At 38.2% G+C, this 144,179-nt stretch overlaps 2 protein-coding genes and 1 non-coding gene across 10 annotated transcripts; 1 reads left to right on the forward strand and 2 right to left on the reverse strand.

The window, feature by feature from the left end:
- Window positions 1-24,759: 24,759 nt before the first annotated feature.
- NHLRC2 (NHL repeat containing 2) lies at window positions 24,760-86,056 on the reverse strand. Of its 6 annotated transcripts, none has more exons than XM_021943689.2 (11): window positions 85,668-86,056; window positions 81,969-82,121; window positions 64,231-64,686; window positions 61,472-61,593; window positions 56,792-56,921; window positions 43,698-43,797; window positions 40,001-40,232; window positions 39,309-39,431; window positions 38,174-38,383; window positions 36,878-37,097; window positions 24,760-33,617 (listed from the first exon to the last, which is right to left on the reverse strand). In XM_021943689.2, the coding sequence occupies exons 1-11, from the start codon at window positions 85,843-85,845 to the stop codon at window positions 33,361-33,363; spliced, it is 2,181 nt and encodes a 726-aa protein (XP_021799381.1). In that variant the 5' UTR covers window positions 85,846-86,056; the 3' UTR covers window positions 24,760-33,360. The 6 variants fall into 6 exon arrangements, with proteins under 6 accessions (XP_021799381.1, XP_031507913.1, XP_021799383.1 ...); XM_031652053.1 differs by having other exon boundaries at window positions 32,472-33,617; window positions 80,847-82,121; window positions 85,668-85,918; XM_021943691.1 differs by lacking the exon at window positions 85,668-86,056 and adding an exon at window positions 80,658-80,980 and having other exon boundaries at window positions 32,472-33,617; window positions 81,969-82,081.
- Window positions 86,057-86,234: 178 nt separating this feature from the next.
- On the forward strand, window positions 86,235-105,643 carry DCLRE1A (DNA cross-link repair 1A). Of its 3 annotated transcripts, none has more exons than XM_009215386.4 (10): window positions 86,235-86,368; window positions 86,868-87,998; window positions 89,779-91,443; window positions 93,086-93,219; window positions 94,586-94,704; window positions 96,154-96,294; window positions 97,871-98,016; window positions 98,801-98,955; window positions 103,135-103,276; window positions 105,060-105,643. In XM_009215386.4, exons 2-10 carry the CDS (start codon window positions 87,539-87,541, stop codon window positions 105,218-105,220), a joined length of 3,123 nt encoding a protein of 1,040 aa, XP_009213650.2. In that variant the 5' UTR covers window positions 86,235-86,368; window positions 86,868-87,538; the 3' UTR covers window positions 105,221-105,643. The 3 variants fall into 3 exon arrangements, with proteins under 3 accessions (XP_009213650.2, XP_009213651.2, XP_009213652.2); XM_009215387.4 differs by lacking the exon at window positions 86,235-86,368 and adding an exon at window positions 86,384-86,485; XM_009215388.2 differs by lacking the exon at window positions 86,235-86,368 and adding an exon at window positions 86,502-86,564.
- Window positions 105,644-120,472: 14,829 nt separating this feature from the next.
- On the reverse strand, window positions 120,473-120,595 carry LOC116269600. The gene has a single exon (XR_004177220.1). It is a non-coding gene; the product is annotated as a small nucleolar RNA SNORA17 (small nucleolar RNA).
- Window positions 120,596-144,179: the final 23,584 nt, after the last annotated feature.

Raw genomic sequence — 144,179 nt, forward strand, 5'->3', positions numbered from 1 at the left:
TGGAACAAGAGGTCAAAAGGTGCCCCAAAGCCAGTTGTTCCATGACATCCTCTGTGCACTCAGCCTCTGTGACCACCACACCCCAACTTTGTGCGTGCCGCCTGTCCCCACGTCAACTGGGAGCTGTGATTAATCTTCCGGGACCTCTGGGGCCTCCACGGAGCTCCATCTGTTCAGCCTGCACCGCTTTCCACCCAGGGGTCGCCAGCTTATTCCCACTGCGCTCCCCATGTGACCTTTCTCAGGGCTCTAGGAGACAGGGAGAATCCTGAGTACAGGACACTGGCCCAAGCTGGATTCATCCGAGGGCTGTGTGAGGAAGGCACATGCTTTTGGAAATTGTCAAGGGGACAAATCATGGACCCAGATTTTTGATCAACAACATTTAAATAGAAACAAAAACTCTCCATTATACCACCAGATTTAGGACTTTTAACAAGAAATACACACCTGCTTCAGCAACAGGCCCTCACAATTCAGTCTTGTTTTGGTCTTCACTGTGCCTGATGAGTTTCCATATTTCCGTGACACCCATGTGAGCCTGGGGACAGGATGAATCCACCAGCATATTCAAATTTTCAGAGTGTTCATCTTCCTCATTTAGGGGGTACATTTCAACTCTTTCAAAACTAGGTCACTTTAAAGACGTTATCTTTAAAGATAATCAAACTTACAACATGAAACCCAGCAGCCTTGCTTTTCTTTTCTTTCTTTCTTTTTTTTTTGAGACTGAGTTTTGCTCTTGTTGCCCAGGCTGGAGTGCAGTGGGGCATGATCTTGGCTCACTGCAACCTCTGTCTCCTCGGTTCAACTGATTCTCCTACCCCAGCCTCCCAAGTAGCTGGGATTACAGGCACCTGCCACCATGCTCGGCTAATTTTTGTATTTTTAGTAGAGACGGGATTTTGCCATGTTGGCCAGGCAGGCTGGTCTTGAACTCCTGATCTCAAGTGATCCACCCGCCTCAGCCTCCCAAAGTGCTGGGATTACAGGCGTGAGCCACCACGCCCGGCCCAACCTTGCTTTTCTAATGGCCGAATTCTCACATCCTGTTCCATTGATTCTCATGCCCATGTTTGCATGTGTGTGTATGCACAGTACTCCTGTGAATCACGTGTGCCCAGCCTGGCCCCTTGATTTCAGTAAGACAGGGTAGCCTTACTCTGAAACTGGGCCCACCCAAGGGCTGTGGGGTGATGGGAGGTGGGGAAGAGGGTTGGTGGGTATGATGGTTAATACCGAGTGTCACCTTGATTGGATTGAAAGATACAGATCATTGATCCTGGGAATTCATGAGGGTATTGCCAAAGGAGATTAACATTTGAGTCAGTGGGGTGGGAAAGGCAGACCCACCTTTAATCTGAGTGGGCTCAAGCTAATCGGCTGCCAGCGCAGCTAGAATATAAGCAGGCAGAAAAATGTGAAAAGAGACTGGCCTGGCCTCCCAGCCTAATCTTTCTCCCATGCTGGATGCTTCCGGCCCTCGAACATTGGACTCCAAGTTCTTCAGTTTTGGAACTCAGGCTGGCTCTCCTTGTTTCTCAGTCTGCAGGCAGCCTATTGTGGGACCTTGTGATCAGGTGAGTTAATACTTAATAAACTCCCCTATATATATTTTATATATATATACACAGTGGGAGTGGGAGGTGGGAGGCAGACCTAGCTGAGACTAGGAGGGAAGCCAGAGAGGTTTAATTTGGGGAATTGAATGTACACAGACATGTAGAATCAGAACCACCAGGCACTTCACCCCAGCCAAGACCAGGTGAGCTTTCAGCACTGGAGGGGTGTATTAGTCTGTTCTCATGCTGCTAATAAAGACATACCTGAGACTGGGTAATTTCTGAAGGAAAGAGGTTTGATGGACTCACAGCTCCACATGGCTGGGGAGGCCTCACAATCATGGCTGAAGGCAAAGGAGAAGCAAAGGCACGTCTTACATGGTGGCAGGCAAGATAGATTGTGCAGGGGAACTCCCCTTTATAAAACCATCAGATCTCATGAGACTTATTCACTACCACCAGAACAGTATGGGGGAAACCACCCCCCATGATTCAGTTATCTCCACTTGGCCCTGCCTTTGACATGTGGGGATTATTACAATTCAAGGTGAGATTTGGGTGGGGATACAGCCAAACCATATCAAGGGTCTAGCCCAGCATGGTCATATATCCCAGGAGGTAGGCAGGGCAGTGACAGAGAGTCCAGGACCAAGCACTGGGGAAGTCCATCATAGAAAGGGTTATGGGGGAGAAAGTGAGTGAATAAGTTTGCAGGGAAAAACAAAACACAGAACCCCTTGATGATGATGCCATGGCAGGTCACCCCTCAGGTGCAGAGCAGAGCGCAGACACCAACCTGGGAAATGAGAGGCCAGTTGGACTTGAAGCTGAGAGCCTAGGACTGGAGCTCCTTAAACCCATGGCTTCTGCAGGCCAGGCCAGGTGTGAGCCTTTCCAAAGAAACCAGGCAGGGATTGCGCAGGTGGGTGCTCAAACCCAGGTCCCCTGACTTTTGGTTCAATGGCCCCGTCAAGTGAAGCCCCCAGGACCTAAGGCCAGAAAATCCTCATCCTAATTCTGCTACTCCTGGTCAATCTGCCTCAAGGGACCAAAAAGTTTTTGTCATGTGGATTCTTTCCAGGGGCGAAGAAGCAGGAGAAATGGGCTGGATGTTTATGGAACATTTATGGAGTGTGAATTTGGTAAGGGAGTACAAAACACTCACTGTGGGTGACCTAAATCAACAGATAGCCTTGTCACATAGAGAAAAGTCAAAAATTGTCTTTTTCCAGTTGAACACATCAAGTCACATGAGTGCAGATTTCAAAATCTCTAGGTTCTGCTGGAATTTTGTTGTAGCAAATATTGACTGAAGTTGGTGGGCCATCGGCAGGGTCTTGTCAATGTTTTGGTTTTCTGGAAAGTCGGACGGGCTGTAGTGGAAAGAATGATGGTCATAGGGAGCTAGGAGACCTGGTTGGGTTATGGCCCTGTCTCTGTTACCAACCAGCAGCATGTCCTTTGATGACCCTCTTCAACTTGCTGCTTGCTCTCCCCACCTTTCCTCATTTGTAGGATGAAGAGATTGGACTCAAAGATCTCCAAGATCCTTTCCAGCTTGGAAAACGTGATTTTATAACATAAATGGGGATGCCTTGGCTAGTCGTCTGATGTTAATTTGAACTTCAAATCATTCTGATAAACATTTTCAGGCTCCGGAGGTGGACTGAGGTGCATTTGTGAGATCCAAAGTGGCCTCTTCCAAACCCCAAGTCTACACAAGGTTCGTGGCCTTGGGGAGCTATTCGGAGTCTCCAGTCAGGGCGATGATCTGGATTTTGGTGCCACTTTCAACGAAAGTAGGCTCATATCTGGCTGGATCCTGCAGTAAAGAGCACATGGAGTATTTTCTTTCCCTTTTTAGCTGGACAGAGTTCAGTTCAAACAGAGAGCTGGAAACTCCAAATGAGGACATGGTGATTTTACTGATGATCTGTCAGGAACATTAAAACTTTTTCAACAGATGCTCCGGACCTTACACTGCACCAGCACAGGCCTGAGTCCAAGTCGTCAGAACGGACTCTCAGACCCTGATTTGGAGACGTTGAAAAGTAGAACAACTCCTACGTGGGACCTTCTTGTAGGAAAGCTGGTCTCCAGCAGCCTCTGACCCCATCTCCAACATCTGCTGCTGTTGTTTAAAGAAAACGTCGGGGGGTGGCGGATAAAGTGAAAAAGTTTTTCTTGTAGGAGAATATCACCAAAGCAGCCATGATAATGGATAGCCTTCCTTCTCATGACTGTAGAGGGAATTCTGCTTTAAGAAAACAGTGTTCACAAAGATTTCAATTCACAAAAGAAAGGGTGAGGGGGAAAGCGGATTCTTCACTGCCCGAAAGGATTTACTGTTAAGTTCACTTAAGTAGGGTGGGGCACCCTAACTGGCTGCTCACAGGCCGAAAGGAAGTCCATTTGTCTGCGTGCCGCAATGGGCAGCTGTCTGGATTCTTAATTAATTAAATTCGTTTATTTATTTTAGAAACAGGTTCTCGTTCTGTTGCCCAGGCTGTAGTGCAGTGTTGCTGTGATAGCTCACTGCAGTCTCGAACTCCTAGGCTCAAGCGATCCTCCCACCTCAGCCTCCCAAGTAGCTGGAACTACTATTCTGCCAAGTATATCCAATTTTTTTTTTTTTTAAAGGGAGGGGAACAGACTAGTCTTTTCATTCTAAAAATGTGTGAGTCTGTAATGGAACTCTAAGAACAATATAAGGGAATAATATAAGTGCCTGATAAAAATTATTTTTGACTATTTGTGGTTTTGAGATATCAAGGTTACTCACTCTTCATGATCATCATCATGGATGAGAAAGAAGGTGCATTTAATGAGGTGTCTGAGTGTTTCATGAGCCCGTTTTTAGCCTTGGGACCTTCAGTACACTGTATACACCGCTTTTACTGCTGAGAAAAAAAAGTCTTCCCCTTGTCATGAATGTATGTGCACACAGTAGACACAGCCAAGGGGCAGCCGCACATCGGAAGTGTTGGAGAAAGCAGTTTTATCAGGTGAAGGTTGCAGGGTTTTTACTGCACTGAACATTGTCTATGAGCAAAGTGCTGCAGAAATACAAGATACCAAGGGAAGGTGGGCGAGCTAGAATGGTCCCTGCCTTTGTTACCTGAAGTCTCATTTTGGAGAGAGAAAATGTTCCCACCCAGAAATGTCTAGTAACAGGAGGCAGGAAGTGGCCTATGGGGATAAGGAGTGCTTTGAGGAAGAAAAAAATCCCTATCAGTTGATGCTTGGGAGAGACAATGAATAGTGAGTCTTGGCTGGGTATGGTGGCTCACATCTGTAATTCCCCCACTTTAGGAGGCCAAGGCAGGAGGATTGCTTGAGGCCAGGAGTTCCAAACAAGTCTGGGCAACATAGACAGACCCTGTCTCTACTAAAAATAAAATACCTAGCCACATTTGGTGGTACACGCCTATAGTCCTAGCTACTTAGGAGGATGAGGAGGGAGAATCACTTGAGCTCCTTGGGAGACTGAGGAGGGAGGATTGCTTGCTGGGCAACAGAGCAAGACCCTGTCTCTGAAAAAAAAAAATAGCGAGTCTGTAAAAGTTCTCAAAGAGATGTGATTTCAGGGTTTGTGAACTCAGGGATAGAGGTTCTGAAGGTGAGAGGTCTGGAGAGGATGCGAGGATGATGGTTTTCAAAGCCAATCTCAGAATAGCTGGGGATTCCGGGGGGTCACCTGCTAGGGCTTCCTGACCTCAGGAAGATGCTGGGAGTGCAGGGCCAGGTTACCCAGGATGGGATGCATGTCAGTCTCAGTCCATCCAAAGGCACGTTCAGAAGCATAGTGAGAAGGGGGAAATGCCTCTGGGTTGTTCTGATAGATGTTCTGACAGATGCCTATGAAATTGATCTGGAGTATGTTTTTATAAAAAAAAATAATGTGTAAATGTTCTCAAAACGTCTATAATTCCTTGCCTTACTAAACTCTTTTATTTATCAAAACACCTTAATAAAGTCATCTCTTTTTAAAAACATGTGCAAAGATGGGGTCTTAGGAAATATTGAAAACAAATCTTTTGTCATTATTGAGTGAGACAGATTATAAATTTTCTCTTGGTGAGTAAGGAAACAAGCTTTCTCGTTTGAGGGGACCCTCAAACATAGAGAGAAGGGTCCCGGCGGAGAGGGCCCCATGGAGAGAAAAAGGCAGGGAGAGATCCCAGGAATGGGAACGGATGCATCAAGGAAGTGATGCCTGATGCTGCCTTATTACTGATTCCTCTGTTGTACTCCAGCCCATTGCCAAACCCTCGGTGAAATTACATTGCTGTGTCCATGGTGCTGTGAGGGACAGAGGAGGAGAGATTGATGTGGGGCAGACACAGAGAGCAGCAACAGGAGCAGGTCAACAGCCAGAAGGGGAGTAGGGGAGATGGTGAGTGGGCGAGCCCCTTGGAAGTGCCAGGAAGTTTGAGGATGGTGCTGGGCTTCACGCTGGGAAATGGATACATTTTGTTCAGTCATTTAAGGAAAGGGCATCCAGAAGGTTGAAGGAGACATAGTCCCTGCCTCTAAAGCTGGCGATAACCCAGTTAAGGGGAGGAGGCATGCGTGTGCATAGAAGCACACACGAAATGTACCTGGTAACTCAGGCAGCAAATGTGACACGCCCATTCACTGAGCAGAAAAGATAGGAAGGCTATGAACGTTTAGATTACTTTGGCTGGGGCCAGTGGCGGTGCTGGTAAATGTTTAACAACTGCCTAGAAAGAAAATAAAAACTCTAATTTGTAGCATTTGCCAATTTTCACGGTGTAAATACCATACTTCTACCATGGTCAGTTTCAAGTTGCCAAACTGACTCATTAAACATGGAGTTGGGGAGAGACGCACAAGGGTGCCTCATCACAGAGTAGTTCCACTTTAAAGGTGCAATAGATGTAAATGAACTTGAGCATAGATTATGGTAAAATGTATTATAATTCAGAGGTGATGAGTTCTGGACATTTCCTACCTTAGTTTTTAATACAATTTATTTACTTGTGAGTTTATATAACTTAATTTTTAATAATGCCTGCGTTCCATAACCAGCTCACGAAATTCATGAAATATTAACAAATGGTTCTTGTGAGCTGGTGTGAGCCATCTCTAGTACATTGTTGGCTGAAATGTCAGGGCAAGCTTTCTGGAGAAGACGGACTTAAAACTGGGCTTTGAAGGATGAGGAGGAGTTTGATAGGCTTGACAGAAGGCACTCTAAGCAAAATAAACATGTGGCAAATGAGTGGCCAGAAAAGCAGAAGGCATGAATAACAATGATGAAGTTTCCTCCTATTTCTGTAATATTTTAAGGTTAATAAAGTACTTTTTAAACAAACAAAAAAGGGATGGAGAGACCAAGTATGCATTAAATACACTTGTTAGGCATTTAAAATACATAAACAAAGTATCAAATATTCATGATATACTAAATATACTAAATATATGAGGCACTCACTATTCATGAGGTCTAAAAATGGTCCCTTTGCTCACACCTCAACTCCAGTCCTCAGAATCCCTGCCATCAGTGGGGAAGGCTGGTGAGGCAGGGAGAGAAACTGGATAGATATACGAATATTGCAAAATCCAGGGCTCAGCTCATGTTGTCCTTCACTCTGCTTACATCTGAACCCATCTCTTTCCCCTTGTTTCTTGCTTTTTAAGCTGATTTAATAAGCTGTATTAGTTATCTATGGCTGTGTAACAATTATCCCCAAACTTAGTGGCTTAAAATAGCAAACATTTATTATGTCAAAATTCCTGACTGTGGCCAGATTCCTGACCCCCAGAAGTTATGACATAATGACACAAGATCTGTCCCAAGGCTCTAATCAAGGTCTTGGCCAGGGGTGCAGTGATCTCAGGGCTAACTGGGAGTGATCCACTTCTAAGCTCACTTAAGTGGTTACTGACAGGATCCACCAATTTCTCATGCGGTTTGGCCAGGGGCCTCCCTCCTCCATTCCTTGCTATGTGGCCCCTCCATAGAGCAGCTCACAACATGGCAGCTGCTTCCCTCCCATTGAGAGAGAGACCCAGCAGCAGAGGGTGAGCAAGACTGAAGCCAGAGTCTCTGTAGAACCTCATCTCAGAAGTGACACTCTATCACTTTTGCCAGATTCATTAGAAGTAAATTGTTAGGCCAGGCACGGTGGCTCACGCCTACAATCCCAACCCTTTGGGAGGCTGTGGCGAGCAGATCACTTGAGGTCAGGAGTTTGAGACCTGGCCAGCATGACAAAGCCCGGTTTCTACTAAAAAAACATGGTGGTGCATGCCTGTTGTCCCAGCTACTCGGGAGGCTGAGGCAGGAGAATCGCTTGAACTGGGGATGTGGGGCTGCAGTGAGCCGAGATCATACTACTGCACTCCAGCCTGGGTGACAGAGCAGTGAGACTCTGTCTCAGAAAGAAAAAAAAAAAAAATAGAAATCATTAGGCCCAGGCAATACTCAAGGGGAGGGGATTACACAGTGTGTGAATACCAAGAGGTGACCGCTGGGAGTTGTCCTAGAGGCTGCCTACCACACAATGCTCTGTGACCTTTGATTGAGCCTGCTCAGTAGTGAACTTGAAAGTGGTCATTTAATCCAGATAATTCCCATACCACAGATCTCAGTCTTTCTCACTCTAAGTCTCACAACAAGCTTGAGATGTAGGTATCATCATTATCATCATTTCCATTTTTTAGCAGAAGATACTGAAGCATTGAGAGTTGAAGTGATTTGTCCAACCTAGTAAGTCAAAGACCCAAACCTTGAACCCAGATCTCCTCAATTCCGGGCTGTGGCCTTTGCCTTTTGCCATATTGTCCTGGGCTGAACAGTGTCCTCTCTCCAAATTCATGTGTCCCCGGAACCTCAGACTATGACCTTATTTGGAGCTAGGGTCTTTGCAGATCCAATTAGTCAAATAAAGACAACGTCCTACTGGATTAGGGGTGGGCCCTAAATCCAATGACTGTGTCCTTGTAAGAAGGCTGGTCAGACACGGTGGCTCACACCTGTAATCCCAACATCTGGGGAGGCTGGGGTGGGCAGATCACTGAGGTTATGAGCTTGAGACCAACCTACCCAATATGGTGAAAGCCCGTCTCTACTAAAAATACAAAAATCAGCCGGCTATGGTGGTGCCCGCTTGTAATCCCAGCTACTCCGGAGGCTGAGGCAGAAGAATCACTTGAACCTGGGAGGCAGAGGCTGCAGTGAGCCAAGATCGCACCACTGCACTCCAGCCTGGGTGACAGAACAAGACTCCATCTCCAAAAAAAAAAGAAGAAGGCTGTGTGAATACACAGAGACACGTTCGCTGGGAGAGCACCATGTGAAGAGGGAAACAGAAACTGGAGGGATGCCACAACAAGCTGAGGAATGCCATGGTTGGCCCACAACCACCAGGAGCCAGAAAGAGTCATGGAAGTGTTCTTTCTTAGAGCCTTCCGAGGGGGTGTGGCCCTGCCAACACCTTGATTTCAGACTTCTAGCCTCTAGAACATGAGAGAATAAATCTGTGTTGTTTTAAGTCATCTAATTTGTACTAATTTATCATCCCATCCCTGGCAAATCCATACATGTATTATCTCTAAAAAGAGATTCCAGCCACAGACTGCCCCAATATCTCCAGTGTTGAGGGAGGACACCGTACACCTCAGGACAATATGGCAGAAGGCGAAGGCCAAGCCTAGAGGTTGCAGGCCATCCATGGCAATCCTTGGCTTGCAGTGGCATCACTGTAGTTTCTGTCTCCCTCTTCACATGGTGCTCTCACTAGTACGTGTCTCCTTGTGTTCACATGACCTTCTTATAAGGACACAGTCATTGGATTTAGGACCCACCCCTAATCCAGTAGAACTTCTTCTTTACTTAACTACATCTGCAAAGACATAAAAAATTAAGACATAATATCTAGTGGGTCAAAATGCACAGATAAACCCAGGTTAGGCCCCATCTTCTAGCCCCTGAGGCTCCATCTAGGACTCAGTCTTCTCTTTCCTCTCTTGGTAGCACATATCCTGTCTTCTCTAATTCCAAGCCAGCATCCCCGACCCAGGGCTGGGGGAGGAAACGGGACACAGGGAGGAGATTCATTGCCTGTGATCTCAGATGATAAACATTACAGGACCCAGGCATGAGGACGTGATATTTTCCTTCTCCCATGTGACAGGCCAAAGATTAAAATCTCTCTCCCCTTCTCCCACTCATGCTCTTGAACTTGAATGCACTTGAACAGTTTGTTCACAGCAGCTCCATGTCTGTGTGTGAGTGCGAGAGCACGTGTGTGTAGAGTCTTTGGTAGTCTCTGCTGCTCATAATTATGTTGGCTTATAACAAGAAGCAAAGGTCAGGGTTCTGCTGGAAAAGGAGTGGGTGTGGTGGGACCGCTGTGGGACACGACCTTCTGTCCATTCAAGTTGGTAGGCTCACACAGAGGAATCAGCAACATTCTACAAAAGACAAGGGAGGCCAGGTGCGGTGGCTCACGCCTATAATCCCAGAACCTTGGGAGGCCAAGGCGGGTGCATCACTTGAGGCCAGGAGTTCGAGACCAGCGTGGCCAACATAGTGAAACCCCATCTCTACTAAAAATACAAAAATTAGCAGGGCTTTGTGGCACATGCCTGTCATCCCAACTACTTGGGAGGCTGAAGCAGGAGAATCACTTGAATCCGGGAGGTGGAGGTTGCAGTGAGCCGAGATCGCACTATTGCATTCCAAACTGGGTGACAGAAAGAGACTCTATTTCAAAACAAAACAAAAAAAGAAAAGAAAGGAAAAAAGAAGAGGGAGGCAGAAAGGATGCTCTTCGGATTCAATGCCATGGCAAGGGTTTGTGCTCAAATTGCAGTTTTTGAAATGGAAGAATTTTCTCTTGCGGGAGCTCAAATAGCTCATCATGTGAAATTATGATTAAGGTTTAAGGATTTTTCTTAAAATGGGACTCAGAAATGCCTGCCACTGTTTGGCTGATCTGGTGAAAGAAGTTGTACCACTTAACTTTCACCAGGGCCCAGCGACTAGTAATTCACAATTTGTGGTTCAGTGGGCTTTCAAGCTGGAAGGGATTTAGAGATGATCCAAACCCACTCCCTTGGCAAACAGAGAAGCAAAGGCACAGGGATCCTCTTCAGTCCCTTTTCTGTCCTCTCCCTGTCCCAACTAAGTGGACAAAGAACTCTGCTCTCATTTCTCTCCCTATTTGCTTCTCTGCTATCTTCTCCATAAATCCACTTTTCTACCCGCACAGCTTCTGACCCTACATCACTTAGGGTTTAAGTTGTGCGCTCCAGTGGGGTGTAACCATCCATCCATTTATCCATCCATCCATCCATCCATCCATCCATCCATCCATCCATCCATCCTTCCATACAGTCTCCTGTTACAATGTATCTAGGTTTGGAAGGGTGACACCCTAAACCATGTGTTAACTACTTCTTCATCAATTACTTGAAGCCCTGCTTTGGACCAGATCCTACACAGGTGACACAAAGCTGCATAAAGGTGTCAAGGAGTGCTGGGCTGTTGAGCTGAACAGGAGGTAGAATAGGATGAATATCACAAAATAGGCACCAACAAAATGCTCAGGGGGTATTCACAGGGGAATTCAGAGCAGGCTTTGGGGAGGAGTGGGAAGAAGCTTGGAGGGGATCCTGAGGGGCTGGGAGAGAGGATAAGAGACTCTTTCTTTTATTTTTGAGACAGAGTTTCACTCTGTCTCCCGGGCTGGAGGACAGTGGCACAATCTTGACTCACTGAAACCTCCGCCTCCCCAGTTCAAGCGATCCTCATGCCTCAGCCTCCTGAGTATTATAGATGGGACTATAGGCATGTGCCACCACGCCCAGCTAATTTTTGTATTTTTAGTAGAGATGGGGTTTCACCGTGTTGGCCAGGCTGTTCTCAAACTGCTGACCTCAAGCGATCCACCTGCCTCTGGCCTCTCAAAGTGCTGGGATTACAAGTGAGCCACTGTGCCCGGTCCAGAGACTCTTTCTTACCCAGTGTGAGCTCTGCTAGACTGGAACTCAATGGCTGGAGACCTGAGACTCAAACCATTATAGGCAGAAAGAGTCTTTAAGGTCTTTGCATTTTAGCTTTATAGGTGAAGGCACCCTTACCCTCTCTTTCCCCAACAGCTTAAAGAAAAAATAAGTCAACGTTTCTCTTTGGATTCATACAAATCCTTTCTCTCTATGTATGGAACCAAATGGCTCCCTGAGAGGCAAATACCCACTTCATCATGGACAAATTTAACCTGAAATTAAGAAGCATGTCAGGGAACGGCCTAAAGGTATCCAGGGCTTCACTTAGCCTTGTAACCCTGACCTATGTCCGTATGTTATCATGGATGTCTTTATTTCCTCAAAGACTTTGCTTTACTGATATCTCAATTCAGATTGTCAAGGTAATTTAACATATGTTATATAATACACACACTTGAAGTTCATATACAAGTTTAAAATAGTTTTGTTACAAACAGACATTTTCTTTCAATAAAAGTTATTTTGTTCATCCAAACACACTTTGAGCACCAACTTATAGCAAACATTAATAGGGCACAAATGCCAAGAGTCACTGGAATGAAGCATGGTATACCAGTTTTCTGGAAATCAAGCAGACACTGTGCCTCCTCCCTACTGGAGGTGTTTCCTTTTTAGAAACAAGTCTTTGAGACTTGAAACCTACTCTATAAATCAAATAATCAATATAAGCTTTATGGCAAACTCCCTTAAATTCCATGACAAGGAACTCTGAGGCATGGTCCCAATGCTTTTCTTGATTGATACTGTATGAAATAAGGTTCAGTAAACCTTCTGCCTTGAAAATGTTTTAACCTGAGGCATGTGGCCTGTATTTGCCTTTCGTCTGGTGCTTCCAGCACTTGGTGGGCTGTGCTCTCTGATTCTTCAAGCTTGCCCATGGATTATATAAACGACTTCAGAGCAAGGCCCAGAGAAGTTTGATGACCCTTTCTAAGCCGGGCAGTGAGTTGGGATGCCTGAGCCTGGCCTCCAACTTCACAAGTTTATCAGGTGGTCATTCATACCATCTTGGGCTGCGATGGACCTAAGATGGCCTATTTTGTGCCAAGGCTCTTGTTTTTCGGATAAGGAAACTAAGGCCCAGGGTGGTTTTTCTTGATCATCCAAAGCTATGGAATCTTAGATTCTTAGAGTTAGAAGGTACATTAAGCCTTTAGTTATCCAGTTTCCCCTCATACCCAAAGGAGAAACACTTTCCACACACTCTCTGCCAGGTGATCACCCGGCCTCTCCTTGCACGCTTCTTGCACTGGGGAGTACATAATTTTTTTCTGACTTTTCTGTTTACGGACATGTCTAGTTGTTGTCAAGTTCTTCTCTATAATCAGAGGAAACCCACTTTCCTGTTGCGTTCACTGACAGCTGCATTCCAGAGATTCCAGAACAAAACCTGATGTCTTCTGGGTTCCCGAAGTGCTGCTCTCCCGCCGGCATCCCTTAGCCTGACTGAACCATTATGTTTCCTGGAGAGTTAGGGCCAGATTGACTTTCGGTAGCACGGCTTAGCTAGCTATGTTTATTTATTTTGCTTTCATTTATTAATGATAACCATCACCTTCTATAAGTCCCACCCATTTCCCTTCCTTTTCTGATGTGCAGAAAGCTCTTATTAGAACATCAGTGAGTTCACTGCACTCTTTAAAATCAAGGTTCAGAAAAAAGCTGGAGTGTGCTTCTCTTGACAAGGCTGCTTGAGTATAATCATAGCTCTGTCACAAAATATGCAGGCTTATAAGGAGTTGTCAAATTTTTTCCTGAAGTGGGAGATGTTTGGGAAAATTTTTTTTGAAAGTTAACTGAAAAGGAACAAAGATAAAAAATCAAGGACTAAATGATTTTATGTAAGTTTTGCATAGCTACAATTTGCAAACTTTGCTTTGATTAATGAGAATGCAGAGGACTCCCGAAAAAGAGAAAAATGAAGTTCTGAGCTGCACACGTAGTTATGAGTCTTGACCTTTCCATTTGATGAGGTTTCTACTATCTTAACCCAGTGAGGAAACAGGTGATATGAATGAACTGAAAATATTAATTTTCAGCCATCCAGATTCAAACTTCTTGTTCTGAAAGGAAAGATGTCCAAGATGGTCATTTAATAAACACGCAGGTTTCTTTAAGCAATGTTCTGCTCAAATGATTCCGGTTATTACATTACATTCCACACCATGACTTTGGAGGGCTCCTGGATTCTTAAGCATTAAAGTTTTTTTAAAAAATTATTTTAAAGCTATTTGGATTTGTATCTCAACATAAAGGAGAAAAATTCAGGTCTTTTTGAGTTCTGCAGATGGAATCAGTGAAAGGTGTCCTGGTTTTCTTCATTTCTCAGGCAAGTCTCTTTGATTTCCTGTGGACAGCTGCTTGTACCTTCAAATCCTAAATCGATTCCTCTCTGGCCCAAGCATCCGGTTGCTTCAAGGGCCCACACCGACACAGCTCCACATTGCACAGCCTTTGGAGGAGCAATTTTAAGGAGGACACACTCTATGTAAACCTGGCACTGAGTGGTTTCTCTATGGCTCTCAGATTGTGACAGGGACAGTCCTGGAGTCCCTAGGGCATTACTATGTCCCTGAGGCATGAATGCATCACTCCTTTCTTTTGAAGTGGACTCTCCCATGCACTTTAGTGATTATTAAACCTCCTGTGGCCACTCAGCATAAGATTTCAGATCTCTTCCTGGCTTAAAATACACTTTTCGGTTTTTCGCCAGCCCTCTTCTCTCACCCCTCTTTGCTCTGAATTAGATGCATATCAGCAGACAGGTTCACAGAACCTTAAACTGCCCACATGGCAAATTTCTATCTTCTAGTTCTCCAGTTAACTTCTTCTTCCCCTTTCTTCTTCGTCAAACACCCAGGCTAAGTGAGATCGCTGTCTGGGAAGAGCATGAAAACCAGCTTACCCTTTCCTCCAAATGAGAATGTAATCCCACCCTTTCAGTTTCCCAGCGACTGTAATGAGAATTATGAACAAGCACTGCAGACATCAATTTTCAAATGAAATGTAAGAAGAACCCTTTTAAGTTCCTAATCCTAATTGTAGACTAAGGCAGTATTATTGGAGTTGGTTTTAAAAACCAGATTGATGATGCCTCAAAATTAAGTTATATTGTACCTGCACATGCAAAAGAAAGGGACATCAAAGAGGGAGTCAATTTGGATGTCAAACAGAAATAAATACTGGGCTGAGACATTGAAGACATCTGGCCTTTTTGGAGCCCAATGTTTGTTTCTTAGGTGGGGACAGTTAGTGACTTTCATGAGAGCTGGCTGTGGCTTTGTTATGTCCTCCTCTCACTACTGTGAGTTTATTTCTGTGGGCATCTCATTTCCAGGGCTGAAATGATGTATTGCTTGTTTAATTTGTTACTCTGTGACTTTTTTTGTATTTTAATAAACAAAAGTAGTCTTTTAGGGAAGAAGTCAAGGTTGATCTAAATGCATGCAGTCAGAATTAGACTTTTTTTTTTTTTTTTTTTTTTTTAATGTAACTCCATGCACTCTTCACTTGGATGAAATCCCTAAGAATAATATTTGGTGAAAATGAAATGGCAGAACAATAAAGTAACATTTTATGTATTCAAAAATATTTACATCAAGAGGATTTCATTATAGCTTAAATTTAATAGAATTTTTAGCAAATTAAGCAGAATTTAGGAAATGTAGTTTCAGCAGTGGTAAGAATCAAATAGCTTTCCTAGATTATAAAAACTTTGACTATAAGTTTTATCCAAAGATTCATGTTTTCAATTTTAAGCAATAAAAGAGATATTGGGGCCGGGCGTGGGGGCTCACACCTGTAATCTCAGCACTTTGTGGGGCTGAGGCGGGCAGATCACGAGGTCAGGAGTTCGAGACCAGCCTGGCCAACATGGTGAAACCCTGTTTCTACTAAAGATACAAAAAATTAGCCGGGCGAGGTGGCACGGGCCTGCAATCCCAGCTACTCGGGAGGCTGAGGCAAGAGAACCCGGGAGGCAGAGGTTGCAGTGAGCCAAGACTATGCCATTGCACTCCAGCCTGAGCAACAGGGCGAGACTCCGTCTCAAAAAAAAAGGAGAGATCTTGGACATTTTAAAAGTCCAGTTTCTTCATCATGTAAAACTAAAGCCATAATTTTACACTTAGATAGTTCTTCATAACAATTGAGCCACAGAATTAGACTATTTTAAAGGAAATGCAGTTTCATTACTTTCAACCTCGAGCAATAGAAAATTGCTTAGAAGAGAGTCTTTTTGGGATTTGCTCAAATGGAAATAGGACATTTGTAATTAACATGTCATTTGTTTTACAGACTTTGAAGTGTTTTGAATTTATTCTCATATATCATTTTAACACTGCCTCCTGTGATCTTTTTATATTTTATCCAAAATATGTCAGATCCTAAATTGATAACACTTGAATTAAAAGGGTTTTGTTGCCCACGATGAAGCAGTGTCAGTGGCTCTAGTGTTGGGCAGATCTGGGTTTGAGTCCTGGCTTGGCAGCACTGGCTGGATGACTTTGGGTGTGCCGTTTACCCTCTCCTGGGTTCCGTTTCCTCAATGGTAAATCGGAGTAATGACAGTCCTCACTTCCTGGTGATGTTGTGAAGATAAGATGACCTAATGCACATTGCCACTTACAACAGGCCTGGGAACGTAATGTAAAGAACAAGAGCTGTTATCCTGAGATTTCTGGGAAAATCAGAGAGTCCCTGATTCATCAGGCAAACACCTGAATCTGGAAAGTCTCTATGGGCTGTAGCACCCTTCCTAGGAGGACACCAGAGGGCAAGGGCACCTCCTGCTGTGCCCAGGTTTAAACTCTGGGTAAATAACAGATTTAATCTCATGAGAAGCAAGCTCATTTTGTTACGGGTATGGAAACATTTTATCCATTTTCAGACGAGGTAAACAGTAGATGAAAGGATGTCATTTTTTCCAATTTTTCTGATGTATAGGATGAAAAAAGTGCAGTGTGAGTTTCTGAGCAGTCTTAGAGGCCCCTATGCTGCAATAAGTAAGACTGTGCTGGTGTTCACCACAAAGGAAGAGCCCTGGACTGGGCTTTCTCTACACCTGGGTTCTAAACCCAGTTTTGCTGCTATCCTAGTCCGTTCAGGCAGCTGTAATGAAATATCTCACGCTGGGTAATTTATAAACAACCGAAGCTTACTGCTTACAGTTCTGGAGGCGGGGAAGTCACCAGAAGATTTGGTGTTTAGTGAGAACCTGTTCATCATAGATGACGCCTTTTTGGAGCCTCCTCACAGTCCCTAGTCCCTAGTCTAGAAGGGACTAGGGAGTTCCCTCAAGCCTCTTTTATAAGGGCACTAATTCCATTCGTGAGGGTGGAGCCCTCATGACTTAATCACTTCTTCAAGCCCCACCTCTCAACACTATTGCATTGGGGATTTAGGTTTCAACATATGAAATTTGATGGGACACACATATTCAGACCATAACAGCCACCAACAATATGGCTGTGGATAAATACCAAGCTCTATGGGCCTGACTCCCCAGAGAATATGATGGTTCCACTAGTCAGTCCCTAGTGGTCCCTTGGGCTTCTGAGTCCACAAAACAGCTCTCACAGGTGTAACTTCCGACTCTGGGGATGAATAAAGGCATTAGATGACAACATGGGCCTGTCTAATGAAACCTGCCTTACAAAAAGGTCTAGGGCAAGAGGTGGTTTTCCTCCCAGATATGTAATCCAAGGGAGAGACCCCACCTGGCTGTGCTCTGGGGTGACACAAGGCAGGCCTGCCATCACCTAGTGCTGCTGCCCAATACAAGGCTGTTTGGCACTGTGGTTAAATTGGGGTGTAGGCAGGAGGTCCTCTACTTGGCAAAGAAACAACGGTGATTATTCAGATGGATAACAAGACTTACCTAATGCTTGATCAGAGTGATGGACGGTCTTCTGGGAACTTTCCATATTTAGTTCCAACAGGACATCCTCGTCTCCATGTTGCAAGCAGCAGTTATCTCTCAGTGGAAGCACGTGCTGCAGTTTCTTCCTCACATGGGTTTATGTGACACTGTCACACTTGCTCCACCTGAAAGCCAAGTCCACTTAAAATCAAACATTGATCTCTGTTGCTTTTAGGCCCACTTCGGCCTCCTAAAGCGCTGGGATTAAAGGTGTGAGCCACTGTGCCCAGCTAACAGTCATAATTTTAAAAATACAGTTTGCTAGTATTTTTCATTGAGGATTTCTGCATCTATATTCAAGCAATACTGGTTTGTAGTTGCCTTTTCTTGTGATGTCTTTATCTTGTTTTGGTATCAGGCTCACAGGATGAGTTGGAAAATGTTCTCTGTTATTTTTTGGAAGAGTTTTGTGGAGAATTGGTATTACTTATTCTTTAAATGTTTGGTAGAATTTACCACGGAAGCCATTTGTTCTTTTGTTTGTGGGATGTTTTAAAATTACTAATTCAATCTGTTTACGGGTCTATTCAGTTGTTCTATTTCTTCTTGAGTCATTTGCAGCCTTTTTGTCTTTATGGAATTTTAAAATTTTTGTCTAAGTTAAATTGTTCATAGTATTCATGTGTAGTCTTGTGAGGTCAGTTGTCATGCTCCCTTTTATTTCCGATTCTCTACGTCACTGTTCTGGAGACGGGAGTGAAGTCAGTGCCCTGCTGTTTTTGGAGTGACACCTGTGCTTTGCGAGCAGGGCACTGGTGATGGCGGCAGCCTCTGGTCTTCTTTGCTTGCCTCTTGGTGTGAAATCTCTGTCCTGCCAGCCAGCTGAGATGAGGGTGTCCAAAGCTCCTGTAATCTCAGCTCGTCATGCCTGGGGGAAGAAGCTCCACTTTATGAGTAGGGGCTTAGTGAAGGGAGAGGACCCCTGGACTCAAGGCTGCCCTCACCTGGAGTTTAGCCTTTTCAACACACAGTTTGGAGAGAGGAAGATGCTGGCAGCCTGCCCCTCCTGGGGAACTCCTGTAGCCCTTTACTGGGAACTGGGGAAGGGGGAGTCACACCTTCTTGGCCACACCACATTGTTCTGGGGTAGGGGGAGGGAAGGAATGGTCATGACTCTGGTGTCACAGACTCTCACAGTTCTTATCGAGGTTTAGATTTTCTTGAATAAACCTTTCATTAACTACATGCCTTTGGGACAATTTTCAGAGACTTTAAATAGCTATTTTAAAAACAATTTTTACCGGTTATGGTTGTTCACTGGAGTTCCTCGTTTGCCATTCAGGAATATACCTTCATCTCCAGCATTGGCTCTCCTGTCCACAGAATGCTTTGTTTATTTCTTGGCTTTATAACTCCAGGTGGCTGTGAACAGTTCAGGGAAGGCTGACAGAAAACAGAAGACTGGGAAAGAAGATCTAGCAGGCATATGTGTGGGGAATTAATACTGAAGAAATGTTAAAAATATGAAATGATTCACTTTGAAATGAGAAAGTTAAGGTTATAAAGAGCTAGGAAACATGTTCACTGAACAACAAGCAAGTGGAATGCTTACATCACACAGCAGGGTACAGACATTAGACACAAGGAATCATCTCCTGACAGGGCTGTTAAACAAGAATATACTTCCTGTAAAGTTTGCAGAATAGCATTTCAAAATAGGCTAGATCCTTATCTTCACATGGTTAATCTCACAAGTGGTTAAAATGCAGCTTCTCTATCGCCTCACTCATTGTGGTAAGTTTTGACAGAAGGGCTTTATTAACACAAATTATTAAAATGACTTCAGTACTGTACCTTCTGCCTGTAACACTGAACCACAGCAAAAACACCCAAGGGTATCCTACAACTTGTAACAGCAAGGTGCAAGGGCACCAAAGAAGGCTCTTGGCCATGTAGATGATTATCTTGTTCTTCCTCCAGAAAGTTACACAAATAAAAGCAGGTGTTTTTTTCTACTTGACTTTCTGCAAGGCTGACTTAAGTTTACTGTACTACTGCCCAAAGACGAGGGAACAGGGTAAACAGCCTCATTAGCTCCCATGCAACACTAGGATTTTTAGGTCATGTTAGCTTCCTGAACATGGATAAGCTATTGTTCTTCCCCTTCCAGGATGGGCAGATAAACTATACTTCAAATATTTATCCTATCCTCCTTATCTTGCCTACTCTAATAAGGGACTTGGTTGTGATGTCATTTCCAATGAAATGCCAAATATAGAACCATGTCAATTTAAAGAGAAGGATACTACTGAATGAGATGACTCCTTTCAAATGAAAACCCTAAACATCTTAGGAGAAATTCATGCTTCTCATGTGTTGGCAGCATTCCAGAACTCAGCCTTTCTTAGGCACCTCCCACTCTTCAGTGGCAGTTCAGTGATTTCTTCAATAAGCAGAAGTAACAGCAGACACATTATACAGTGATAATCTGTTAGTTTCTCTTAGCAACTGAAATTAAAATATGCTTAACATATGTAATCCCAATTTTCAAAGTTTGATGAAAGTTACTACTTACTAAAATGATACCTTAAGATTGACTAGAATTGTGACTCTGGTATCACAAAGCGGAAACTAGAAACTGTAACTGGTCAAATTCACAAGATATATATGTATGTGTGTATGTATGTATATACATACATACACACATACATATATACATATACACATACACATATATACATAAAATGTTGGCATACATAATTTAGTATATACAATTTGTGTATTGTATATCTCACAAGAGAGATATAAGCATAGTTTAAAAGTTGTGGAGATGTTTTTAAACTAAAAAGCTAAATTATCTGAACTAAAAGAAAGTAAACTTAAAGTGGTCTGATGAACAGCAAAATGGCACCAAGCAGTTAATGTGAAAACATTTTCTCATTTTAGTTTTATTAAAACTAAAGATTTAAAAACTGACTTGAAGCAATTCCATTGTTTATTTTGAGGCATTTATCTCCCTCTTGAAAAGTAACTAGCCAGCACCGACATGCTACTACATGCTGATGAAGGTTGCCTCACATACTAAAAGGCAGATTTCAAAGGGCAGGAGTGTGGAAATACAGTTGTCAGTTCAGTGATCTTCTTTGACAATTTCTGCTCCTTAGCAGCTGGCAAGATAAGACATGAGCACAAAATATCATAAAGATCTAGATGTATTCCAGATGTCATGAAAAAAAAAAAAAACCTCAATAAAAAACAGCATATTCCTTGGAAAACTGGTAAGACTGAGGTCACAGATTTGTAAAATAGCTTGATTACTGTATGTTGAATAGCCCATGATTTAAAAAAAAACTTTCATTTTAATGGAGTTTTAAAATAGCTTAAGTTTTATGTATATAAAGAGTTTTGCAAATATTTCTCATGAACTACTTACACAGAAAAAAGGGAGGGGAGTGAATATCACTTTTTTTTCCCCTCAAAATCCTTTTAAGTCTTAAGTTTCTCACCTAGTTAAGAGTTTATAATAAATATATATAGATCGAATTAGCGAGATTAGAGTTATACAAAATTGTATCCACTAATAAAGCTGCATTTGATTAAAAGCATTTTAAATAATTTTCTGAGCCCTATTAAAACTCCGTATCTGTAAAATGCACTACTTTTTGAATTGGTTTGTAGTGTATGTCTCATTCCAAAAAGTATTATAAAATCTGAAGGAATAAATAACAAATTATTGTTTTGAAATAAAGCGAAACAGATTTTTCCATAAATATCTCAAATCACGGTCTCTGAGAATGGCTCAGAACTTCAGGTCATCTGGTTCCATTTCTCTCGACGTGATAAATACTCCAATCAGCCACCTCCCAGACTCTATTTGAAGACATTCACTGGCAGAAAACTCACTCCTCTCCATGGCATGAATAATGCAATGATTTGAGCATTTAGTAGTTGTTAGTCACTGTGTTAAGTGCTTTTCTAACATTATCATAAAATAATTCTGGGGTATTAATATCCAGATACAAATAGGAAACTGAATGTCAATGGAGATGAAGCAATTCTGTTAAGTGACAGTGTCGGGTCAGCTAGCACAGAGTTGGTATCTTAGACACTGCAGTAAGCTGTGGCACACTTACTCTCATTTTATATTTTTCTCCCTATATTCTAAGATAACCATCATAGGGTTTTTTCCCCCAAATATTTATGTATTCAACATTCTTATATTCTCATTACAATTCTGGTTACCTTTTCCAGAATGTACACAAAGCAAGCCTTGTGACTGTGGGAAACGGAAGCAATCTTTTTCCCACTTATTTTTTGTGGAGACAGGGTCTCCTTATGTTGCCCAGGCTAGTCTTGAACTCCTGGCCTCGTGATCCTCCCGCCTCAGCCTCCTAAAGTACTAGGATTATAGGTGTGCGCCATCACACCTAGCCCTTCTACTCAACTTTGTTCTAAAAAAGTATTAATCTATGAAAATTCAAACAATACAAAAATAGCATAAGATCAATAAATACTAGTTCCTCCCTGCCCCCTTCCCTAAATTCACCTCTATATTGTTAATTAGGAATTTGTTGTGTCCTAGTATATTTTTTTCTATTCCTTTATATATTTCCACAGATATGTGTGTAGATGCACATATATGCATATATTATGCATATATATATGCAGGCAGTCTTTGAACAATTCTGACAGGCACAATTTCAGTTACATGGCTTAAATAACACCAGTCCCCAAACAACACAGTTCAAATTTCATTTCCATGGCATATTAGCTGTAATTACTAAGTACAAACTTCACTGTTAGCTCTTCAACCCACAACTCACTAATAACAGGTGTGTCCCATGGTCAGTAACCAATAATGTAACTTATCTCAAAATCCGTCAGTGACTGGTCACCGTGCATCTGTTACGCACAGACAGCAACATGGGTAGTTGTGTTGCCTTTTTGTGTCCTGGTGATAGAGGCACGTGACATTTTACAAAACTGGAGAGTTAAAACAGGTAACTGGCCAAAAAAGACAAAGAATACAGCAAAGAAATGAAAAGCAGTAACACTGGAAATAAAATTTGGGCTGACTGTGGGAATGCTGATACTGCACTCTTTGATAGAGACTCTAGGTAAGAAGCCAGAGACACTTAGTGAAAGTGAACTTAGTATTTATCAACGTAAGTGAAGAAATGGGTTGTAATGAAAAGACGATGTCCCAAAGGAAGTGATGCTGGCATAAACACACAAAAGAACTCTCAGAGATATTTTACAACTGAAAGGAGTGTAACAATTTTCCAAGGCATAGAAAAGGTACTTGCCCTGTATTGCAAATTACAAGATGCAAGCAAGCACTGTTCAAATGCTCTTGGTAAGTTTGACAAAAACTTGAATTCTCAATATTTGCAATGTTTTAAAGTATGGTATACTAAATAAATACTAGCTTTACTATGTTTGTCATTTCTCCATTCATTTATAATTGACAGAGAGCTTTTAATATTTTCGCGGATGTTTTTAAAGGTCATGAAACAATCATCTTTTCCTTCATTGATTAAGATTGCTTTGCACAGCTTCAGCTTGCAAGGTCATTTTCATGGTCATGCATTACTGTGCAAAGCAAGGATGGGTTATAGATGTACATATGTGGATGTGTATGGAGCTTTTAAAAATAAGATTTACATTTATTCAGAAATTTGTTTTTCACATAACATGTGAGTACAAGTAGATGTCTGATTATTTATTATTATTATTATTATTTTGAGATGGAGTTTTGCTCTATTGCCCAGGCTGAAGTGCAGTGGCATGACCTTGGCTCACTGCAAGCTCCGCCTCCCGGGTTCACGCCATTCTCCTGCCTCAGCCTCCCAAGTAGCTGGGACTACAGGCGCCCGCCGCCACGCCCAGCTGATTTTTTTTATTTTTAGTAGAGACGGGGTTTCACTGTTAGCCAGGATAGTCTCAATCTCCTGACCTCGTGATCTGCCCGCCTCGGCCTCCCAGAAGATGTCTGATTATTTTTAATGGCTGCATTATATTCCATGGTATGGACAGACCATTGTTTACTTAATATGTTCCCATTGAGACATTTAGGTTATTTTCAGTTTTTTACTATTACAATGTTGACACACTTTTGTGCACATAAGCAAGTATTCTACTAAATCAATTTTTACAAGTGCAACTACTGGATCAGTGAGAAAAATGCTCAGCTTCACTGGTGGTCATGGCAATGCAAATCAACACAATGACATACCATCTTATATCTAATGGGCAAAAATTCAAGTCTGACAATATAATGGAGAAAACGTGGATCCACTGGCTGTCATGTACTTGGCCAGTGTGAGTGGAATTGGTGGAATCCCTTTGGAAAACAGATGCCTACGTGGCCTCTGCACTTCCCACAGGTGGGTGTGCATGACTTGGGCTTCTCTCATCATTCAAATTCATTTGTGAGGCCTGGACTCCCCTATTTACCTTGTTACGGCATTTATCCTTTTTGTTTTATTCATTTTCTTATCTCTCCTTCCAACTACAAGTTCTAGAGCAGAGACCTTGTCTAATTTGTTCATCACTGGGCCTGGAATATTGCATAAAACAGGTGCTTAATAGATAGCTGAATGAATGTATTTGCATTTCATGATTTGTTGAGACTGAACATGTTTCATTATTTTCTTTTGTGAACTGCATGCTCATATTGTTTGCCAATTTTCCAATTGGGATGTCTTCCTCTGATTAGAAGAGCTCTTCAGATACTACACATAGTAATCCTATGTCCATTTTGTGTCTTGAAAATGTTTTCACAGTTTGCATTTCCTTTTTTCATTTCTGTTCTCTTTCGTTATGTAGATGGTTAAAATTTTTAGGGAGTCACACGTGTCAGCTTTTCCAGTCATGCTTTTGGGCTTTAGGTCAGTCTCAGGAATGCCATCTTCACCCTCAACAATATAGTTCATCTCCTTTATCTTCTGGCGTTTCTGTAATTTTATTTTTTATGTCATGTCATTCATTCATTCCTTTCAAATTCAGTGTGCAGTGCTAGGTACAGATCTAATTTCTGTTGTTGTTCTTTTCAAATGTTCCCAGTATCATTTATTGAATAATTACCCTTTCCCGATATACATATTAAAAAATCTATAGTAATTATGATTGTATGATTTGATCTTGAGGTATCTGCTTGCAGTTAAAAAAATTTTTTTTTAAACTAAGTATTCTGCTTTCCATTTCCCCAAAAGCTCAAGTAAATCATGGCTTACAAGTTTCTAAGTAGTAGAGCTACCTCATGATATACTTAGAAAGCACATTAAAACAGAAACACGGTTTTAGAGAGAAAATATTTAATCTATTTCACGAAAAAAATGTACAAAGCGTTAGAAAAGAGGCATTAGGTTTCCATGTACAGTATAAACACATTCTCACCTTCTATGATCACTTGTATTACACTTCTCCTGACTAGTAAAGCCACTGCACTCTCATTCCAATCTTCTGTTAACACATGCACTTGAAAAAGTCACCGAAAGTAGTCTTGAAATACATGTAGAAATACAATGTTGTACAAAAATATATTAATCTGTCTACATGAAACACTTCAAAATGCACACCAAGTACATTCTTTTAGAACTAGACTACGTCTAGAAATATCAATATATGAACTTGTAAATTGGATTTTCGCTGCATTTTTAATCACCGGAGGAAAAAATATAATCAAGCCTTTGGAATGAGAAACATGAAGTTAGCACAGCAGACCAACTCTATTCTCAGAAATGAAACCATAAACTTTATCCATACAAAAGATGGGAAAGAGTCTGAGTTTCTAAAACTGACATATTTATGAAATGTTATAATTTGAAACTGCAATCACACAGCAAACTTTCATTTGTTCATAATCCACATGTAAAGAGATGACAATTACAACATTTCTAATTGTTTCTCAATGCAACTTAACAGCGAGAATTTAAACTTAAAAAAATTAGCCTATGTAAAGTATAATTAGGAAGGTATACCTCAAAGTAGAGAAAATTAATTTGAACTCACATGGGGTATTGTTCCTCTCCTTTGAAAACTGAGCTATTATTAAGAAATGCTAGGGAAAAAAATACTACAACAAAACTTGTTCTGCCGCATCTGTTATTTATATAACCATAATTTCTCACCAAAACTTCTACAGAAACTACTATTGTTTTTAGTAAGAGGGAGGCCTAAGGTGTGGAGAGGAAGCGATGGTTTATTTTTTACAGGTATATTTTGATGATGAATATCACAGGCATGCATGAACAATACATTCCAACTCTATACAAACAAAAACTTGCTAGCATTTTGAAAAGTGTAATAAATACAACAGGCAGCCCATCCTGCACATGCTCAAAGAATGAATATATTTCCAGTGGCACTAAGAACAGTGACTACAAATTCTAAAAACAGAAGATAGTTGTAGGGCAGAGTCCTTCTAAACGTTCAGAGAGGAATGTGTCTATTTTCCCCATTAATTAGCATAATTTCTCAACTAACGTTTTGCCCTGTTTACCCCAACATATATTTTTCATGAGCTTAGCACACATTAGATAAATAAGGAATAACAGGCCAGGTATGGTGGCTCATGTTTGTAATCCCAGCACTTTGCGAGGCCGGTGGCTTGAGGCCAGGAGTTCGAGACTAGTCTGGGCAACAAAGCAAGACCTCATCTCTACAAAAAAATTTTAAGAAATTAGCCAGGTGTGGTGGCACACACCTGTGGTCTTAGCTACTCAGGAGGCCAAAGCAGGAGGATCCTGAGCCCAGGAGTTCCAGGCTGCAGTGAGCTATGATCATGTCACTGCTGCACTCTAGCCTGGGCAACAGAGCAAGACCCTGTCTCTTAAAAAAAAAAAAAAAAAAAAAAGGGAAGGGAAAAAAAACCTAAATTGGGCGGATTTAAATCTGAGCGCTGATTTTGTCTACTTCGCAGCATTAGTTTGAGGTCTCCTTTCATTTTATTTCAAACGGAAATACATAACCAAGTATATTAAAAGCAAAAGGTAGTAAACTATGTCCATATTACTCACACTTTCAAGTTTTCAACATTAAAAAATAACTGACCATTTGTGTAATTCTATATCACTTAAAGCCAACAAGCCTGTAGTAAGTTGCTGCTTAAAGAGGAAGGAATTCATACCATGCCCTGACAGTTACAAGAATGCTTTCTGGTATAAGGCTATTTAGTGTTTGTTCGTGCTTGTTTAGTGCTTTTTAGTATACGGCTGCTCGTATAGGTAGGGAAGTATGTTTGCAAATAGTTGCAATACTTTCCTTTTGGTCCTGGGGCTTTCAACAGAACAAAATGTCCTTTGGTACACTTGAAAGCGACATGCCAGTGAAGAAGAGGGACACACCAAAACAACCAGGCAAACATTCCACAGTGAATGTCTATGGTTTTCACTTTCCAACTCCAACCCTTGAGAAGAATTAAACCAAACCAACACTCAGAAACAGGTGGGGTGCAATCAGAAAAGCCAAGTGAGGCTGCCTCCTGTTCCACCTTACCCAGGCTCTGTGACTGGGGCAGCCTTCTGTAAGCCAGAGGCAGCCAGGGGAACCTCTAGCACTCATAGGTGAAGGGGCCAGGGTTTGTTAGTCATGGAATACATATAGCTAGATTAGTAAAGCCTTTGACTTTTAATACTATTGCTTATATTATCCTATTGCAAAGACATGGGAAAAAAGCAAACTCTTAATTATTCAGGACAAAATAGTGACATGATTATTGCTAATACTTCATTTAAATAAACTGTGCCACAGGGGGAAGAAAAGGTAATCTTGGTGATTAACAGTGGATTCTACTTTTAAAATATGACACTATTATCACTTTCTTATTATCACATTTCCTTATGGATTTCAGGAGAGGGAGTTTATAAGAAAATTAACAAATTCCTTACTGTACCATACTACTACTTAATTAGCACAGTGAGAATGAAAAGATAAATCTGCATTCTGTGTTTACGTGATCATGAATCATAATCATTGGTACATAGCATTTTGCTTAATTTCTTTTAATAGTACTTAGTGCGCTGGGCAAAGTGGCTCATGCCTGTAATTCCAGCACTTTGGGAGGCCAAGGCAGGCAGATCACCTGAGGTCAAGAGTTCGAGACCAGCCTGGCCAGCACGGCAAAACCCCCACATCCACTAAAAATACAAAAGATTAGTGAAGCGTGGTGGCAGGCGCCTGTAATCCCAGCTACTCAGGAGGCTGAGGCAGGAGAATTGCTTGAATACAGGAAGTGGAGGCTGCAGTTAGCTGAGATTGCGCCATGGCACTCCAGCCTGGGCAACAAGAGCAAAACTCCACCTCAAAGAAAACCAAAAACAAAACAAAACAAAAAAATAGCAAGTAATGCTAGGCTGGCTATGGTGGCTCAGGCCTGTAATCCCAGCACTTTGGGAGGCCAAGGCAGGTGCATCACATAAGGTCAGGAGTTCGAGACCAGCCTGGCCAACATGGTGAAACCCTGTTTCTACTAAAAATACAAAAATTAGCTGGGCATTGTGGTGGGTACCAGCAGTGGTGAGCGCCAGCTACTTGGGAGGCTGAGGCAGGAGGATCACTTGAACCCAGGAGGCGGAGCTTGCAGTGAGCTGAGATTGCACAACTGCACTCCAGCTTGGGTGACAGAGTAAGAGTCCATCTCAAAAACAAACAAACAACAACAAAAAGTACCTAATGCTGGAATAAGTTGACCATGGTAAAAACTTTACTATAACAGAATTGCATATATTAATATTTGAGTCATGGGGAGGGGTCTACATACCAGTGTTATTTATGAAACAAGAAAGCAGAAGACTATATTTCTAGAGCTCACTTGGACTAATATTTAATACAACAAAATTTTCTTAAATATGAATAACCTCCTTAGGGTTTGAGATAGTCCTGTGCAAAAGGCTCTTTATGATAAGGTCTTAATTACCTTTTGAGGACCAACCGTTAGAACTTTTGAAACAATTTTTGAAACAGCTAACATGGGAAAGCTATTTTTTTAATACATCTATCTGCCAAGAAAAACTCTGGATAGTATCTGAAATTAAGAAAAATTAGTACATAAAATCTTTTGACAAACAACAATTGTAGACTGTTCCAAGGTCTGAATAACAGTATATAATGCATAGTTGCTTAATTAAATAGATTTAAATTGCAGAAACAATCATTGCTAGTACTTTTGGGGTTCTTTGGATTAAGTTACTATAAATATATAAAGTTATGAAAGATTGATGTTTTAAGAATACCTACTTTGAGAGGCAATATAGCAGAGAGTTGAGCAGACTCCCAACAGGCCCTGCCACTCCCTAAATGTGTGATTTTGGTTATGCTGGTGTATTTGATTATGCTTACCCTCTCTGTGTGTTTCTTCACCAATTAAATAAGGAAAAACGGTATTTCTCACATAAGGTCACTCATCACTAATAGATGAGTGCTGGCAAATAGAACTCAATAAATATCTACTCAATAAATATCTATTATTCTGTTTATTTGAAGGCTTAAGAAAACGTCCACGGAAGAACTCTTAATTGAGCAGTTTGTTTTCCCCCTGCATCTTAAGAGTTAGGAACGAGGAGACCTGTGTCTGAATAAAGGCTCCACCACTCACTATTTCCCCTTGTTTGACAGAACTGAACATCTGCTGGCACCAGGCACCACTTTAGGCATCGAGCGCTATTCTGGGAGTTTTCTATTCTTCAGATACGTCACCACTATCGCAAAGCTGTCTCCTCCTCTGTAAACTAACATCTACCTGACCGATTTATAAGGTTATTTGAAGCTCAAATGAGGCAATATATGTGAAAGCACTTTCAAGATTTTGTGAAGCACCACTGGAGTGAAACTTTTTGGTTAAGATGTAAGTACTCTGGTGCAAGCTGTTGGGCATAAGTTGTAGGAATGTGATTTAGGATGAGTATGTCTGGACCCTCTCAAAGCAAGTTCATTACCTATAGCTCCAGAAAGTGTTTAAAAAATTTTTAATGACACTATAGGCATGCTTCTTTATAACTACAATGTTGTTTATAAAATAGTTATATGCTTCATTATAAAACATTTCTCTTCTTGAACCCAACTCTATGAAGAATATTAACATAACCAATAGTTAGTGGGAGATTTTCCTTTACAAATTGCAGTTGCAAAGAAAATGTAGGGTGATATGTGTTTATGGTCCCAAATTAGCATTATAGTAACTAAGCCAATAATTAACAGTTTCATTAATTACTAAGCGCTTTACACACAATATTTCATTGAATATGAGGCAGGTACATTAGCCCCATTTTAAAGGATCAGAATCCAAGTTACTGCAAAATCCAAGCTCTTAACCACTATGCTACGTTACACAATAAAAATTCCAGAACAAAAGAAGCTATAACCATTGCTATCTTCACAAAATCACATACTTAAGAGAACCGGTAGATCAAAGGATTCCAGACAATGTTCTGAGCTTTGGTAATAAAAATGACTTTAAAAAAGTTATTATATAAGTGCTTATGATTCAGTTAACTTTAACTCTTTAAACTTTATGGGTTTCCCTCCACCGTGATTTTAAAAATAACACATTGCTCACTGAAAAGAAAAAAAAAATACAAACAGCAAAGTAGAATTAAAATAAAAACATCCATAATTCCATCATTCACAAGAACCACTGACATTTTCCCGCTGTATATATTCTTATGTAACTGTCAACTATAGAATTTAAGTAGATTTTGATGACTGTGGTTAAATGTGATGCCAAATGTAACTACTGTATTTGTAATTGGTAGACACAAATTACAGTAAACTTTGTGCGGGCAGAAAATTACTACATTATAGAGATATGTATTTTCAGTATCTTCCTAAATTTTCCAATTACAGAAAAACAAGCAAAGAGTAATTTATCTCAGTTGTATAAGCTCAAAAGTATATTGGCCATAAAAGAATCACAAATAATTCTTAATCTTTGTGTATGTACACACACACCTACATAAATATACACATACTAAATTTTTTTTTTCTGGCTGTGTTAGGATTTATAGCTTTCTGAAGGTTTGATAACACTATAAATATTATTAGAACAGTTAAGAAAAAAATTATTTTTCATAGTCATTGAATTTTGCTAGAGTTACACTTATGGGTGATTGAACTACAAAGTTTTCCCTTGTTAAATATTTGCTTAAGACAGAATGTTCAAGATAAGCTAAACTCTTTACAGGAATCATATCAAGAAATTCTACCATTTGTGAAATAATAAAGAGAAAAGGAAAAAAACAGTGACAAACTAGCAGAATAATTTAGGGCAAAGATTCAGGTATTATATAAAATGTATGTAATGCCACATTACTGGCATTTCAATTGAGGTGACTTACACTAAAATCTTGTTCTTTTTAAACTATCACTGGACATAATAATTTATGCAACAAGAAAAGCAAAAGATAAAAAATATGCAGAAGTCCTTACAAGATATGGATCGAGTTTCAAAAATAAACTTTCTAGTGCTTCTTCTTATGTGAGAGGTTTATCCTCGTCATAAACTCTAGGAACCTATTTATATTGCTTAAGTGTGATTTATTCAAAATCATATTAATCTATATAAATAATACTTTTAATGTCAAAAACAATGCAGACTGGCAGTGGGTAAGAATAAGAATGTTCAATAAAACTGTATTTTGAAAGTCAAGAAAAGTATAAGCTAAGGCTAACCTAAAACTGTCTAGACAAATGAAGGGGAATAGATTCTAAAAAATGCCTTTGCATTTTCACTGTACATGAACATGTGTAACAAACATTGTGTTTGTATATTATATTGAAAAATAAATTGTCAGATATTTCTAAATTAGCAAATTAAAATTGTATATACTTCTTAAGTGTGAAATGGTTTATGTCCTTAAACAGAAAATGATTGGGCCAAAATATTCTCATCCTGTCCATCTAGAAATGAGAAATATAGTAAGTCAAATGAGATTAAAAAATAACTAAGGCCGGCTGGCAGGGCATGGTGACTCACGCCTGTAATCCCAGCACTCTGGGAGATAGAGGCGGGCGGATCACCTGAGGCCAGGAATTTGGGACCAGCCTGACAAACATGGTGAAACCCTGTTTCTACTAAAAATACAAAAAAAATTAGCTGGACATGGTGGCGTGTGCCTGTAATCCAAGCTACTTGGGAGGCTGAGGCAGGAGAATCTCTTGAACCCGGGATGCAGAGGTTGCAGCGAGCCTACATCACGCCACCGCACTCCCAGCCTGGGCCACAGAGCCAGGCTACGTCTCAAAAATAAAGTAAAATAAAATAAAATAACTAGGGACTATTCTCCATAAAAGAGAGTATGTTATACACCCTTTTATTACAGAACATTTCATTTTTTTGATTGCTTGTGGAGAGAAAAGGTTTATGAGGTAATTACATACAATTTTAAACAGGATTCCTTTTATTCTATATTTCTCTGTAAAAGTAGTTTCAGCAGATGATTGATTAAATCAATGTCATGATTTATATACATCCTTACTTCAGAGATTCAGCTAACCTTTGAATAAAACAAACTAGTACTACATTTCAAAAAAAAAAATTAAAAATAGATAATGATGCTTAAAAAAGATTACACTTCAAATTTAGCACTGTTTTTACAGGGAAGGGAAGCATATTATGCCATAATGTCTATAAATATTTATTGAATAAATAAACATGGTTTACCTGATGTGTTTAAAATCTTGTAAGCTGATTAAATCACAAACATGTTGAATAGGTCTTAAGAAAAACAAGATGAGGCTTTTAAGTAGTTATAAACTATGACAATAGAAAAAAACCTTTTCAGTATCTTTGTTAAGGGTTAAAAACCAAAAATTTAAAAATAGTATCATTAAATCACTGTTTCGGCCTTAATATTTTGAAGAGTAATATATTAGGATATACTGTATCTATTAACAGCATTAAAGCACCTCACACTGAAAATTTCGCTTTGAAGGCTTAAAAGTGGTTTTTAAAAACATCACAATAAATGACCATAATTTAAATTCTCACTAGGGGAACAAAAAACCTCAAAACCTAAACCCAACAAATCTGCATTTAATGCTTACAAGTGAAATGTACATTTCCAAAACAAGATACATAACCATCAAATTTAGCTGTCAAAATAAATTATTTATCACAGACAATAAGTAATGTGTCCTGAAGTCCCTTTTTCCTTGAAAGTCGTAATACTTCTGGGATTATCTGGTAATACAGTCACTCAAAAACAGCTAAAGGTGCTTAGAGATTCTATGTCCAACTTTACCTGTACAGTTTTAAGGCATTCATAATGGTATGTTAAACAACGAATAATTTATAATAAAAATAGATAAAAACTCTCTTTTAAAAATATCTCAACTGAGAAAACCACAGAAGAGAATAAAGATCGTATTTACCACTGATGTACTCCTTAAGCTTCTATAGTGATGAAAAGACTTTTTTTTGGCTTACAACAGACTTTATGCCTTGAATACTTGGTGTTCTTATACAAATGTGGACCGGAGCTTAAGTTCCGCCTAAAGTTACTGTGAAATTTACACATTCAAGTGTGCTGATTGTTATTAATAAAGGTAGAAAAAGTTAGTTAAAATATCTGGTATTATTATTATCAGTATTCATTGCAAATTATCTTATAGTATTCTCTACTGTAGTGTGAACTTCAGTCTTATGCCAAATAGCAACACAGATTACAGTATCATAGTTCCAATGATGATCAATGACTCAGCTAGTATTAGCCAGAGCAAAGGAGTTTGTTTATAATAAAAAAAGTAAAAAGCATAGCTTTATTTTAATATCAGTTATTAGAACTGAGCAATGGGCATCTTGTTATCCAGAGGCAGAAATGAAGTTTTCTTTCCTTAAATTACAGAAACAGTCAGGATGGGGGACAGCAGGTGGTGGCAATGGGTTGCTAGCTAGCTGGCTGGCTAAAATACATACCTGAGCTCTACTGGAGCTATGCAACCTTGCTGTGTATCCGTTATTTGTAAAGGCTGACTGAACAAAATTGCCTTCATCATGCAAGCACTGCTGTCTGCACTACAGTAATAAAGAAACACGCTGACAGATACAATGGCTTCAAGTGATAAGCAATCATCAGGAATTTGTAGTGAAATTGTTGGTTGACTGGAAATGTTCTCTATATCTCCAGATGGCATCTGTCCTTGAAGCAGCCATTCATTGCCTAAAAATTAAAAAGGAAATTATTAAGACTGTTTAAGACAAGTAGAAAACTGGGACTATCTTATGAAGACTAGATAAACTCAATCAACAAATATTTATTAAAAATCTCTAACTGCCAGGCACTGTGGTCTGTGGGAAGGACATAAATATAAATAATATACACTGACCACTCATTAGAAGTTCCCAGTCTGATGATCATTATATCTAATTATTATAGTTCTTCCTTTGTTTGGATATGATAAATTACATATTTATTCCTGTTAAAATCAAGCTGAATGTAGAAAATATGGCTATAAAGCCTTAATCTCTAAAGTTAAAAACAAATCCTATTAAATTTTAGAAATAAACATATGACACATGATAAAATGGATCATTTTTACCAAATAGATAAAAGTCTTCGGGGATATAAAAACTACAAAATAAAATTTTATCTAGGGAATACAAATGTATGTGCAACTCTATAGTGACTCTCTGCTTAATAATGAATTATTAAATATCTAAAAATAATTTAAAAACACACACACTTATTTATTTAGAAACAGGTACCACTGCATATCTATTCTCTGTGGGCTTAAGTAATGTGAAAACCAAGGGATTTTGTATATCTCATTTTAACACGTAAAACTCTTCCTAGAAATAAACAGATTATCTATAACAAAAATAGAATAAACCACTAACAAATTTTAAGCCCTCAAGAATTAAAATCATCTTTAAATGTCTTTATTCATCTCGACCTTCTCTTAGAAGGAACACATGTGTCATAGTGGGGAAGCACAGACACATACAGACATTCAGCCTAAGAGGGTGGCAGCGTCAAGAGTCAGCATTTGGCAAATATACGAAATGCTGTCCCACCATGTAAATGGAGAACACTGAACATTTTCTAATCACTTATCAATTACTTGGGGCATCTGTACAAAAACTGGACCATCTACTGAGTGTGATGAAATGCTGTCTACTTTTTAGCTTTTCTGTCTCTTTCTTTTGTTCTCAGGATGAGTCAGCCAACTCAGGGTACCTGCCTTTATCAGTCCTCTTGATGTCTCTTTTAATTTATTGCTTTAGTTTACTGAAAAATCAAATTTGAGAAAAATATGTCAAATAAGAGTAAGGTGAAAGATAAGAACCTAGAGAGATAAGTACAAAACTTCTATGTTGAAGCTTTTAAAGAATTCTTTTTAAATTCTCTTTAAAATTCTTTGGTTTTCTTTGCTTATTCCTGGACTGGAGAGTATCTTTTATCTTATGCATGACTTTGCTAGAGAGATCAGTAGAGAACTTCTTATATTTTATTTTTGTTTTATTTATTTATTTAGAGACGGAGTCTTGCTCTGTCACCCAGGCTGCAGTGCAGTGGCACAAGCTTGGCTCACTGCAAGCTCCACCTCCTGGGTTCACACCATTCTCCTGCTTAAGCCTCCTGAGTAGCTGGGACTACAGGCACCCACCACCACGCTCGGCTAATTTTTTGTTTTTTAGTAGAGACGGGTTTCATCTTGTTAGCCAAGATGGTCTCAATCTCCAGACCTCATGATCTGCCCAACTCTGTCTCCCAAAGTGCTGGGATTACAGGTGTGAGCCACCGTGCACAGCCAACTTCTTATATTTTAAATCAAAGAAAGTTAATACTGAGCTATTTTAATGTCCAAATCTAGAAATAAAACAGAAAATGTTTCTTTAGATATTTTTCATATATATCACACACACAATTTGTGAAGTTACAATACACGTAGTGCTTTTATACTGCTTTTTTTTGGGCTTAAAACTTGCATATATTCTAACTTCTTTAAGATTATACAGACCAAAATTTGGCTAAAAATAAGTGTTTCTAAAAAACAAGCCAGAAGAGAAAATGTCCTTTAAATATAAGTGTACAAATGTACTCTGTAATATTCAAAAACTTTAAATTATTAGGATTATTGCCTGAAAATTATCTGCTCCTATATAACAAAAATGGGGCCAATATCTTAGACAAATAATAAAGTCTCTATAGACTACTTTACTTGAATATTATCTGTATTTTATATCCCAATGACTCAATATTAATTAGTGTGTTTGACAATGCAGACAAATGTTAATTTGTCAATATCCTATTTTAAAAATTAATATACTGCTCCCACAGTGATACCATTTAATACACTACTGTTACAGTGACTGCTCTTACAGTTACACTGAGAAAAATTAAATTAATGATCTCCAACTGATGTAATACTTCCAGACTTAAACTGGCAGTCTAGGACTTGCTCCGAACCCACAGATAGCTATGGAGTGGCCAGGGTTTGAGTATTCTTCTGTCTACAAAGCAAGCTCCAAAGGTCCTACTACTACATGTTAGCCTTCTCCCTTGTGGAGAGTGACAAGCAGTGGTTTCCCTACAGACTCAATCACCCTAGAATCAGCCTCCCAAACACTAACCAGCAGTTCCTCCCAGGTAGTCTACCAAGATATCATTATCCTCTTGGTTTAGACACTAAGTTGATATTATAATTGCGGGTCAGTAGCTGCTGCCCTGAGAAAGTCGAAGGTAAGAAGGCATGAATTACCCAGGATTTGGGTAATATACAAAAGTGTGTGAGAGGGTATGAAGGATGAGGAGTTAGGAAGGAAATGGAAAATTGAGTGAGAAAGTGTGAAAGAGCGTGGGAGACCAGGACAGAGGAACATCATTAGAGACAAGTTGTAATTTAGAAGTTCTGAACCACTAAAATTTCACTTTAAAATTTTTGTCCACCAGGTTACAGATGTTGGAAAGCACTACTGCAAGGCAAGCAGTATACTGATTCCTTACCATAGACAAATGAAGTAAGGAGTTAGCTCACACTGTGATTCACAAATAGAAGAAAAGGAGGAATGCGTAACAGTGACTGAAAGGAAGAGTTACAAAAAAAGATGTTAAATAAGGAGGCTCCACTTTATTTTTCTATTTCAGACTTTTTAAGACTCTTTTTGGAACAAGAATAGAATGAAGAATAGGATCAGAATAAGTGATGAGGTATAGGAAAGCCCATATTCCAAGCAATCATGCTAACAACTGACTCGTAACTTTTGGTGAGTTACACTATTCTTTAATAAAAGGGAGGAAAGACTCTTGAAGACTAAAGCAAATGGCCAATGTGGGGTTGGATCTGGATTCGTTTGTTCACATCATCTCCTTCAAATCTTGCCCATACAGAATAAAAATATCTCCTAACAAATAAAAAATAACTAGATTAAACATCAAGAATGTACGATGTATTAGTATTTGCAAGCTTACACTCATACCTTCAGCTCTTAGAAACCAGCAACTGGGTACTCCTTCCGTTAGCTTTGATCCTGATGGGAGGTCCAATCTGAGTTTGAACTGAAGAGTCTGGCCAGCACACACAGTCACAGGGGAAAGCCTAATGCTTGGAGCAGATTTAGGTAGTTTGGGTAATGTCTTCTGTTTTTCTACCAGGAATGGGCCATCTACTACAGCATTTTCAGATCTGAAGATGGGGAGCTAGGAAGTAAGAAAATCTGTTATTAAAACATAAGAACTTTATATTAATTATAGAATGAGAAAGCATATTTTTAGACTTTAGTAGAATAATGAAGTTCTATGTCAATGAAACTAATTGCTATTCTAGTTTGAATTAGAATGTGTTAGTTAGAGGCGCTCAAGATTTTTGTAGACACAGAAGTAGTTTATCTTAGCAACAACAACAAAACCCAACACTTATGAATGAGACAGAATAAAAGTAACTGTCCACTATATACAGATGGCAGGAGATTAGCAAAAGTTTATAAATTTAAACACAGTAGATACACATTTTCTTATAATTTTCATTGTCAACTATAAGAAGATGTTACTCATCTTATATCAGAGATCTATGTGAAGAGAAATGACACTGACATTGCAACAGTAATCTGTGTTTTTTATTTTAAAAATATACCATGTAAATTACCAGACTTTCAGAAAAAAACTGCTGCATTTTTTTCAGGTACATATCATACAACAAGAATTAGTTTATAACAGATATTTCTCCTTGAAAATTCTATAAGAAACCATGTCCATATCTTTAAAAACTGACTATAACTCATTTAAATAAGTTTCTTCCACAATCTTATTTTCAATGTCTTGAGAAATGTGGCTTCTAAAGCTTTTGTTAGATGATTATTTGGTAATGGATTCATCACAGGGAAACAAAGGCTACACGCTGATCTAAAGATCACTGAAAAAAACAAAAAGCTAAATAACCCAACCCACAGAGCAGGTGTATGTACTGTATGTCAGTATGTCTGTACACTTAAAAACAGATCTGAGTCCTCTCCTTTTTTTTTTCTTGAAGGTTCATTAGATTCTCTCCAATTTCCAGTATTTTTTTCAAACTCTCAGCACAGATGGAACTTTTATTTTAAGAATAGAAGGATATCCTTAAAGCAGTCCTGCTGGTCTCTTTGTCAAAGAACACAACAGAAGCATCCACTTACTACTCTCCTGGAGACAGTCTAACCAAAAATGCCTGTCAGTGCTGTGAGGATCTTAGTATCATTCTTAAAACCATATCCTTTAACTTATATTTTAAAATTACTTACCACAGATACCATTTTTGTTTCTAAATCCATTATTTTAATTTGATGATTATTGGTGTCTGCCACATACAATAATTGTCCATTCTCTCCAATACACAAGCCTCCTGGTTCATTAAAAGTTGACTCGGTAAAACTGGAACTGGTAACATTATTTGTGTCTCCAGTTCCTGCTAATGTTGTACAGTTTTTTGTTTTTGGATCCACAACTTTAATCTAAAAAACAAAGAACAAAAAAGATCAATCTCATTTTTGCAGTATTGCAGAATATAGTATCAAGCAAGCTAATTTCTGACTGCCATTAATATTCTCAATAAATCTCACAAAAGGAATAGTTATTTCCATATTTTCTTGAAAAGCCAAACATTCAAATTACAGTCTAAGGGGAGATATTCTATTCTAAGAACTAAAAACTACGTAAAATCCCTAGCTCCATCTTGTCTTCTGGAAGCAATCTTTGATGAAATCATTTCTGGAATTAAAAAAAAATTTTTTTAATCGAATTGTGTTTCTTCACAATGGGACACACTTTCACGACTGAACTGACTTTGTCTTCCTGAGCATCCAGCATTGCCTGAGGATTTGCTACCTTTGTTAAACTTAATGATTGCCAGTTATGTCTCAATTATATTAAATTTATGGTCTCACATCATGAAGTACTGTATGAATATTTATTATCCAGTGATTTTTTTGTAAAAAGTAAAAGTGCAATAAAACTTAAAACAATTTAATAGACAAAAATGGAAATGCTGCTGAAAACAAAATTATTTACTAACAGGCATTGTAACTATGCAACAGCTCAAAAACGTTCATTTGTTAGTTGACATATTAATTTCCCTGCTACTTGCCTTCTCTTGATATACTGAATATGTTACTAAGCAGCTTTGATGGGTTACAATTCACAACTATTGGCTATTGCCATTGGAACTGGTTCAGAGCTTTCCCTAGTTCAGAATACCATCACAACCTCTTGGCAAAGAAAGGACCAAGAAAAGAGCAGAACAGGCTGGGTTATAGTTGTCAAATACTGTTACTCCTTTCTATATTTTAGAGTGGCAGTTGTAGGAGGCTCACAGATCTTTCAGCATTTTAAACGCCACACACAAAAAGCAAGATATTATATAATTCTGTCACGACTCACCTTGTGATTGTAGGAGTCTGCCACATAAAGTAAATTCCTTTTTTTATCCCATGTTACTCCAAGGGGGTGCTGAAGCTTTGCATTGATTCCTACTCCATCAACATCACCAAAAGCAAATAAATTCTTCAATTTTTTTAAAAAGAAAAGAAACAGCAGTTATTATAACTTGTACAGTGTTTTGCTAGGATATGAAGTGAAAATTCAAATAGCTATAAATGGTATTTAAGTTAAAAGGGAAAATGCTGATTTTCATATAAATAGGGTTGGATACTTCATTCAGATTAGAAAAAAATGACAGTATTTTGAACCTGTATTAATCTGTGGTGCTTAGTAGTTTTACTCACAATACTACATCTGGTTAGGAATAGGTCAAATCCACTAGTCTGGTGCTGTTTCCACCCCACTGCCCAACATCTAATTTACATTTTTTTTCTTTTCTCCAATAATCAATGCTTCATCCTTTCTTTCTCCCGGAAACCTTAACATTTATACATAATAGAGTCAGTTCACTTTTCTTAGATGCAGTGTTCCTCATGTTGCTTTATAGTCACATTTCCTTTGGTTTGACTTTCATTTTGATTCGCAGATAGGCCAAGGATGATCTCTTTTAAATCTTATTAATTTTCTATAATTCACAAAATTGACAGCTTGCTCAGTGTCTGACCGCACTGTGCAAGAGTGACTGTCCTTACCATGGGGTCTCTTTCTCCTCCTACGAGGTGCTTCACTGCTCCATCTTTCAGAGAAATGGTTCTCACTGTACTGCTCTCACTATCTGCTACAAACAAGCAGCTCCAGGGATCTTCAGAGGCCAAGGAAAGGCCTGAAGGTTGGGCAAAACCTGCCTTGTGAGGATAGGCGTTGTTTCGATTCTCTTCATTTCCACTTCCAGCAAACCTAAGGCAGGTTCCTTTTGTTAACTCACTGAAAAAGACAAGTTCATAGGTGGAGTTAACATGTGGTATATTGTGTGCAATTTAGTTCTTAAATAAATGAATGTAAATAATCAAATCAATAGTGATAAGCCTCGTAGAAAATAAACTAGTGATCTTGGCCTACTTAAATTGTTCAAGTCAGCTTTCACTGTCATTTTTCCAACCATTAACTTATTTACTCACTGTGTAGGGAACTTCTTACTTTACTTTGACATACACAAAACTGAAATCACTTTCAAATGTTAAACAAGTGATCCCTGATAGAGTTAGAATTATAAGATAAAAATAATGATCAGATTATTGATGAGATAGGTTGGTTTTACTACCTTAAATTCTTAACTTCTTAGTTCCATGCAGTATGAGGTTCTTGAAAGGGAACTAAAAAGACTATCTAGCTCTTGATAGTTTAAAGCTTCAATTTGCATTAAAAATGTTTTGTGATCTTGTATATAAATAGAGACTAGCAAAAGGAATTAAAGAATAGTTTTTGAAAGATAGCCAGGTCAGACATTACTATTATATGAAAAATGATATAATTATACATAATTATCTTACAATTGCATGGGATAATTACGTACAATTATATCAATTGTACAAATCAATTTCTTATATACATTAGGGAAATTTCTATTTAAAGAACTATTGCAATGATTCCTTTTGTAATGCAGAGAAAGTTTTAGACCCTGGTTTTTAAGTTTATGCCAGAGAGATTGTAAGGAAGACATGGTAGTGTGTTGTGTTGAGGGAAGAGAAGCAGTTGACTCAGGACACAAAATGAGAGTCTGTGTAAATCATTTCTGAATATGCAAAAGCCTGAATTCACCATCACTTACTGGCTGATATGTTCCCGTAATAAGTTAGGTAAGGAGCAGGGGACAGAGGCAAAGGGATTTAGCATGCACAAAATATGGCCACTTATTCAAGAAATGTATAAACATAGCAAGTACCATGTATGTAATAACTAATATGCTAAACAAATTAATTGAAAGGAGTCTACAAGGAGTCTTAATACTTTAAAAAAGAGTTTTCTTAATTAAATAAAAAAAAGAGTAGGGAGAAACAATAACTCTTAAAATGCTAAAGGTCATTACTACTTGAAGATCGGTAGTAAAGATAATACATCCTTAAAACTAAAATACAGGTCAGTGTAGTCCTAGTGCCAATTTCCTATTATGAAGGAGAATGACAACTTTACTTATGAGGAAATTTAGGCAGCTCTGGACCATCTATCTCTAAAACAGTCATCACCCAGAAGAGCATATTCTGGCAACTTCTGTTACTTCTGTTTGCTGTTTACAATTATGCCTCATGTAAAATCTTATTGGTAATCTCACTGTTCAGGCTACTATCATCTCCTGCCTCAATAACAGAAATAGGCTCCTCAGTGGTATCTCTTATCTCTGCCTCTAGTCTTGTTCCACTCTGAGTGCTGCTAGTGTTCTTTCAAAAACACAAATCTAATCATGTCACTTCCCAGCTTAAACCTTTTTAGAAAGGCTTGTAGAATATCCAAATCCCTTAAAAGTACTCACAAGGCATGGTGTGATCTGGCTTCTACTGACATCCTTAGTGCCAATTCTTGCCTGGAAAACTTCCCACTCTCCCTAACTCCTACTACTCTATCAGGTCTCTGTTTAGTTGCCTCTTCCAAGAAGCCCTCCTTGACAACCAAATCTTACTGATGTTGCGTCTTCCGCTTACTTATATAAGGAACAATTTCAATTTTTTTTTTTAAAAACAGAGTCTCGCTCTGTCGCCCTGGCTGGAGTGCAGTGGCACAATCTCCGCTCACTGCAACCTTCCGCCTCCTGGGTTCAAGCGATTCTCCTGCCACAGCCTCCTGAGTAGCTGGGATTACAGGCGCGCACCACCACGCCCAGCTAACTTTTTGTATTTTTAGTAGAGACGGGGTTTCACCATGTTGGTCAATCTGGTCTCGAACTACTGACCTTGTGATCTGCCCGCCTCGGCCTCCCAAAGTGCTGGGATTACAGGCGTGACCCACCGCGCCTGGCCGAACAATTTCAATTTGCAGTGATTCCTTTTGCACACACTAATTTTTAATTGTTTGCTGATCTGATTCTTCCTCTGTAAGTTCGCTGATGACAGCAACCACATCTTTTCATTTTATCCTTAACATAGTGAGCATATTATTTCATCCCTATTGCCTAGCATATAGTATGTTTCACAAATATTTACTAAACGATTAAATGTCGTAACACATTATATAAATGTGTCCAAAGCAACACGCACAAACATAACACACTATTTGGAATATCTGCTATTTTGAATGATCTATATAAATCATGCTTTCTATTAATGGTAACTTGAGATGACCATCTTCCATGGCTATTTGACAGCCCTTCTGGTTAATGGCTTTTACTCATTTATTCTCAAACCCTTACTGAGCTCCTCTTAGGTACCAGATACTGTGCTAGGTACAAGGGACACAAAAATGAATGGGAGAGGATTCTTCCCTTTAAGAGACAGTTTAGTAGGAGGAAATGGCTAAAAATAGGAACAGTCAAAAGAGAGAAGAGAAAGAGGAAGGGGCAGCGGGTTGGGGCAGGAAAACTTAGTGCAGTGATGTAACTACATACCAGGTACGGTGAGGTCACAGAGAAGAGTATGGCCCGTTCTGCCTGGGGTAGTGGGGGAAGAGGAAAGGCTCTAAGGAAAAAATATGAGAAACTTGGTAGACACGACCCTTTCATCCTTATATCCTTGTGACAGCAAAGCCACCTATGTTTACTGTACATGTTAGGCACCACGCCAAGCTCTCCACATGTATTATTAATCCTCAAAGCAAGCCTATGAGGTAATATCAAGAAGGAAACTGAAGCTTCGGAAGTTCAAGTGGCTCTCCTAAACTCACACAGATAATAAATGGCAGAGCCAGGATTCAATCTCAGGCCTCACTACAAAAACTGAGTTATTAAGCACTCTGCTATGTGGTATTCAACTATTTGAATGAATGATTAGAAATAGTTCAACTATGTCTTAAAAGATAAGGGCCCACTGAATATTCTTAGTTCTCTTCCTAGACATTAAGGCGAATGATTCTTTGCAGGTTCCCTGAAGTGAAGTGTGGCCCTAAGACTTACTCTGGCTGATAAAATGAGAGTAGAAGTGATGTGTGTCAGAGTAGAAATTTTAAGAGTCAGTGAGTAACTTACCACCTCTTTCTCTCTCCCTGTGCCAGGATGACTGGCAAAGCTCCCCACAGCTCCAGGCTGTTTCATCAGCCTGGGCAACAGAGTAGTGGTCCCAGTGAACCCATGCGAGCGAGCAAGAAACACACCTTGCTTTAAGCCACTGAGAATATGCATTGTGTGCTATGGCAGTATAACCTAGCACATCCTGACTGGTACAGTGAGGATGGTGATTTTGAAAAAAGAAACTCTATGAACACCAAAGTAGTACACTCTACTCAAAGAGAGAGGCTGTCACTTACTTTTTCTTTGGCAGTTTGCCAGAGTCCAGTAGGAGTGCCCATATCTGATGAGTCCCTGCCATGGCTATCCACAAAATGTCACCTCTTTGGACCTCTGAACCTTTATAAGAATAAATCATTATTATTATATACATATCTGGTTTATACAAACACTCCAATGGTTTTAAAATGTTAAATTTATGGAGGATAACAATATGTTTATGAATCATCTGATAAATAAAAATATTTCCAATGTTTCAAGTTATCTTTAAAAATTTTGTTTTCTTGTGAAAGGTTTACTTTTTTAGACTTGTAATTTTACCCACAACAATTTCACAGGAATCCAAAGTATTCTCACTAGGAACACGTCCTCTGCATCTCTGCATCTGAACTCTGCCTCAGCAGTTTGTTAATTTTACAGTGAGCATTAACAACATTTTTAAACATTTGATTTCTTATTTTACACGACACAAACTATTAGAAGTGACACTGGCACACATATATTCTGGGGACTGTCTCTGCTTAATCACCTTAAAACTACATCAAAAGCTTTCCACAATTAATTTTTAGTATACCACAGTGTTTCAGTTATTCTAGAGTCACAACCTGGGACTACTAAAATGAACAGGAAACATAAGCTAATAAAATATTCCGTTATTTTAGATATACTGACATTCAAATAAAAGGCTCAAAGCATGTGATGCACTCAGAGTAATGCTTAGAGGCAACATCACTCAAATGTTAGCCATGATCATTTAGTGAATCTGGACCTTAATTTTACAGTATTTGTACTAGGAAAATATAAATACTTTTACAAACTGAACAGCCCTTCAATAGACACCATAGAGGGTAAAAAGTATAATACAACCTCTTCCGCTTAAGAAGTTCGTTAATTTTACAGTATTAACAATGCATGTATTACCAACAGATGATATTTGGTACCTAAGAAAGCATTCAGTTTAAAATTACTTATTTCTGTTAAACCTACCATAAATCTAAGATAATAAATCTTTTAGTATTAAACAATGAAAATGAATGAGTTTTATGTTCATGCATAGTCACTGGTATTATCAACTATGGAAATGACCAAGCAAAACAAAAACTTTTAGGAGGTAATAGGAATAAAAACATGGAAAGCCCACGAAAATGAACACTCTTACTCATTCTAACTTAATTTGGAATGTTTTCCACTCACAATATTTCAAAGCCTTTACTGGTTCAAATATTGCTTTTTTCTTTTTTTTGAGACAGAGTCTCACTCTGTCCCCCAGGCTGGAGTGCAGTGGCACGATCTCGGCTCACTGCAAGCTCCGCCTCCTGGGTTTACGCCATTTTCCTGCCTCAGCCTCCAGAGTAGCTGGGACCACAGGCGCCCGACACCACGCCTGGCTAATTTTTTGTATTTTTAGTAGAGATGGAGTTTCACCATGTTAGTCAGATGGTCTCAATCTCCTGACCTCGTGATCTGCCCTCCTCGGCCCCACAAAGTGCTGGGATTACGGGCGTGAGCCAACGTGCCTGGCTGATTCAAATATTTTTAAAATGCTACATGAAAAAATGTAAATGATTATGTTTTCAAGTCCTCTACCCAGTTCTCTCATTTCTCTGAATGAAATGTAATTACTCTTGTGGCAATGTGACAGACCACTAAAAGAAGAGGGCTCCTGAAAGCATTCCTTCACCAATTCCTTAGCTTTGGAACCAGGTGGGTCTGGATTTGAATTGTAGTAGCTACATCACTTTCTAATGTGTGTGCCTCAATTTCCTCATCTGTAAATTGAGCACACCATCACTCTCTACATAAGACTCCTGGAAGGAATAAAACAGTGTAAGCAAAGCACCTAACATGATGCCTGGCACCATGTTAGGTGCTAAAGAATTTGCTGTCTTTCAACTTCTATGCCTAGTGTGCTCCCTCCTTTCCCAACCTAGAAAGCTTACATCCAGATATGAACATTCAGATCTCTGCTCAAGCTTCTTCCCTACTCCCTCGCCCCCACCCCACACACACCCATCATTCTTAGCTCCTTACCTTGCCTATTTTTCACTGTAGCGTTTATCACTATCTTACACGTTACATATTTATTAATTTACTGCCTTTCTCTTCTACTGAGCATAAGGTCTAAGAGACTAGCAGCTTTGTTTTATTCACAGTTTTATTAGCAACTCATAGAACAGTGCTTGGCACATGCCAAATACTCAGTAGGTATTTATTTGTTGAATGAGTAAACTTTCCCCTAGAAACCACAAAAAAGAAAAAAAGCCTTAAAACTATCCTAATGATGGCTGGTATTTCCTAATAGTACTACTGATTCATCTCTAATCCCAGAAGTCTGCTATACATGTAAACCTGTGCTATTATCCTCTCAAACAATGATGCTGAATGGGAGTGGCGGCCCACCCTAAAAAATGCTGTGGATATTTGATGGGTAATATATTATATGATAATATAGTCATGCCAGATCATTTACATGATGACTACACTATTTTATTATAAATTACCCTTATTTCTTCTCTATTTTTTATATATATATAATAAATACATAGCACAGGTGGATTATATTACCTATGAATTTCACTTTAGGTATGGTAAAGGAGGCTTTTCTTAAAATGTATTATAGGAAGGGGATTTGGGATCTGATAGGGCTGAGAACTCCAAAGCCACCCATAACAATAAAGCCTTTCAATATCTCTAACAAGCTTCCATTCATGATTAAAAACTCTTAGCAAACTAGGATCAGAAGGCAATTTATTTAATCTTATAAAGAACATTTTTAAGAGAGTCACAGCAAACATCCTACTTAAGAATAAAATACTACAAACATCCCCCGAGAATAAAAATGAGACAAAGATACCCACTATCAACACTTCTATTTAACACCTTATGGAGGTCCTAGTTTGTGCAACAAAGAAGGAAAAAGAAGCAAAGTATAAAAAGATTAGAAATAAAACTGTAGTTATTAGCAGATTACATAATTATGTACACAGAAAATCTTTACAATTTTATAGAGAAATTTAGCAATGTTGTTGGGTATAGGGTCAATAAGCAAGGATAAATTCTTTTATCGGTTTATAGCAGCAAACAAATATAAAAGAAAATTTGTAACACCATTGAAAAACATCAAACACCTAAGGGTAAATCTAGCAAGATTTATAGCCTTCTACACTGAGAATCATTATTGAGGGAAATACAGACAGATATTTTTATACAACTTATCTTGATTGAAAAGTCAGCTCCAGCCAATGTTAGGACCTTTTGGGTAACAAGACTGCAAGCAAGGTTGACCAAGTAAATGAAAATAAAAACACTCCGTCCTTTCAGCTTCTCAGGTCATAAGCTTTGGAGTCACCTTTAATTCCTCCTTTCTCTCACATGTCACGCATGATCTATCAGCAAATTATGTAGGCTCCTTATTCAAAATATATCCAAAATCTGACCACTTCTCACTACCCCCACCTTGACCTAAGCCACCATTAGGGATTACTGCAAGAATTCCTTCTGAACTGGTTTGTCATCCTGTTCCCACCTTGAAAACTGCCTCTTTCTTTCTCTTTCACATCAATGTCCCACTCCAAGAAAATCTCAGAAGGGTGAGTTAGGCAAATTTAGCTCTAAGCTTTAGGAACAAAAACATTTGCTTTTCTTAGCTTGCTTTTAGAGCCTCTGTCTTGGCAAAGGAGAGCTATGTTGGTGCAGAGCTGAGTGAAAGATCAAATTTAACTCCATTATCTAGTTCTCCAAACAGGTCAGTCTAGCTCAGCTGGGGCTTACTGTAATAAGGCAAAAGCTTTCCAGTGATAGATAAAGTATGGGCATTGGTTTAGTTTTGGTCTCTGTGTATTTATTTCCTTCAGATGCCCGAGGAATGAGAAAAAGTAGAGAAGCAGTGGCAGTGTCAGGTCAGGGTTCAGGTGTTTGGAATTCTACATATCAACTTATGAGGATAATGACTATTATCACCCAGGTCACTTTCTGTGTTGATGGTACCGAGCTAATCATTTTACATGGATTATTTCCTTCAATTTAACAATCTTAAGAAGTCTTATTATCATCATCTTCATTTTATAAAAAGCCAGCTTCAAAGAGGCTAAATAATTTGCTGAAATTCACCCAGCTAAACTTGGAAAATGAATTCATTAGTGAATCTGACTCTAGATTATGAGTGTTCTGATGAGAATGAAGGAACTATGGAAGCGAGCTTGTGCTCTTTGGTTCAGTTCTCTGCTTGCCCCCTTTTCGCCCTCCCTTCTGCCTCTGACCCATGGACTTAGCTCTGGTAACAAGCACCCAAGTGCATTTCTGTCTGTGATCAGAAACAGGGATCTGATTAAATGTACCCACAGCCTTCTACTCCGGGATGCATAGTGAGGTTTACCCTTAACTCTGCCTTTCTCTCCCTGTACCCCTGGGAATGGTCTATGGTTGGATAATGTGTTTAAAGTTTATTTTCTAGTCCCTTGCCTTCCCATTTTTGGTTTGGTTCAGACCATCAGCATCTGTTCGTGACACTTTATGACAAAATTCTTATCTTATAGAAAACAGTGACAACAGCAAACAAACACGTATATTATATTACGCTTTCTATGCACCAGACACCGTTCTAAGTGCTTTACATATATTAATTCTTATCCTCATGATAAGCCTTTCAGGTAGGTACTATTTGTATCGTCAATTTAGATGGGGAAGTTGAGGTATAAAGAGGCTATGAAACTTGTCCAAAGTCACACAACTACTAAGATGTGGACCTGCAAACCTAGCTGGTCTGGCTCCAGAGTCCCTGCTCACAGCCACCGTGCTAGAACTGAAGAGTTTGTTTTTGTAAACAAAAAAAGTTAAAAAAAAAAAAAAAAAGTGGGCTGGCATTTATGTCTATCAAAGTAACAAGAGTCATATTAACAATTTACAACTGTTCATCCTGGAGTGTGGACTCCAAAGCACATAGTTCCATCACTGAGTACGGGTATTAGTTTTGTTCCCTCTAACAAGAATGTGGTAATCATGAACATTTCCGTTTTAAATTAAGAGTATACTTAGACCTACACAACAAACCTGCACACATACCCCCAAATCTAAAATAGAAGGTAAAATTACAAAAAAGAGTGCACTTAATATTACTAACTTTCAACAGTCACAAATTAAAACTTTTTTAAAAGGACAATAACAGAGGCTGAAAAGGTTTTGAGAATATTTTTAAAGGCAAAACTCACTCATAATTATCAGTAGAGATCAGAGAAATATTATTAGAAAACAGAAATAAAATCAACAAAAGAAATATGAACATGAAAATTACCTGAAATCCAGCTTTTAAAAAATTCTGTCATTTTAAGCACCTATGACTAGAATCCTCCTAAGAGCATCTGTGAAATTCTCCATCAGTGCTTCTACACAGATTTGCTTCTACAAAGTCTCTAAACCTCTTATGAATCAAAGTCTTAAGCCACTAGGGAAAGGCAGCAAAGCCGGTCATTTTACAGAGAGCACAGGAAAACATCATTTACAGCTGTGGGAAAAGGAGATGAAAAAATGCTCTACTGCCACCAAGCAGAGTTCTCATTCTGCTAGGGGAGAAGCAGGAGGCTCCCCAAACCAATCACAGACACCAGACAGAGTTTAGCTGCCAGAAAGAGGAACAGCAACAATGAAAAAGCTCCCTGCATCCTTTCCTCAAGGCCTAGGCACTCAGGGCCTTCCCAAGACTGAGGCTGAACAACAGAGAACACCCCTATCCACAACACAAGCCTGGGGCAGAATAACAACCAGTAGCAGTCTATCCCTGGGACGGCTGCAAGAATGGAGAGAGGGAACCACCACGTGGCTTCGTTGTACAGGGATGACTGAAAGCTGAGAAACACTGAGAAAACCCTCCATCTAATCTAGGCCCATGTACTGAAGCAAAATCAGAAGGCAACAGCTGCCCAACTAGAGGAATTTTTAAAATATGGTGCACTGACATGGGAAGAAAAAAACCAAGGCCCAGCTCAGCTCCTGACCAAATTGACTCAATCTTTCATAAGTACTATTTATCTCAGCCTCTATTGTTTTATACAAGATGACTGACATATAATAAATAATGAGAAGACACACATAAAAGCAAAAAAATTACCCACTTCCAAGTAACAAAGGAATGATCAGAAACAGACTTGAGGATAGTCCCCAAATTTGGAATTATCTAATACAGACTTTGAAATAACTATGCATAGAATGTTAAAGAACCTAGAGAAAAAGGTGGCCAACACACCTAAATAGATAAGGAATTTCAGCAGAGATGAATCTGTAAGAAATGCAAATGCTATATTAAAAAGGCATAATATTAGAGACGAAAAATTCCTTCTACAAATGATATGGTTTGGCCATGTCCCCACCCAAATCTCATCTCCAATTGTAATCTGAATTGTAATCCCCACATGTCGAGGGAGCGACCTGGTGGGAACTGATTGAATCACGGGGTTAGTTTCCCTCATGCTGTTCTCATGATAGTGAATGAGTTCTTACGAGATCTGCTTGCTTGGTAAGTGTCAGGCACTTCCCCTTTGGTACTCTCTCGGCTGCCTGCTAAGTAAGATGTGCCTTGTTTCCTCCTCACCTTCTGCCATGATTTTAAGTTTCCTGAGGCCTCCCCAGCCATGCGGAACTGTGAGTTAATTAAACCTCCTTTCTTTATAAACTAGCTAGTCTCAGGTAGTATCTCTATAGCAGTATGAGAATGGACTAATACAACAGGCTCATCAGTTGACTAGACACAGCTGAAGAAAGAATTAGTGACTCTGAAGATAAATTGGTAGAAATTACCAATACAAAAAGAAAAAAAAGAAGAGTGAATAAAAAGAACACAATATGCAAGAGTTATTGAATATAATATTAAGAGGAAATCTAACATATGAGTAACTGAAGTCCCAGAAAGAGAAAGAAAGGGGCAGAAAAAAATATCTGAAGTGAGAATTTCTTGAAAATAATGAACATCAAACCACAGATTCAAGAACTCCAAGCAGGATAATTCTTAGATATATCAAACTGCTGAAAACCAAAGATAAAATCTTAAAAGCAACCAGAGAAAAAAAATACACTTTACATATAAAGAAAAGAGATAATATTAAAACAGATGTCTTGTGGAAAACTATGTAAGTCAAAAGACAATGGAGTTTTATCTTTAAAATATTAAAAGAAAAAAATGTTAATCTAGATTCACACATGGAGTAAAAATAACTTTCAAAAATGAAAGCTAGATACTTTTTCAGACCAGAATAAAGGCAAGAGAAGTCACTGCCAGCAGACCTGTGTCATAAGAAGTTCTTCAGACAGAAGCAATGACTCCCAACAGACATTTGGGACTTTAGGAAAACAGCCACTGTGGAAAACAGTCTGGCAGTTTCTTGTACACATTCACTTACCATATGACCCAGTAAGCTCGTTCCGAGGCATTTGCCCAAGAGAAGTGAATGCACATTACCACAAAACAAGAACTGTGCACATATGTTTATGGAGGTTTTTTATAGCCACTGAAAACTAGAAATACCTTCAAATGTCTATCAACTGGTGAATGAATAAACAAACTGTGGTAGAGCCATACAATGAACTACTACTCAGTGAAAAAAGAGAAATTACTGATACATGGAACCACAGGGATGAATCTCAAAAGCATTATGCTAAATGGAAGAAGCCAGACATGAAAGATGACAGAGAATAGGAAAGAGATCACTGCTGCCAGTTGTTGGGGTCACTGTGGTGATGGTGGGGGGAGACTCAACAACAGGCTATGAAATAACTTTCTGGGATGAAAATATTCTGTATCTTGACTGTGGTAAAAGTTACAAGACTGCACATATTTGTCAAATTTCACAGAATTATATACCTAATAAGGGTAAATTTTACTTTATATAAATTATACCTAATTAACCTAAAAAAACTTAATACCAAGTCAATGTGATAAGGCAGTGTAAGAATCTTCTCTCGAATTTTAGACATAAAGATATAACTTCTTATTTTAACAAAACAAAAATGTATTAGTCATACTGCATCAAATTTATTCCTTCAAAACTTCCTGTGTCATCTGATTTTTTTAAAGCAAAAATATTTTTTTCATGGTATTTTATATCATATTAATAATGGGAGTCAGAGAAGCATATTATTGAAGCACATAAATACCAACACTGTAGATTATCAGACTAGCATACTAAATAGTTGGATTTCAACCATTAAAGGTTGTAGAAGAATGGCTAAATTTCTATCTAGGGAAATTGTTGATTAAAGGGCCAAGAAAGGTTAATGGGATTCTGGCACATTACCCTTTCTATAAATGACTCAAAATCAGGTAAAGTCTTAAAGTACTTAGATACTGATAGGGGTTTTGGCTGGGCGCAGTGGCTCACACCTGTAATCCCAGCACTTTGGGAGGCCAAGGTGGGCGGATCACTCAAGGTCAGCAGTTAGAGACCAGCCTGGCCAACATGGTGAAACCCCATCTCTACTAAAAATACAAACATTAGCTAGTCATGGTGGTGCACACCTGTAATCTCAGCTACTCGGGAGGCTGAGGCAGGAGTATCGCTTGAACCCGGGAGGGAGAGGTTGCAGTGAGCTGAGATCACGCCACTGCACTCCAGCCTAGGTGATAGGGTGAGACTCAGTCTCAAAAAAAAAAAAAAAAAAAAAAAAAGAGAGATGCTGATAGAGGTTTCAACCTTAGTGTCTTTCAGGTTGCTGTCTGGTATGAATGGAGTCAACAGAGACCTGATACCCATTTTAGAAACATTACAATGTACCTGCTGAAAAAATGAACTTACTGTAGTAATTATTTTTGGTGCATGATGTTCTGACCATATTAAGAATGACAATTAAAAAATGAACACAGATAAAACGTAATTTTTTAAAAGTCACTTTATACTAATTATTTTATGACTGTACAGTATAGTTAGGTTAAATATTCAGATACTATTTAAAATACATAAACACATGCATTTACATATTACATGTAGATTTAAAATAATGAGATATTTCTAGTCTCTTTCCTACATCTCTTTTTTCAAATTTTTAATTGACCAATAATAATTGTGTACATTCGTGGGGTACGTCATGTTTTGATCTATGTGTACACTGTAGAAATATTCACTCAAGCTAAATAACATATCTATGACCTTACCAACATTTTTTTCTGTGGTGCAAATGTTAAATATTCTTTTAGCAGCTGTGAAATAATAACTACAGGTTAGTCACCATGCAGTGCACAATTATCTCTAAAACTTATTCCTCCAACTGAAACTTTGTACCCTTGGATCAACCTCTTCTCTTTCCCCATACCTTCCCTTATTCCTAGCCTCTAGCAACCACTTTTCTACATTCCTTTTCTGAGATTTTCTTACAATTTTTTTAAATTTATTTTTTATTTTAAAATTTCTTTTGTAGAAACAGTGTCTCGCTATGTTGACCAAACTGATCTCAAACTCCTGGCCTTAAGAATTCCTCTCACCTTAGCTTCCCAAAGTGCTGAGATTACAGGCATGAGTCATCATGCCCAGCCTAAGACTGATGTTTTTAGATTCCACAAGTAAGATCATACAGTATCTGTCTGTGTTTGGCTTATTTCATTTAGCATAATGTCCTCTGCTTCCATCCATGTTGCCATGAATGACAGTATTTAAAGCTGTATAGTACTCCAGTGTGTAGATACACATTTTCTTTTCGTTGTTTTAGACACAGAGTCTTCCTCTGTTGCCCAGGCTGGAGTGCAGTGGCGTGATCTCGGCTCACTGCAACCTCTGCCTCCCAGGTTCAACTGATTCTCCCACCTCAACCTCCCAAGTGGCTAGGATTACAGGCACCTACTATCATGCCCGACTAATTTTTGTATTCTTGTAGAGACGGGGCTTCACCATGTTGGCCAGGCTGGTCTTGAACTCCTGACTTCAGGTGATCTGCCCACCTCGGCCTCCCAAAGTGCTGAAATTACAGGCATGAGCCACCAGGCCCAGCCTTAGATATACATTTTCTTTATCCATTCATCCACTGATGGACACTTGGGCTGCCTCCATATCTTAGCAATTGTGAATAATGCTGAAATAAATATAGGAGTGCAAATATCTCTATGACATAGCAATTTTAATGCCTTTGTTAAGTTGGACTGCTGGATCACATAAATATTCTATTTTTAGTTTTTTGAGGCACCTCCATACTATTTTCCAAAAGGTCTGTATTAATTTACAATCCCAACAGTGTACAAAGGTTCTCTTTTTTCCACATCCTCATCAACATTTATCATTTGTCTTTTTGATAAAATCATTCTAACAGGTGTAAGGTAATACTGCATATTGCTTTCGTTCTCATTTCCTTGATGATTAGAGATGATGAATATTTTCTCATATATCTGCTTGCCATTCATATCTCTTTTGAGAAATGTTTGTTGATACCCTTTCCCTATATTTTAGTCAGGTTGTTTTCTTGATATTGAGTTGTTTGAGTTCCTTACATATTTTGGATATTAGCCCCTTATCGGTTACATGGTTTGCAGATATTTTCTCCCAACCCATAGGTTGTCTCTTAATTCTGTTAATTGTTTTCTTTGCTGTATAGAGCTTTTTAGTTTGATGCAATCCCATTGGTCTATTTTTGCTTCTGTTGCCTGTGTTTTTGGAGTCCTATCCAAGAAATCATTCATTGCCCAGATCAATGTTGTAGAGTAGAGCTTTTCCTGTTTTCTTCTTGTGACTTTACCGTTTCAGGACTTATAAGTCTTTAATCTATTTTGAATTGGTTTTTGTATATGATAGGGTCCAATTTCATTCTTCTGCATATGGATATCCAATTTTCCCAACACCATTTGTAGGAGGAATTGTCCTTTCCACATTGTGTGTTCTTGGCACTTCTGCTGAAAATCATTTGACTGTAAATACTTGGGTTTATTTCTGGGTTTTCTATCCTGTTATATTGGTTGATATGTGTGTTTTTATAACAGTACCATGCTATTTTGATTACAACAGCTTCATAGTTTGAAATCAGGAAGTGTGATGCCTCCAGCTTTGTTCTTTCTGCTCAATACTGCTTTGGCTATTCAGGATCTCTTCTAGTTCCATATACATTTTAAGATAGTTTTTTTCTATTTCTAAGAAAAACGACAACACAGTTTTGATAGAAATTACACTGAATCTGTAGAATGCTTTGGGTAGTATGAACATTTTAACAATATTAATTCTTCCAATCCATGAACATGGGATATCTCTCCATTTATTTGTCTTCTTCAAATTATTTCATCAATGTTTTATAGTTTTCTGTGTACAGATCTTTCCACCTCCTTGGTTAAATTAACTCTTAACTATTTTACCTTTTTAAATGCTACTGTCAATGAAATTGTTTTCATAATTTCCTTTTTGGATAGTCCACTCACTGTTAATATATAGAAACACTATTAATTTTTGTATGTTGATTTTCTTATCTTTAACTTTACAAAATTTATCAGCTCTAATAGTCTTTTGGTGTAGTCATAAGGATTTTCTACATATAAGATCACGTCCATCAGCAAACAGAGACAATTTCACTTTTCTTTTCCCATATAGATGCCTTTTATTTCTTTTTCTTACCTAATTGCTCCTCCTCCCATAAGGAACCACTAGTATAAAAATGTACATTTATCATTCTTCTTACTTTTTAACTTTATTATGTCTGAATGGATCTCCCAGTGCTTGTATTAAATGCTATTGTACTTGCTATAAAAGAAATCACATTGTAGATTTCTACAAATAAATTATATTGTACATATTCTGTAACTTTCTTTTATCACTCAAAATATCCCTTGTTATATTTGTCCATGCTGCTAAATGTAGCTGTAGTTTGTTTACTTGCACTATAGAACAGCTCATGTAATAAATAACATCACACTAAATACAATTTAGTAAAAATAATCATAAGTAAAGCAAATAAGGCAGGGAGGTAAAAGTGAAAAGTACTGGTGAAGATTTAGGCCTGGAATTATTTAGAATTGCTAGTGCATGGTAATAAAATGGAGACTGAGTTTTAGTTCACTGTATTAATATTTCAAAATTCTCTACATATGAAGTATCCCTTTAGTCGGATGCACTGCTCCTACTATACCATCCCCCTTGGTGAGCTACAAAACAAATTATAAATGTTTACAACACACAATTCCACAAATAGAATTCTCAAAAATAACCTATACAAAATACTTAAGTGTTAAGTGCAGGTAGTACTAGAAGTTCACTCATTTATTTTATGAATTTTTAAGTGCTTTATAAAAGTTAATAACAAAAAAAGTAGGGTCTTTGAATCATAATTAAATTGGCATCATAAAAGAAAATTATCTCAAATGTACAGGCTTTCAACTAAGCAGGTACTTATATACTCTTCAAATATATGAAGACAACACCAACCATTTAGTCCAAAATTCCATTTTCGATGTATTCTAACTTTGTTTACTCATCAATCCAATTTTAGACATGTAAATGACCATCTCAGTATCACTGACAGCCAATAAAAAATAAGAATACTAATAAGAGTACTCCTGGATTTCTTTTAGTCAATTAATATAGATAATAAAGGTAACATTACATTTCATTCATTATCAATGTCTACACAATTCAGTAGGGTAAAAGTTCAATTGTTCAAAAGAAGCTATCATACTTTAATATAAATTTTTTAAATCTAAAGCAAAAGCAGCTGCCTCTTTTTCTTTTCCAAACTAGAGTATATAATGACACTGTAAGTTCCTTATTTATGAATAAATAAATTTATTTTTATTATTATTGATTACTGTTTATGAAAAATCTTTTGAAGTTCTGAAACTATAATCCTTTCAATATAAGAAATTCAGAACTACATTAATTGGAGGGTGCATCTAATACATAATTCTTCAGAGTAACACATAGTCTATCTTACAGATAAAATAAAATAGGTAATATTATATATAATACATACTCTAGTATATATAATATATACCTATATTACTGCTAACTTTGTTTTTACACAATTAACAAACTCTGAGGCATAGGTATAAAAGTATAAAATAAAGCAATTAGCAATAGAATTAATCCAAATGACCATCTCAAGAATATTTTTAAAACTTATATGAAGCAAAATTTACTTTTACATTTAATGTCAAAAGTTCACATACCTGATGTTCCAAAAACTACATCCCAAGGGGAACTAATGGGTTGTTGTTCTCCTTTTGCTCCACCTTCTTTATCTGTACCTTGAATTCCAATGCCAGCTACAGTACTCACCCTCTCAGCCTCTAGGTCAATCTACAGAAATTGAAAGGATGGTTTTATGCAAGGAAAGTTACTTTTGCTTTTGTCTTTTGCTGTGTAAAGATTTTCAATAGAACATTTAGAGTATATGTGCAATATAAAGTTTTATTTTAAAAAAGGCCAATCAATTACAGCATGAACTTCTTATTCAAAAGCACATAATCAGTCCCTTTCATTTCCCCACCTGTCCATTCTTCCACTTTTCCCCTCTTATCCCCGTCTCCCATCATGCCTCCAGATCTGACATTGACCTCATCTTAACTAAACAAAAATTTTTAAATGAAATTTTAAAACACAATGTAGCAAAATACATGTTTCTACAAATTAAATGCACATATTTCAATTGTGCTCAGTTAGTGATTGACACATACTAAAACTTGTATGTGCCAAGCACCGATCCAACAGTGAGGAAGCCAACCAGCCATCCAGCCATACTCATAACTATATGACGATTTTAATATTTTAGAGAAAACTAAAACACAGATCGTTAGTTAACTTTTTCAACATCCCACAGTTGGTAAGTCAAGAATCTGGGACCTGAACCCAGGTAGTTCCATGACACTATATCGACTTTACTTCATAAACTGAAAACTAATATATTCTACTGGGAAAATATGTTCTGCTTTCATCTCCTGATACCCTCTCCCCAACATTGTATTGGGAAAATTTTCAAACACACAGGAAAGTTAAAAGATTTTTGTAACAAACATCCATATACCTACCACTTAGATTCTATTCAATATTTCACTTAATTGCTTTATTATATATTTTATCCAGCTATCAACAGAAAGAAATTTTCCTTACTTCACAGATATCTTATTCCTCAAAGTTACACCAAATATTACACTTTTAGGTAAAATTTACATGTATTCCCTTTAAGATTATGAGCATCACAAGATACCCACCATCAATGCTAATGCTTAAAAGCAAGAGAGGTACTGGTCAGCAATATAATAAAAGGCAACAGGAAGTTTAATATCAGAAGGGAACTTGTTTTTGCAGACAATTTGTTTACATAAGAAACAAAAGATTTTGGCAGAAATGGATAAGCTGGTCTTAAAATTCTTATCAAATTGCAAGGGATCTAGGATAGCCAAAACCATCTTGAAAAAGAAGAAAGTGGGAGGACTTATACTTCCCAATTTCAAACCTTATTAAAAGCTATAGCAATCAAAACAGTAAGGTACTGGCATAAAGACAGAGAGATCAATGGAATAGACCTGTCCATACATCTATGATCAACTAATTTTTAACAAGGCTGCTACGGCTATTCAATGGAGAAGGAATAGTCTCTTGGATAAATCTTTCTGGGGTAACTGTATATCCGCATGTAAAAGAATGAAGTTGAACCCTTACTTCACACCATATACAAAAATCAACTCAAAATGGATCAAAGACCTAATTATAAGAGCCATAACTAAAAGACTTTTAGAATAAAACACAGGGGTAAATAATTGTGACCTTGGATTTAGTAATGGATTCTTACGACAACAAAAACATAAGCAACAAAAGGAAAAAATGGACAAATTAGTCATCATCAAAATTTAAAACTTCTATGCATCAAAGAACATGATTAACTAAGTATAAATGCAAGCAGAAAAATGTGAAAAATCATTTGCAAATCATATATCTGATAAAGAACTTGTACCTAGAATATATAAAGGATTCTTACAGAAAAGACAACCCAGTTAAAAATTTGGCTAAGAATCTTAACAGACACTTCTCAAAGATATAAAAATGGCCCATAAGCACAGGAAAAGGTGCTTGACATCATTAGTCATGAGGGAAATGCATATCAAAACCACAATGAGATGCCACTTCATATCTAGTAGGATGGCTAAAATTTTTTAAAACTGAAAAATAACAAGTGACAGTGAACACGTAGAAAATTGGAACCCACATATATTTCGAGTGGGAAGGTAAGATGGTGCAATTGCTATGGAAAATAATTCAGCAGCTCTCAAAAAATTAAATACAAAACATGTAACTCCTCAAAACCAGTTCTAGGTATGACAAATGAAAATGTATGTCCATGTAAAACTTATATATCAATGCTCACAGCAAGATTATTCATAACAGCCCAAAATAACAAAATATACAAAATAGCCAAAAAACAATCTAAATATCAATGGTGAATTGGTAGATAAAATGTCATATTCACACAACAGAATACTATCCAGCAATACAAAGGAATGAACTACTGACGTGCCACTTCACACATGAACTTTTCATTATGCGAAATGAAAGAAGCCAAATACAAGAAAACATATATAATTCTATTTAAACAAAATGTTTGGAAAAGGCAAATTTACAGAGACAGAAAGTAAATTAACAGTTGCCTAGGGATGGGAGGGGATAAGGACTATCTGTAAGTGGTCATGTGGGTTCTTACTTGGGGGATGAAATGTTTTAAAAACCACATATGGTTACAGTTGCAAAACCTGTTAAATTTACTAAAAACTAATGAATTGTAGATTTGAAATGGGTGAACTTTATGATATATAAAATATAGCACAATAAAGTAATTAAAAATATAAACAAAACACTTTGTTTATAAGATCACGTACAAATAAAAAGCAAGCATTAAAAATACCACAATGGGTATGTTAATGTAAGGGGAGTGACAGTGGGGGGTATGGGCAAGTAGGAGAATTTATAATTTAAATAAATTATTCTAATGAGAATGGTCTGCATGAAACTACGTTTGTGAACCGTGAATGGAGAAGTGTAATCAACTCAATCCTCTGCAAATGAGGTCTTAAACAAAAATAAAACACAACAAATATTCTTGTATTTTTAAATGGAAAAAATTCTACTTTCCATTTCTGCAGACACCATATTAAGTCATATAATACAGAACAATTTCAGGTAACCTAAATTTGTTGTGATTATGTTACTTAAATGCATAAATATTTGAAATGCAGCACATGGTCAATACTCCAAAACCCATTAAGTTGTAAAGCAAGAGAAATGACATACAATTAGAAAAGAAGGACAAGTACTCCCTGAATGTTGCAGGCTGGCTATTTTACCAATTCAATACACCATTAGAGGTCTAGCCCCTCTGATGAATTATAAAAGCATACAACCCCAAAAAGATAATGATAAAGAAATACTAATCATTAAAAATTCAGTAATAAAAAACCCCACTTTTCCATAAAATATACACAATGGAAACATTAGTCCTATGAACAGCTCTGCCTATAAAGGGATCTCTGGTCAAGTAAGTTTAGAAATGCTGCACAAATATCACCCTATTAATGCACTCAACAACACATTAGCATATTTAAGTCTGGAAGAAGAAAGCCTCCAAGACTTTAAAAAACACGTCTGCTTTAATGTATTAACCCACAAAATCTGTTTTTCATGTAACACTTTTATATTAAGAGGAATACACACTTTCGAAAGTGCTTCATGAAACAGTATTATTTGCTCATAAATTCATCCAACAAATATCTGTTGAACACCTACCATAGGCCAGGTCTTTTCTAGATGCCAGTATTTAGTAGTAGACAAAACATATTTCTAGCCCTCAGGAGGACTTACAGTACAGTCACTATTATTATATATTATATGTATTTTTTTCTACTATGTGTATATAGGTGATAATATTGTCAAATAAATGAGGATAAATGTCAATACTGAAAGAAACAGTGAGAAAAACAAGGAAGTATCTGAAACAATGTATTTACACAGGATGAGTATGACGAACTTGGTTACTTATTTTCCAAACACATAGCAACTTAAAGACCAATGGTTTAGCCAAAACAGCCATAGGTAGGAAATGTTTGAAATAACTGAGTACATCTACAATGAAATGTGATATAGTCGTATCATTCAGGTGACTAATATGCAAAAAAATAAAGTTAGAAAAACCTACAAAACATTATGTATGCATAGTATCGTTACCTTTGTTTAAAAAAATTCTCTACAAATAGGCTTTTTAATATCAATTTATTTTTATAAGAGTAGAACATTTCCAAAAAGACACCCACTTTAACAGCGGATGGTTACCTCTGGGAAACTGGAATTGATGGTCAGGGGACTTTCTTTTTAGCTTTATGTATTAGCTGACTTTTTAGAAATAAGAACACATATTACTTTTATAATAAGATAAAACAAGTTTTAAGACGAATTGGCTAATCAGTATTTCCAGCCAAAGCATAAGAGTTGAAGAGAAGCAGGAGTGATATGATTTTTTTTCTAGTTTGAGAAAATTTAACTGAAAAAGGACAAAGGATCATTGTAAACTAGTAGTTAGGAAAATACTTCAAAATGAGGAGCTTTTAAGTGGTTAGGGACACAGCTTTGAAACAAAGGGTTAAAAAAAGAACTCAGTGGGGTTTTCTTTTGTGGTAACTACATACTGACACAAATAGCAACAGGATACTTGAGAATAAAACTAAAGTAAGTACCTCAAAAAAAGCAGAACAAGGACATTGACATACATAAGCATCACCCTTTAACTTCAAATATTTAATGTAGCAAATACAATTCACTTTTTCTGATTATAAGTATTAAAACAAATTTAAAATGAAAATTACCTTTCTTATAAGGTGGTTTTCAGTGTCTGCCACATATATGATATTATTCATTATGGCTACACCCTGTGGAGAATTGAAAGTTGATTCTGAAAATATTCCATCTTTTCTTCCAGGGTTGGGTCCTAAAATGAGATAAAATTTCCCACTTAAGAAGTGATCTCAAGGTAAAACAAAACAAAACAAACTTGTATTTAATGCTGGGATTTTAATATTTAATATTTAATATAAAAACATGGTATGTCCATATAAAAACTAAAATGTTCCTCAAGGACCATTTTTCTTAAGAGTGAGTTTTGCTAATGACAGGGCTCATAGTGTAATTACTAGTGCACTTAAGCATAGTAGCATATAGTGAAGAAAATAATTTTAAAAGCATTCTAATTATCCATTACCTAGACTACAAAGATTTAAAAATAACTCCAATTATTCAACAGATGAACAATTTTTAACATTTTTGAAAGATATGCTCCTTGGATAATACAAGCCCTTTCCCTAGAAAAATACACATGGCTAAATTGTTGCAAACAATCCTAGATCCTGAGGACCACTGAAGCCTTTCCTTTAGGAGTCCAAGGACCCCAGATGAAGAATCCTTATCTACTATTTCACTTTGTCACAAAGCCCTACGATATATCGTACACACCATGAGAGAGAGTGATTCTAGTACACTTCTCAGTTTTAACAATTCATGTAGAGTTTCAAGGGTGGAGAGCATAACACAATAAAATGTAATTGTTACTTCCCTGGCCAGCAAACAAGCCATTCAAGGCCTCTAAATCAGCAGTTCAAACTGCTTTGTGGAACTCCATCGTCCGAGGCAGCCATAAAAAGGTAGTGTAATGGAGTGGCTAGAAAACAAACTCAAGGCCTGGTACAGTGGCTCACACCTGTAATCTCAGCATTTTGGGAGGCCGAAGCAGGCAGATCACTTGAGGTCAAGAGTTCGAGACCAGCCTAGCTAAAACAATGAAATCTCATCTCTACTAAAAATACAAAAAATTGGCCAGGTATAGTGGCAGGCACCTGTAATCCCAGCTACTTGGAAGGCTGGGGCAGGAGAATTGCTTGAACCTGGGAGGTGGAGGTTGCAGTGAGCCGAGATTATGCCACTCCACTCCAGCTTGGGTGACAGAGTGAGACTCTGTCTCAAAAAAAAAGAAAACGAACTCAAGAGCCCAATAGACCCTGTCTAAATCCCAGGTCTGTCTCTTTCTAGCTGGTGGTTTGGGCAAGTTCTTTGTGTCTCAGTTTTTCTTTTGTAAAATGGAACTAATTACCTAACTCATAGCATTGTGCAGGCAAAAATGAGTTCATACAAGTAAAATGTTTCGAATAATGCCAGATATATAGTGTCTGCTGTAACTATAATTGTTAATAATACTATTATTATTGTTGATATTGATAAGAGTTCCCTGAAAAAAAAGGGAGAGTTCTGTGGTTATGCGAGATTGGAAAAGATTGCGTACTATACCCCCTCATGAGGAAAATTAGCAGAGTAAAAAATTCGAGAAATATTATACCATCACCAACAAAAATCTGTTAGATAACATTAAAGTAGTATTTCCCTGAGTGTATCTGACCAAATAATTCTTTTTTAAAAATTAAAGAATAACTATATCAAAAGGTAACAGTATTTCTAGAAATATGTTTGGGTAGTATAGCTTGCTTGGTTTCTCTTTTAACAAAGAAATATGTTGGGCAGTGTAGCTTGGTTTCTCTTTTAACAAAGAATATTCACCTACACTATTTTGAAAATCACAGAATCTATTAAACACTTTAAAACCACTTAAGTTCAAGCTGCTACAAAAGATACTTTTTGAGTAACAATTCAATTCTCATAACTGCCTGTCATAAATCAAAATACCAAGTAGCCAAAACAAAACAAACACCACAAAACACAACACCTACTGTATCTTGGCACATTAAGAATAACATCAGGGCATAGGACTACAACTAGCTTTTTTATATTAGGAACTGAGACATTCCTACTTTATGTACTAATGCTGCATATATTACTAAAACAGGACTGACTGCAAAGAGATGAATTACTTTTGTCTTTGACTAACATGTTGTCAGATGTCAGTTTGGATAAGTAAGATTAATAAGAATGTACTCTGTAGAGTTTATTAATTATGTACATGTAACCAAGAGGTAGTTTTAGATCTAAGACCAGGGAGATATAGAATAAAATGATCTATGCTTGCATGATACTTATACTCTGCTACACCTATTTCTATTCTGGAAATAGATCCAGACACATGTTCAAGTTCTTATGGAAAGAAAGAGAGAAAAGTAAAATTATGCATAAATTCTAGCTTAATTATTTTATAAACTACTTCTCAAGTTCATGGGGCACTGACATGATCTTTAAAAAGATATGGCTATATTTTGTTGGAAAGTGAAACATAATACTTCTACTTAAAATGTCTGAAATCCAAAATGTATGTTTTCATAAGAAACAGTAAGTACAGCAGTTAAAAAAAAAAAAGATAGAATATACAAATGTATCTAAAAGCTGAACTATTTCCTCTTTTTCACCTGGAGCTTTTTCAGTGTTTTTGTTTGTTTTATGAGGGAGTGAGAAGAGGTTAATTCAGACATCATGCATTAATTAACAAAAAATTTTTGTTAGGAAGTTAAGTCAATGTATATCACTTTTCTATAATTAGTTTTCATTTAGACATTTCAACTTTTATATTTACCTGAGCTATTTTTTTTTTACTGTAAAACATATTATATATCATAATCAGAAGCTTTACCTCCAATGCTATATTGAATTTGTCCATTCTTCCAAACGACCAAAATTCTATGATGTCCAGTGTCTGCTATTACCAATCTATTAGTAACTTGGTCTACTGTTACTTTGCCAGGAAACAGCAATGGTGAAGGTGGCAAAGAATCTTTATAGAGTTTTATTCCGATTTTATCATCTCTGATCTGCCCCCTGTCTTTGTAATACTTTAAAGCAATTGAAGTATATAAAAATAATTTATCTTTGTGTCCCTCTCCAATCAAAGAAAACAACATGTTTCCGCGAGGTCCAAGTATGACTAGAGTTGGCCAGCAGGAAACTTCTAGTTCTTGCCAAAGGCTGGCATCTGCATCATTAACCACAGGGTGGGTGATGTTGTATCGAAGAACAGCACTCTTAATGTTATCCAGGACTTTTTCATTTGGAAACTTAGCTGAGTGAACACCAATAATGAGAAGACCATCTGAAAGGAAAACATTATATGTTAAACATTATTAAATATTTACGTTTGAATATCATCATCCACACATTAGGTTTTGGGTCACTAATAAATATTAAAAGTCCATAGATCAAAAAAAACAAAAAGTAGAACTACGCTGGGATCTTCAACTGCATTTTAACACACATACAAAAAACTTACAAATTTAAATCTCATAACAATATTGATTATTACATAAAAACACATATCAAATTCATATGGTTACTGAAGAATTAAAACTCCTTTTTTCTTTTATTTAGATAATGCTATAAAAATCATCTTTATTTTCTTATTAAATGTGGAATTTTTTTCCACCTATAATAAGCCCCTTTGAAATTCAGTTGCTTATGTCTGCTTTTGGGAGGTATTTATTGTTATATCACTCTCTTACATTTTTTGATCTAACTTTACATTACAGATTAACAGAATAAATATAAGCAAGATGTTTCCATAATATAAAGCTTTTGATTTACTTAAAATTCCTATTGTATGGTTCTTAGAACAAGCCTTTCTGTAGACATAACTGCTGAAAACAACATACGTCTCTTATCTAATCAATACATTATTTCAAGTAGTGACAAAACAAAACAAAAAAAGTGTTAGGCTGGATTCAGTGAAAAATTTCAATATTTACTACCAAACTCGTAGAGATAATAACAGCTAAGTACATTCAAATCTCCCAACACATCCATCAAAAACTACTCAAACCTGCAAGATGAACAAATAAAACCACACAAATCAGGAGGTATAATTTCCCAGAAGCTCATGCTTTTATTACAACTATTAATTCCGAATCAAAACACAAACATGCATGCTTGAAGACACACCCTGCTTGAAGACAGGGAAAAGTAAACAAAACCAGGCAGATTGTACAGGAGGGTCAAAACTCAGAAAAGCAAGTGACAGAAGAGTGAACTGCCAATTTTATTTTCTTTTTCCATCCTTTTCCTAGCTTTGCCCTGAGAGTGGGTTCCAGTTTTGGAGCTGTATGGGGAGCCAAAACTCCCAATAGAAACCTGGCTGCAACTCTGGCCCAAGAAACCACGTAACCTGGACAGTGTGGGAGAAACCCTGAGGGGAAGAGTTGGGAAAAGCAACTCCTTATCTCTGAGTATGAACACTCACAAGTCTTAGTTTAACCTCTAAACTACAGTACATGGAACAGACTCAAAAAAGTGTAGCAAATGCTTGGGGAGCTGAGAACTGAATAACTGGGTTTACAGAAGGAGAGAGAGCTGATGGAAGATGAGACAGAAGTTATAATTTGAATTAAGAGGGTTGAATGCCTACTAAAATAAAGCTACCAATATTCCCTACAGGACTACAACAGAACCCAGAGTTCACATATCATCACATTCCAACGTCCAGGATACAATCCAAAATTACCTGACATTCAAAGAAAAGAACAAGGAAATATGGTCAACTATCAAGGGGGGAAAAGAATCAAGAGATATCGATGCCAAAATAAAGCAGATGTTCGACTTACCAAAGACTTTCAAGCAACTAGACAACTATGCTCCATGAGGTAAAGAAAAACACATATGAAGTAAGTAAAAAGACGGAAACATAAATAGAGAAATGGAAATTATAAAAAATAACTAAAAATTTTAGAACTGAAAAATACCACAAGTTCACTGGATGATCTCATGGGCAAAAAGGACATGACAAAGAAAAGGTTAATGAACCTGAAGACAGCTCAATAGAAATTATCCAATCTAAAGAACACAAAGAGAGAAAGAAGATTGAAACAAAAATAAACAGAACCTAGGGGCCTGTGGAACAGTTTCAAAATATCTAAGTAAGTATAACTGGAATCCCAGAAAAAGTGAATAGATTGGGGCAGAAAAAAATAACTGAATAATGCCCAAACTTTCAAAATTTGATTAAATATACAAATTCAGAGAATTCAAGCTCAGCATACACAAATTAAAACCATGTCTAGACACATCATAAACAAACTGCTGAAAACCAAAGGCTGAACACACACACATACACATACACACACACACCTTGAAAGCAGCTGGGGAAAAGAGATGCAGTGAGGAATGGTTGCCTGGGGAATGTGGGTAAAGGTGGTGGGGCAGTGTGGGAAGGACTGCACACCTGTTACCTTGGGCAAGTTACTTAACTGTTCATCTGCTTTCTCATTTGCAAAATGAGGAAAATAATAGTAAATGCCTTGTAAGTCAGGTGGATTAAAAGAGATATCTGTGTAAGGCATTTAGCATAGTACCTAGTGTAAAGTAAAATTTCAACAAATTTTGCTATTATTATTTTTTAAAGTTGTAAGTAAAAAGATTAACAAAAGATAAATGTAAACACTTATAAATATCAGAAGAGATTAGGAAAATAAAACAGCAAAGAAAGTGCATCATGTTGATAAACACAACAGATATAATCAAATACACATAATATTTGTACATTACCAGTCATACGAATAAATACCAATGGGCTTAACTCATTATTAAAAGAAAAAGATTTAGATAAGTTCTTTATATAAAAGATACATCTAAGAAAATGTGAATCAGAAAGGCTAAAAATAAAGGGGTAAAAAAAAGATATGAGAGGCAAATGAAAGCAGTAATATCAGGGTTGTAGATCTTCTCCTTCCGCATCTCCAATTTCTGGGCCAGATGAGTGTTTTGCTCCACTTCATTATCTAAACTGAAGTTTACATAGGTTTCAGTTTATCCTTGCGAGTTCTAGCTCATGTTTGCACATGCTTTCTGGTTTGCCCTTGTTCTCTGCTACTTTATATCCGTCTTTCCTTCTCAACCGCCTGACCTGCCATCAGGAGATATAATTTGCCAACAATTACACTTCAATTCCAAACCAAAGCACAAGAACATATACACACACATCTCTGCTTGAAGACCCTGAAAAGTTAGCAAACTCAGGTAGGTTGCAGGAGCACACAGAAGCAACAGCCTCACATATACTGGTTAGCCATGTAACTCCAATAACATAAGGTCAACTACCTAAAATGAATCCCCTATTAGTTCTCTCATTATTATTCCCAGTTGTTGTGCTTCTCTGATCAAACTATGACTAATATACCAAAACTGTAATTCCTAGTTTTGGTGTTAGCTCTACATGTGTAAAATCTCCATCCATCCATTAGCAGTTTCCCTACTCACCTATGGTTCCCTTGATCTCCCTATAGTAGATTCACCAGAAAGGGCACATGTGCACAGTACTCTCTGAGTTTTTGGACATTCAAACTGTTTTTCTTTAACCTTGATTGATTCTTAAAGGACAAATGGTTGGATATAATCTTTTTGGTTTATTATTTACACTCATTAAGATTTCTGAAATGTCACTGTACTGTTGCCTTGCTTTGTAAGTTATTTGTGAAAAGCATGGTCAAACTTAAATGTCTTTGTAAACTACCTTTTCTGTTTTTCAATGTTTAAAATATAATAATTTTACTAGGATACTTCTTGGACTGTTCTGGGTCAATTTTCCCTGGTACCTGGTAGGCCCTTTCAATATGTAGATTCAAGGTTTCTTTTCTTTCCAGAAAGTTTTCTTGATTCTAATTTAGATATTTGTTCCAGTCAGCTGTTCTGATTTTCTTGAGGGTCTCCAAGTAGTCTTATGTTGGACCTCCTCTGCCTGTTTTCCAATTCAATCATTTTTTTCTTTAAACCTTTTAACTTTTTTGTTTAAGCTCATTTTCATTATTTAGGGATCCCCCCTGCTTTTAATGCCCCTTAATAAATTTTTATACAAATTTATTGTCCCTTGGACAAACTTAGTTTTCATTTGTAATACAATTTTGAATTTGTCTTCTCTTTTCTGGATTCAGTTAACACTCCTTTCCTTTTTTCTTTTTTGTCCATTTCTTAGTTTTCTAATTTGTGATTCAAACTGTTTTTTTCATTACTCCTAAATGCTAACTGAGGATATTTAATCCAGTATGAAGGAAGGTGTTACAGTTTTGTCAATTTTGTGACTGTTAGAGAATCTGTATCAACATTTTAACTCTGAATTGCACTTTCAGCATTTTTTGCAGTAGTTTTTATGTAGGTGTGATCTGCTTTTTTCTATTCCTCTTCATTTTGTGAACAGGGTTCCTAGTTTGACAGCGCCCTCTTCTGACAGTTCCCTTTTTCTGGGCAGTTTCATTTATGAATAGCATTGGTGTAAGGAGGGGTTGGTATATCGTCTTTCTCTTTTGTTTCCATTAGAACCTTAGCTTTTCCCTCGTATTTCCTTCTTTCCCTTCAGTGGCCTGTCTCCAAGGGAAACCACATCTTTCCTAGATAGCTGATTATCTCCCAGGAGCAATACTTCTCTGAGGCTTCCCTAGTCCTGCACTCTTTTAAGAGCTGGTGATACGGTCTAGTATATCCAAACCTGTGTTCAGTATTTTATACTTTGTATTGGAGCTTCTCTTTCTGGGGGTAAGGAGACTATTCTGTTTGTGCTTTGTCTAAGTACTCTGAACCACTCTACTTATTCTCATGGAGTCTTTTAAGTCTCTCCTATACTTGTTCTTGGCATCCACAGACTTACAGCAATAGAACCTTTATGGGAATTTAGTTTATTTCTGAACTTACATGTAATGTGAAGCCATGATATTCTCTGTCTCCTAGTATCGTGAAATGCAGAGCCAAGTGTGGTTTTACTTGCTCTCCCCTTTTTTATTGTTTGGAACAGAGGGGAGGGACAGTGGGGAGATTCAACATCAGGTGGCCACCATCCTCCTCCAAACACAGAGGTAGCAGAGATAGATTCTTTTTAATAATCAGGTTTATTGACACATAATTATTTACATTAATCTTTCATACTTTAAATTTAATTGAGTATAAAACCAGAAACTGGTATAAAAATAGGAGTATAGTATAAAATAGAAGTATTTCCAATAGTATAAAAACAGAAGTACTTCCAATACGATAAAGAATAAGGAAAAAATGCCTACTATCTCTACTACTGTTTAACAATAAATTGGGGTGGTGTGTGGGGGATTAGCCAACATAATTAGACAAGTGAAATCAATTAGAGGTATAAGACGGAAAAATTTCTATGTGGAGATATAACAGTACATCAAGAAAAGTCCAGAGACTCAATTATAAAACTAAGTCAAATAATAAAAGATTCAGGGCTAGGTGCAGTGGCTCACGCCTGTAATCCCAACACTTTGGGAGGCTGAGGCTGGCAGATCACTTGAGGTCGGGAATTTGAGACCAGCCTGACCAACATGGATAAACTCCGTCTCTACTAAAAATACAAACTTAGCCAAGCGCCATGTAATCCCAGCTACTTGGGAGGCTGAGGCAGAAGAATTGCTTGAACTTGGGAAGCGGACGTTGCAGTGAGCCGAGATTGTGCCACTGCACTCCAGCCTGGGCAATAAGAGCAAAACTCCGTCTCAAAAAAAAAAGAAGATGATTCAGGAAGATAGAATACATAATTAACACATGGAAATCGATAGCCTTTATATACTCAAACAATAACCAGTTAGGGGATATAATGGCAGACAAAACTCCATGTACAATAAACAGCCATATAAACATAAGATTAACTCAACTCAAAAATGCATCTTAAAATCATACAAAGATACCATTTCCTACCTATTAGATTGGTAAAAATTAAAAAGTATGTCAAAACATTTTATTGAAGCAGCACCTAAGAAAGAGGTACACTCACACACTGCTAGTAGAAATACAAACTGGTACAACTTTCCTGATGGAGAATTAGGCAATACCTAACGAAACTACATATTTACTTAACTTTGACCCAGCAATGCCACATCTAGGAATTTATCCTTAGGCGATTCCACCAGCAAGACAAAAGCATACCCACAAGATTATTTATTGCTTATAATTGCTAAATATGGAATGATCTAAGAGCAAACACACAGGATAGGAGAGTGGCTGAAAGAGGTATGGCACACACACAGTGGAGTACTATGCAGTTATTTTTAAAAGTCAAGAAGTTCTCTATGAACTGTTATGAAGTGACTCCTGGGATAAATTTTTACATGAAAAAAGCGAATGTATACAAATGTCTGCAGAATGTCATGTTTTGTTTAAAAAAAAAAAGAAATTTTTAAAAATATGGGACAGAAATGGGAAGGCAGGAACAGTTAGAAGGGATGGGTGGATAGAATAAGTATCTGTTTCATCCTCACTATGAAGACCATATTGTCTTACACACTGAAAAACAAAGTCAACAAAGATAGGGAGGAGGACTTAAAATGAAATACAAATAGAAAAAAATAAATCTAACTATACTTCAAATGAATAACATAATCTAATGGGGGAAGCTGAGAAGTGGGATGGAATAGCCTAAGTAATTTCCAAATTATCTGAGAGACTAGAAGCAAAAACACCATAGTAGCAATGAGCACATCTAGTTCCCAGACCTTGGTTTCTCAACACCATTCCCTACTAAAAGGAATCAAAGCTCCTTAGAGAAATAGCTGACTCCGGGTTGGACTGGAAAAACATTAGATACATCTGGAAATATTTTGGTGTGATTAGTAAGGAAGGGCTCAAAAAAGGACAAAGAAATGCCAAAAGAACACAGAACACAGCCTGAAGGAGATCCTATTAGTCAAATCTTTGACAATTTGAACACGAAAATAAATTATCACAGTAATGATTTATAACCCAGTGTATTTTAAATAAGAATCCATGCGTTAAATCCATATACATTTTATGTACATTATATATATATGTAATATTTATCATAAAATGTTATCATGTATCACACATATTTTCCTTCTGATGAATATATCCCAACATTTCCTTGAAGAAGTGATGACTGAAGTGAGATGTGAATGATGAGGTGTTAGGTGCAGAGAACACTGAAGGAGATTCCAGGGAAAGACAACAGCACCTACAAAGATGAAGCATGAAAGATAGAAGAAACTTACGAAGGTAAGCAACTAGGCACAGAGAACAAGGGAGAACGTGGGACAAAATGAGAATAAACATACAGATGGGATCAGTCTCGTAAGTCATGGTAAAGATTTGTATCTTTATTCTAAGAAAAATGGGAAGTCCCATGGAGAATGAAGTGCAACTTTCAAAGATATTTCAAACTAAAATCACAACCTTCCCCTCCAAATATGACCTTTTCAGTGTTTCCTGTCACTGAATGGCACCATCATCCATCCAATTATACAAGCAAAAAACCAATATAGGACATCTCTGTAATAACCAATCAGCCCTCTCTCATCATCCATACTTAATCCACAATCAAGTCCTATTGCTCTTATCAGCTATGACTGGTTTCAAGTTGTTATCTGATCTCACAGAGAGCACAATAGCCTTGTCACAGATTTCCCACATACATGCTTGTCCACCAAGGAGTTATCCACCCTGAAGTCACTGATCTTTTAAAAACACAAATCTGATCATGTCACCTTGTTGCAGAAAATCCTTCATTGGCTTTCAATTGTTTCCAGTATAACAAATCTCATCTCTCCAGCATCTTCTCCACACCCTTTTCCTCCTGCAGTATATTCTAGGACTTCCCTTGGTTCCTCAATAATATCATTACTCCTTTTGCTTTACAGGGTTGACATACAGTGTTCCCTCTGACTGGAATGTTCTCATCTGTTTTCACCTACTAAAGGCACATTGTCTTTTAGAACTGAAGTTCAATTTTTACTTTCATAAGAAAGATTTCTTCCAGATTAAACTCTATGTCATCATAGCAGCCTATAATTTTTTCTATAGATCACTAATCAGAAATTATAAAAATATGTATGTGATTATTTAATTATATGCCTTCTCGTTAGATATAATGCCTACTAATTACATAGTGCCCATGCATGTTTTATTATTCTCCAGTACAGTGCCTAGTACATAAACTAATGATTTCACAGGACATAAATACTGAAGGAATTTATAAATCTGTATAATAAACCATATCATATTGTCCAAATAGGAGATCTATATTGATGTACATAGAAACACAATTGCCAAATATCCACTCCCATTTTTTTCTGTAAGAACCTCAATATTCAGGTTTTTCTTAAATTATTTTGCTTTTTCTGTTAATCATGCATAGTAAAAAAGCGGATGTAAAAGATTCTTCCATTAATGAATCCTTTGCCAATACAGGGATCAAAATTACTCCATTTAAGAGAAAATACAGATGGAAAGGAAAGGAGAGGGAGACAGGAAAGAGGGAGAGAAGAGGGCAAGGAGGAATGGAATGAGGGAAGGAGAAACTATATCAAAAATTATAACTTCCTTCTTTTCAGTGAAGTAAAACAAACAACAACAAAAACCACACATACATGGTGGCTCAGGCTATTTGTAATACCAGCACTTTGGGAGGCTGAGGCGGGCAGATCACTTGAGCCCAGGAGTTTGTGGCTGCCGTGAGCTGTGACTGCACCAGTGAACTCCAGCCCGGGCAACAGAGTGAGATCTTGTCTCTGACTAACAAACAAAAAACATGATAAATATATAACTGCTTCTAAAATATTAGTAATAAAACCACTTTTTAAAATACATATTTTTAAAGCTTCAAAGGTCTTATTGAGAGATGTATACTTCTAAGTGCACTCAATTACAATTGTATATACTATAGTAGAACGTGTAGTTTAATCACAAGCAATGTAAAAACCTAGTTAAATGCAAGGACTGAGAATATTTCAGGCATTTTTGAAAGATGTTTAAAAAGAAAAAAACATCTGTAATGGTGACATTCTGAGATCCAGAAGACAACCATGGCTTCACTAGACAAAAAGGATGAGACGATAGATTCCAGGCAGAGGGAACACTGTGTCAAGGTGTTAAAGCAAGAGGAATGATGATACTTAGGAACTGAAGGAAAGCCAGGGAGGCTAGAACAGCCTTGAGGAAGGATGAGAAGGGTGTGGAAAAGATGCTGGAGAGGCAAAATTTTCGTTTTTATGCTAAGAACAACGGAAACAGGAAAATGAAAGGATCAAAATCGCTGAACACTAAACTGGGAAAGAAATAAGAAGCAAATTTGAAAGCAAATCAAACACTGATGTCAGGCTGTTGTCCACACTAAACATCTGAAAATGTGCCATAAATTGGTAATATTTTCATAGTACTTTATTTAAGAACACAGAACAATACATAGATGAGATGAACTACTGAATAAAGAAAATATAATGTGTGTGCAGAAAGAGTTAACATAGTAACCCTGACCGCTATCCTTTAAAAGGTGTGCAGACAAGATTGGCTCTTGCCTGGCTTCTGGGAGCTTAGATTTCAGGAGGGTTTTCACCATTCCTAGAACTGATAAGAGTGGCTCACTATGCCTAAAATGTTTGTACAAACAACACAGTTTATGCTGAATACCTGCTTTCCTTCTGAGAGTCTGGACTTTTGAAACATGACAGCAAGCAGAAGCTGCCTACATGACCAGCCCCCAAGAAAAGCCTTGGTTATTTCTGAGCCTCTCTGGTTGGCAACATCCCAAATGTGCTGTCACAACACATTGCTGAGGAAATTAAGAGCATCTTGGGTTGACTCCACTGAAAGAAGACTCTAGAATCTTGTATCTGGTCTCCCTTCAACTAGCCCCATGCATCTTTTCCCTTTCCTGATTCTGCTTGGTATCTTTTTGCTATAATATAGCCATGAGTACAACTATATCTTTTGAGTAGTTGATTCAGTACAACTGAATCTTGTGAGTGAGTACTCCCAATGAAAACTATCAAACCTGGTGGAGGAGCGGGGGGGGGTGGCGAGGTTTGAGAACCATGACACAAAGTGAAATTACAGACAGACTTATTTAAAGGCTTAGTTTTACTCTAAAATTAAAAGTGCATTCTTCTCATTTTTAATAAAGTATAAAACAGAAAAAAGCATATACTACATGACAATACTAGCATTTACTCAACAGTAATATGAAATTCAGATTTTTAGAAAGTCTGATTTAGTTATACATTAACATAATATACACCTAGCAATCACATGAAAATACACAAGGTTTTCCTAATAGATGCTTTCCCGTAAAACAAAAGTGCTTTTCCTTAGATAATAGCCATTATGTTCAATTTCAGTACCATATAATAACATACCATTAATGTACACACCATAAATAAAAAACTTAGAAGCTCTCAAGTAGAAAAGGGTTGCAGTTTAACATAAATATGTACTAAGTTATTATTAATTAATAACAATCTTAGGGCATAGTTACTTCTTTTAAAATGTTTAAACATCAGAACAATTCATTACTATTAAATACGTTTTGCTTTTTTGCTTTCAAACTTTTTGGCACTTGCGATTTCTCATTCACTACTGTGAAAGTGGCACTGCCCCCTATTACAAACCCGTGTTTAAAAGCTGATTTAGAGGAAGCAAGTTGATTATGAAATTGGACCTCTTTCAAGGTGTTTTGAATTAATAAACACTTCCTTATTCAGTGGAGCATTTTTGGCTTTATGGTAAAATGAGCGGAACATTTCATGGAATTTTAAATATGCTGCCAAATGTCACTTCGAGAACATAAATAGCACTGCTGCAGATACATTCAAAAGTACATCAAATAGTAATGGGAGAAGACATTTAACTACAAAAAAAGCAAATTTAATTTAGTGACTTAGTGACAGCTTATTGAGCTGTCATGTGATCATTTCTGGGTATGTCCGCTTTTATGAATATGAACTGAACTTTTCTTCTAATCAATATAAAAATCTTTTATTAAGTTATCAGGATTTTCATATAGCAGCATATTACAGAAGTAATGTTTCTTTGAAATACAATGTTGAGACTACTTACAAAATATTTTTAATGGTTAAAAATTTATTCCACTATGTAACAAACCTGTACGTTCAGCACATGTATCCCAGAACTTAAAGTTAAAAAAAAAAAAAAAAAATCCATGTTATATTTTAAAAAAAGAAAGAAAAAGAAAGCCTCTGTGAACACGCATCACAATGGCATTCTCAACTATTTCTCATGCTTTTCCTTTTTTCCAATATTCTTCACAAACCTGCGGCAAATTAAAGTTCTACGGTAATCTCAAAAAAATATATATTCCACAAACAATATTCTAACAGCCAAATATAGAAAAACACTAGTCAGTATTCTCTACCACACTAACAAGTGAGTTATTGGGCCAGCAAATCATACCCAGTAATATGCTAATAAACCAGCTCTTTTATATGGTGAGAGGAATGGGGGATGAAAAGCGATTTTTAAAACCTCTGATTTGTAGCATTTGTTGATTTCCATGGTCTAAATACTCCCACTACAGCTGATTTCAAGATTACCACTGGCTCATAAAATTTCTTACATACTTAACAAATGGCTCTCACCAGCCTACAGGAGCCAGCTCCAACACACCACTGACTATTCCCTTCCCAGTGGTGCACAATTCTGACCTTGTAAGGTTCATTTTTAAAATAGTTGTTAAAACTTGTTAAATCTTGGCTCACTGCAACCTCTGCCTCCTGAGTTCAAGCGATTCTCCTGCCTCAGCCTCCCTAGCAGTTGGGATAACAGGTGCGCGCCACCATGCCCAGCTAATTTTTGTATTTTTAGTAGAGACGGGGTTTCACCATGTTGGCCAGGATGGTCTCCATCTCTTGACCTCATGATCCACCTGCCTTGGCCTCCCAAAGTGCTGGGATTATAGGTGTGAGCCACCGCGCCCGGCCGATTTTTGTGTTCTTATAGTTTCTTCCATAAAATTTATTATTTTAACCATTTGCAAGTGTACAGTTCAGGGTATTTACTACATTCCTATTGCTGTGCAACCATTGCCATCCTCCATCTCCAGAACTCATTTCATTTTGCAAAACTAAAAATGTTCCCATTATACAATAGCTCCACATTCTCCCCTCTAGTCACTAGCAACTACCATTTTACTTTCTGTCTCTATGATTCAGACTACTCTAAGTACCCTGTATAAGTGAAATTACACAGTATTTGAATTTTTATGTGTGGCAAAAATTGTGATTTTTTTTCACCTAGCATAATGTCCTCAAAGTTCATCCATGTTGTTAGAATTTCCTTCCAAGGTTGAATAATATTCCATTATACGCATACACCACATTTTCCTTACCTATGATCCATCAATGGACACTTAGGCTGTTTCTAAATCTTGGCTATTGAGAATAATGCTACTAGATATAGGTCTATTCAGGTTTTCTATTTCTTCATAGTTTCGTCTTAGTAGGTGTTGTTTTCAGAAATTCATCTACTTCATCTAGGTTATCCAATTTGTTGGTGTACAATTGCTCATAGTACTCATAATCCTTTTTACTTCTGCAGAATTGGTAGTAATGTTCCCATTTTCATTCCTGATTTTAAAAATTTGAGTCTTCTTTTTTCTTAGTCTAGCTAGCTAAAGGTCTAGGAATTTTTCTGGTACTTTCAGAGAATCAACTTTTGGTTGGTTGTACCCAAATTGATCTTTTCTATTATCTATTTTGTTTCTCCCTGCTTGAATCTTTATTTTCCTTCCTTCAGTTAGCTTTGGGTTTAGTTTGTTTTTCTTTTTCTAGATACTTAAGGTGTAAAATTTGATTAAGATACTTGTTTTTTAATATAAGCATTTATAACCATAAATTCTTCCTTAGCCCTGTTTTCACCATGTGCCATAAGTTTTGTCACATTTTGTTTTCATTTTTCTCTAAGTATTTTCTAATAATTACCTATTTGTTTTCCTCTTTGGTCCACTGGTTATTTAAGAGTGTGCTCTTTGATTTCCACACTTTGTGAATTTTCCAGTTTTCCTTTGGTTATTGTTTTCTAACTTCATTTGTGATCAGAAAAGATACTTTATCTTTTAAAATAATCTATTGAAATTAACTTGTGGCATTAACTTATGGTCTATCCTGGAAAATGTCCCATATGCAATCCTGTTGTTGGGTAGTGTTCTCTTGTCGGAGAGAGTGTCCTGTATATATTAGGTATAATTCTCCAACTACTATTATAGAATTGTCTATTTCTCCCCTCAATTCTGTCAATTTTTGCTTCATATATTTTGTCTGTTATTAAGTGCCTAAGTGTTTATAACCATTGTATCATCTACATATTAATTTTTTTATTTTTTAATAAATGAGGTATTGCTATGTTACTCAGGCTGGTCTCCTACTCCTGGCCTCAAGTGATCTTCCTGCCTCAGCCTCCTGAGTAGCTGGGATTACAGGTGCAATCTGTGCTCGGCCTGGGCTTTTTATTAGTATATAATGCCCTTCTTTGTCTCTTGTAACCTTTTTAGATTTAAAGTCCATTTTGTCTGATACTAACATAGCCATCCTAGCTCTCTTTTAGTTACTATTTGCATAGAATATCCTTTTCCATCCTTTCTATTTTAACCCGTTTGTATCTTTGGATCTAAAGTGAGTCTCCTGAAGAGAACATACAATTGGAATATGTTATATATTCATTCTGCCAATTTCTACCTTTCAATTAAAGGGTGTAATCCATTTACATTTAAAGTAATTATTGACCAAGAGGGACTTATCTGTCATTTGGCTATTTGTTTTCTACATGCGTTAGAGCTTTTTTGTCCCTCATTTCCTACAGTACTCTTTTTTGTTTGGTTGACTTTTATTTTGTAGTGAAACATTTAAATTCTTTTATTTCATTTTGTGTATGCTCTTTAGTTTTTTTTTTTTTTTTGGAACCAGGGGAATTACATTTAACATCTTAAAGTGATCACACTCTAATTTGAATTTATGCCAGCTTCAATAACATACAAAAACTCTGCTCCTTTAACACGTCCACCCCATCCCTTTCAGTTGTTGATAGCCCCAAATTATATCTTTGTACCTTGTATCTCCAAATATATAAACTAATAATTACTTCAATGCATTAGTTTCTTAAATTACATAGAAAACAGGCCAGGCACAGTGGCTCATGCCTTTAATTCCAGCCAGCAGTTTGAGAGGCCGAGGTGGGCGGATCACCTGAGGTCAGGAGTTCAAGACCAGCCTGGCCAACATGGCAAACCTGTCTCTACTAAAAAAAATACAAAAACTAATTGGGCATGGTGGCAGGCGTCTGTAATCCCAGCTACTTGGGAGGCTGAGGCAGAAGAATTGCTTGAGCATGGGAGACAGAGGTTGCAGTGGGCTGAGATTGTGCAACTGTACTCCAGCCTGGGGAATAGAGCGAGACTGTCTCAAAAAAAAAAAAAAAAATTACATAGAAAACAAAATGTGATGTTACAATAACATTAGCTTTTAGAATAATTTTAAAAATCTAGTAGTCTCTTAAATCATGTAGAAAACAAAAAGTGGAGTTACACACCATTGTTACAGTAACACTAGTTTTCATACTTGCCCACGTATTTACTTTTACTGAGATCTTTATTTCTTCACAGGCTTCAAATTATTGTCTAGTGTCCTTTCATTTCAACCTGAAGAGCTCCTTTAGCATTTCTTTCAGGGCAGGTCTATTAGTGAACTCCCTTAGCTTTTATTTATCTGGAAATGTCTTACTTTCTCTCTCACTTTTGAAGGACAGTTTGCCAGGCATAGAATTCTTGGTTGACAGTTTTGTTCCTTTTTAGTACTTTGAATATATTGGCCCACTGCCTTCCGGCCTCCAAAGTTTCTGATGAGACATCAGCTGATTATTGAAGATTTCTTGTATGTGATGAGTTGCTTCTCTCTTGCTGCTTTCAAGATTTTCTCTTTGATTTTAGGCAGTTTGATAATAATGTGTCTTGGCGTGGTTCTCTTTGAGTTCATCCTACTTGGACTTCACTAAACTTCTTAGATGTTTGTGTTCATGTTTTTCATCAAATTTGGGATGTTTTCAACCATTATTTCTTCAAATATTCTCTGCCAAAATGCATATGCTGGTCTGATTGATGGCGTTCCAAGGTCCTTTAGGCTCTGTTTTCTCTTCTTCAATCTCTGTTTGTTCCTCAATCATTTCCATTGCCTTATCTTCAAGTTCACTGATTCTTCTTCCTGCCTACTCAAATCTATCTTCGAATCTCTCCATGGCCTCTGACCTATGAGGGTTTGACTTATGATTTTTCAACTTTATGATGAGTTTATCTGGACATAATCCCACTGTAAGTCAAAGAGCTCCTTATGATTTAGGAAGTTATGATTTCTACTGAGTATCACCTTTCCACCATCAAGTCAAAATATTTTAAGTTGAATCATCGTAAGTCAGAGACCATCTGCTGTGCTACCAAGCATTAAACATACTTTCTCAACTTAATATTTTCAACTTACCATGGGTTTATCAAGCTTCACTATAAATCAAGGAGCCTCTGTAGTGAGTTTCTCCTCTCCGTTAGTCCCCACTTTTCAATTTCAGAATTTCTTTCTAGCTTCTATTTAGGTTTTCTCTTTATTGTTATTTCCATTTTCTTCATACATTTTTTTTTTAAACTTTTTCCACATTTTCCTTCAGTTATCTGGGTATCTTTAAGACAGTGTTTTAAAGTTTTTGTCTCATAGATAGGCTATCAAGTATTTTTCAGAGACAATTTCTATCGGTTTACTTTTTTTCCTTTGAATGGGCCACACTTCCCTGTTCTTTGTGTTTGCTTTGTGATTCTTTGTTGAAACTGAGAGTGAATTCTTGCTCCACTTACAAAGTATTTTACTTTTCAGAAGTGTATTTGTATATAAAGATATTTTTAATTTTTTGTCACAATATGCTATAAAAACAATGTTTCCAGTAAAGTGGTAGGCGATTATAAGGATCCATTCCAGGAAGTCACTGAATCTGCTTAAGGTATGGGGTTAACCATACGCTCACCAAACAGTCTTTTAGGGGTGATCTTAGGTATGGAACTGGTAAACTTTGAGATTCTTAACTTCATGTGTAATGCCACTCTAAAACACAAATGTCATCTGTCTACTAAAAAACAAATCAAAAACAAACTTCAATATCTCTGTATCCTCAACAGAAGGAAAAGTCTAAACTATTAAGAACGCTATACAATGCATTTCACAAGGTGGTCCTAACCTAACCTACCTTTGTCTCCTTTTACTTTTACCATGAACCCTTACAATCTTGCCACACTAAATTATTTACCTGTTCTTGGAGCAAGAATCCTACTCCTCTGTGCTTCCATGCTTGTTTACCTGACGCTTCCTCAGCCAGGATTGTCCCTTCTGCCCCATTTTCATTTTCAGCTGCACTCCTGCTCATTTTTCAAGTTCTAGCTCAATTGTTTCCTTCTCTGAGAAATCTTTTCCAATGTTTCTAGGCAAAGTGACTTACTCCTTTCCTCAGGTTCCATATGCTTTTTATTCAATTTTGTTACATATTTCCTCAGCAGTTAGCAGAGTACCCTGCACATAACAACATGTTCAATAAATGTGATGTCTTGAACAAGAAACACTGGCATCCAAAACCTAGGAGATAAGATATCCACATTTCTTAAATCCATACAGATATATTTTTAATAACAGGATTTAGCTAGTAGAAATATTTGAGTTCTTGATAAATCATTTGACTGGTAATTTTAATATACAATCTATTACAATTCAGAAGCATCTGAAGTTTAAGTTGCACTGAAGATTTCTCTATCACTTCCTCTTTAAAGTTTAGTTTCAGAATATCTTTTACTTTTGTACATATATCGTCTATTCTCATCTTTACTATCACAGGATTGGTGACCCCATCTCTTTTTTTTAATCCACTCTAAGATTAGCGCTTCAATTCATTTAAACCTAATTAAATGGTACATTTAATTAATTTCATTTACTCCCATGCTCTTTTTTTAGAAAGTAAACCAAAAAAAAAAAAAAAATTAATTTTTCAAACTTCTAAAGCCAATAAGTGTAATCTACATCTTTAGAATCTGTAATACCATAAAAATGGATTTCCTAGTGTGCTTTGAAAAACATTAGCTGTAATAAATCATTTTTTAATGAAGCAGGGTCAATGAAAGAGTATCTGTTATATTTGGCATTCCACTGCAGTTAATGTCATTCAATATTAATGAAAGCCTAGTCACATTTCCTAATAAGAACTTTAAACCTTTATATCACAGTGAAAAGAGTATAAAATTAAGGTCATATATTTTATTTTTTTAATAGAAAAAATTTAAGTAAACCTCAACATACAAAGACCTTTTAATATACCTGATCATGAAAAAAGCAAATTATGCCCTTAGCCTCAGAGAAAAAAACCATATACTAAATGCTGGTTCTTTAGATAGGCAGACCACTATCACTAAGCTTAACCCTTTATGAAAAGGTACATGTCATAGATTAGAGATTACTTTTAGAATCACTGAAGTCTTGCCAAATGTTCATTCTCCTATGAGCTAATGAGTCAGCCACTCTTCCAGTGACTATGCCAGAACAGTCTGTTAGAAACTAATTAAAGAGCAGATACCTTTATCAGAGTATGTGTGCTCTAATGCATGGAGATCAGGCAATAGGTGAATACAGTTTATGCAGCAGTAGGTGAAGAAATCAAGGATGACTATTTTTCCACATAGATCCTTGTAGACAGAAATAGGCTCTTCTGTGTTCAGCCATTCTAATCCTGAAATTTACATAAAATAAATTACAATGATTAAAGGGAAAAGGAATTTACCTGAAACTTTCCATTAAAATGTGATCCTTTTTTTTTTTTAAGGACTAATGTGAATAGTCAAACACTTTAAGAGAAAGTAGCACCATTTAAAGGCTGTGGCAGTTGCATGCTATTTACTATTGTTTACTATGAACCATCATTTTCTATCAACAAAAGAAATAAAAGACATATCTGTATGACTGTGACTAAACAGATTATTTGTGGTTTGGAAGAAAAGACCAAGAAGGCAAATCAATGGAGATTAAAAGCCCAAAAAGGGAAGAAAGAAAAGGAAGGGATGGGGGTACGGGTTGGGGAGCAGGAGGAATAGAGGATGGGAAAGCTGGCTATTATAATGCCGTCCGCAAATAAAGCAAGAAAAAGCTACTAAATTCTTTCAGAAAGAGTGTAATAGTCTGTGAAAAGGAGTAAGGGCAACACACTTAGGCAAAAAAAAAAAAAAAAAAAGGAAGAAATATCAAATAGTAAATCAACCTAATTACATAAACAATTAGATACAAATGGGCTACCCAGAATAAAGGTCAAGTTTAAGAATCGTAAGACATAACTAAACATCAAAAAGGAGTGAAATGTGTGTAAGGATAAACATACAAAATGCCTAAGCCAGTTTCCTAAAGGAGAAGAAACTGAAATATTCTGGATTTGAATGAGACCGTAAATACAAAATAAAATATGTTAAATGTAGAGTTAAGCAAAATACACTTATTGTTGTTATAGATTTCATTGAGGTAACATTAATATTGATGAAAAACGTGTTCCCTTTCCTCCCAAAAAAGTAAACTCTGTACTATGAAGAAAGATTTTGTTAACTAATAATAAAGTACAGCATCTCTATTTAATCAATTTAAGAAAACAAAGTTTACTGCTTATAAATAACTTAATGCAGCTATTACAACTATTAATTATACCTTGAAGCAGGTATTTAGAATAGCAGCAACTGAAAGCCAAAGTTAAGAGGAATAAGTAAACAGTAACAACTAATGACTAACAACAATAACTGTAGCTACTCAATCGTAACAAAATTCTAGAAAAAAAAAATCTGCAGATCAAACTAGTATTTGGGTCAATTAGTCCAAACTAATGAGGTTTCAGTATACAGCGACCTCAATTATCCATTTTGCTAAAGTATTAATTATATACCAGACCAAGTGATCATACAAAACTTCACACTAATTAATGTATATTTCATATCCTACTTGCAAAATATTTATGAATCTGTCTTCTATGATTTTTCTGTAAACAGTCAAGAGTGGCTTAGATCTGGGGGTATAGAAAGAATTATTACATCTCAGTTACTGTGCTAGATACTTACCAGACTTAATAATAATGTATTTTATAATAACAATAATTACAATGAATACAATAAAAAGGTGCTAACATTTAGTAAGCTTTCCTGTAAATTAAGAATTTTACATATATTACTTTTGAAACAAATAATAATCCTGAAAGGTAAATAATAGTTCAATTTTGCAAGTGAGAAATATAAGCCTTGGAGGTCAAGTAACTGGCTCAAAATCACACAACAACAAAATGGAAATAACAAGGATCTAATTCCAGGTCTGTGTGAATCTACCCATTACACTGCACTGTCACCCATAAACACGTAAGTCTTCTAAGAAATAAAGCATACAGTGTTTTAGATAAAGTTATGTTTATGACTTCTTGATTATAGTTTACCACTAAAGAAACCAAGAAAATAGTCATTTCCAGCATTCTGTCCTCAATAATCGGGTCCAGGAGAAAATCATACTATGTTAAACACAAACCCTGAATATCTTACTGTGTTTTTTTACTTATGAGTCACAGAAGTCAAATCTCATGGGAATAAAATACACTCCCTGTAAATACAAACAAGACTAGAAAATAAAAAACATTCCCCAAATCCCAGTTGATGGCCTGCTTGTTTATAACAGTGTACTTAACTATATAACTACCTTCTGTACCAAAATTTTTTTAAATCATCTATTTGTATAGATGTAAACAATATTTTAAAGTTTATTTGATTTGATAAGCTTTCATGTACCCAATTCTTCTGTAATAATTCCACAATATTTCAAATCCAGTATAAGATTAATAGTAGGAAAAATAAGCACTTCTCAAGGTGGGTAGTGCAAAAGGCTTGGAAAGACACCAAATACTCTAGAGGCTGGTTCCGGTATACCTCCCATAAGATAACTGAACTCTGCCACATCCAACCAATTAACTATACATGTGGTTTCAGTGTCACGCCAGGACACATGCCAGAACCACCAGGCAAAGCAAAGCTACTCCCATCCAAAGAAGGTAAAATACGTTTTCATTTATCATGGCAAGATGTGCTTCACAAACATCTCTGCTGGGAATATCTATTCCTTCATGCTCCAAAAGCTCACATAGCCAGGATTTAAACCCTGGAAATAGGCTATAATTGATTCTAATTTTTAAAAGTATTAGTTTCACGACTTTGAACGGAGAAGCACAGCACAGCTAAGAAACCAGCAAATCTAGGGTCTGTATAATCCAACTGGGGCAGTTATCAGCTGTGAGGCCCTGGGCATGTTATTTAACCTCTCTGTGCTTCCATTTCCTCAACTGTAAAAGAGAAATGATACGAGCACCTCACTGGGCTATAGAGGTGAATGAATGTTTAGGACTGTGTGTGGCAAGCAGGGCGCAGTGGCTCAAGCCTGTACTCCCAGCACTTTGGGAAACGGAGGCGGGAGGGTCACTTGAGGTCAAGAGGTCGAGACCAGCCTGGCCAACATGGTGGAACGCCGTCTCTACTAAACACACACACACACACACACGCACACACACACACACACACACACACACGCACGCCAGGCGTGGTGGCGCGGACCTGTAGTCCCAGCTACTCAGGAGGCTAAGGCAGAGGTCGCAGTGAGCCAAGATCACGCCACTGTACTCCAGCACACACACACACACACACACACACACACACACACGCCAGGCGTGGTGGCGCGGACCTGTAGTCCCAGCTACTCAGGAGGCTGAGGCAGAGGTCGTAGTGAGCCAAGATCACGCCACTGTACTCCAGCCTGGGAGACAGGGCGAAACACCGTATCAAAAAAAAAAAAAAAAAAAGGAAGTGTGTTATACATGAAAAAGTGATCAATAAGTGTCAAGATGATGCCGAAAGATGAGACGACACTGGGGAACCACACTGAATGGATAGAATGGTGTGGACGTTGCAATCATTGCCACCGGGGACACTTAACATTCACGGAGTGTCTACTTGACTATCAGGCGCGGGCGGGACTCAGGATACACAGGCGAGTATATGGATCCCCGTGTCAGGGAAACCCCCAGTCGGTGGCCGCCTGGGGACCCCTGGGAATTGCAGAGTACGTGAGCAGCGGCCCAAGTTAGGCGAAGGGCCACTCCCTGGGGCGCCAGCGACACATACCCGCTTAGCCCCCCGCTTCGGGGGAGGGCGCCGTCCCCGAGGAAGGGGAGGTGCCGGGAGGGGCCCCCACCCCGACGCCAGCCCCTCACCTTCCGGAAACTCGGGTACTGACAAGTCCTGCTCCCAGCAGTCCACCTTCTGCAGATACTGGTAGACCAGGCTGTCCTTCTCCTGCTGGGTAACGGCGTCCAGCAGGGCGTACTCTAGCGAGGTCTGCGCGGGGAGCAGGCCGGAGAGGCTGCGGCCACGGGATCCGGGCGCCGCCATGTTTCCGCCGGGCTCCCGAGGCGGCCGCCGGGCTTGCGGGAGAGTCTCGCTGGGAAAGACAAAACGTTCACTGTCCTGTGGTTTCCAAACGGCGCATTCACTTCACCCTCCACTAGCCCCACTCCACGCCAATGACACTTTTTTCTTTTTAAAGCATACGTCCAAGTGCCAAAAGTCCAAATCGGCGCAGTTCCCGGGCACGCAATTAAACAGCCGTCCCGACCCACCCCGCCCCTTCTCGGTCCCCACGCCGCAGCCGAGCCTGGACATTGAGAGCGCCAGATTCAACATGGAATGAGGCCTCAGGAACAGCGTCCCAGAGGCCCAAAGGGAACCATCCCCCACCCTTCACATTGGGAATTAGCAGGCTTCCGAACAAAAATAAAATACAATAAATCCGTAGGACTTAAAAGAGCAACCTATTTTTTTTTTAAAGTATTTTTAAAGTCTCTCTCTTTGACCAGCATCCGCCGATTCGACACGGCACTGACAGCGGGAAGTTGTTCCCGCCAAGACGCTAAAGGTAAAGGGGGTAGGGATAACCTCCAGAGAGAAGGTTTTGTAAGCTGGGAGTGACTGGCGCGAATGGCATTCACTTACAAATACAGCGTTTTGTCATCTGGGAGTGCTGAAAGTGCGGGTGCGAACAGATTTTTAGGTGGGGGTGCGGAGGGGAGCGGATGCAGCTGGAGCGGCTCCCTTGGGGCGCCGAGTGGCAGGTGGGCGGCGGCGAGGGTCCTTGAGGGCAGACCTCAGAGTCTTCAAAAGGGGAGGACTCTGAGGGCTTTTTTGGAGCTGGCTGTGCTTCCTGGAGAGGGTTAAGGCCCCGCTTCCTGGCCTTGCAGCCTCTAATGCCAGAAGATAAGGGAGAGGCTGGCGTGTGACCCTGTTTTGAGGTGGACAGAGGGCTGGCCACCTTCGGAACCATGGGTGCAATACGGAGTCAGACCTCAATACAAGCCCACCGTTTCACATATTTGAACTTTTTTCACATATCTGAACTTTTCTTGTTCACTGTGCAGGGATTGTTCATTGCTGCTGGAGGAAGATCATGGACTGTCCCGGGAAACTGAAGTGGTTGAGTATCCACTAGTCGTGGATAATGGCAGTGACTTCGCAGTTTTTTGCGAATTACACATCTCTTTGATTATGTTGTGACTAGTTTTGTTGGTAAACCGAGATAGCCATTTAGTGTTTAGGATACCTGTTGATCCACTTGTCCAGGGAGTGTGGTTGCATTTATGAATTATTTGGACGGTTGTCCACTTGAGAGAACGACAGTAGCTTCATAACAATGTTACAAAGCTCATTCTAAGATTAAGCTGTTGAACCTATATTTCCCATTAGTGCTTAATTTTCGAAGTATTATTCTTATTTTTATGAATCAAGTCCTGGAAAAGGACAAGATATTTGAACGAAATAGCACCCATAATGGAGAACTCCACAGTTGCTGCTCCTGTGATAGGTTTATCTTAGTTTTATTGTGGTATATATGGAACAGCAGGTGTTGTCAGATACAAGGTTTGTAGCTTGCCAATATGTGCATTACCAACATTCCAGATTCCCATTGAGTTGGTGGGGGTTTTGTTACCTTTGTTTTCCCAGCAAAATAATTCTATAACTTCTTGTGACAAGAAATGGACTCTCAATTTACTTAAGATTAATACTTCTTGAATGATAAAATCATTTTGCCATGTTAGAAGGCATTTCCGAAGAAGACATTTGGGAATACAAATCTAAAAGAAAACCAAAAGGAGTTGATCCAGATAATGGCTCTAAAAATATTCCAAAATCTGTTGAAAAAGGAACAGATGGAAAACACCAGTCAAAACGGAATAGAAACAGAAAAAAAGTCACAGAAGCTAAAGAGGTGAAGGACCGTGAAATGCCCCTTGAAAATGCAGATTGTCAGACTTCTGTAGCTTCTAGTCAGAATTCAAGTTGTGGAGATAGTATTCAGCACACCCAAGACAAGGAGACTACTCCAGGAAAGCTCTGTAGAACTCAGAGAAGCCAACGCGTGTCCCCAAAGATACGTCCAGTTTATGATGGATACTGTCCAAATTGCCAGATGCCTTTTTCCTCATTGATAGGGCAGACACCTCGATGGCATGTTTTTGAATGTTTGGATTCTCCACCACACTCTGAAACAGGTAAGACTGCAGAAAAGCTAGCAGTTTCTAAATCATCTAAAAAGTCTTCATTAGGTCAGACATACCAATTCAGTAAAACAAGGAAGGCAAGCAGTAAACTAAAAGAGAGATGGGACACTGGGAGACACCCCCCATACTTGTCAACGGTATAATAGTAAAGAAAATGGCAGACTAGAAAACAGTTTAAATACGTTGGGTTATTTCATAAAAGTTCCTAAGTATCTGGATTATTTCCCATAAATGTTAATTGAATCCTTACTATGCTGGGTACTTTCACACTGTTTACTTACCCGACTTTCACAACCACCATATAAGGTAGGTAGTATTGACATTTTATAGATGAAAGTTCTTAAAAGTCAAGTAACTTGCCCAGTTGGTTATTTTTATGGAACTCCTTAGAAAACTATAAATAGGCTGGGCACAGTGGCTCATGCCAGTAATCCCAGTACTTTGGGAAGTCGAGGCAGGCGGATCACTTGAGCCTAGGAGTTCAAGACCAGCCTGTGTGACATGGTGAAACCCTGTCTTTACCAAAAAAAAAAAAATACCAGAAATTAGCCAGGTGTGGTGGGCTACTTGGAAGGCTGAGGTGGGAGGATCACCTGAGCCCAGGAGGTGGAGGCTATGGGGCGCTGTGATCATGCCACTGCACTCCAGCCTGGCGGGGGCGACAGAATGAGACCTTGTCTGGAAAAAAAAAAAAGTATAGATATAGTATGGTTTCTAAATATGGTTATGTTTTAGTCATCATGCTAATGTATACAGGAAGAGGAACTGTGAGGGAGTCTTAGGTGATTAAGATTCTAACAATAAATGTGTCAAATGATAATAAAAGTATGCTTTTTTAAATCTTCTAAAATATGTAATAAGTATTTAACGTAGAAAATCCTACTTGGAATATATATGGACAACGGGTTGTTGTGATTATTTTTATATTTTAAAATCATTTATATTCCATATATAGATTGTTTCATCTAAAAAAGTTAAATTCGGTAAAATAAAAAAATACTCAATATGGCTTTCATGTTAGCTATGATTCAGAATAAATTTTATTGTTAACCTGTAGTTATTTTAAAGTACTGCATGAAGACACACACACAAAAAACCTCTTCTTTAAATTTGGCATTAGCCTTTCCCATAAAAGGATAGCAAGTGAAAACCTCATAAATTTGCTAGTAATTTGCTTTCATGTAACTTGAAAATCAAGAATGGAAATTGGAGTCCGTGATTGAAGACCTTAGGGTGAAATGTCTTATGGATGAAGCCACCTCAAAAAAATTTTCCTTCGGTTTTTCACTAAACTCCTGTGAATAGACTCTCAGATGGCTCTCTTGAATTAAATTCCATTCTATAACAAATGCTTTTAAGAGGCATTTTTAAGTTAGGTTGTAAGCCATGACGTTTTCTAATTTAATATAAGAAATATAACATCTTTTTTGAGGGGAGGGAGGTGTCATTTTTTGATAAACCTGGAAATTAACATATACAGGGATATGCCAAGATGGCTTATAGAAAGTTTCTCAATCATGGTAGTATGACAGGGAATAGTTTCCAAATTAGTAAAGCCTTATAATTAACCAATTTCTCAAATTCTATTCTTAGAATAGAATCTAAAATTTGTTCAGCGTATCAACAATTATAACTACTCTTATTAAAATTGTTACTTTTTATTGTATACAACGTGAATGTTAAATAACGGAACCCAATTTATACTGCTAATGTTGTCAAAGCTTAGTATATTCTTTGATCCTGTAATTTTTTTTCTTTATTAAAATTTCAGAGTGTCCTGATGGTCTTCTGTGTACCTCAACCATTCCTTTTCATTACAAGAGATACACTCACTTCCTGCTAGCTCAAAGCAGGGCTGGTGATCATCCTTTTAGCAGCCCATCACCTGCATCAGGTGGCAGTTTCAGTGAGACCAAGTCAGGTGTTCTTTGTAGTCTTGAGGAAAGATGGTCTTCGTATCAGAGCCAAACCGATAACTCGGTTTCAAGTGATCCCTTACTGATGACACAGTATTTTAAAAAGTCTCCATCTCCAACCAAAGCCAGTGAAAAGATTTCTGCTAATATCCAAACGTCCCAACAAGCTCTACAATTTACAGAATTTGTTGAGAATGACAAACTGGTAGGAGTTGCTTTGCGTCTTGCAAACAACTCAGAACACATAAATTTACCATTGCCAGAAAATGACTTTAGCGACTGTGGAATCTCCTATTCTCCACTTCAAAGTGATGAAGACACTCATGATACCGATGAAAAACTGGATGATTCACAACAACAACTATTTTTTACCGAAAGCTCTAAAGATGGCAGCCTCGAAGAAGATGATGACAGCTGTGCTTTTTTTAAAAAACGACATGGTCCCTTACTGAAGGACCAGGATGAGAGCTGCCGCGAAATGAACAGCTTCTTAACTCAGGATAAGTATGATGAAGGATTGTATAGATTCAATAGTCTAAATGATTTGTCTCAACCTATTTCCCAAAATAATGAGAGTACTTTGCCTTATGATCTGGCATGTACTGGTGGTGATTTTGTGTTGTTTCCACCTGCATTGGCAGGAAAGCTTGCTGCTTCTGTTCATCAGGTAGCTAAAGCAAAACAAGATGAGCCAGAATTTCACTCAGCTCAATCAAATAAACAGAAACAGGTAATTGAAGAATCAGCTGTTTACAATCAGGTTTCTCTTCCGTTAGTTAAGAGTTCAATGTTGAAACCTTTTGAAAGTCAGGGAGAAAGGTATCTTTCTTCCCAACCAACCCAAAGTAAAATTAGAAAATTATCAAGTGAGAACTTGAATGCTAAGAATAATACTAACTCAGCATGTTGCTGCAGAAAGGCATTAGATGGTGTGCCCGTTGGTAAAGCTACAATTTTAAATACAGAAAAATTTTCTAGTACACCTGCTCCTAAGTATTTGAAAATATTGCCTTCTGGTCTTGAGTGTAATGCAAGACATCCTTCTACCAAGGTAATGAAGCAAATGGATATAGGTGTGTATTTTGGACTACCTCCCAAAAGAAAAGAAGAAAAATTGCTAGGGGAAAGTGCATTAGAAGGGATAAACTTAAATCCAGTTCCAAGTCCTAACAAAAAGAGGTCCTCGCAGTGCAAGAGGAAGGCAGAAAAATCTTTAAGTGATTTAGAATTTGATGCAAGTAATTTAAATGAGAGTCAGCTTTCTGTGGAACTTTCTAGTGAGAGGTCACAGCGTCAAAAAAAGAGACGTAAAAAGTCAAATTCACTGCAGGAAGGAGTGTATCAGAAGAGATCAGATCACCTTATTAATACTGAATCTGAAGCAGTCAATTTAAGTAAAGTCAAAGTGTTCACAAAATCAGCTCATGGTGGGCTGCAAAGGGGGAACAAGAAAATCCCAGAGTCATCTAATGTAGGAGGATCAAGAAAAAAGACATGTCCGTTCTACAAGAAAATACCTGGTAAGTTGAAATATCAATACTCGATGTATCAACAAAGACAACATTTTTGAACTTTGTGTGTGTGTGTGTGTGTGTGAAACAATTTTTCGTATGTGTTTCCTTTGCTTTTGTGATACTTCATGAGCCTCTAACGTAGATTTGGTTTTTGCCTATTTTATTTTTTTTTGCTCCATTCAGTTCATCAAGTTTCTATTAAACATGTCCTCTATGTAAGTGACTATACTAGTTAGGTAGATATTACAGGCTATAGAAAGATTAGTAAGAGAGGAGTAGGGATTCAGCTTAATACAAAAGGAGGAAAGGCATCTCTGTAAATAACTATAATAAAAGGCAGCCTCTAAATGCTTGTGAGAAATGCAAAGTACTAAATAGTTTCAAAGATGGGAAATGTCACAGGTTTTACCTATCATAGTAAATGCCAAAAATTTAAAAACCGTATTAGAACTTAGTTTCTCTGCCCTTTCATATACTTGGTTGCTGCCAGCATATACTTGGTTGCTGAAAGATGTTTAAAGTGCTTTATTGATGTTCTAGATCTATAATTTGTTAATATAGCATTTATATATAGAATAGCATTTATATACTTCATAACACAAGTGGTGTTTTTAATAATTATTTTGATCAATTTTCTGTACTTTATTTTATTTATTTATTTAGAGACGGAGTCTCGCTCTGTCACCCCGGCTGGAGTGCAGTGGCGTGATCTCAGCTTACTGCAAGCTCTGCCTTCCGAGTTCACGCCATTCTCCTGCCTCAGCCTCCCAGGTAACTGGGATTACAGGCACCCACCACCATGCCCAGCTAATTTTTTTTTGTATTTTTAGTAGAGACGGGGTTTCACCATGCTAGTCAGGATGGTCTTGATCTCCTGACTTTGTGATCCACCTGCCTCGGCCTCCCAAAGTGCTGGGATTATGGGTGTGAGCCACTGAGCCCGACCAATTTTCTATACTTTAAATGATCCTAAAACCGTGTGTTGATAAGCCTCAGTAGAATTGAGAAGTTATGCTTATTTATTTGCACATCGCCAGTCAGTACACTTAATTATTTCTTGCATGAGCACATTTTACAACAGTATTTCTCAACCTCTTCTTCATCACTGCTCCTCTAAGGAACCTTTTTAGACATTTTTTTTTCTTGTTTCCCACCCCTCTTCTCCAGTTTGACTGTGCAGCGAAATTCAAAGATTATGATAGATACATTGTTTGTGTCATATGTGAGATTATGTTGGCCCTCAAGCATTTTGGCTTCCTTAGATCAATACTGCCCCCATTGAAAATTCATGTTTTAGAAGAAAGTTAGCATTCTCCTTTTGCTGTTTTGCAGAAGTCAAGTGCTAAGTATTATGAAAGTATTAGTTAAAACAAAGAAGTAATTGGTTTGTAACCTAGAATTTTAAAAAATTCTTTGGTGCAGTTATTCACAAATAAAGGTCTCTATACTGAGATACTTGGTAGAAACTTTTAAGACATTCTCATATTTAGTGTTACCTTTTGCTAAATTTATGTGGTATAAGTTTTTAAATATAGTTAAATTGGAAATAAGAGGTAAAGAGGATAGAGGGTTCATTCAGTATTTATCATCAAATTGGGTATCTTTGTTAGCTCTTGCTCAGCCTACTGTGTTGGTATTTTTATTGCAGGAACTGGCTTTACAGTTGATGCCTTTCAGTATGGCATGGTTGAAGGTTGCACAGCCTATTTTCTCACACATTTTCATTCTGATCATTATGCTGGATTGTCTAAACACTTCACATTTCCAGTTTATTGTAGTGAGGTAAGTTTTAGTATTCTAACTTTTGACTTTGTAGAATGCTGTGAATTTCTAAGCAATTTCGTTAAAAAAGAATAATTAAAACAGTCAGATCTTTCCTTCTACTAGAAAAAAATATGAGAAAACATATTTCCACATAAAAGTTCTAAACTTAAATGAGTTAACATCAAGTTTCAGTTTTTAGAAAATATATGTTTTATTACATGGAAACAAAAGATAAACTATTTCACGAAGTACTAAGAACAAGAAGTTGCATTCAGTAAACATTCACTGAAAGCCTAAATGGATTCTAGGCAAAATACAGTCAGCCTGCTGTATCTGTGAGTGCCCTATCCATAGATTCAACCAACTGCAACCGAAAAGATTCAAAAATAAAAAATAATACAACAATGAAAAATAATGCAAATTTAAAAATATAGTATAACAACTATTTACATGGAATTTACATTGTATTAGGTGTTGTAATTAATCTAAAGATGATTTAAAGAGGGTATGCATAGGTTATATGCAAATACTGTGCTATTTTATGTAAGGGACTTGAGCATCCTGAGAGTTTGGTGTCCTCAGGGGGTCCTGGAACCAGTCCCCTGCAGATACTGAGGGACATGACTGTATCGAGCTTCAAGGAGTTTATAACCTCCAGAGGAAACATTCATAAATAATGCCACATTGGAATTGGTATTATAATAGAAAAATGAATGGAATACCTAGGAGTAGGGAGAAGAGATGTGGTAAAAGATACCTTGAACTAATTATTAAAAAGTGAACACTTTAATGCTCATTACTAAAGGCTTGAACTAGAATTTGATTTAATCCTCACAACATTCTTGAAGCGTGCTTTAAGAATTCTTTTTATTAATGAAACACCTGAGGTTTGGAGAAGTTAAGTGACATGCCCCAGGTCACAGAGATAGTAATGGCAGAGTCTGAACTTGTATGCAAATCTGTCTGATTCCAGGACCAGGCAGAGGAAAGAGCATTCTAGGTAGAGAATAAAGTTTATGTAAAGGCACAGGCACCTGAGAAATATGCCCATTCCAGGCACTTCAGATAATTCAAAATGGCTAGAACGTAAGGTAGGGAATAATAGGAGACAAATCCACAGGAATGGGCTGGAACAGATCACTCAGGCTTTTGTATGTCATAGTGAGGATGGACTCTTCACAGATGAGGTGAAGTCAGTGACGATGTTCAAGCAGAGTAGTGGCACAGCCATTATAGGAAATTCTTCCTGGCGTTGTGGAGTGTTTACTTAAATATGAGCAGGAAAAGGGATGTTATTAAGATGCTATGGTTCTAAACTAGATACGAAATAAAATACTTATTTAGTGTTTTACTGCATCAGCAATAAGCATGTCCTGTTTTGCAGATAACTGGCAATTTGTTGAAGAACAAGCTTCATGTGCAAGAACAATATATTCATCCATTGCCACTGGACACTGAATGTGTTGTGAATGGTGTCAAAGTTGTTTTGCTTGATGCCAATCAGTAAGTATTAAAGTCATCTTAATAGCACATTTTTTAAATGTTCAAAAGGACAACACATTGGCATGATTATTTAACAACTTTTTCCATTATAATTAATATGCTTGATATTTCTTAAAACTTGAGTAAGATGTTTCTCCTTTTGAAAAATAATGTGCCCAATTATAGAAGCAGAGATTAAAATTAAAGGGATCCTCTAAATGTTATCTAACCCATTTTTTTATCCAGTTTAAATTACTACACTTGACATCTGAGATTCCATCTTATTTTTTAAAATACCTTAACATATTGTTGCTACTGTTCTTTGCAAGATAACATTTTACCATTTTCTTTAGTATCATATATATAAATTAACAGCTTGTACTGCATTTGGATACCAGAGGGTCAGTTTTATCTCCTCCTACCCCTCTTTAAGAAATCCTTCAGGCTTTAGATATTAAAGATTTGAAAGATTTTTTTTTCTTGGAAATAGCCTCCATTTTTCCCTCTTTTTTTCTTTTATTATAAAGTACTATCAGCATTCATGTTGTCAAAACACATTCATGTTATCAACTCTGCCGCTTTCTGCTTTCCATAGAATGTTAGCCCTCTGTACCATAGAGGTCATAGATGAAGAGAAAGAAGACTAAATACAGGTTTCCTAAAATCCAGGCCAAGCTATTACATTAGGTTGCCTTTAAGTTTTTGTCTGCTAATTTTGCTGCTGTTTTTTTTTTTTTAATTGCCAGTTTGAGTTCTGATTTTTTTTTTTTTCTTTGAGACGGAGTTTTGCTCTTTTTGCCTAGGTTGGGGTACAATGGCACAGTCTCAGCTTGCTGCAACCTCTGCCTCCCAGGTTCAAGCGATTCTCCTTCCTCAGCCTCCCAAGTAGCTGGGATTACAGGCGCGCACCACCACACCCAGCTAATTTTTGTATTTTTAGTAGAGACGGGGTTTTGCTGTGTTGGCCAGGCTGGTTTCGAACTCCTAACGTCAGGTGATCCGCCCACTTCGGCCTCCCAAAATGCTGGGATTACAGGCATGAGCCACTATGGGCGGCCAAGTTCTGATTTTTAAAGTCAACTTTATGGGTTTTTCACCATAGATCACAAAGTTAGCATCAAGCTAGTATCACATAGTTTGATGTCTCAGGCATACAAAACAGTCTTACCAGGCATAATATTCCTAGGGTTCAGAGTTCATTTCCCAGGAGCCAGCCAAGGGCCAATCCTGAAGACATGCTTTTCTTGGGAACCTGTGGAGGTTGAGCAACCTGGGTCTGCCTTTCCTGCACATCAGTTCTTTTTATGATGTAAATTTCCTTGAGTTGAAGTGCCGCATTTCCTCTGTAGTGCAATGCTATGTCATTGTGGTCAGCTAATAAAGTGTGCTAACTTGGTGATAATTGAAGTAGATACTGTTCCTTGAGGTGCTTGCCTGTGTTAAGAACACTCCTTTGAAATTTGTGTTCAGCTGTCCAGGTGCTGTCATGATCCTCTTTTATCTTCCTAATGGTACTGTCATATTACACACGGGAGACTTCAGAGCAGATCCCAGCATGGAACATTCTCTTCTTGCGGACCAGAAAGTCCATATGCTGTACTTAGATACCACGTAAGAGAGGTTTTTTTTGTGTGCTTCCTTTTCCCACTGACAGCTTTTGCTCTCTGTATTATGGTTATCAAAATGACGGCTTATTGCCAATCATTATTTTAAGGCTCTTTATCAGAGGGCTGCTGTTTGAAAAATATATATATACTTGGTTAAGGGCAAATTTGAGATTGCATGTGTTAACTGACTACAGCTCATTTTTTTTTTTGCGATTTATTTTTGAAAACATGTTATATGAGAATCCTGTTAAGGAAGAAAAACTTAGGAGCAAACTTTAGGAAGACACCCTTTTAAGAGTAACTGTGTAGCTACTAATTGTGAAGAGACGACAGAGGCCAAAATGTGATTCTGTTTTTGGGTATCCAAAGTTACTGTTGTTCTTTTCTTAAAAGATAATTTATAAGTGACAGTTTTGAACTCCTGAGTACTATAAATATAATGGCATAAGCCATTACATTTTAACTGTGTATGTATTTCTCCCTAGCTTTATTAAGTAAATAAAAATTGTATATATTTCTGGTATAGGATGTGATTTTATATATTAAAATATCTCATCAACTTGTTAGAAATTATCTTAGCCATTTCAACCTGTTTCAAGGAGAAGTACGTTTGGGTGCGATATTTTAGTAAAAGATGGTCTTTCCGCATCCAGTTTTCTCACATTGTAACTGATTTTTCCACTCTTCTATGAGTTTTAAGCACTGGATAAATTAAGAAAATAAGTTTTTTTTTAAAAAAAAAACCTTTTTTGTTACCTAGTTCTATTCTGATATGATTCTGAATTTCCTCATGGGTTTTTAATGAGAAAGTTTTTCTTCCTCTTCTCTAATGGTTGACTAGCAAAAACAATTCCAAAAACTGGGAAAAATGTTTGTTTTTTGTGGCTTATTACATTTTTAGTGAAAAAGTGCTTGCTTTTCATCTCAAATATAGATAGGTAGATAGTAGCTTAGAGTTAATTTTTCACTGGGTTATACTGTATGGAGATAGAACCAACTGGATCTGTTGTATTTGTGTGTGTGTGTGTGTGTGTGTGTGTGTGTACTCGTATACATATATATACACATAGTATATATATTCTGTGTCTGTAAAGAATGATATTAATATCAACCATGTCAATATTAACTGATTTAAAACTGTTTCACTAAATTCATGTTTAGTTTCATTACTTTAATCATTTTTTATTAAGTCAATCTTTAGTCCAGATATAATCCTTATCAATATGATTTTTTGATAGTGTTTGGAGTTAAATAAAAGATACTGAGTTTTATAATTTATAACTAAAATAGCTGGCTTGCTAGAAATATTCTTGGGGAAAAAAGTCTTCAAAAAGACAATTTTTTGAGAGTGATAAAAGAAATATAATGAAAAAGATATATTGAAAACTTACAATTTGATCATAAGTTAGTAGTAACTGGTAAATAATTCTAACTACAAGCAGTGAGATAACTTGTGGTGTTAATATATTATACTGCTGTTGTATGTAAGTTGCTAACACTTGTTTTCTAAAATAGCATCCAGTTTAAGGTGATGGCTTTTTTATTGTTCTTTTAGTAAGTACTATGTTTCCATGTTACAGATATTGTAGCCCAGAATACACCTTTCCATCTCAGCAAGAGGTCATCCAGTTTGCCATCAACACTGCCTTTGAGGCTCTAACTCTAAACCCACATGCTCTTGTTGTCTGTGGCACTTACTCTATTGGAAAAGAGAAAGTCTTCCTAGGTGAGTGATAGGTGTATCTAATATACATTAATATATTATAAAGATCAGATTCTTTTTGCATAAAACCCTTTAAGTTTCTACTCTTGCATTTGATAATTATTTCCTGTAATGATTCAATATTACCTTTGAAGTTGAAGGAAAATTTGATAGTTTGAAACATTTAATCTTTGAAAGGTTTGACTTTAGGGAAACATTTGATAAGTGTGTTTAATTTAGGCTTTCTAGATATAAGAAATTTATAGGGCAACTGCCCATGCTACATTATTATTTAGTAAACTTTGAAAGATGATTAATGCATAATTGTATTGCTGCATTCTTTGAGGATAATAATTATGTTAGCAATCAGTTTTAATTTTTGTTCCTAAATGATTTCTGGATGTATAACTTAGTTTGTCCAGGTAGTATTGTACTAATTTGCAAAATACTTTCTATTTCATCTTAAGTATGGCCACATTATATCAAACATTAAAGATGATAAAGCCGGGGCTTTTAACTTCTTCAAATTTAGTTCCTTCCCTTCCTCTATCCACTTTCTATACACTTTTGCAGTTTTTAAATAGTAAATAGTAAGCCTTTAAAACTAAATTATTTGGTTTTCTCACAATTTATTCCACACAGTAAACTAACAAAATGATTCTGTCTTTTTGAGATATCATGGTAAAACTGTGAATGTTTTGAATTTCCTTTTATTTGGTAAATTCTTACCTTAAAATTTGCTTAAGCTGTAACTATTTTTTTCACAAGCTGTAAGCTTACTATTTTTAACCTTTTCTTTTGCCCATAGCCATTGCTGATGTTTTAGGTTCAAAAGTGGGCATGTCCCAGGAAAAATATAAAACTCTGCGGTGCCTCAATATACCAGAAATTAATTCACTCATCACTACCGACATGTGCAGTTCATTGGTTCACCTTCTCCCAATGATGCAAATTAATTTTAAGGTAAGCATTCAAGAGATACGTCTTTTAGGGTGAACTAAAAAAGGTAATCTAATGATTTTAAACTACATTTAACTTACAGGAATTCAATTATAATAGAGTCACCCATAGTAAAATTTGCCCTAGACAGTCTTTTAAGAGGAATTTTAAATGTTCATAGTTTTTCCAGATGTGCAACTCTGTAGAGTAATTCATATGCCCACCAGAAGTTTAGGAACTAGAGAACTAACATATAGGAAGGAACAAAAATGGAAAGGTATGCAGCTATCTGGTCATTAAAACCTTCAATTTTTAAGATCATTTTCCAGTTCTTTCTGGGTGATTGGGGAAATGAGTGGACAATCTAAGAGGTTCTTACTTTACTTCAGGTCTATTCTATTCTATATTAATATTAAGCCTTTCTAGATTGATAAATATTGAAAATTTACTTGTTATGACAATTAAATGAAATAGTGGAAGTGTATCCTAAGAGGAAGTTTGAACATTAGTTCTAAAGTGTAAGTTAAGGCATATGGTATGACCTTGCTGGGATTTGGGGGCTTATTTGTCAGATTTATTCATATACTAACTAAAGTTTATTCCATATACTAACATTTTGACACCTGGCAATTGAATACATCAAACCTGTATATTAAAACAAATTCAGAACATAATGCATGAAACAATGTATTTTCACATTTGTTATTGTGTTTATGAAATAAAAAGAATGAATGAAAGGTGAGGCAATGGAGGCAGGAAGACTAGAGCATGGCATGAAGAGGGGCTGGATACTTTGATGGCCAAAGGGAGGAGCATTGCTTGTTTGTTGACCATCAGAGATGAGGATTTTTATGTTGTGAGGGACAGAGAGAATCTAAGATAAGAGAATAATTGATGAAGTAAGGTTTCTGAGCAAGACCTGAAAAGAAGGTAATGAGGTGCATCCACTTTGAACAGGAAGAGGGCCACCTCTTCCTCTCTGACCGTTCTCTCACAGCCTACCACTCTACAGACCGTGCATTCTGATGCATATGGCCTTCTTGTAGAGAGCACATATTTACAAATCCCAACTTAAACAAGATTTAGATTTTCACTACTACTCAAGCGTAATTTTTTTTTTTTTTTTTTTTTTTGAGCAGTCTCGCCCTATTGCCCAGGCTGGAGTGCAGTGGTGCAACCTTGGCTCACTGCAATCTCTGCCTCCCAAGTTCAAGCGATTGTCATGCCTCAGCCTCCTAAGTGGCCGGAATTACAGGCATATGCCACCATGCCCAGTTAATTTTTGTATTTTTAGTAGAGATGGGGTTTCGCCATGTTGGCCAGGCTGATCTCAAACTCTTGAGCTCAAGTGATCCGCCTGCCTCAGCCTCGCAATGTGCTCATATTACAGGTGTGAGCCACCACGTCTGGCCTAAGCATAACTTTTTAATACAAAAATTCAAGTTGGTTTTTATAACTCAGAAATGTTGATGCTGAATGATTTTTTGAGGCTAGTGTCCTTGGAGGAGTGATCTGGAGTCATTAAATCTATATTTTTGATAGTCGTCAAGTCTGTATATTTCCACATCTAGGATTTTATAATAAAACACAAGTTCTTTGTGAAAAGGTCGAACTGTAAGGCTCCTAGGTGCTGATGGTATAATACATGATGAGAGATAGAAAAAGCTGAGAAAGGGCAGGTGGTTTCCATTAGGAGGTGGGGTTTACTGACCTCCTGCCCACTAGGCTGTAAGCTTGCAGAAAATGAAATCTGTATCCTCTTTTCCTCCACACTGACCCCAGCAACTGTGCAACACCAGAATGGATATTTACTGGTATTGCCTTCAATCGTCCCTCCCCTTCCTCCATTAAAGTGACTGGGTATTGATTTTTTGAAGATTTCTTTTTTTTCTTTTAATATTTGTTTATTAAACATTCCAGCAATGATAATGGAAATACATATTTAAAATGTTTTTAAATAGGTGATACATTCACAGTGGTAAAAGCAAAAATACAAAACGGCGTATTGTGAAAAGCTTTTTTTCCTCCCCTGTCCCTCGTTTACCTACATATTTTTGGAAGATTTCTTTTTCTTTTTTTTTTTTTTTTGAGACAGAGTCTCGCTCTGTTGCCCAGGCTGGAGTGCTGTGGCTTGGTCTTGGCTCACTGCAAGCTCCGCCTCCCGGGTTCACGCCATTCTGCCTCAGCCTCTCGAGTAGCTGGGAATACAGGCGCCCACCACCATGCCCAGCTAATTTTTTGTATTTTTAGTAGAGATGGGGTTTCACCGTGTTAGCTAGGATGGTCTCCATCTCCTGACCTCGTGATCCTCCTGCCTCGGCCTCCCAGAGTGCTGGGATTACAGGCGTGAACCACCGTGCCTGGCCTTGGAAGATTTCTTACCTCCAAAACACACATGGAGCAGAAGCTGATGTTTGTAATTAGAGCCAATTTTTTTTTTTACCAGCCAAAAGTTGTGTTTCATGAGACATAATTACTTTTTGTGAAAAGGTAATCCTAATACAGTTTTCAAGGTGCCCGGGGTATGCCTGAAAGCCTTTGAAAGGTTATAAATAATACCATTCATGCTATCTAGTTCAACATCCCAAGTTCATGTATGTGCTACATAGTTGACTACCAACTGATTTAAACCTGACTGATTGATTGTGGTAAATTGTTATAACAGTGATGTTATAGATGATTATTTGCATGCTGAAAAAATACTTCTAGTAACATTGCTAAAAGTATTTTTCTCCCAAACTGGTTACAAATAAACTAATAAAGAGAGACAAGTCATAAATCAGGGATTTCATATTGACTAAACTATTCTTAATAAATTTCCTCATGAGAATAGTTCTCAAATTGTGGTTAATGGGCTACTTGTAGCTGCTGGTAGTCTTTTTTTCTGTAGATTTGGCTTCTATGATAATACCCGAAGTTTTTGTTTATGGTACAGGTTAATGATGTTTATGTGGTAACTCTAATTTGTCCCACAAAAAGCAAATATTAGTTATCATTTAATTCTTCTGGATGGTTTTGCAAAGACAAATAGGAATGGATAGGTTTGATGATGTGTATTGAAAGTTGGACTCAGTTTATGTATTATATGTATAATTACTCTAAACCTCAGTTTCTTATTTTCTTCCTTTGTGAGGACAAGGGCAGAAGGAATAGTGATTAAACAAATAATATTACATTAGCTAGGTCCTAGACTGAGCAAGGCAAAAACTTGCAAATTTGCAGAGCCAAGAATATTGAAATGGAAATTTAGTTACGTATCAATAACTTTAACTTTTTTGGTGTGCATAGTAATTGGTAAGAAATATGGTTGTCTTATGGTAGGTATTTTTATATTCACTTCTAATTAATAAAAGGCTCTTATTTGATACAAAAGAGAGATCAAAGGATTGTTACCAGTTCATCAACAAAATGAATTTTATTATTCATTCTAAGTCTTTGAAACTATGGGTTTTCGTCTCCAGACCAAAAGTGTTAGATTTTTTGTATCCCTCATGCCATTATTATTTATAACTGTATTTCTCTTATCTTTCAAAGACTGAACTTCGGTCATTGATTTTCTAAGAGTTTTATCAAACGTCATCATTTATGATTACTTTAGGGAAGTTTTATTTTACTCAAGACTTATAAGGGGAGCATATTACTTTGAACAATAGTGGTATGAAAAGTTTTAAAATAAATCTAGTTCGTGTTTAAAGGGTAAAAGTCTTAAACACCTGAAAAGAATGCTATTAAGCAGCTATAAAATGTATCTCTGTGTTGAGTATAATGCCATTCGCATAAAATTATTTCTATCCACCTAGCTATCCCCTTTTGTTGTATATGCATGGAGATATGTTTGCATTGGTGTTTACCATTGTTGATATTATCTCTGTGGAGTAAGATTTGGAGAGTAGTTTTGTTTTTGTTTTTGGTAGCTATCGGAATTGTAATTTGTTTATACCTATTTGCTTGTGTTTAAAGTTGTCTCATTATACTTTTTTTTTTTCCAGACTGTACTTGTTTAACTTCAGATAAGTAAAGGAGAAAATATTTTATATATTTTTTCAGTGATTATTTTTTAGAAGCATGGCACTAGGTTGTTGAACCTAATGCTTAAAAAGTGAAAACTCCCCACGCCTGCGCCAGTATAGCATCTTTAATCAGTCTGTTTTATTCCACATAACCCGTCTCCATTGACCTCAATGTGCTATTTTTATTTAATAGGGCTTACAGAATCATTTGAAGAAGTATGGTGGGAAATACAATCAGATTTTGGCGTTTCGACCTACAGGATGGACACACTCTAACAAGTTCCCTAGAATAGCAGATGTTATTCCCCAGACCAAAGGAAACATTTCAATATATGGTATAGTTATTAAATTTTCTAACTTTTAATGTTTATAATTACTTTACATTTTTAAAAATGTTGTAAAGTTCAAATCCAACAAAAACAGGCACCAAAGAATTTAGTAATTCAAGAGTTTTCAAATCTCTCTACAGCTCTAATCCTGTGTCTAGTCCATTGTAAACTGATATAAAGGAGCTTGACTAGTAGATAGACATTAACAAATACAGATCATTTCACTTTGTGATCAGTGATATTGAGAAGAAATTGCAGAATTACTTGAAAGGACTACTGTGGTTACATACTGGAAGTATAGATGACAGTGTGAGATTGGGAGCAGGAAAATGATGGGTTAGATGTGGTGACAGCAGGAGGTACAGACTTGCCTGTTTTCATCCTTGGAGGAGGTTTACCACTGCCTTCAGAGTTGGCTTATTGTAGTGACAGCTAATGGAAACATGTTTGATGTGTCACCAGACCAGTGATTTACCCTAAGCCTCTAAAGACCCTAGCATACTGAAAATAGGACCCTTTTCACCTTTCTTTGTGGTACTTGATCTTCAATAAAGAAGATAAAGTGTGTGTGGGGTGGGGGGGTTTCCTATTTTTTTTTATGTGTGCAAAGCTTGGGGACAAATCCACTTACCTGCTCTGGAAGTGAGAGTCTCCTGCTTGTTATTCTTCACATTTGACTCATATTTCTTCCATATTTTCCTGAAACCTGTAGCTAAGTGAAGTGTCTAAAGGAAGAATTGTTTAAAAAGAAGAAAATCCTAATTAAATAGGACTCTCTAGAAATGCATGTTATTAAATATACACACAAAAAAGTAATAGATTTTTGAAAGTTCTAAGTTTCATATCTGTATTAGTCCATTCTCACACTGCTTTAAAGAACTATCTGAAACTGGGTAATTTATGAAGAATAGAGGTTTAATTGACTCACAGTTCCACAGGCTTAACAGGAAGCATGACTGGGAGGGCTCAGGAAACTTAAAATCATGACAGAAGGCAAAGGGCAAGCAAGCATGTCTTACCTTAGTGGAGCAGGAGAGAGAGAGAGAGAGAGAGAGCACGCGCGCAAACGGGGAAATGCCACACACTTTCAAACCATCCGATCTCCTGAGAACTCACTCACTATCTTATTATTATTATTATTATTTTATTTATTTATTTATTTATTTTTGAGACAAGAACCTTGCTGTGTCGCCAGGCTGGAGTGCAGTGGCAAGAGCTTGGCTCACTGCAACCTCCATCTACCCGGTTCAAGCAATTCTTCTGCCTCAGTCTCTCGAGTAGCTAGGATTACAGGCATGAGCCACCACGCCTGGCTAATTTTTGTATTTTTAGTGGCGACGGGGTTTCACCATGTTAGCCAGGCTGGCCTCGAACTCCTGACCTCAGGTAATCTGCCTGCCTCGGCCTCCCAAAGTGCTGGGATTACAGGCATGAGCCACCATGCCTGACCAAGAACTCGCTCACTATCAGAAGAACAACAAGGGGCAGATCCACCCCCATGATCCAGTCGCCTCCAGCTAGGCCCTTCCCGCAGTACATAGGGATTACAATTTGAGATGAGATTTGGGTGGGGACACAGAGCCAAACCATATCGGCATCATTTTAATGTCTTAATCTTTATTATTCATAAAAGATATCAACAGGTTTTCTTATGAAAACTAAAGCACCAAGGAGTTTTTGACAAAAATACTGTGGATTGCTTTTCTCTTTTGTTTTATTCTATTTTAGGATTGTGAATTTTTAAATTAATTTTATTTTAGTGTACAACTTCGTTTCTTTGGTGTTACAGGAATTCCTTACAGTGAACACAGCAGCTACCTAGAAATGAAGCGCTTTGTCCAGTGGCTGAAGCCCCAGAAAATCATACCCACCGTAAATGTTGGCACCTGGAAATCTAGGAACACAATGGAGAAATATTTTAGAGAGTGGAAATTGGAAGCCGGATATTGATGATACCTCCAAGTATTCAGTAGTAGTTGTAGCTTGGATGTAGCTTGTTAGTAGTTAAATCTATAGAGATATGAACTGCACTTTGTGTGGAAAAACCTCAGTAAGATTATTCAGATAGTTTACTTTCTCATTTATGTTTGAACAACATGTTCGTGGTGCTGAATGCCTCTCAGTGTCATCAAGGATAACTGAAACTGGGTCTCCCTGGGACCCTTAATTTCTTGTCCCCTGCCCTCCATGGGCAGTTATATTCTGCATCAAGCCTTGAAAGAGGAAGCAGAGGCAGATTCAGAGACCAGGGATTAATGATAATTAATAAACTAGATGGAAGTATTATATATATAAGTAATTATGTATCTTTAAAATTATGAGATGAAACTTTTATATGACATGCATACCTAAATAAAATTAATATAAAATTTGTTCTAGTGTCTTTTGTTTTTTTTGTTTTGTTTTTAGTAGACTTTATTATTTCTTTATCTATTTATTTTTGAGATGGAGCCTCGCACTGTCACCTGGGCTATAGTGCAGTGGCTCACTGCAGCCTCCACCTCCCGGGTTCGAGTGGGTCTCCTGCCTCTGCCTCCCAAATAGCTGGTATTATAGGTGCCTGCCACCATGCCTGGCTTATTTTTTGCATTTTTAGTAGAGACGAGGTTTCACTGTGTTAGCCAGGATGGTCTTGATCTCCTGACCTTGTGATCCGCCTGCCTCAGCCTCCCAAAGTGCTGGGATTACAGGCGTGAGCCACTGTGCCCAGCCCAAGACTTTATTTTTTAGAGCAGTTTTAGGTTCACAGCAAAGTTGAGTAGAAGGTACAGAGATTTCCCTTATACTTACTACCACCCCCACGTGCTTAGCTCCCCCGTGATCAACATTGCTCACCTGAATGGTACATTTCTCACAATAGATGAACCTACGTTGACACATCATAGTCACTCAAAGTCCACAATTTACATTAGGGTCACTCTTGGTGTTGTACATACCTTGGTTAGTATAATGTGTAATGACACATCCCCCATTGTAATATCCTGCAAAATTTTTGCTATCCCAAAAATCCTTGTTCTCTGCTTATTCATACTTCCATCCCCCAAAACCCCTGGCAAGCAGTTATCTTTTTGCTGTCTCCATAGTTTTGCTTTTTCCAAAATGTCATGTAGTTGCAATCAGACAGTAGGTATCCTTTTCAGATTGGTTTTTTCACTTTGTAATATACATTTAAGGGTCTTCCACGTCTCTTTGTGGCTTGATAGCTCATTTCTTTTTAGCGCTGAGTACTATTCCTTTGTATGGATATATCTCAGTTTGTTTATCCATCACCTACTGAAGGAAATCTTGATTGCTTCCAAGTTTTGGCAATGAGGAATAAAGCTGCTATAAACATCCTGATCTAGGTTTTTCTGTGGGCTAAGTTTTCAACACCTTGGGTGAATATCATACTACCCAGCAACCTCAGTCCTTGATAAGAGTATGTTTGGTTTTATAAGAAAGCGCCAAACTGTCTTCCTAAGTGGCTATACAATTCTGTATTCCCACCCGCAACTAATGAGCGTTTCCTGTTGCTCCACATCTTCACTAGCACTTGGTGTCAGTTTCCTGGATTTTGGTCATTCTCTTAGGTGCATAGCGATATCTCCTTTTTGTTTTCATTTGCATTTCCCTAGTGACATATGATATGGAACATCTTTTCATATGCTTATTTGCCATCTATATATCTTCTCTGATGAAGTGTCTGTTCAGATCGTTGGCTCATTTTTTAATCGGGTTGTTCATTTTCTTATTGTTGAGGTTTTTTAAATTTGTATTTTATTTTTTCTTATTAAAAAAAATTACAGTACTTTGAGTTGCTGTTTTACGTTTTTTGTTTTGTTTTGTTTTTTTAACAGATGGGGTCTCACTAGGTTGCCCATGCAGGAGTACAGTGGCTATTCACAGGTGCCATTATAGCACAGTACAGCCTCAAACTCCTAGCCTCAAGCTGTCCTCTTGCCTCAGCCTGTGGAATAGCTAGGACTCCTGGAGCATGCCACTGTACCTGGTTATTGTTGAGTTTTGAGAGTTATTTGTATATTTTGGATAACAGTCCTTTATCTGATACATCTTTTGCAAATATTTTCTCCCAATTTGTGTCTTGTCTACTCATTCTCTTGGCAGTATACAATGTCTTTTTTTTTGACTGAGTTTCCCTCTTTGACCCAGGCTGGAGTATAGTGGCATGATCTCAGCTTACTGCAACCTCTGCCTCCCGGGTTCAAGTGATTCTTCTGCCTCAGCCTCCGAAGTAGCTGGAATTATAGGCGCTTACCAACATGCCCAGCTAATTTTTGTATTTTTAGTAGAGATGGGTTTTCGCCATGTTGGCCAGGCTGGTCTCAAACTCCTGACCTCAGGCGATCCTCCCGCCTCGACCTCCCAAAGTGCTAGGGTTACAGGCATGAGCCACCGTAGCTGTCCTACAGTGTACAATGTCTTTTGCAGAGCAGAAGTTTTTAATTTTAATGAAGTCTGTCTTATTGATTATTCCTTTCATGGATCATGCCTTTGGTGTTGTATTTAAAAATTCATCTCCATACCCAAGGTCGTCTAGATTTTCTTTTATAATGTCTCCTAGGAGTTTTATTGTTTTGTGTTGTACACTTAGATCTGTGATCCATTCTGAGTTATAGTGTAAGGTCTGTTTCTAAATTTATTATTTGGCATGTGGATGTCCAGTTGTTCCAACACCATTTGTTGAAAAGACTAGCTTTTCTCCATTGCATTGCTTTTGTTCCTTTGACAAAGATCAGCTAACTATATTTATGTGGGTCTATTTCTGGACTCTTTAGTCTGTTCCATTGATTTATTTGTTATTTCACCAATACCACACTCTCTTGATTACTGTAGCTTTATTGTAAGTCTTAAGTCAGGTAGTGTCAGTTCTCTTTTTTCTCCTTCAGTATTATATTCACTTTTCTTGGTCTTTTGCCTCTCCATATAAACTTTACAATCAGTTTGTCAATATCCTCAAAATAACTTGATGGGAGTTTGATTAAGATTGTACTGAATCTATAGATCAAGTTGGGAAGAACTGACATCTTAACAATATTGAGTCTTCCTACCTATAAACATGGAATGTTTCCATTTATTTAGTTCTTCTTTGATTTATTTCATCAGAGTTTTGTAGTTTTCCTAATACAGATCTTGTGTGCATTTTGCTAGATTTATACCTAGGTATTTCATTTCTTTTCTGCTAATGTAAATTGTATCGTGTTTTAAATTTCAAATTGCACTTCTTCATTGCTGGTATGTAGGAAAGCAACTGGCTTCTGTATATTAACTTGTATTCTTCAACCTTTGTATAATCTTGATTTCCTATATAGACAGTTATGTCATTTGTGGACAAAGATGGTTTTATTTCTTCGTTCTCAATCTGTATACCTTTTACTTCCTTTTCTTGACATTGCATTAGCTAAGACTTCCAGTATAATATTGAAAAAGAGGGATGAGAGGGGACATCTTTGCCTTATTCCTAATATTAGTGGGGAAGCTGCTAGTTTCTCACCATGAAATATGATGTTAGCTTTAGGGCTGTTTTTAGATATTCTTTATTAAGTTGAGGAAGTTACCCTCTATTCCTAGTTTACTGAAAGGTTTTATCATGAATGGGTGCTGGATTTTGTAAAATGCTTTTTTTTGCATCTATGATCTTGTGACTTTTCTTCAGTCTTTTGTTGTGATACATTATGTTATTTGATTTCAAACGAGCTTCGCATACCTAGGATAAATCCCACTTGATTATGATTTACAACTCTTTACACATTGTTGGATTTGCTGTAATATTTTGTTAAGGGTTTTTGTATCTATGTTCGTAAGAGATATTGGTTTATAGTTTTCTTATAATCACTTTGTCCAATTTTGGTAATAGGGTAATGCTGGTCTTTTAGAATGAATTAGGGAGTATTCCTCTGCTTCTATCTTCTGAAAGAGATTGTGAAGAATTTGTGTAATTTCTTCCTTAAATGTTTAGTAGAACTCACCAGTGAACTGATCTGAGCCTGGGACTTTATGTTTTGGAAGGTTGTTCATTATTCATTGAATTTCTTTAATTGATATGGGCCTATTCAGATTGTCTATTTCCTCTTGTGTGAGTTTTGACAGGTTGTGTCTTTTAAAGAATTGGCTCATTTCCTTGAGGTTATCGTTTGTTTTGTTTTCGGATTTTAGGATTTATAGCTGTGACATTCATGAAATTTTATAGAATCTCAGTGAAAATAATTCAACTTGTGGCTTTGAACAAGACAATTCAAAAAGCTTAGATAATCACCCAATAGAGGAGGCAGAAAAGTTTGCATGTTTATCTGAACTATTCCACTTAAGACACCAGATAACTAAAAGTTTAAGTTGCAGGGTTTCATATAAAGTGAGATTATGTAATTTATTTATGTATCCTAATCACTTCAACATAGATTGAATAGCTGATGTAAAGTGAAAATTTGGAGCCAATGCATACTAAAGATCTTTTTATATGGTCTAAATAAGACAACAGCTAGTAAAATGAATGTATGCATGTGTGTATTTGTGTATTCTTGCATTAGCTCTAGCAAGGAAATTAAGGACTTTAATGTTTTCATAGAAATAGTCATGGAAATTTTTCAATAAAAATCAGAAGGATAGTATTCTCCATGAACTTTATTTCATGGGTTTGGATTTTACTTTGTAGAGGTAAGAGTTATGGGGGATCACATTTAGAAGAACAAAAGCGTTTGAGGGGACACAGTGGTAGTGTTTATGTTCTCAGTTAACTTCAATTACAAATTTAAAATATTTTAGCTTGTTTTGAGGTTTTAAACTTTTTGTAAGCTCTTAAGAGTTATCATTAGAAAAACTTTATGTTGTCTGTGATTATAGACATTCTTAACATAGGGGAGATAGTCAAGTCGTCTGGGGTTATTTTTATTTATTAATTGAATGATTTTTCCCACTAGAATTGTCATTTTTCATTGGTAAAAAGATTTTTTATGATTTTAAATGTTTTTGAAAATCCAAGCATGTTATTTTAAGAGCAGCCTCAGCCTTTTTATTATTCTGTGCAAAAACATCTTTCTACATGAACTTCATCATTTGTGGCAGCTTGGAATAATGTCCTGCTATTGCTAGAAATGTAAAACCTCATTTAAGGGACATACCAAATAGGATTATAAATAAGTCACAACCACAACTAAACTTTTCTAGGTTCTATTGACAGCATATATTGAAATTCTTAGTTCTGATACAACATTTTGGTAGGTAAAAATTTTCCATTTTTAAGTGAGATGAAAGAAAAAGAAACCTACCACCAACCCAAAATATCTGGCAACTCTTAACATCCTAAAATATGTGAAGAGAAGGAGAAGTAGAATCAAGCCAATGTAGGCGAAATGTTTTGCTTTATATTTACTTGGAACTTTTCAGAAAGTTTTTTTTTTTTTTTTTTTTTTAAATGGAGTCTCAGTCTGTCGCCCAGGCTGGAGTGTGGTGGCGCAATTTCAGCTCACTGCAACCTCTGCCTCCCAGGTTCAAGCAGTTCTCCTGCCTCAGCCTCCCAAGTAGCTAGGACTACAGGTGCACACCGCCAGGCCCAGATAGTCTTTTGTATTTTAGTAGAGTCGGAGTTTCACCATGTTGTCCAGGCTGGTCGTGAACTCCTGAGCTCAGGCAATTCGCCAGCCTTGGCTTCCCAAAGTGCTGGGATTACAGGCGTGAGCCACTGTGCCCGGCCTTCAGAAAGCTTCTTTATAAGCTTATTTGACATTGAACATTGTATTACCAGGTGTAGTGACACTTGAAAGGCTGATTACAAATTCATTTAACTTTTATCTAATGGGAAAACCTCTCCCACTTAATGTCAATGCCTTTTACATTTAAATTATCACTTATTCTGTATTTACTAATGTACCTAAATATGAAATTTCTTTTTTGGAAACACATTTAATTTTAACTTTAATTTTAAATTTCATTTAAATTTAAAAATTAAATGAGTTGTATTCCCATGGATCAAGTGCATCCAGAATTTCCTTATTCAGTCTTGAATAACCATCAATAACTGCACTAAGGAATTAAGAAAATACTCTTCAGGTGCTAATCTCTAAAATAATCTGTCTTAAAACAGTGTCGATATTAGTTTGTAACTTATTGTTTTATTTTTATTCATTTAGTTCATTTGGTATTGATCTTAGAAAAATGATACTGTTGGTTGTGTCCCCACCCAAATCTCATCTTGAATTGTAGTTTCCATAATCCCCATGTGTCCTGGGAGGGACCAGGTGAAGATAATTGAATCCTGGGGCTGGTTTCCCCCATCCTGTCCTCATGATAGTGAGTTAGTTCTCACGAGATCTGATGCCTTTATATGGGGCTTCGCCCCTTCACTGGGCACTCATCATCTTCCCTGCTGCTCTGTAAAGAAGTGCCTTCAGTCATGATTGTAAGTTTCCTGAGGCCTCCCTAACCATGTGGAACCGTGAGTCAATTAAACCTCTTTTCTTTATAAATTACCCACTCTTGGGTATTTCTTCATAGCAGCATGAGAATGGATAATTACAGATGCCAATACAAGTTATTTGAAGTTAGCAAAAGCATAAGTTAATGGTTATGAATAGTAGAACAGTTGAGTCATGAGAATTACTTCCAATCTGAACACTTGAAAGCTTTTAACTTGGCAATCATTTTAATGTGCTAATTCTGTTTCATTTATCCTTTTCCCTTAGTATCTACTCCTTCCTCCCAAAAGTAGACATATTCCCTTTGTATCATTATGCATTCCCTCCATAATTTCACAGTTCTATTTTCTATAAATCAGAAATAATTTATAAAGCATTTGTTATGGAGTATACCAAGTATATGCAACCAGGTAAAACACAAAATTACTAATTTCTTAAACATTCATAGCTGGGCCAGAGCTAAGGTAAGGCAGAGGAGGCGGCTAGGGTGATGAATTTAAAGAGGTGCTCCTTTTTAAGGCTGACCCTGTACTTACGGGACCCTGAGAGTGAGCGGCCTCATGAAATTTTGCTCTAGAAAACCTCTCTTTACTCACCCTACTCCCAGCCCTCAGTCATAGCATCTAGTTATGTTCTTTTGCTGTTTGCATGAATAAAAACGGCTTTCTAAATAAAATATTATACCTTTGTTTTTAGTACACATTGAAACATAAACATTTAAATCTGAATTTAAAAGAGTACTTTTTAAAGAACTTCCGAATTCATCAATATCAAGATAATTAGTATCAGTTTTTCTGAAGCATCAAACCTAGATTCCTTTGAGACCCTTCCCCTAGTATACTGTAAACACTTAAGGTCAGAGCCTGTATCTTATTCATGATTCAGTACCTTTTTCAGTGTCTGCCCAGAGACAGTTCACGTAAGTGATAAATACTTGAATGAATCTTGAATAAACAGTGACAAAAATCCATGTACATTCTTTTTTATTTTCTTTTTGAGACGGTGTCTCGCTCTGTCACCCAGGCTGGAGTGCAGTGGCGTGATCTCGGCTCACTGCAAGCTCCGTCCCCCGGGTTCACGCCATTCTCCTGCATCAGCCTCCCGAGTAGCTGGGACTACAGGCGCCCGCCACCATGCCCGGCTAATTTTTTTGCATTTTTAGTAGAGATGGGGTTTCACCATGTTAGCCAGGATGGTCTCGATCTCCTGACCTCGTGATCTGCCCGCCTCGGCCTCCCAAAAATCCATGTACATTCTAAGAATTGACTTCCAAAATTATTTTACGTGTATTCCTGGGATGAAAATAGTTTTATTCCACAAGGAACACTGGAAATAAAAATATACTGAAACTAAACACTCAGCTAATTGTTTTCGTACATTAAAGCATCTGTTACTTAAGCCCAAGTCAGTGTAGGAACAATTTAGAGAATAAACTTTTTTTGGTGATGATCTATCACTTCACTGTCACTAAAATCAGTCATTGAGCATCTGAATCTTTGTCCCAGGAATGTATATTCTATCAAGTAACATTATTTATTGATTAACTGCTATGTGCCCCACACCATTCTTGGTGTTTTGGGGAATTCAAGATAAGAATAATTCAATCTAGCAAGCATTTATTTTATTTTACTTTTTTAAAATTTTACTTTAAGTTCTGGGATACATGTGCTGATTGTGCAGGTTGGTTACATAGGTATACATGTGCCATGGTGGTTTGCTACACCTATCAACGTGTCATCTCTAGCAAGCATTTATTCAGTGGTTTTTTTGTAAAGGGTGAAGAGGATACAAGCACAGTGCTTTGGTAGCGGATTCACACATAAACAGTTGCAAACATCAGAGAATTAATACTAGGAGAGAAGGCATGTCCTTCGGCACCATATAAGTCAAGCTGTGATAAGGGGTAGAGTATTAGACAAAGTGCTATGAAGGGATTTAAAAAGGAGAAATTCTGAAAATGAAGGGTCTATACAGAAGATGGCTCTTGACATGGACTTAAAAGTTTAGCAGATTTTTCATAGACTGGATAGCAATCCAAGGGACAGCAGAGGCCTGGAGGTGCAACAGCAGAGGGGTGGAAGAGGAGCTTTACGTAACTGATGTGTTGGCATCTGACGCTCAGGCTAGAAAGGGTAGATGGGGAAGTTGACAAAGAGCTTTGAAATCCATAGGAAGGTGCTTGGGGGTTATTCTGAAGAAAATTGGGAGTTCTTAAAGATTTGGGGGCAGTCAATATATTATGTGTTGGAAATGAAGTATAAAAGAAAAATAGATGGTAGAGGGATAAAGATATATAGCTATAAAATTGATAGACACACACAAATATATACCTTAATAATATATACAGTATAGTATTGTAGCTTGACTGGAGAACTGGCCTATGCCTTAGACCTTGAGAGACACATCTCAATTGTGGGGTCTCTGTGAAGTGTTGAAGCTTAAGACAAGGTCCTTGCCTTTAAGGAATTTAGAGTTTACTTAGCCTGGACAAAACCTAATATATGTAAAATACTTAAGAAATTAATCTGTGGGCCGGGCGCGGTGGCTCAAGCCTGTAATCCCAGCACTTTGGGAGGCCGAGACGGGCGGATCACGAGGTCAGAAGATCAAGACCATCCTGGCTAACATGGTGAAACCCTGTCTCTACTAAAAAATACAAAAAACTAGCCGGGCGCGGTGGCGGGCGTCTGTGGTCCCAGCTACTCGGGAGGCTGAGGCAGGAGAATGGCGTAAACCCGGGAGGCGGAGCTTGCAGTGAGCTGAGATCCGGCCACTGCACTCCAGCCTGGGCAACAGAGCGAGACTCCGTCTCAAAAAAAAAAAAAAAAAAAGAAATTAATCTGTGGTTTCATATCTTGAGAATCGTGAGATTTAGGGTAGATTGAAATTGTATGCTCTAGCTGATGAAATAGAACACACAGGAAACTAATTTAGAAACACAAAATAAAAGTGTGTAAAGTCATAAGTGTGTGTAAAGTCATAAGTGATCAATTGGACTGATCTTTAAACAACTTATTTGATTTAAATCAAACTTGGTTTTGCATAAGTTCTACTTCTGTGTTTTAGACTGAATTTGGGTGGGGGGTGGTTAAATCCTGGTAGAACTATAGTAGGTTATGTAGAGATTTAAAAACACCGCTTTGTCCCAAATATGATAGGCTTTTTTTTTTTTTTCCAAAGAAAAAGGAAGTTTAGCAAAGTCAAATTTCATTATCTGTATAAGCCCTTCTGTTATTTCAATATGGACAGCAAGTACTTAAGATCATAAAACAGCATCAAAGCAGGGCTTAAATACACCATTAGATAATGTTACTAAACTGTTTTTTAAATTTGTTTGAAAGGACTATTATAAATTTCCTGCTGAAGCCCTGAGCTCTGATTACATAACACATGGGATAAACAGATAAAATTGTAAAATAAACTAAAAGCAACAGTATCTGCAAGCAGGCAAGAAAGCCCAAATATCCTTGTTTGCTAAGTCAGCCAGGTTTTTTTTATTAGTGTCTTTTATCTATGGAGAGTGCTGAACTCTATTATTTATTTATTTATTTGTTTGTTTATTTATTTTTGAGACGGATTCTTGCTCTGTCTCCCAGGCTGGAGTGCAGTGGTGTGATCTCGGCTCACTGCAACCTCCATCTCCTGGGTTCAAGCGATTCTCGTGCCTCAGCCTCCTGAGTAGCTGGGACTACTGGTGCACGTCACCATGCCCGGCTAACTTTTGTATTTTAGTAGAAATGGGGTTTCACCATGTTGGCCAGGCTGGTCTTGAACTCCCGAAGGTGACCTGCCCACCTCAGCCTCTCAAAATGCTGGGATTACAGGCGTGTGCCCGGCTCCCAAACTCTATTTAAAAAATTTGTTTTGAACAGTTCTATTGAGAAATGATTCACATACCATATGATTCACACATTTAAAGTGTACGACTCATTGGTTGTTATTATATTTACAGAGTTGTGCAACCATCACCACGGTCAGTTTTAGAACACTTTTATCATTCACAAAGAATCCCTAGACTGGGCGTGGCGGCTCACACCTGTAATCCCGGTGCTTGGGGAGGCTGAGGCGGGTGGATCACAAGGTCAGGAGATCAAGAGCATCCTGGCCAACATGGTGAAACCCCATCTCTACTAAAAATACAAAACTTAGCTGGGTGTGGTGTCACGCCCCTGTAGTCCCAGCTACTCGGGAGGCTGAGTCAGGAGGATCGCTTGAACCCAGGAGGTAGAGGTTGCAGTGAGCCAAGATTGTGCCATTGCACTCCAGCCTGGGTGACAGAGCAAGACTCCATCTCAAAAAAAAAAAAAAAAAAAAAGAATCCCTGGACCCATTAGCAATCATGCCTCAGTGCCCTACTACCTGTCTTATCTGGTCCTAGGCAACAACTAATTTTCTGTCTGTATAGATTTAACTGTTCCAGACATTTCTTTATAAACAGAGTAATATAACACATGGCTTTTTTCACTTAGCATAATTTTCAAAGTTCGTCCATGTTGTAGCATGTATCAGTATTTCATTCTTTTTCATGGCCAAATAATATTCCATTGCTTGAAAATACCACATTTTGTTTACTCATTCATCTGTTAGTGGATATGTGGGTTGGTTCCACTTTTTGGCTATTATGAATAATGCTGCTATGAACATTGGTGTATAAGGTTTTATGTGGATATATATTTCATTTCTCTTGGATATATACCTAGGAGTAGGATTGCTGGGTCATATGGTCACGTAAACTTTTTGTGGGACTGCCAGATTGTTTTTCAAAGTGCTGCATCACTTTACATTCCCACCAGCAATGTATGAGCGTTCCATTTTCTCCACATCCTCACCAACACTTGTTATTGTTTTGCTTGTAGCCATCTGGGTGAGTGTGAAGTGGTATCTCATCGTAGTTTTAATTTGCATTTTCCTAATGACTACTGATGTTAAGCATCTCTTCACTAACTGTTTTGAAAGGGAACAATGTACAGAAAGCTCAATTAAATGGGTGTTCTAAAATGTATTATTTAAACCCAAGCAAAATAGTTTTATAGACTTTGGCCTTGAATTGCTAGATGATTATGATGTTTAATCATAAGATTACAATTTTGGTCCAATGAGAATTATTTGAATTAATTATAGGGTAAAGTTAAAATGCACAGCAGCATTCCAGGTGTCATGAAGTGGTTACATGCAGTGCAGGTAGGACAGTTACTGCTCCAGATTGCAGAATGGAATGAAAATGAATTCATAATTATAAGTTGCAATGGAAAACTTGAGATAGGAGAGTTTTAAATATTAAGGTAGATAACATCAGCTGACCTTGAATAAGCAATGCCATTTTTAAAAAGTGTTGATGTGAATATATGAAATGTAAATCTTTAGTTTTTAAACTTTAAAATTGCAGCAGGCTCTTATAGATCTTCTCTGAAAGTCGGATAATGAAATTGATAAACTATTTGAGTTACTTTCAGCTCCAGAGTCTATAATTATATAATTCCTGGTTAAGATCAAGTTTTTTAAAACATACATAGTAAAAGCATAGAGTTTTAAACAACCCAGCTATTCACATGTCATGAGAATAGACAAGCAGCCAAGAAACTTATCTTCTAGTTTCCAAGGTCTTGACTTTTATTTAAGAACTCTATTCTTATTCCAGGTTGTATCCTAGTACTTTATTCATATTTATTAGAGTTTTTAACAAGTTTTTGACAAAGAGCAGGTAAGATAAGTCAGGAGTCATTAGAAGTTCAGCACAAAGCGTTTTTGGTCAGCATTTGAAATCCCTGGACGAGAGGAAACAGATGGGTTTGGTTACATTATCATTGCTGTGCCAAATAAACAGTTGGGGAAAACATTAAATATCCTTTTGCTACATATCTGCTTCCAGGCTAGGAATGGTGTTTGATGTTAACAGTGGTAGCCTTTTCATCTAATTTAGTGATAGAAGCTTGAAAATGTTTTTAAATATATAACATAAAAAACAAAGTTTATATGAATCCTCATCAGGTGACCTAGTTTATTAATTCAGGAAACATTTGTTGAATGGTAATTATGTGTAAGATACTATGATGGACAGAGGACTGGAACTTAGATTCATTCCTTTGGGAAATCTTCAGGGACAAGGTAGCATTTGAGGCGCAATTTCATTTTATTTTATTATTTATTTATTTATGTATTTATTTTTGAGATGGAGTCTGACTCTGTGGCCCAGGCTGGAGTGCAGTGGCACCATTTTGGCTTACTGCAACCTCCACCTCCCGGGGGGTTCAAGCAATTCTCCTGCCTCAGCCTCCCGAGTGGCTGGGACTGCAGATGCACCACCGTGCCTAGCTAATTTTGTATTTTTAGTAGAGATGGGATTTCACCATGTTGGCCAGGCTGATCTCGAACTCCTGACCTCAAGAAATCCGCCTGCCTCAGCCTCCCAAAGGGCGGGTATTACAGGCGTGAGCCACAGTGCTCGGCCCTGAGGTAGAATTTTAAACAGGAGCACAATTGGGATACTCATATATGAGATAAAAGCTAAGAATGGCAATTATATCTTTAAAAAAAATCAAAGATGGTTGTGAGTAAAACCTTCATCTCAGGGAAGAGTTGGACAGAATCCATACATGCAAGAAATATTTAAGTGTTCACTGAAATAGTTCAGGCAATAAGGTGAGCAGTTGAAAAACAAACAAAAAGGCCGGGGGTGGTGGCTCACACCTGTAATTCCAGCACTTTGGGAGGCTGGGGCGGGTGAATCACGAGGTCAGGAGTTCAAGACCAGCCTGGTCAACATGGTGAAACCCTGTCTCTACTAAAAATACAAAAATTAGCTGGGCGCGGTGGTGCATGCCTGTAATCCCAGCTGCTCAGGAGGCTGAGGTGGGAGAATCACTCGAACCCAGAAGAGGGAGGTTGCAGCGAGCCAAGATTGTACCACTTCATCTCAAAAAGAAAAACAACCAAAAAGTCAGAGATGCTGGCTTTTAAAGGGCTAGTGGACTATCCAAAGAAGTGAGCAGATCATAATTCGTTGCTGGGGAAGGAGAATGGTGTGGGTAGAGTTGAAGTCAAAGCTGGAAGTTGAATATTAAGGAGAAAGACAGCCCCATTAAAACCAAGCCACCTCATCATCTCCTTCTGTCATTTAGTCATATTCAAAGAAACAACCACTTCACAAAGACATATGGAAAGCCATTTAAATCTTTTCTGTAGCCTCACAAAAATGTCAAAAGGGAGTCTCACAAGGTATGTTACAAGGTTAACAGTCATTGTTAAATGGGAGAATTCTTAAGCTAAAATATTAATATAATTTCAGTTAAATTGGTACATAGATAATGCTTATTTTCTTCCTCTTTATGCCAAGATTCATTAACATGGCAGGGAAGATACTAAAAAGGAATATGTTCACAAGGATAAGATGGTAGAGGAGACATCAATCGATGAGAGATTTCAACTAGATTTCAGAAGACAGGAAAAAACTACAGAATAAGTGACTGATAGGTGGCATAATGGACAGTCTGGAGTGAGTTGAAGCTGATATGCACACAAATTCAATTCATTCCCGATTCCCCACCATATCACCTATCAAGTCACTTATCCTGTAGTTTTGTCTGTGTGTGAGAAACAAAGGGTATTATTAACTTGAGGCAAGCTAAGAGTTGTATAGAAAAAGAAATGTAATCTCAGCATACTATTTTTTTCCACAATGAACAATATTTATATACTAATGATGAAGTTGTGAAAAGAAAATATCTTGGGCCCCCAAAATCACTAAGCTAAAGGAAAAACTCAAACTGGGAGCTGCTTAGGGCACACCTGCCTCCCATTCTATTCAGTCATCCCTCTGCTCACTGGGGTAGATGCATATCTGATTGCCTCCTTTGGAAAGGCTCATCAGAAACTCAAAAGAATACAACCATTTGTCTCTCCCCTATCTGTGACCTGGAAGCCCATTCCCCGATTTGAGTCTTCCTGCCTTTGCTTCAAGTGGTCCCACCTTTCCAGACTGAACCAATGTACTTCTTGTGTATATTGATTAATGTCTCCTGTCTCCCTAAAATGTGTAAAACCAAGCTGTGCCCTGACCACCTTGGGGACACGTTGTCTGGACTTCCTGAGGCTGTGTCATGGGCCCGTGTCCTCAATCGTGGCAAAAAAAAAAAAAAAAACCCTTTCTGAATTAACTGAGACCCGTCTCAGATGTTCTGGATCCACCATGTAAATAGTGATTAATAATTTAGTCAAAATTAAGGCTGTAATGCTATGAAGAAATGGGAAAGAGGTAGATATGAGAGAGAATGGTCGAATCAGTTCCCTGCTGAAAACTGTCCCATGGAAATTCCTTAGCCTGGTTTTAAAATCTCCACATTGTTCAGTCCTATCTGCTCCCTGATCTAAGATTCTCCCACTCTCTGCTTCTTTAACCTCTGTTCAGTGACCTGGCCTTCTCTTTCTCTCTCTCTCTTTTTTTTTCCCTTAAATAACAAGAATGCTTGGCACAGAATCAAGAACACAATAAAGTGGCTGCCGTTACTGCTATTAACAGAGACACCAGCAAACCCTTCCCTAGTCCTGCCCTTCGTGATCCTGACACAGTGTGCAGCATGGACCAGCACACACCAGACCTGACCGATCCTCTCACAGTCTCTTAAAACTCACTAATGAAGGCTGTTCCTGGTGAAGGCACTCTCTACCTTCCCACTATCCCTTCAGACCCCTAGTGGCCAGCCCAGCCCAGCGCCACGGTCAGGAAGCCCACTCACAAGGCCCGCCCTCTCTCCCAGATACCAGTGAAGGAAAACAGATGCCAAGTCCACAAAACAGGAGTGTTAGACTATTAAACATTCGAACATTCACAGGGCAGAACACTGAGCATCGACATAGCCGCTGCCACCTAATGACACAAATGTGACACAGCAGCCACATCTGCAATGCCTCTAGAGGCAGTTCTTTCTCTTTAACAAGTCGGGTTCTTTCCTTCCTCGGAGCCTTTGCCTTCAATCTTTCCTCTGTATAAAATGTTCTTTTGGCAGAAAATCAGTTGGTTCCCCATCGTGTTCTCCTCCTCTTCCACAGTAACAGAATTTTCGCTTAGCATGTAGCTGCCCAGAATAGAAATTACATTTCAAGTTTCTCTTGTAGCTAGGTGTGCTTATGTGACTAAGGTCTGGCCAAAAAGATGTGAGCAGAAGAGATGGGAAATTACTGAGTTGTGTCCTTATAGAGAACTGCCTTCTCCACCTTGCTGTTCTCCACCTTGCTGTTTGGAACATGGAGGTGGTGGAGCCACAGGGCACCTTCCAGATGAAGGACCGAAGGAGCCTGGGTCCCTGGATGGCCTATTCTCAGGCTACTCCATGAGACAAATAATAAACGTACTTGCTTATGCCATTGTTAGAGGGTCTCTGTTACATGTGCTGATGCCTGTCACGGCACTTCCCATGGAGCTTCACATGGCAGACCCTGCTTATCATTTAGGGGCTTGGCTCTGACGTCACCTTAGAGAAATATTTCTGACCGCCCTACTGAAAGTCAGGCAGTTAAATCTCTATCACTCTCTTTTATTTTCTTGATAGCACATAGCAGTATATGGAATTGTTTTATTTCGTTATTTGCTTTTTACTTGTCTTTCTCCTGGAATTTAAGTTTCATGAATGCAGTGACCTTGTTGTTTTGCTCATTGCTGGAGTCCTAATGCCTGGAACAGTGCCTGGCACATAGTGGGTGCGCAATATATATTCGCTGCATGATTGACTACATCAAACAGGGAATTCAGTAGATGGGAGGTCAGTAGATAAATAAATCAGTAAAAAGTGACATACTCATACTGTTCAGACATACCTCTGTATGTATACCTCCTTTACATTAGGAAAAGCAACAGCTAAAATAGTCTTAAGTGGTTGCTTCTGGGGATCAGGGCTGAAGTGAGAACAGGTGAGACAGAGTGCTATTTTTTTAAAATTTTTGATACTATTAGATTTTTAAACTTGTGCATATATTATTTTGGAAAAGATCAAATTTAAGAAATAATTAAGAGGCTGCACACAGTAGCTTCATGCCTGTAATGCCAGCACTTTGGGAGGCCAAGGCAGGCGCATCACTTGAGGTCAGGAGTTCCAGACCAGCCTGGCCACATGGCAAAATCCCATCTTTACTAAAAATACAAAAATTAGCCAGGCACAGTGGTGTGTACCTTTAATCCCAGCTACTCGGGAGGCTGAGGCAGGAGAATGGCTTGAACCTGGGAGGCAGAGATTGCAGTGAGCCGAGATTGTGCCACTGCACTCCAGCCTGGGCAACAGAGTGAGACTCCATCTCAAAATAAATAAATAAACAAATACTCTGTAGTCATTAAAATGATGCGGTAGAAGAATGCTTAATGACATGGAACGACATCTATGACAATATATCATATGTAGAGCAAGACTCAATTTTATACGTGTATGAAGCACACAGCTTTAAAAAGATGCTGTTAGAGTTCATGCACACAGTCAATTCCTAACTTTAGATATAAATGGATATACCATTTTTATTAATAGAACCAGTGTTTCCTGGTTAACAATGTTGAATGAATACCAAAAGACTTCGGGTTTGAAGGGACAACACAGTGACTTCCTTCCCAGAGCTTCTATGGGCCTTTGTCCAACGCTTCTTTTTAGCCACGTACTGAGGAGTTTTGCCCTTATCCTAAGAGCAGCGAGGAGCCAGTGAAGTATGTTTAGCAGCAGTGGTATGATAAGATTGTTTTTAGGCAGATTTGTGGAAATGGCTTTCAAAGGCGAGCTTGGAATCAGAAAAATAATTAGGAGGCTATGAAGTCAATCAAGGCAAGAAATGATGGATACTTAAAACAGGAAAGCAGCAGTCAGGTTAGGGAGAAGAGGACTGTCTGAAGAACAGCACAGAGGGTTGGCAGTCTTGGCGGGAGTGAAGAAGGCTCCAAGGCTATAAGCTCCATGAGGGCAAGGACTACTTTGACTTTGTTTATTACTCTGTCCTGGGCCTGCCTAGCACAGTGCAGGCACAATATATCCTAGCACGTATTACTGACACTCAGGAAATATTTGTGATCTTTTTTTTTTTTTCTTTGAGACGGAGTCTCGCTCTGTCACCCAGGCTGGAGTGCAGTGGCTGGATCTCAGCTCACTGCAAGCTCTGCCTCCAGGGTTTACGCCATTCTCCTGCCTCAGCCTCCCAAGTAGCTGGGACTACAGGCGCCCGCCACCTCGCCCAGCTAGTTTGTATTTTTTAGTACAGACGGGGTTTCACCGCGTTAGCCAGGACGGTCTCGATCTCCTGACCTCATGATCCGCCCGTCTCGGCCTCCCAAAAGTGCTGGGATTACAGGCTTGAGCCACCATGCCCGGCCATTATATGTGATCTTAAGAAGAAAAAATGATGAAGGATGTGGCTCGGAAGTCTAGCCAGGTTGCCTGGTGAACCACAGGTTGTTCACTGAACATGACAGGAGGACCAGTGTGGGTAGAAGGAGATACTCTGGACCTGCCTGGTGTTCATTCCAGGGAAGGTAATCTGTGAAGAGTTGGCTGCCCAAGTCTAGAAGATCTTGGCAAGGGGTAGGCTTAGGGGTCCTCAGCATACAGATGGCACCTTTAGGCAGAGAGTGAATAATACTTTACTAGAAGAGTATATAGGCCACTATAGGCCAGGCATGGAGGCTCACGCCTGTAATCCTAGCACTTTGAGAGGTTGAGGGGGGTGGATCACTTGAGGCCAGGAGTTGCAGACCAGCTTGGCCAACATGGCGAAACCCTGTCTCTACTGAAAACACAAAAATTAGCCAGGTGTGGTGGTGGGCACCTGTAATCCCATCCACTTGGGAGGCTGAGGCAGGAGAATTGCTTGAGCCTGGGAAGTGGAGTTTGCAAGTGAGCCAAGATTGTGCCACTGCACTCCAGCCTGGGTGACAGAGGGAGACTCTGTCTCAAAACAACAACAACAACAATAACAACAACAACAAAAAACAGTATATAGCATTGAGAGATGAGAGATGAGAGATGATAGGACAGAACCTCCAAGCAACTCCAAAATTAAAGGACAGGGGGCCTATGGAGGAGAAGACAAAGGAGCAGCAGAGAGGCAGGAGAGACTATCTACTGTCACAGAAGAAGGGACGATCAGCAGTAAGAAATGCTGCCAATACAGCCTGAAGATGGGCTCTAAACATCGTCTATTGTATTTAGAACTAATACGTTGTAGTGATGATCACTTGAGGTGCTTTGGAATATATATATATATAAATTAGAGACCGGGAACCATTTTGTTGTGTTAAGAAGGCTGAATGACTAATCTGCCACTTTTTCCTCCTTTTTAACTTTTTTTTCTCCTTGAATTTTAATGAGTCTCTGAACTTGTACCCACCACTAGACTGTCACCTTCTTATCAAAGTTCCAGTGACTAGTTTGGCAGCAGGGAAGTTTTTCCACTGGGTCACATTTTTAATCAGGTCACTATCAGTAAGCTGACAGAGACTTGTGCTATTCAGAACGTGGGCCCCACAAAACCAGGCCTCCAAATACTTGGCTTTCTTTATGATTGCGTTTACAGTTCATGTGTATCTTTGTCATCTTTCCCAGAACAAAGATACACCCACACCCACACCCACACACACACACACACACACACACACTCCAGAAAAGGACTGACATGAAAAATTATGGCATGAAAAATTATGCTGCCATTATATTCTTGATTATTGATTGACATGCGGATTGTGTATTTTTCCAAATTTTCTTGGCCAAGAATATTCTCAGCGCATAGTTATTTCCTGAATACAGCTTTTATTCCCCTCTTTTTTCTTCCTTCGATATATTATTTCTATTTTTATCACCACGCCAGAACAGGACATCTTCCTTTACAATTAACCAGCTTGTTTCTTGCTTTCACTTGAACAGCATGAATTCTGTCATCTTTCCCTCTTGTTTCATAATTTTTTCTTTGTAAAGAACTTTCTTTGGTGGGGATGGGCAGAGTCTCACTCTGTTGCCCAGGCTGGAGTGCAGTGGCGTGATCTCAGCTCACTGCAACCTCTGTCTCCCAAGTTCAAGCCTCAGCCTCTCAAGTAGCTGGGATTACAGGTATGCACCACCATTCCCGGCTAATTTTTGTATTTTTAGTATAGATGGAGTTTCACCATATTGGCCAACTGGTCTCAGACTTCTGGCCTCAAGTGACCTGCCCGCCTCGGCCTCCCAAAATGCTGAGATTACAGGTGTGAGCCACTGCACCTGGCCCCTTTGTAAATAACTCTTGGAAGCAATAAGTTATTTGGCAAATTGCATAAGAATATTAAGAGCCTGATTGTTTTGTGGTATATTCAAACAATGTTTTTAATTGTATACTACCTGTTTTGTCATAAATTTATTCAAAAACACTTTATTGACACCATCTGGGTGGTAAGTACCCTGTACATACTGTAGATACCAATAGCAGATACAGGCCTCAGCTCAGTACTTTGCACCTAGTAGCCGTTCAATTAGTCTGTGATGAATGGGAAGCCTCAGGCAGCCATGAATACCATCAGGAGGTTTTGGGGGAGAGGAAGAGATGAGGTTAGATCCCCACCTTTGGAAAGCCCTGAAGATAAAGCCATGACAGCTTTCCTCAAGGACATGGTGGTCTCTGCCAATAGACACTCAGACAGGGGCAGACAAAGTGGTGGATGGTAGGTCCTGGGGACCTTTCAAAGATGTCCATGAGTGGGTAAAGCACTCCCACTGCCCTGCCTGGCTCTTTAGATGACTAAACACTTTTGGTTGAAAAGGCCACCAACCAGAAGAGGAAGAACATTTTGCTGGCTCCAATTAAACAAGGTGAAATTAGCCAAATGAGCTGGGGACACATCTTTAGTCTGTTTGTGCTGCTATAACAAAATACCTGAGACTAGGTACTTTATAAATAATAGAAATTTATAGAAATAATAGACATTTATAAGTAATAGAAATTCCAGTTCTGGAGGCTGGAAAGTCCAGGATTGAGGTGCCAGCAGATTCAGAGTCTGACGAGGTTCCTGTCTTTGTGTCCACGATGGCACCTGGAAGGCTGTGTTCTCAAATGGTGGAAGGGATAGAAAGGCAAAAAAATGCCAAATTTGTGAGAAGCCCCTTTCCTAGGGTCTTAATCCCATTGACTAGGAAGGAGCTCCCATGACCGCATCACTTCTTAAAGACCCCACCTTTTAACACAATTGCATTGGAGATTACATTTCAACATGAAGTTTTGAGGAGATACAAAATTCAAATCATAACAGGATGTTAGCACCATTTCATGATGATCAGAGGGTTCAGGGGTTAGCTCTGCAAAAAGGCCATCTGTATGATTTATTTTCTAGTTATTATTTTTATTTTTTCTTTATTCTAAAAACCAAAACCAAACCAAAACAACAACAACAAAAACGGGATACATGTGCAGAATGTGCATGTTTGTTACATAGGTATACATGTGCCATGGTGGTTTGCTGCACCTATTGACCTGTCCTCTAAGTTCCCTCCCCTCAACCCCCACTCCCCAAACAGGCCCTGCTGTGTGTTGTTCCCCTCTCTGTGTCCATGTGTTCTCAGTGTTCATCTCCCACTTATGAGTGAGAACATGTGGTGTTTGGTTTTCTCTTCCTGTGTTAGTTTGCTGAGGTTGATGGCTTCCAACTTCATACATGTTCCTGCAAAGGACATGATCTCATTCCTTTTTATGGCTGCATAGTATTCCATGGTGTATATATACCACTTTTTCTTTATCCATTCTATCATTGATGGGCATTTGGGTTGGTTCCATGTCTTTGCTCTTGTAAACAGTGGTGCAATAAACATACGTGTGCATGTCTTTATAATGGAATGATTTATATTCCTTTGGGTATATACCCCATAATGGGATTGCTGGATCAAATGGTGTTTCTGGTTCTAGATCCTTGAGGAATAGTCATACTGTCTTCCACAATGGTTGAACTAATTTACATTCCCATCAACAGTGTAAAAGCGTTCCTATTTCTCCACAGCCTTGCCAGCATCTATTGTTTCCTGACTTTTTAATAATTGCCATTCTGACTGGTGTGAGATGCTATCTCATTGTGGTTTTGATTTGCATTTCTCTGATGATAAGTGATGTTGAGCTTTTTTTCATGTTTGTTAGCCATGTAAATATCTTCTTTTGAGAAGTGTCTGTTCAGATGGTTTGTCCACTTTTTGATGGGCTTGTTTTTTTCTTATAAAGTTCCTTGTAAATTCTGGATATTAGACTTTTGTCAGATGGGTAGATTGCAAAATTTTTCTCACATTCTATAGGTTGCCTGTTCACTCTGATGATAGTTTCTTTTACTGTGCAGAAGTTCTTCAGTTTAATTAGATCCCATTTATCAATTCTGGCTTTTGTTGCAATTGCTTTTGGCATTTTTGTCATGAAGTCTTTGCCCACGCCTATGTCCTGAATGGTATTGCCTAGGTTTTCTTCTAGGGGTTTTGTGGTTCGGGGTTTTACATTTAAGTCTTTAATCCATCTTGAGTTAGTTTTTGTATGAGGTGTTAGGAAGAGATCCAGTTTCAATTTTCTGCATATGGCTAGCTTGTTTTCCCAGCACCATTTACTGAATATAAGATCCTTTCCCCATTGCTTGTTTTTGTCAGGTTTGTCGAAGATCAGATGGTTGTAGATGTGTGGTGTTATTTCTGAGGTCTCTGTTCTGCTCTATTGGTTTATATGTCTATTTTGGTATCAGTACCATGCTGTTTTGGTTACTGTAGTCTTGTAGTATAGTTTGAAGTCAGGTAGCATGATGCCTCCAGCTTTGTTCTTTTTGCTTAGGATTGTCTTGGCTATATTAGGTCTTCTTTGATTCCATATGAAATTTAAAGTAGTTTTTACTAATTCTGTGAAGGATGTCAATAGTAGTTTGGTGGGAACAGCATTGAATCTATAAATTACTTTTGGGCAGTATGCCATTTTCACAATATTGATTTTTCCTATCCATAAGGATGGAATGTTTTTCCATTTATTTGTGTTCTCTCTTATTTCCTTGAGCAGTGGTTTGTAGTTCTCCTTGAAGAGGTCCTTCACATCCCTTGTTAGCTGTATTCCTAGGTATTTTATTCTCTTTGTAGAGATTGTGAATGGGAGTTGTGTCTATTATTGGTGTATAGGAATGCTTGTGATGTTTGCACATTGATTCTGTATCCTGAGACTTTGCTGAAGTTGCTTATAAGTTCCAAGAAGTTTTGTGGCTGAGATGTTGGAATTTTCTAAATATAAAATCATGTCATCTGCAAACAGAACATGACTTCCTCTCTTCCTATTCAAATACCTTTATTTCTTTCTCTTGCCTGATTGCCTTGGCCAAAACTTCCAATACTATGTTGAATAGGAGGGGTGAGAGAAGGCACCCTTGTCTTGTACCAGTTTTCAAAGGGAATGTTTCCATCTTTTGCCCATTCAATATGATACTGGTTGTGGGTTTGCCATAAATAGCTCTTATGATTTTGAGATATGTTCCATCAATACCTAGTTCATTGGGAGTTTTTAACATGAAGGGATGTTGAATTTTTTCAAAGGCCTTTTCTGCATCTATTGAGATAATCATGTAGTTTTTGTCTTTGGTTCTGTTCATGTGATGGATTACATTTATTGATTTGTGTATGTTGAACCAGATTTGCATCCCAGGGTTGAAGGCGACTTGATTGTGGTGGATAAGTTTTTTGATGTGCTGCTGGATTCAGTTTGCCAGTATTTTATTGAGGATTTTCGCTTCAATGTTCATCAGGGATATTGACCTGAAGTTTTCTTGCTTTGCTGTGTCTCTTCCCAGTTTTGGTATCAGGATGATGCTGGCTTCATAAAATGAGGTAGGGAGGAGTCTCTCCTTTATCATTGTTTGAAATAGTTTCAGAAGGAATGGTACCAGGTCCTCTTTGTATTTCTGGTAGAATTCAGCTGTGAATCTGTCTGGCCCTGGACTTTTTTGATTGGTAGGCTATTAATTACTGCCTCAATTTCAGAACTTCTTATTGGTCTATTCAGATATTTGACTTCTTCCTGGTTTGGTCTTGCTAGGGTGTATATGTCCAGGAATTTATCAATTTCTTCTAGATTTTCTAGTTTATTTGCATTATAGTATTCTCTGGTGGTAGTTAGTATTTCAGTGGGGTCAGTGGTAATATCCCCTTTATCATTTTTTATTGTGTCTATCTGATTCTTCTCTCTCTTCTTTATTAGTCTAGCTGGTGGTCTATCTATTTTGTTAATTTTTTCAAATGACAGCTCCTAGATTCACTGATTTTTTTTGGAGGGTTTTCCGTGTCTCTATCTCCCTCAGTTATTCTCTGATCTTAGTTATTTCTTGTCTTCTGCTAGCTTTTGGATTAGTTTGCTCTTGCCTTTCTAGCTCTTTTAATTGTGATGTTAGGGTGTCTATTTGAGATATTTCTAACTTTCTAATGTGGGCATTTAGTGCTATAAATTTCCCCCTTAACACTGCTTTAACTGTGTCCCAGAGATTCTGGTATGTTGTCTCTTTGTTCTCATTGATTTCTGCCTTAATTTCATTATTTACCCAAGATTCATTCAGGAGCAGGTTGTTCAATTTCCATGAAATTGTGTGGTTTTGAGTGAGTTTCTTAATCCTGAGTTCTAATTTGATTGCACTATGGTCTGAAAGACTGTTACGATTTCAGTTCTTTTGCATTTGCTGAGGAGTGTTTTACTTCCAATTATGTGGTTGGTTTTAGAATAAGTGCCATATGGCCCTGAGAAGAATGTATATTCTGTTGATTTGGGGTAGAGAGTTCTGTGGATGTCTACTAGGTCCACTTGATCCAGAGCTGAGTTCAAGTCCTGAATATCCGGTGGTGTGGGTTCACAGGTGGGATCTTCTGATCTGTGGGTTGCACAGTTCTATGAGAAAAGCACAGTTTCCCGAGCTGGGTAGTACGCTCGCTCACTACCTTCCTTGGCTGGGAGGAGGAGGTTCCCCTTCCCTGTGTGGCTTTCAGGTGGGCTGCTGCACCACACTGCTCTTCCTTCCCTCTGTGGGTCACGCCAGCTTCTAGTCAATTTTGATGAGAGAACCTGGATACCTTGGTTGTCAGTGAAGGATTCACATGCTTATGATGTTTTTTTCCCAACGGGAGCCTGCAAATGCTGCTGCTTCTAGTCGACGATCTTGACCCTGCCCCTTGGCCATAGATATGATCACACATCTTCTAATTATTTAGGATTCTTTGAAAAGAGATGTTGCTTAATCAGCCAGTAGAGTAATGAAAGCTGTTGACTTAGTGTTCAGAGACTATCATTTAGGTAGACCTGGTTCTGCCACTAACTTTGTGACATTGGGCAACTTAGTTCACTATCCTGCATCTCAGTTTCCTCCACTAGAATGAGAAGTAATCGATCTTAGGTCCTGCCTGGAAGATTATAGGAGTCTGTTAGCTTCGTTGCTATTTTTTTTTTTTTCCAAAGTATTGCATGGTTTGCCAGGGCTTGGACATGATCATATTTTTCAAGCTAATTATCACAATAGATGTATGCTCATCTTATTAAGATATGTCAGGTGAGAAAATATTTTGAGCCAATGTGTTTATTTTACTTATTATTTAATATGTATTTATCTAATGCTTTTTGATATATAAACAGCAGAACTGGCTGGGCGTGGTGGCTATGAGTTTGAGACTAGCCTGACCAACATGGCGAAACCCCGTCTCTACTAAAAATACAAAAATTAGCTGGGCGTGGTGGTGTATGCCTGTAGTCCCAGCTACTCAGGAGGCTGAAGCAGGAAGATCACTTGAGTCGGGAGGCGGAGGTTGCAGTGAGCCGAGATCATGCCTTTGCTCTCCAGCCTGGGCAACAGAGCAAGACTCTGTCTCAAAAATAAAAAGATAAAAAATAAAACAGCAGAACTTCCTCCAGCTTGGGTTTGGGGCCTTGGAGGTACAACAGTGGAAGAATCAATCCCTCATGGTGGTGTAAAGTATAAAATGGTTGTATTAACCATAAAATGAGGCAGTGAGCTGACAGCAACAGAACAGTCCAGTAGTAAGTGAGTGAAAGAGAGAGAGAGCACAGCACACTAGCTCTTCAGCACTCCCAGGGGGAGCGCGCAGGTGCGGAGCACATCCGTAAATATAGATTATTCATTCTGATGAACAATGTGTTGACGCAAATACTTGGCGAAACCTATATATCTTACATTAGTTGCCGAACAACGGCTTATAGTTCAGAACTGCAGTTTCCAGATTCGATTTCGTGGTGCAATACACGAACAGGCTTTAGCAGCCTGTGGAACGTCTTTGGCGATTCCCATTGGACAATAAACACACCGCAATATCTCCTGCTCCCCTGCACGTGGAATAAATTGATGGCCCAAGAGACATGAACAGAAAAGATACATTTGAAGCTTTGACATGGCTTTAGGGAGAATCAGAAGTTGAAACCTATAGAAGCTGAGTGACCCTGAGTAAGAACTGCTCATTTCCTACTCATAGGAGAGCCCCCTTTCATGCCATTCTCTGCCATGTACTCCAGATACCCTCTTTAGTCATAGGAGAGCCAGGTTCCCAGATGGAAAATGGGTTAATTCCCTATCTGGCAAGTCCATCCAGGGGTCTGACTCCTAGTGAGGGCACAGAGGACAGAGCTATTCCACCTTTCAAAAAAAACAAAAAAAAAGTAGTTGTTAAAAGTTCTTTCTCTCCCAGGACAGCACCTCTGACTACAAGGAGGTGAGCAGAGACACTGGCGGGATTCAAACCCCACCATTCATTGTTCACCCATGTTTTGCAACTCCTTTCTTCCCTTTCCAACAGCTAAATGGTCAAAAGACAATGAGCACTCCTTCTTCCCACCCACCCATTTATCCTTCAAGGGGTCCATGGAGATACTTTGTCACCATTTCCTGGTTGGATGAAAGAGATGTTGCTAATCGTCTGCTCAGATGACAGCGTCAAGACTAACAGGGCAGCAGATTTGCTTCACTGACAAAAGAATGAAGGACCTTGCTTGTAAATAGTTTCATCTGTGTTCACAATCTCTCTCTCTCTCTCTCTCTCTCTCTTTTTTGAGATGGAGTTTCCCTCTTGTTGCCCAGGCTGGAGTGCAGTGGCTCCATCTCGGCTCACTGCAACCTCCACCTCCTAGGTTCAAATGATTCTTCTGCCTCAGCTTCCTGAGGAGCTGGGATTACAGGTGCCCGCCACCACTCCCAGAGTTTTTAAAATTTTTAGTAGAGACAGGGTTTCGCCATGTTGGCCAGGCTGGTCTCGAACTCCTGACCTCAAGTGATCCGCCTGCCTCGGCCTCCCAAAGTGCTGGGATTATGGGCATGAGCCACCGTGCCTGATGCACAGTCTCTTAAATTAGTCTTGCTACCCTCCCATTCCCCAATGGCTCCTTCAAAAGCCCTGCTCCCTTCCTAGGCTATGAGTTACTCTGGTGCTAATCCTGATAATCAGTTCCTGGAAGATACTAGTAGGGCTGCCTGAGAATCTTATGGCAGCCTCTTCCTTAGCTCCTGTGTGTGATGGCTTTGAACTTGTTTGAATTTAGTGGTACTCCACAGACTGCCATCTGTTTGCCTGTTCCTGTTATGGTGTATGGAGTGGAATGGGGAGAAATACTCCTTTGCTAGATCCAAGCAATGGTGCATTCCTGAATTTCTCCACTATTTTACATCATGCCTATTAGATTCATCTTGAAAAATAAGAAAGGTGATTTATTCCCAGCCAGTTCCAGGACTCTGGAGAGAGTGGTCTCTAGCCTTAAGTTCTGAGTCCTACCTTTAAGTTCTGCTAGCAGTAGAGACGTACCTGCTTCATCATCTTAGAGTCATGTGGCAGACTTCACTTCAGCCTCTGAAAAAAGGAGATCGGATAAGGAGAGGAGAAAATAACATTTGCCCAAATGAACCAAAAGAGGAGAAGGAGGCAGAAAGGAAGAAGAAAGGGAAGAAGAGGAAGAAGAGGGGGGATAAAGAAGACGAGGAAGAGAAGCCGAAAGAAAAGGAGGAAGAGGAAGAGGACAAGAAGAACAAGAAGGCAGAGCGTGAAATAAAGCCACTTGTTTGAAACAAAACATTTGCCTTCCTCTCTTCCCAAGGCATCTAAAACCACTTGTTGTAGAATATTCAGTTCACTCACAGAAAGACTTGCGTGGGTTTCTTTCTGAATTCAGACTGAAATTACCCTTGATGGCAGTGGGACTATTAGGTGAAAATACCTCAAGCCACTCGTCTTCATTCTAGGGTTTCTCAGAGCATGGTCTGTGAGTCTTTCTCAGAATTAGCTAGGGCCCTAGCTTTAAAAAAAATAGACAAATTCCTGAACCTAAATCAGCATCTCTAGGAGTGGGGCCTGGGAATTTGTAATCTGCAGGACTTTTTTGCTTTTGTTTGAAAGAGATAAGGCCTCCAGATGGTCCTTGATGCCAACAAAAATTTGAGAATCTGCTTTAATCCATAGGTCCCAGAACTCTGTTTTTCTCCCTATAAAAGATAAAATTTAGTTCTGCTTAATTCGGCAAGACTTTTTAAAAAAAAAAAGAAAAGAAAAAGAAAAAAACACATAAAATTTAGCAGGTTTTTTTAGCACTTGAATCATCAGGCAAGAAATGTGGGTGTTGCTTAGCTCTAAGCCTCCTGAAATATTAAAGAAATATGTATGTGCAAATACCGAAAGAGGAAAAAGTTTCTGCATTGCTACGCCACAGACAGCCTAAAAGATACCAGCATAACGGGTCTCTAAAGAATAAGATTTGGAAGTCTCATCTGCTGGGAGCTTAAGAATATAAGCATGTATAAATAAAAAGATCATGTACCTGAAACAAAGTTTTAATAAGGAAATAGCTTTACTAGGAATATCATAGCACATTGTATGGTAGTGAATTTCTAGCACTAACTGCTTTCTCTCCTCACTGGAAGCACTCTTACCGTCTCATAGAGGGCAAGGAGTTCATTACCCACAGTTTGGATATTGTGGGGCCAGGAAATGCAGCCAACTTTTAATAGTGTTATTTATTTATTTATTTATTTATTTATGAGACAGAGTCTCGCCTTGTTGCCAGGCTGGAGTGCAGTGGTGCGATCTTGGCTCACTGCAACCTCTGCCTCCTGGGTTCAAGTGATCCTCCCACCTCAGCCTCCCGAGTAGCTGGGACTACAGGCACACGCCACCACACCCAGCTAATTTTTGTATTTTTAGTAGAGACGGGGTTTCACCATGTTGGCCAGGCTGGTCTCAATCTCTTGACCTCGTGATCCACCCGTCTCAGCCTCCCAAAGTGCTGGGATTATAGGCGTGAGCCACCGCACCTGGCCTATTTATTTATTTTTGAGATGAAGTCTCGCTCTGCTATCCAGATCGGAGTACAGTGGTGTGATCTCGGCTTACTGCAACCTTATCCTCCCAGGTCAAGCGATTCTTGTGCCTCAATCTCCTGAGTAGCTGGGACTACAGGCGCCACCATGCCTGGCTAATTTTTGTGTTTTTAGTAGAGATGGGGTTTCACCATGTTGGCCAGGCTGGTCTTGAACTCCTGACTTTAAGTGATCTGCCCGCCTCTGCCTCCCAAAGTGCTGGGATTACAGTCCTGAGCCACTGTGTCCCGCCACAGCCAACTTTTAAGAGTATTCATAGTATTATGAGGTGGAAAGACGTTGAGATTTAGTGCCCGGCCAGGTGGCTGGCTTAGCCTCATCATGGAACCCATGCTGCTGGGTTTTCTCTACTGTGGCTTAATGTGCAGGAGCTCTCAGAAGATGATCATAAATGACCCACCCAGGGGAGGGAAGGGAAGGAAGCATCAGGGGAGAGAACCATCCAGCTAACAATGTGGTGAAAGATAAAATATCACCAAACACACCTGAAAACCTGGCATCTGAGAATAACCCAAGGCAAAAAAGAAATAAACAAAAATATTCCTTTTTGTTTTTTGTTTTTTTTTTGGTATGGGCAGGGGATCTTGCTATGTTGCCCAGGCTGAAGTTCAGTGGTACAATGATGGCTCACTGCAGCCCCCAATTCATGGGCTCAAGCCGCCTTCCTGCTTCAGCCTCTTGAGTAGCTGGAACTACAGGCGTGCACCCACATGCTCAGCTAATTTTTGTATTTTTTGTAGAGATGGGGGTCTTGCGATGTTGCCCAGGCTTGTCTCAAACTTCTGAGCGCAAGTGATCTTTCTGCTTCAGTTTCCCAAAGTGCTGGGATTACAGGCATGAGCTACAGCGCCCAGCCTATTTTACCCTTCTTAATGACCTATTAGACTTCATTTTTCGTGGGTGGGAGTAGAAGACTCCTATTTATTTAAACTTAAACCAAACTACAATTTATCAAAAATAAGCTGTTTTAAATAAATAATTGAGATGAATGATTAAAAATGTAAAGAAGACAGTTCTCTGCTTTTTGTTGATAAAGGTTTATGTTGCTGAACTGTTTTCCATTGTTACTCAGTCCTAATAAGTTTTGGGAAATAGTGCTCACCTCTTGGCTCCACACATGTATTTTGTTTTGCATTTTGGTTTTTCTAAAGAGGCGGTAAACAAGAAAGATCTAGCTGGCAAAGGCAGAGGAAGAAAAAGCTGGAAAGGAAGAGGGAACAGCATGTACAAACGGCTTGCTGTGGGGAAAAAAGCTTGAAGCATTTGAGGTATGGGAAACCAGTATGGGTGGAGTGTGGGAGCTCTGGAGACAGTGACGGTGCTGGAAGCAATGTTATTTTACAGGACCTGGCTGACTATAGAAGGAAGTTGGGTTTTATGCTAAGGGTGATAGAGTGCTAACAGAGGAGTAACCTGATCCACATAGTCAAGATATAAACTTGTTTCTCAAAATTTGCAATAAAGAAAAATAGAATAAGGCCAGGCGCAGTGGCTCACGCCTGTAATCCCAGCACTTTGGGAGGCCGAGATGGGTGGATCACTTGAGCCCAGGAGTTCAAGACCAGCCTGGCCAACATGGTGAAAACCTGTCTCTATAAAAATACAAAAATTAGCCAGGCGTGGTGGCACGTGCCTGTAATCCCAGCTACCTGGGAGGCTGAGGCAGGAGAATTGCTTGAACCTGGGAGGCAGAGGTTGCAGTGAGCTTAAGTTGTGCCTCCGCACTCCAGCCTGGGTGACAGAGCAAGACCCCATCTCAAAATAAAATAAAATAAAAAGAATAAGAGAAAAATGTAATAGTCCCTATTGTGTTGTTGTCTTGATTTTCAGGGTTGGTTGACTCTTTGTTGCTACTAATTAATTGAGTAGACCTTGTATGATTTTGAAAAAAAAAATGAATTCTTAAAGCAATGACCACATTTTGGGAATAACTGAAAAGGTAGCCAGCAACTAGCCCAGGACCCCAAGTCATAGGAGACGCTTCCTGACTGCTTATGGCTAATGCAGATCATACTTCTGTCTGGGAAGGAGACATTCAGATAATAAATGTCAATCAGCAATGTCTGTAAAACATTATCAAAAGAAATGCATGAGGAGGAAAATATGACTCCAATGAATGGAAACAACGGAAAATGTTGTCATAAAATAGCTACAGAATTTCAGAGCGGGTAACTACATGTTTTTTTTTAATACTCTGCCCAAAATTGTTGGTGCTCGGAATCCTAAAGAAAGCTAAGTAAAAATTTTCCAACGAGGCTAGCCTCTAAATCCATGCAGTGTAAAAATGACCTTTGATAGTAACACTGAGGGATGTGATGTCAATTTCAACACTGTACATTTCCAAAGGATTAGAAATGTTCCTCTGGCATTCCCCGTGTCCTCAAATAAGCCACTTGGATGCATCATTGACTCAAAAACTTATTTAAAACTTTCTTAAACTCATCTATGTTTTCAACCTGCAGCTCCCCATGGGATGAGGAATTTCTCGACTTTTTTTTTTTTTTTTTTTTTTTTTAGGCATTCAGAAATTTGTTTATCCTAAATTCATTTCTTTCAAATTATACTTTCAAAATATCACTACCGCTCTACCGTGTCTCCACCCAAACTTAGTGGCTCAGTGTCTTCTCTTTCTGGGGAACATTGCAAGAAGAAGGGAGAGCCACCCCTTTTGTACCTTTTGAAGAGAAGTTGTTGAGGATGCGAGGAGGGGACGCACGAGGAGGGCAATGACCCAAGCACAAATCAAAAAGGAGCCACTGATTACTAACGGCTGGTTTAGACTCCCTAGAAGAAAGGAAATCAACATTTTATAAAAACCCTAAAGAAAAGCAGTTTAGCGTCATCAGTGACTTGGGACTCAAACAGCCTTTGTTGGAATTCTTGCCCCTTAGTAGAAGGTTATTTAACTTCTCTACACCTTGGTTCCTTCTCTAAAATGAGCTACTGGTCCTCGTTCTATGGAGTTAATTAGTCCTCACTCCATGGAGTGACTACATTGTGAGAAGATTCATGTATGCTAGGTGTTTAGCACAGAGCAGGTGCAATCAGCACCCTGGAATGTTTGCTCTGACTTTCCCCAGTCGTGCTCCCACTTTACAGAATGTCATGTCAAAGGCCCCTCCAAGCTTTCCTCCTGAGGGATCTTGACATGGCAGCCCTCACTCCCAATCCCTTCAGACCCTTCAGAGGCATTCTGACTCCTCTCCAATGAGTCTTGGAATGTGGCAATTGAAATTGTCTCAGAGATTCTAGGTTCACTGCAATTTGCAGAGAGTTTAGCTTGCATATCCCTTTCTGAGGATGCTTTACATTTTGTTGACGTTTGCTTTTAGTTCCAGTACTCTGAGCTCACAGGAAACTCCACAAGGAGAACTCACAAGGATTGCTGAATCCCATAATTATTTAAGTGTGATTTCCTTGTTCTCTTGCTTACCTTGAAATTTTCTGCTTCTATTCTGGCCGCTCTCAGAACTCAGTGAGCTCTTTTGCCATTTATTCTTAGTAGCTTGGCATTCTGCTTCTAGAAAACATATCGTGATGTACAAACTTGGAGATTTCAATTCTGAATTACTTATATAAATTTAAGACTAATTCTAGCACAAATGTCTGGGAGGTCATTAGTATTTGCAGTTTTTCTATTTAAAGAAAAATCATCCATCTATCCCCAGTCTTTGGCTGAGTTCTCAGTTCTTCAGGCCTGGATTCATTTTGTTTCAGGCACTAAATCCCTGTGCCTGAGCTAACCTGCATTTTAACTTTACGTGGTCACTCTGTCCATATCTGAGACTTGGCTTTTTGCACGATTAGATTTTGGCTCCTGAGACCCACGATTGGGGATAAGAACAGCCTTCAGTTTAGACCCTCAGGAACACACTCAGCTTAGCTGCTCCTCTAACCATCTTTTTGCCGGGCATTGTGCCAGCACATCCATGCTAGATCTTGCACTAGGGAGGCGTGAATTACAACCCCAATGTTGTTTTCCTGTCTTTACTACCTCAGAGATTTCTTGTCATGAATCAGGCAACAGAGCTGAAATTGATATTTAACTTTGTAAACTTCCCAGTGCCGGAATGCCCCAAATGACTACACTAAACAAGAGCTACTTGCAAAGCTGTTCTTTTGTTTGTATGTTTTGTCAGCCTTTGAAAGATTAACCATGTGTGGATGTGAATCCAATAAGAGATATGTACTTCCTATGTACCGTGGAATGAGGAAGTAGCAAGGGAACTTCACCGATAGCAAGCTGGGTCTTTCTCATGATGAAAATAACAGTGTAGGCCACACGTGGTGGCTCATGCCTGTAATCCTAACGCTTTGGGAGGCCGAGGTGGAGAGATTGCTTGAACCCAGGAGTTTCAGACCAACTGGACAACATAGTAAAATCCCATTTCTAAAAAAAAAAAAAAAAAATTAGCTGGGTGTGATGGCACGTGCCTGTAGTCCCAGCTCCTGGGGAAGCTAAGGCAGGAGGATCTCTTGAGCTGGGAAGATCAAGGCTGCAGTGAGCTGTGATCATACCACTCCATTCCAGCCTTCATGACAGAGTGAGACTATGAAAGAAAGAAAGAGAGAAAGAGAGAAAGAGAGAGAGAAAGAAAACTAGCAGTGAAGCCATTCTGCATTTTAAAGGCCAAGATTGATTGAATTCTGTAGCATTCTTGGTAGTGTTTTGTTTTGTTCTGACTCCAAATTCCAACAGTACAATGAAAGCCAAGCCTTTTTTGGATTAAAATAAATGACAGACATTAATCTCCCTCTTGCTCATCTACTGCTTTATTATTTACAAAGCCTTGCCCCAGTCATCTCACTTAGCCAAACCCAGACCAACCTGTGCAGCTGTCCTGATAGCCCTTACTCAGAGCTTTGGTAAACCAGTTTGTTCTTTTCTTTCCAGAACCAGGTTTGGACCAGTTAAGAAAGTTCCTAGAAGCAGGCTGGGGTAGAAGAATTCTCCCACTTTCCCCCTATATCCTTCTCTCTTCCAAAATACTCCTACTCTGCTTTTGTTTGTTCTACTCAGACTTGTAGCCTAGTGTCCTTCCATCACAAGAGGCCTGCAGAAAACCAGCAGGGGAAGAAGAAGGACTCCACACCCTTTACTCCTTTTCAACAGCAGCCTTTGAAACCACCAGATCATCTTCAAGCTTCTCAGTGCTCCCTACTGATTCATACAACAGATTTCAAAGTTAGAAGTCCTCAGTTCAAGTTCTCATTTTGCTACTAACTGAGTCAACTTGGGCAAGTCTTTCAACTTCCTGTGATCCTTAAACCTCATTTTGTAGATGAGAACGTTTGATTGGATGGCCTCCCATACTCCGTCCAATCCCAGTGTGCCATGTATTATAGAAAGGCTTTGAGTGCCTGCTGTGAATGAGACAGAGTCTTGGTACCTGCTCCTCAGTAACTAGAGTGCGGTTGGGGAGTGAAGGCGCCACACGCAAGAGTCCAGTGTTACCAGTATAAGGCTATGTGTCATGGAATGCCCAGGCCGCTGACAGCTGAGACTCACAATTTTGACTGGAGCACTTGAAAATAATGCTGAATGCAGTTCATAAACAAGTCTGTGAGCTCTTGGGAGGCCAAATATTCTTTTGCAATTTGTTAACATAGGGCCAGATGTTTGCAAATTGTAGATACTTACATAGATGAAATACAATACTCTAAGGGGATTTTATTGGAATGAAATGTCCAGTCACCATATTGTAAATTTAATTCCAACCAGAATCGTTATTAAGCCTTTGGGGCAGGCGGACAGGGGGATATAAACATTTTAAAACTCGTCTGCTCTCCAGAAGCCAGCACTTAAAGATGCAGCAGTCTTCTTTCCAGTTGCTGAAAAGTTAATGTCCTATTTTAGTCACATTTAAGTAACTTTAATTGAACCATTAGCTCCTATTAGTTAGTTCTTGAAACACCAAAAAAAAAAGCCAAGGCATGCGCAGGTATTTGGAACAATAGCTACGTTTTCGGTGAGTGTTCTTAGCCACACTTGATAATGCACCGGGGTTCCCATTAAATGACAGTCCTTAGTTTAGGCCTCTCCACATGGAAGACCCTCAAAAAAATTATTGTTAGGGGATTTCACTTGAAATTCCAGTATACCTGAAAGCCAACTTGAATTAAAGAAAATAGACCAGGCACAGTAGCTCACGCCTGTAATCCCAGCACTTTGGGAGACCAAGGCGAGTGGATCATGAGGTCAGGAGTTCAAGACCAGCCTGGCCAAGATAGTGAAACGCTGTCTCTACTAAAAATATGAAAATTAGCCGGGCATGGTGGCGGGTGCCTGTAATCCCAGCTACTTGGGAGGCTGAGGCAGAGAATTGCTCAAACTCAGGAGGTGGAGGTTGCAGTGAGCCAAGATCGTGCCACTGCATTCCAGCCTGGGCAACAGAGCAAGACTCCAAAAAAAAAAAAAAGAAAATAATTAACACTGGTGCACTTGAACATTATAAAAGTCATTTGCATTTCCATTATTTTCTCATCTAAACCCCATTTTACAAAGGAAAAAACTGAGATTTATGGAGATTAGCCTGCTCAAGATCACATTTTCATGGCACCAAGAGTCCTCTACCTTTAACTTAAAATTCCATGATTCTTTCCGAAGTGCTGATGATTTCAAACACAGATAAATGCAGACATAAACATAGATAGAGATGTTGATTAAGGGGTACAAAGCTTCAGTTAGGAGGAATAAGTTCTGGAAATCCATTATACTGCATGGTGACTATAATTAATAATAATATAGCGATAATATACTTGGAAACTGCTACGAGAATAGACTTTAAATGTTCCCATCACAAAAATGCTAGGTATGTGAGGTGATGGATACATCAATTAGTTTGATTTAATAATTCTATAATGCATATGTATATCAAAATTACCATATATATCTACATAAACATCACCATATATATAATATATAATATCACCATATCTATATTTATCTACATAAATATCTATATTTTATGCATACTGTAAGAAGAATAGATAAATAGATAGATGGATGTATTTCTTCTAAAAACTTTTCATTCTTTGGAGGTAAAGAAGTCCTCGAGAGGGCAGTGGCTCACGCCTGTAATCCCAGCACTTTGGGAGACTGAGATGGGTGGATCACCTGAGGTCAGGAGTTCGAGACCAGCCTGGCCAACATGGTGAAACCCCGTCTCTACTAAAAATACAAAAATTAGCCGTGTGTGGTGGCAGGTGCCTGTAATCCCAGCTGCTTGGGAGGCTGAGACAGGAGAGTCGCTTGAACCCAGGAGGCAGAGGTTACAGTGAGCTGAGATCGTGCCACTGCACTCCAGCCTGGGTGACGAGAGCGAAATTCTCTCTCAAAACAAAAAACAAAACAAAACAAAAAAAACGAGAGAGAGAGAAGAAGAAATCCTTTATTCAGTGACATTTTTCCTCCCTATACTTTTCCAGGCTTTCACATACCTTGCCTTGGTTGCATGTATTGAACTTCCCAAATATCAGACCCAAGTATGAATTTCAGGAAAAGCCAGAAAACGCCACACCTATCCTTGAGAATAATTTTAAGAAATTCTTCAGTCCTTCAAGATTGCTTTTGGTGTCCGGTGTGCTTCTTAATCAGGACTGGCGTCTGGCCTGTGTTTTTAATTTCCCTCTACTGCCATCTGCTGGTAGTACATCTGTAGTGGCATCTTCCAGAACAGAAGCCACAAGATCGTGGGCGATCCTGGGGTCAGACTCTCTACAAGACTTAAGCAATTCTCAATTCCAGCTGCATATTAGAATCATATGGGACACTTTCAAAAGTATTGATGCCCAAGTCCCACCCCTAGAGATTCAATTCATTTAATTTGGAAACGATCACCAGTATTTTCTGAAAAGGTTAACAGGGAGTTAATAGGTAATGTGTAGCCAGTGTTGAGACCTACCGGCCTACACAATCAAGTCTAACTAGTACAGATAATGGGAAGATTAATGTAACCAACGAAAATCTGCATTCAATTTTGTCATATCTAGAGCAGTTCTCCAATTCATTTTATACTGTTAATACAACTCATTTCAACTCTATGTGCTTTTTATGGATTAAAAAATTGAAATCAATTATTTTATTTGCAGTCTTTCAGGATTTTCCTCATGATTAAATAGGAATACAGCCTAAAGTAAATCAGCTTTATTATTTTTTCCATATTTCATATTATAAGCTATGATATAAACAAATACTAAAAATAAAATGAGTTCTGAAAAAGGTATAATTCAGAAAGAAATAGCTTTTTTTTTTTTTTTGAGACAGAATGTCACTCTGTCGCCCAGGCTGGAGTGCAGTGGCGCGATCTCAGCTCACTGCAAGCTCCGCCTCCTGGGTTCCCGCCATTCTCCTGCCTCAGCCTCTCGAGTAGCTGGGACTACAGGCGCCCGCCGCCACACCCGGCTAATTTTTTTGTATTTTTAGTAGAGACGGAGTTTCACCGTGTTAGCCAGGATGGTCTCGAACTCCTAACCTCGTGATCCACCCGCCTCGGCCTCCCAAAGTGCTGGGATTACAGACATGAGCCACTGCGCCCAGCCAGCCTTGTATTTTATATTAATGTTCCTATAAATGTTGCATCCCTTTTCCACAAGGGTTTGATGTTAGACTAAGAAATCAGAAGCTTGATTACTTTGTAAGCAGGTAGATTGAAAAGGCAATTTATTTGAGATTGAATTTCTGTCTAATCATGAGGAAAACTGAAAATTTGCAGAAAATAATGTAAGCTTTATACACACCCAATGCATTATGTACTTTTTACATATTTCAAATGAGTGGAAAGAAGAGTTTGATTTTCTTGGGAGCGATTTTAACAAATGATCCAAAGAATATCTAATAAAATAAGCAAGCATCAATCCTGTTTTCCCCGGAGATATTCTGTAGGTCTGAGGGTCAGGAAGCATCCCCAGACCCCAGCTAACCCCAATCTCAAGCAGCCCAAATAGAAATGTGGTGTGCTTATTCTAATAGATTCTCATAATTGTTGGAATGCTTTCCATATTGTCAGCAGAGAACGTCAGGTTTTTTAAATCATCGCCTGTACCTCTGACTTGCTGAGCCACCCGGAATTAGAAACACTGAAGCGGTGGCATTTTCTCCTTAACTACGTGAGCTTTCTGGAAAGACAGATCCAAAATCAAAACCGACTAACCAACCAAACGACAACAACAAAAACCCCACTTAGTACCTTTTGGCTTTTAGACTTTGAGCTTTAAAACTTTTAGGAACACCACACAAAATTCACTGTCTTGTTAAGGAGTGACTTTGCAGTCTGATGAGAGAGACTTGTCACTCTTAGCCCCAATGGCAACTTTTTGGGGAAATAATAGAATGGAACATAAGCAATTCTTGAACAAGATGGATCTGAAATTTTCACTGAACTTAAAAGATTTCCAATAAATACTAACCTTACAACAATTAAGGCAAGGTGAAAGAAAGGCAGAGTAAATTCAGTTGTTTTCAGTCTTTTTGCTTGATTTCAATTTGGTTTAAGTTCTAAAAATATTGTATAATTATTTCCATGGCTGAAGAAATGAGTTACAACACTAGAGAGGTGTGATCTTGAAATAATTTGAAAACAACCCACTAGCCCTTATTTTATCTAGAAGATTAAACGATTGTCCCGGTGAATTTCTCAATATTAAAATGAGAGGTTTAGAACAATGGTTATATCTTTGGTGAGTATTCTTAGCCATACTTGATTAGATTAAGATTATTATTCTGATTATTCCCAACAGATCTAGGGGGACAATGTGATTTTTAAAATTTCTGTTAAAATTATTTTGTACATGGAAGGAAACCATTTCAGCACCCTTTGATACTGAAATGTAAACAGCTAGTTTTAAATTCCAGAGATTAGTGTCGATCTCAACCAAAATGTTATCACTAAAATGAATTGTCATACCTATTTAAACTATTTAAAGCTAAACAGGATTACTCACGGAAATCCAATTTACTGGATTTAAACATCACCAAATTGTTTGGAAGGGAAGTTTCATTATTTGGAGGGCAGACACGTTTAAAATCAAGGTGAGACATAGAGAACTTACAACATATTCAAGGTTGTACAGTGAGTAACTGGGGAGGGCGGGACTAAATTCAGATGTTTTGGTGGTCACCAACATCCCATTGCCTCAGGAACCCTGCTGTTGAACTCATGCG

Source organism: Papio anubis, chromosome 11 (genome assembly GCF_008728515.1).
Source record: "Papio anubis isolate 15944 chromosome 11, Panubis1.0, whole genome shotgun sequence".
NCBI lineage: Eukaryota > Metazoa > Chordata > Mammalia > Primates > Cercopithecidae > Papio > Papio anubis.

Bases quoted from the DNA above. Each gene is read 5' to 3' on its own strand.
- NHLRC2 (XM_021943689.2), bottom strand. From the start codon at position 85,845: ATGGCGGCGCCCGGATCCCGTGGCCGCAGCCTCTCCGGCCTGCTCCCC. The intron at 56,922-61,471 runs GTAATTTTCATT...CAATTTCTGTAG, and splicing joins AAAACCACCTTATAAGAAAG to ATTGACCTAGAGGCTGAGAG. The intron at 38,384-39,308 runs GTGAGTCGTGAC...TTTGTTTTTTAG, and splicing joins CAGACTCCTACAATCACAAG to ATTAAAGTTGTGGATCCAAA.
- DCLRE1A (XM_009215386.4), top strand. From the start codon at position 87,539: ATGTTAGAAGGCATTTCCGAAGAAGACATTTGGGAATACAAATCTAAA. The intron at 91,444-93,085 runs GTAAGTTGAAAT...TTTTTATTGCAG, and splicing joins GTTCTACAAGAAAATACCTG to GAACTGGCTTTACAGTTGAT. The intron at 93,220-94,585 runs GTAAGTTTTAGT...CCTGTTTTGCAG, and splicing joins TTCCAGTTTATTGTAGTGAG to ATAACTGGCAATTTGTTGAA.